Here is a 144,179-nt window from a genome sequence, read left to right as displayed (position 1 = left end):
TGACCACCCTCCCTGAGCGGGAGACTCAGAACCTCAGCAGCGACCCAGTGCAGCCTTTTGTCCCAGAAGAAATCGACGAGCATTCTCTGGATTTTTGTGACAAAGTCTGGGGGAGGGGTCAAAGTGACCAGCCGGGACTGCAACATGGCGGCGATCAGCTGGTTTATGACCAGAACTCAATCCCGGTAAGGCAGCACTCGGAGGAGTCCTGTCCAGCGCCGCAGGCGAGTGGTGACTTTGGTCTCCAGCTCCTGCCAGTTCGCCGGCCAGGATTCCTCAGCAGGGCAGAGATGGACCCCCAGGAACAGGAGACTGGTCCTGCTCCAGGTGAAAGGCCCGAGCTCCTCGGGTAAGGGATCCATCTGCCACTGACCAACCAGGAGTCCAGAACACTAGTCCCAGTTGACCCTGGCAGAGTAGATCTCCTGGCATTTACACATACTCTGCAGGTCAGCCGGGTCAGTGAACATGTGGAGCACGTCATCAGCGTAAGCCGAAAGGACCACCCCGATGCCCGGCCCGCGCAGAAACACTCCCGACAACTTCCTCCACAAGAGGTGCAGGAAAGGCTCCATACAGAAACAATACAATTGGCCAGACGGGGCAGCCCTGACGCACCCCTCTCCCAAAGCGAAGGGGCGCTGTCAGGGATCCATTAGGACAGCTGGAGTAACTCTTTCGGGTCACAACAAATTAAGCTAAATTAACAATATCAGAGAAACTTAGAAACATCAAACCAAAATGTGAACAAAGGGGTGAATAAAACACCCCAGTCCCCATGGTGCCCACCAAGCATGGAAGGCAAGACAGCTGGAGCAGGTGGAAGGTGTGCGGTGACCGGGGTTGGGGGTGGTGGGGGAAGAGTCCGGGGAGCAGTGCAAGGACCATGGGACAGCTGGGGACCCTGATGTGAGCGGCAGGGAGACAGCAGGGGACCCTGGGCGGGGGAGGGGTTCAGAAGGAGGTGGTATCAGTTGCGGAATCCTGGGTGCCACTCTGAGGGTAGTGTTAGAGTTAAAGGGGGCAGTGGGATGTGGTAGGGTGAGGGTCCGCCGGTGGCGTAAAAGGGCCGGTTAGGGTTACAGGAGGGGACTCGGAGGTGGTCACGCATCCTAGGGTTGGGCAGGATGAGGGTGGGGGTGAGCATGGGGACCGCGGCTCGGGTGGGCTCGTTGGGGAGGGAGGGCATGTGAACAGTGACTGTGATGGGCTGCAGGATTATGGGTGACGGTTGGGAGGGTAAAGGGTAAAGGTTACACCGGGGTAGGGGGTTGGCAGTGGTGATGGGGGCGGAGGGTGTGGGTTACAGGTGCAGGGTAGAGAGTGTTAGGGCATGTCTGAAATGAAATGCGCACCATCCTGCTGCTGAGGCATTGAGCACTACCTCAATGTCCAGGTCAAGAGACACTGGTTGGGAGGAGGATCATCAGGTGGGTGGAGCTGAAGGTCAGCTCAACTGGACAACTGAAGTGGAACATTAATATGCTGCCCTGACAAGGGAAAGGTGTTTCTATGGACTAGGCAGTGAAGGACAAGGGAACAGGGTGTATGGGAGGCTTCTTGCACATGGCTCGCAAGGGCCCTGGCAAAGAAAGATGCCTTCATGTGCAGGCATGATTCAGGGTAACATATACCCAGCCTGGGTCGGCCCCTTGAATTGGGGGAGTAGGGGGTGCACAGGTGTTGCCATGAACAGAATCAATAAAAATGCAGCAGACCACCATTAAGTGCACTATACATATATTTACAAGTGTGCAAGAACTATTTACAATGCTTGTACACCCATGCTACCAGAGTGAACCTAGAACTTCTTAATTTTCCTTACTCTACCACTACTTCTAGGTGCTTCCCCAATGTCTGCAGCAGAGGTGGAGGTAACCCTTTTCCCTTGTCTCTGATGTCTTTGGCGGGTGTCCTCTGAAGGCCCGAAGCCTGTAGGGCCCTAGCTTTCTTTGGGTCTCCCGCTCTGGGGCAGGTGCACTCTCAGTGGTCCCAGAAACTGATGGGGTTACTGCCAGAGGGGATTTGGAATGTCGGGACACCCTTGGAGAGTCCTGGTGGAGGCCCCAGTGTTGTCCGCCTGAAGCTCTTCCTCCCATTGGGTGCCCAAGGGTCCCTCCCTGACTCCTTGAGGGAAAGGGGCACCTGGAGGGAGGCTGAGGTGCACCATCCCCTCTTGTATAGTGGCTGCAAAAGCTTGCCCATGGTTACAGCAATGGAGTGCAGGTCTGTGTGCCTCCCGGGCAGAAACTGGATGTTCTGCTCAGGTCTGTTGAGGTTCTCCATGGTGTCCACCGTCCTCCCCTTGGAGACCTCGATGCGCACACATTTCAGTGCCACTACATCAGAGAGCAGGTAGATGGACTCCTCCGCCTCACTCTGTTGACGGCCTCTGGCACCTCTGCCTGATGTTCCCCCGCCTCTCACTACGTCTCTTGGACCGCACCCAGAGGATCGTCAGCAACTCGGACTTAGCAGAAGCCTCTTCTCCAGCAGCCCTCCGTGTGCCGGGGTCCTTGGCTGTTCCTGCCTCCTCCTGCTGTGGGCACGTGTCCATGCAGTGACTACCAGAGTGTGAGATCCAGCCTAAACTAGATCTATGACCCACCGAGTTGTGTGTATCTGGGCTGCTAGAAGGTGCATGTGACTGCTGCGATGGCTCTACAGGTGAGAATATATCGTCATCATCATCCTCCTTGGTCCTCTGCAGGCTGAGGCTAAGTTCAGGATTAGGGTCATGCCTCACCCTCTTCCTGCTGGCACCTGTAATGGAAAGAAGAGAGAATGAGTGACTGCATGGGCTTCCTCCTCCGCTGCACCGAGAATCATCATCAGGATTCTTTGTGCAGAGATAAAACATGCTTACTCACTGGAAACCTGGGAGAGGCTGGTCTTGCCATCGCCACAGAAACGGTCACAGTCTTCCTCTGCCAGCTCAGCAGCCTGCTCTTCATACTGTGTGAGGGGGTGCAGATTGGGCATGCCCCCTCCTGTCTTCTCCCTCTCGTGCCTGTTGTGCACTGACTTCTCCTGTGTAAAGATAGAAGATAGTTTGTGAGCGCATGTAATGCAGCTGCCAATCTCCGCCATCAACCCATTGGCAACTGTGTGCCATATGAAAGATGCACTGTTGCTACTCCCAAAGGGTACTTCAACAGCACCCTCCAGACCCATGATCTTCAGCAGCTAGAAGGACAAGGACAGCAGAGGAATGGCATCAGGAGCAGCATCTGCAGTTGCCGTCCATGCCAACCACCCCCCCGAAAAAATGTATGCCTTCAGTGTGGCTGGGCCAGCAACCTGCAGTCGCTTCCCTTCCAACAGACTACATGGGCTGCAGTGGGGCTATGAGGCAGCACCCCAGCACCTTGCAAAGGGCTTTTATGCATCAGCAGCACAGATGATGGCCTTGCCCTTGAGGCCCATGTCCTAGTTCCCATTCAGTGAGGGGAATATGGGGAATAGAGAGTTCATTTACCATGATGATGCGGATAAGGTCATTCATTCTTTCCCCGCATGACAGCGCAGTCCAGCTCTGCGTAGAGGTGGCATTCACCACCCTGGTGATTTCCTCCCATGCTGGTGCAGTGAGATGGGTGGGCCTCCTCCTCCCATCCCTCAGCAAAAGAATGCCCCTCCTGTCCTGCACCGTGTTCAGAAATGTGTCCAGCGAAGAATTGCTGAACCTTGGGGCTGTTCAAAGGGCCTGGTGATACAATGAGAATTTGCATTCAAAGGGAAAGGCTGGGTATAACAGAAAGGAGTTTGTGTGTACAGGGCAGAGGCATTTAATATCTAAGCAGCTGTAAGCCTACAACTGCCTGCAAAGGAACCAAATTGAAAGGAATCTCATTTTGAATTCATAAGGTGAAAATGCTTTGCCTAGTGTCTGGTTAAGTCTATTGGTTATTGTTGCCTTAGTGGAGATTAATTTGGGAATCTGTTATAAGTTATGATAGTAGTAATTTGTAGCCATGTGTATGTGTTTAATTTGTTGTGAATTAATAAATATTTCATTTAGTTTGGTATAAAAACCTCTTGAGACTTGGCAGTCTTATTCCTGAATTTAGAGCTGCAACTCTAAACATACCAATTGAAAATATAGGTTATGACAGTTGTTTAAAGTTTCCCTCTGGGATTTTAAATAACTCAGCCTTTACCAAACTGCTGTGTCATAACACATGTCCTGCTCCAAACTTCAACGCGTGATGAATGAGTAGCTGTCTGGGCACTTTTTAAATATGGCGCCCTGATATGACAGTAGGGTGTGCAACTTCCTGCCTACCCCATCATGCGATTTCCCTGGAAACCCCCAGCTGTATAATTAATCAGCCCAGCATCACGTGATTCAGTGGGTTTACCTACTAGTCCTTCTGACTTCCCAACCCTGCTTAGGCCCGGAGCAGAAAATCCCGACCATGGTGTTGCATTATGGTGTTTTTGTGGTGTTGTGTTATATTGCACTGTGTTATATTGTATTTTGCATTGTGTTGTATTTTCTTGCATTTAGTTATATTGTGTTATATTGTATTTTGTTGTGTACCTTTGTGTTTTATTGTGTTTAGTTATATTGTGTATTGTGTTGACTTATAACACAATACAATGCAATACAATATTACAGAACATAACACAATATAACAGAACTTACAATAACACAACATAACTCGCATACACTCACACACACATGCGTGCACACACACACCCATGCTCACACCCACACATGCCGCATCCACACGCATCCAGACACATACATGCACATGCACATAAACACACACCCACGCGCATAAGCACCCATACCCACAAAAAGTACACACGCATGCAACTATGAATACACCCAAACCCACACAACTAACATGGCTGCTTAAAGCTCACAGGGACATACCAGAGAAATCTTAGGCACAGCCTCCGAGCCTTGTAAATTTTCAGCCTGACACCTGCTGTCCTATCAGCCATATTCCCACAACTTCCTGAGCCAATTCCCAGCTCCCCACTGACTGTGGAATGTGCTGCTTTCTTCCGTCCCTACCCTCATTGACAACCATGACAATGACCTCGACTCTAGAAAGATAGGAGTGCTATTTCATTACCAATGGGATTCATTGCTCGTTTCTCATGTACATTTTATGAAGATGAAATTCACATAAATACAAAAACAATAGAAGCGAGTATCTGAAAGAAACAAACCAATGTAAATCCTTTTATTATGCTGCAGACTCTGTAGTGAGTAAATGGTTTTGATATGATCTCACCTCATTTTACACTGGCCACCTCACACCAGTCTAGCAATGGGGTCCCAGGTTTAGGTTAATCTACAGTAATGGGGTATAAACAGAAAATGTATTCAGCAGGTCAGGCAACACCTCTGGAGAGAGAAACAGAGTTAATTTTTTTTAGTGATCTTTCTTCAGAACTGGAAAAGGAGAGAGATGTAGCGCCATAGTGTTTTGTAACATAAAAGGTCATATATGTAATTGCAAGTTGTTGTTGTCTTATTTCCTGGCTACTCCCCATATCCATGCAGTATTTTTGCTGTCAAATATTTATCCAATTTCCTCTAGATAGCTACTATTGAATCTGTATCCATCATCCTATCAACCAGTGCATTCTAATCCTAACTGCTTGGTGTATGAAAATGCCTTTCCTCACGTCTCCTCAGGTCCTTTTGCCAATCGCCTTAAATCTGTGCCCTCTGGCTATCAACCCTTCAGCCATTGAAAATGCTTTCTTTTTATTTACTCCATCCAAGCTCTTCATCATTTTAAACATCTCTATCAAATCTCCTCTTAGCCTTTTCTGCTTTAAGGAGAACACGCCAGCTTCTCCAGTTTATACATATGAATGTAATCCCTCATCCCTGTAAATTCCTTTTGTACATTTTCCAAAGCCTTCCTATTTTTCCTCTATTTATAAAGCCCAGGCTCCCATAGGCTTTATAAACTGCCTTGTTAACCTGTCCTGTCACCTTCGAAGATTTATTCATAAAGACCCTCCAGGCCTCTCTCTTCTTGAACCCCCTTTAAAATTGTATAATTTGATACTTATTGTTTCTCCTCATTCTGCCTACCAAAGTGTATCCCTTCACACTTTTCAGCGTTGAATTTTGTGCCTATCCATTCCACCAGCCTATCTATGTCCTCTTGAAGTCTATTATTATCTTCTTCATTATTTACTATACTTCCAAGTTTCACGTCATCAGCAAATTTCAAAATTGTACCCGTGTCCCCAAGTCCAAATTATTAATGTATATCAAACACAACAATGGTCATTGTACATTGTACTGAACTATAGGGAACTTTACTGTAAAACTCGGCCTGAATTTTCACACAGACTGAGATGCCTGTGAAAATGGTGGATATAAAGTGTTAACATCAGAAGCACCTAATGCTGATGTAACTATGATGTAGTGACAAATGACTAAGTAACAGCGATCTGGAGCGAGGAGAAATTCCAACCTCGTGCAGTTTCTAAAATGTATGTAGAGCTGTAAATAAATGATAATGGTTTAACAAGCTAATGGTTTTAACAAACTACAGTAGACAAACCCCGAAGACCCCATACACATGACAAAACAGTGGAGACTGGGTTCGGGGGCGGGAATTCCGGACTTGGGCAGAGAGCCACGAAAACGCCGACAGAGGTCCGAATCCATAAGCCCAGACCCGAACCCGGCCTCCATCATTTTCACAGGGGTGGGGTTAAGAACAGTGAAAAGGGGGAAATTCTAAATTGCACATCGTGGTTCATGGAGGCAGCTGCCCATATAAATCAGAACTGCTTCCACTCATGTGTGATTATGCTGAGGTAGGTGTCTGAAACCTAAAGTGTCCAGATTAGACCAGGTAAGAGCAGGTCTGAACCTTGTGGATTCATTTGGATAACCAGGGTATCCTTGTGGAGAGGTAAGGCACTCCTTTGGATGTGATCCCGAGACACTTTTGGGAGAGGTAAGTCACCCTTTTAGAGAGGAAAAGTTACCCTTTGGGAGAGGTCAGATGTCCTTTGGAGCTGTTAAAATTAGACATGATTGTGCATAAAAAGTGCATGAACTCATTGGATATGCCAAGTTGTCAAAAAAAACTGTCAAAGCTGTCAAAGAACTGTCAAGCTGTCAAATAACTGTTAAAGCTGTCAAAGGATTGTCAGGCTGTCAAAGAACTGTCAAATCTGTCAAACAACTGTCAAAACTCATTGAAACTATCAAAGCTGTCAAGGGATTTAACTCTGCTGAGATTTAAATTTTAAAAAATATGTGGAGTTTAACAAAGTCAGTTCTTGCTATTTTATTCTATTAACGTAAGCCTGAGGGTTGTCATTTTAGGATTTGTGTTACATAACTGATTTTTACAACCTAACATTATCCCCATAGGATGCCTGTTAAGTGAACAGTTTGATTGAAAGCTCCAAATGGCTATAGAATAGAAATGTTTGTTTTCATAAGAGATTAGGTGAAGGAATTTCAATGTATTGAATTGTGTTTTTTATCAATGAGTGTTTTTTTAAGTAGTAATGCTATCAACAGACGTATTATTTTATGTCAGCATGTCTCCTGAAGTTTGAAGTGAGTTAACATAGAGGGGATAAGGGGAAAGGGTGGTGGATGGGATACATGGGTTGGCATGACTGTGAGGGGTGAGAGCTGGAGGGATGTTTTTTGTTTTATTCATTTTTCAAATAACTTCAGCAAAGTACTGGTCCATAGCTGCAGGTCTTCTGGCCAGCCTGCCTTGGCACATGTCAGCCCCTGCGCTCATTCTGGGGGCAGCAGACCTGACTTCTAATGCAGCTATCCACCCACCACCCCCCAAAACCCCCAACGGAATGACAATCCCAATTTCCAAGCCTCTTTTTCCCATGTCGGGTTTGCAGGGCTGGGAAATGCTCCGACTCTGCACTCCCGACCCAGGAGTGAATATCCGGGTCCCCCCTTTTGGTCCAAAAACAGCCATTCACCACAACTCTCTGCTTCCATCCTTTAGCCAGTTTTGTATCAATGACATTACTTCCCCTATTCTCCCATGGGCTTCAATTCTGTTAACAAATCAAATTTGTTCTACACCATCAATGCTTTTTGAAAGTCCAAATAATCAACATCAACTGCGTGGCCCATATCCACCCTCACTGTTACCTTATCGAAATAATCCAATCAAGTTAGCCTTTGGCAAATCCATGCTGCTCTCCTTTATTAGTCCATGCTTGTTAATTTTCTTCTGGATTATTGCTGATGTTAAACTGACTAACCTCCAGTTACCAGGTTTACCTTTCTCCTCTTTTTTTGAACAAGGGTGCAACCATTGTAATCTCCTGTCCTTTGGCACCATCCCTGTCTCTGAGGAGGATTGGAAGATTATGGTCTGCCCCTCTGCAATTTCTACCCTTACCCCCTTCAGCAGCCAACGATGCATCCCATCTCAACCAGGTGACTTATTCACGTTAAGTCCCACCAGCATTTCTAGTACCTGCTCTCTACCTATTTTTATCTCATCCAGTATCCCAGCAACCTCCTGGCTTAACATTACTTTGGCAACGCCCTCTTCCTTGAGAAAAGCTGATGCAAAATACTCATTTCGTACCTCAGCCATGTCTTCTGCTTCCATCTCTAGTTCTCCATTTTGGTCTCTAATCAACCACACTGGCAACCCTTTTACTATTATTATGCCTTTTGAAGTCCTCTAGTTTTCCTTTTATGTTAGCTGTCAATCTATTTTTGTACTGTCTCTCTGCCCTTCTTTCTTACCCCTCTTATTTCCTTTTCCACTTGTCCTCTGTACGTTGTGTGTGGAGTTTGCTTCTCAGGCAGATGGGAAGTTCCATCTCCAACAGTCCAGAACTGTCACTGTGGGCTGGATTTTCATGGAGCCAGACAGACTCCGTGGAAGTTCCAGGATTCCCGATTCCAACCCCAGGGTTTCCAATTTTCACCAATGTGAATTATGGGTGCAGGCTGCTCTGGGTCATGAACCCGCACCCTGCACTCCTTGATGTAGCCGGTTCCATAGCGGGGATGGGCATGCCCTAATCCTTCACAGTTTTCATGTATTTCGGCCAGCTTTTAAAGGGCTGGTGGTTCACGGTCCCGATCATGAAGCTATTAATGTATATAATATTATTGGAAAATATTTTTCTTTTAAAATAGATGTTTAGTCTATGGGTGTGACTTAATTGGATTAAAGCCAGCTAGTCTGGGTGCTTTGATGTGTATGAGTTTTGATATGTAAGGGAGATAGAGTGCATTTGCATTTTTTGAATAGAGCATTCAAGAAGTGGGGTGAAAACTACCACCTAGCTACCAGAGACCAAGCAATATGTTTATATTACTAATAAAATTGGTACTATGAAAGGGGTTTTATTGTAAAAGGTAGAGTTCAAAGAGGCTGGTGATACAATGGCCAGAATTTTCGGCTCAGTGAGTGGGGGCGGGGCCCGCTCGCCAAGGTGTAAAATGATGAGAGGCGACATTGGGCATGCGTCCCGACATGATCGCACGTCATTTAGATTTTCAGTTTGGCGGGCGCACAGCCAAACTGTCAAAGGCCTATTAAGGCCATTTAAATATCAATTAAAGTTATTAACTGAGCTGCCCGTCCAACCTTAAGGTTGGCGGGCAGGCGAAGAGCCTTGGCGGCCTTCGCATTTTTCATGGACCCTCATCCACAAGCGGGATGAGGTTTCATGAAGGGTTTATAAGTTAAATAAATGTTTTCATTAATGTTCTTTGACATGTCCTAGCTCATGTAACACTGTCGCATGAGGGGACATGTCTTAAAATATTTTCTTCTCTTTATTTAAATTTTTAGGCCTTAAACTAATCTCCCTGAGGCACCTCTGTGCCTCAGGGAGATTTCTGTGCTCTTTCGCATGCACGTGCAAAAAAGCGCAGGCCCCGACTCAGGGAATCCCCCCCCAACATCGCCTGCACAAGGAGTGCACAGCGCTTCCAGGCGCATGTCATGCTGGGCGGGTCTTAATTGGCCCGCCCACGTAAAATGGCAGCGCGGACCCGACTGGGGGCACCGATCAGGTTCGCACCTGCTCCCACCAACCCCTGCACAACCCCTCCCCCGACGGGGGGAAAATTCTCCCCAATGAGAATTTTCATTCAATGAGCGGTGCTAGGTATAACATCAGCAGTTTTGTGTGTGTAGGGCAGAGCCAATGTGAGATCAAAAGCAGCTGTAAGCTTCCAATTGTTTCCACAGGAACCAAAGTGAAAAGCACTTCATTTTGAATTCATAAGGTGAAAATGCTTTGCCTGGTGTCTAGTTAAGTCTATGGGTTACTGTTGCCTTACTGGAGATTAGTTTGGCAATTTGTTAAAAGTTATGATCGTAGTAATTTGTAGCCATATATATTTAATTTGTGTAACTTAATAAAATGTTTAATTTAGCTTAATGTAAAACCTCTCGAGAACTGGTGGTATGATTCCTGAATTTAGAGTTGCATCTCAAACATAACACTTAAAATAATAGGTTATGACAGTTGTTTAAAGTTTCCCTCTGGGATTTTTTAAGAATAACTCAGCTTTACCAAGTAAATCAGTCATAACAGTCCCTCAGAACCACAGTCTGGATGAGGGAATCTTTTGGAAGGTGAGTTCAAGATGACTTACCCATGCCTCTCTTATTTGCCCACTCAAGCAACATAGAGGCATCAAAATGCCACCAAGTTCTCCAGAGCTCTCCGCCCCCCGCCACCCCCTCCCCCCAGCCCCAGCACAGACTGCAAATTCATGAGCACTTTAGTGGACTGCAGAGCTATTGGACTGCACACGTATAATCTCCTCGCTAAAGCTGGCCATGTAACAGTCACTGCTGGAGGCGCTCACAGCCTTTTGCAATGTCAGCACCCCAGTTTAAACCAGTCTCCCCCATGGTTCAAACTAACAGGGCTGCCATGCAACGCACCAATCTCTGGCCATCCAAGTGGTGGCCAGCACCCTCCAGGAAGCGTTAAGAGGCCATCACACTTAACCAGGACAGGCTCATGGTACACCCGTGCAAACCATGTGTCTCTCTCTTTCATCCTGCAGGAGGAGTACATCAGGATAGTGGAGCCTGGCGAACTAGCTGTATACCTGATGGCCTACAGAGCACGAAGAAGATGGAGGAGAGAGTGACTGAGGTTCCTGGCTGCGCAGAGGCAGGAGCAGCAACCTCAGGAAGAAGGAGTGGCTGGGGCTCCCGTACATGCTGCCCAAGAACCACAGAGTCTATGGACGCCGCCATTCATTCCTGCAGATGACCGAGAATCAGTGTTATTGAAGTCTGAGAATGTTCAGGGAACTGGTCACTCACATCTGTCCGTTACTACGGGATTTGGCACCACAGGGGACATGAAGTGCATCCACTGCCAGTGGCTGTGAAAGTGACTGTGGCGCTCAATTTCTATGCCAGTGGCTCCTTTCAGGGCTCCACAGGTAACCTGTGGGATCTCTCAAGCCTCCATCCACAAATGCATCCATGAGGTCATGGATGCCGTCTTTGCAAAGGCATACGACTTTGTGCATTTCACCCGGGACTCAAGCAAAACACTTGGTGAACCACATCAACTGCAAAGGCTTCCACTCACTGAATGTGCAGCTGGTGTGCGACCACCAGAAACGCATCCTGCAGGTGTGCGCACAGTTTCCAGGGAGTGTACATGATGCCTACATCCTCAGTCGGTCACAGATCCCTGGAGTCTTCCAGGGTCCAGAGAAGCTACAGGGTTGGTTCCTCAGGGACAAGGGATACCCGCAGAGGACGTGGCTGATGACACCTGTGCAATGGCCTCAGACTGCAGTAGAGTGACGCGATAATGAGGCTCATGCTGTAACTCGCAACTTGGTGGAGCAAATCATCGGGATGCTGAAGATGAGGTTCCGGTGCCTGGACATGTCTGGTGGAGCCTGCAATATAGTCCACGGAGAGTGTCACACATCGTCGTCGTCTGCTGTGCCCTTTACAACCTGGCGCTGCAACAGGGAGAGGAGGAGATGGAGGAGCTGCATGTCTCCTCCAATGAGGAGGACACCGACAGGGATGAGGGTGAGGAGGTCCTCGGAGGCGACAATGACGGGGATGAGGCCCTTGCACTGACCAGACGAGGCAGGTGCGCTTGGGAGGCCCTCATAGCTGTAGGATGATGACGACATGCAGTGAGGTGTCCCATTAGAACCTCACGTCGCAGTTGTGAATGTTTGACTCCAGTCTGGCTTATGGCAGCACCAATACCCCCTGTGAGAATGCTCCTGTCTTGGACAGGCGGTGGAGGCCCTAATAGTTGCTCGATTGCAGGAGGATGATGATGACATACAGTGAGGACACTCCATAGATCTTCAAATAGCCTCTGAGAATGTCTGACTCCTGTCTGGCCAAGGGCAGCTCGCTTATGCTCCGTGATCAGGATCATATCGCAGCCGTGAAACTATAGAAGCATCTGATGATTTGTCCGCCTTCAGCAACTGAGCCCTTCAGGAGCTGAAGCACAGCATCACTGGTCACAGATGCTGAAGAGATGGGGGCCAGCCCCACCTTAAAGGTGCTGAGAGCACACGGAGAGAATGATTGAACTCTGTGACGCCCGCCCACTACATTCTGGCAGCAATGACCAGCACCATCGAGGTGCAGGCATCAGTAATGTGTCCAGTGAGTGTGAGGCTGGACCATCACTTTGGTCTGAAGGCTGCACAAAGCACAGGGAAGAGGCCCTGGACTGAGACACCTGCCTTTATCTTGTGCAGAAAGATTTCACATCCGAGTGACAAGAACACTGCTCATCAGAACAAGGAGCCATAGACAGGGAGACATTCCTGGGAGTTAATTGAGAGAGAGAGAGAGAGAAAAAAAGAGAAACTGCTGCTGCAGGACAGGGAGGCCAGGAGGCAAAAGACTGTTGATTCAACATCCTAGGTGGGTGTCTGGACTTTTATTCGGTGGGGGCTAAAGAGAACTGTGTGTTTTGTAGGGGGAGGGCAGAAAACTCATTGAAGAGACTTGGGGGAGAAAGGGTGTGTGTGTGTGCTGTTTAAAATCTTACCACCAGCCACCCCCCCCACCCACCCCCCCGCCGACTCCCACCCAACCCCTCTACACTTCAGCCAAGTCTGAGCCCAGGTAGCTGGAGCAGCCTGGTGAAGACATCATCCTCCCCCTACCCAAAGAACATCAAGGCCCCCACCCAGCTCCAATCCACCGAGCGACACCCACCTATACCTTACCCTTTCCCTCCTGTGTCTCCCTGCCCTTTACTCCTCTCCCTCCTCTCCCCTCTGTTTTTAGTCATCCCGGAGGGGGTGATTGTACCATCTTTCTCCCCCTCTCCCCGGGTAGGGATACTGTTACCTATATTTCTCGGGGTGGGTGTGGCTCAGCCTCTATGGCTGTGACACAGCTGCCTGCAGCCGGGCCTTCCCAGACACATGTGGAGGTGGTGCGGACACCAGTGGCGGGTCCCCTAAGAAAACCTATGCGGCCCCTGCTGCTCCCGCAGCCCCGTCACCTTTCCGCCTCCTCACGAGGGCCCTGGGGATGAAGAGCTACGCTCACCCCAAGATGACCATTGAGGCCTGCGTCAGGACTATGGCTGGAGTCGCCGGCCCCTCAGACATAGTTGCCACCTCGAAAATGTATGGCAAAGCCGTCTTTTTTCTGAGGACCGAGCGGGCGGTGCACCTGAGCCCTGGAAAAGGTGCTCACTGTGGGCGGGACCTTTCTGGACCCTTTGGAGGCCACCGCTTAGGAGATTATAATTTCAAATGTCCTGCCCTTTATCCCCAGTGAGCTCCTTCTCCCCCACCTCCATCAACTGGGGGAGGTTAGGTCAGGGGTTGCGCCGGTCTCTCTCGGCTTCAAGGACGCAGCCCTCCACCACGTCTACTCCTTCCGGCGCAAGGTTTTCATCTGCCTGGCCCGGGAGGAGTGCGTGGAGGGGGCTTTTGACCTAGAATTCGAGGAGGCCGCCTACAGAATGTTTTGGACTGTGGATGGCGTGCGCTGCCATGCCTGCAAGGAGGTGGGGCATGTGAGGAAGAACTGTTCCGCCTTCAAGGCCACCAGCAACATCCACGTGGCTGCAGCTGACACCGCGGCTCCTCCCCCCACCATCACTCCATCTTCCTCCCTGCAAGGGGGGGTGCCGCAGGCAGCCACCGCCATCTCAGCTGCCGGTGAGGCGAGGGGAGAGCCCCCGCGCCGTAAGAAGGCGCGGAGGAAGACCTGCCACCTGGGGACGGCCCCCAAGACTCCCCAAGACCCCCAAAATCACCAGGCCCCTGATGACACCGGCTTGGGGGAAATGAAAACACCTGGCCCCGGTGTCATGCCCGTGTGTGCCTCGGTGCAATGTGCCAGGCCCGGCGTTATCCCCACGCGGGCTACCGGGTCCAGCGGGGGTGAGGCGCGCGACTTCAAGCCGGTTGCCTCATTAAAAAGGGTGGAGCTACCCAAACCCTAGAGGGTGGAGCGCCCGGGAGGGCTGGACAAGGCAGAGGGGGCCTCTGAGATGGAGGTCTCCCCAGCCTCCAGCCTACTCTGGAATGGACATCACCCTCGAAAGGGGAGGACGTTCCAACCTGTGAGGTTGGATGTGTCCCCTCCCCCGGTGAAGAGGTGGTATCGTCTCCACCCCATAAGCCCTCGCTCTGCCCTCTGGGGGGAGCCCAAAACCCTGCTACCCCTAGTACCTCTGTTCCCTTGCTGCAGTTCCCTGAGAAGGGCCCCTCAGGGGTTGGTGAGGGTACCATCCTTGCAGTGGTGTTCCACCCCGACCCACCTTGTACCCCCGAGATGCTATCTGGCCCACCAGGGGACTGCGGCAGTCCATTCATGGCCCCAAGAACTGGGTCATTGGGTGGCAGTGGCGAAGAAGGCCTCCCTGCTCCCTCCCAGCCTTCAGCACCAGTCCCCACTGCCTTAGGTCCGGAGCTTTTCCCAGACTTGCCGGACGACCTGGTGGCTGGAGGGGAGTGGGGCTCTGAGCTGCTGCCGCCCTTTGGCCCAAATCCCTAAGAGACCAGAGAGGACCCCTCTGGCATTGATCCTGGGGGTGAGATCGAGGTGGAGGTGGAGCTGACTGGGAGCTCCGAACCAGCCCCCGTACTCAATATGGGGGAGGATTGGATGCTGGAGGCGACGACCTGGAGGAGGACGAGTTTCGGTGGTGAGCACTGGAGATGACTTAGCGTCATTGTTGGGGGAGGTGGTGGATCCCCTGGTGCTGACTCTCCCCTCATCCCTTGAAGGGAACTCCAGGATTTTCTAGCGAGTAATCGCGGTCGCTGAGAGAGAGTTCATTGGCCCTGGGTCGGTGGTATTTGTTTCCGCTGGTGTTCTGGTCCACCCGCGAGGTCCTAAAGGCCCCCGAGTTGGACATGAACGCCCGGCGGAGGGTCCATATGTTTCTCGCTAGGCTCCTGAAGGAGAGGAAGACTTAGAAAAGTCCTCTCCTTTTATTTATTCTGGGTGTTGGTAGCACATACTTCTGACCATGAAGACCACCATAGCCAGCCTCAACATCCACGGCAGCAGGGACGCACAGCGCAGGTTCCAGAACTTCTCAGTCCTCCAGGACGGGAAGTATGTGGTGTGCTTCCTGCAGGAAACCCAGAAGGTCTGTAGCTCCTGGAGTGGTGAGGTGGGGTCTACATGAGTCATCTAGCCTCCAAATCAGGCGGGGTGGCTATCTTGTTGGCCCCACATTTTCAGCCGGAGATCTTGGGGGTCAAGGAGCCGGTGCCTGGCCGGTTGCTACACCTCACTGTGCACCTGGGGGTGCGGCGCTTCACTTTGTGAATGTATACGCTCCCTTGGGCGCGCAGCAGCAAGCGAGCTTCTTTGAGGAAGTGTCCACTCATCTGGGCTCCATTGACGCGGGCGAGTGCATCGTCCTCGGGGGGGGATTTCAACTGCACCCTCGAGGCCCGGGGCCATCACGGTGCCCAGCACCGCTCGCTAGGTATGAGTAAGTTGCGGGACCTGGTCGGGTCCTTCGACTCGGTGGACGTCTGGCGAAATCTCCATCCTGACTCCAGCGTTTTCACTTTCATGTCACCTGGAGTCGGAGCGTCCAGACTCGACTGTCTTTACGTTTCGAGGGCGTACGTGTCCTGCGTTCCGGCGGCTTCTGTGCAGCAGGTTCCGTGCACAGACCACCGTCTGGTGTGGGCGGAGCTCGGTCCGTTCTGCGCTCGGACGGGGTCCACGTACTGGCACTTTAACAACCTGCTGCTGGAGGACGAGCGGTTCCTTGACTCGTTCCGTCGTTTCTGGGCCGGCTGGAGAAGGAAGTGGGAAGGCTTCTCCTCCTTGAGGCTATGGTGGGACGTGGACAAGACTCACGTCCGCGGCTTCTGTCAGGAGTACGCAAGGGGGTCGACAAAGAGGCGGAAATCCAGGGTGGAGGAGTTGGAGAAGGAGGTGCTCGACCTAGAGGCCCGTCTCTGTCAGCCCGACACGGACCCAGCCCTGCGGTTGGTGTACGATGAGAAGAAGGGCGCGCTGCAGGACTTGCAACACATCGGGTCGCGCAGCGTGTACGTGAGGTTGCAGATCCGGTTCCTCAAGGACCAGGACCACGGCTCCCCCTTCTACTCGCTGGAAAAAAGGCACGGGGTCCGTCAGCAGTTCCTAACGCCGCTGGCCAACAACGGATCCCTTGTCTCGGATCCGGAGGGCATCAGGGCCATTGCCAGAACCTACTACACTGCCCTGTTCTGTCCGGATCCATCCAGCAAGGATGCTCGCAGAGTTTTGTGGGAGGACCTGCAGCAGGTCGGCTCAGAGGGCGCCGGAAAGCTTGACTCCCCAATACGTCTGGGGGAGCTGATCAGCGCTCTCGACAGTCTCTCTCGGGGCAAATCCCCAGGGCTGGACGGGTTGACCATGGAATTCTTCAGGGCATTCTGGGACGTCCTGGGGAACGACTACGCGGGGGTCCTGGAGGAGAGTATTGCAACTGGGGAGATGCCCCTTTCGTGGTGCAGGGTGGTCATTGCCCTGCTGCCTAAGAAGCGGAATCTCTGCCTACTTAAAAACTGGCGCCCAGTCTCCCTCCTCAGCACGGATTACAAGATCTTTGCCCGGGCCATGTCTTCTTGCCTTGGCACCATGCTGGACCACATGATCCACCCTGACCAGTCCTACACCGTCCCAGGCCATACCATCTATTCATCTGGTCCGGGACATCATCCACTTTGCCCAGAGGGCTGGTCTGTCGAGTGCCCTCCTGTCTCTTGACCAGGAGAAGGCGTTCGACAGGGTGGATCACGAATATATTTTCAGGACTCTTTGAGCATTCGGGTTCAGGACGCATTTCGTCGCCCGGGTCCGACTTCTGTACGCTGCCGCAGAATGTCTAGTTAAGGTTAACGGGCCCCTTCGCTTTGGGAGAGGGGTGCATCAGGGCTGCCCCCTGTCTGGCCAATTGTATTCTATCTGCATGGAGCCTTTCCTGCGCCTCTTGCGGAGGAGGTTGTCGGGATTGGCTCTGCACGGGCCGGGCATCGGGGTGGTCCTTTTCGCTTACGCCAATGACATGCTCCTCATGTTCACTGACCTGGCTGACCTGCAGAGGATGCGCGAGTGCCAGGAGGTCTACTCTGCCACGTTCTCTGCCAGGATCAACTGGGACTAGTGTTCTGGACTCCTGGTCGGTCAGTGGCAGATGGATCCCCTATCCGAGGAGCTCGGACCTTTCACCTGGAGCAGGACCAGTCTCCTGTTCCTGGGGGTCCACCTCTGCCCTGTTGAGGAATCCTGGCCGGTGAACTGGCAGGAGCTGGAGGCCAAAGTCAGCTCTCGCTTGCGGTGCTGGACAGGACTCCTCCGAGTGCTGTCTTACCGGGGTCGACTGCTGGTCATAAGCCAGTTGATTGCCGCCATGTTGCAGTCCCGGCTGGTCACTTTGACCCCTTCCCTGGACTTTGTCACAAAAATCCAGAGAATGCTCGTCGATTTCTTCTGGGGTAAAAAGGCTGCACTGGGTCGCTGCTGAGGTTCTGAGTATCCCGCTTAGGGAGGGCGATCAGGTCCTGATGTGCCTACGCACCCAGGTGGTGACTTTCCACCTTCAGGCCCTGCAGTGATACCTTTACATCGAGCCCCCACCGAGATGGTGTGCCCTGGCAACGTATTTCCTCTGCCAGGTGCACAGCCTGAATTATGATGTGCAGCTCCTGTTTGTAGAGCTGAGGGGCCTTCGTGGCTCCTTACTGGCGTTGCCCGTCTTTTACCAGGACCTGATCAAAGTCTGGAACATGGTCGCCTCGCGACGCAGCTCTCCCCCGTCAGGAGTAGGGGCTATCGTCAGAGAGCCGCTGCTCAGGAATCTTCCCCTCTGTCCTTTTCAGTGGCTGGCAGAGATGAGGGCTGTGGCTGCCGGGGTGACCAGGATCAGGGATGTGCTGGGTAGCGGAGGAGTGGGCTGGATGCTCCCACAGGAGTTGGCACATCGTGCGTCTGTGGGCTCCCACAGGAGTTGGCGCATCGTGCGTCTGTGGGCTCCCACAGGAGTTGGCACATCGTGCGTCTGTGGGCTCGCGGCCGATGCCATTCAAGACCTTAGGACGGTTGTGTTCGGCCCCGAAGTTATTCTGGGCCTCAAGGTGGTGCAGGTGTGCGGTGGTCTTCTGTCCAGCACACCACTCTTCGGACAGAATTCCACATTGGCCCCAAGCCCCGAACCCTCCATTGGGAGCTGGTGCCCTGCAACCTGAGTCACCTTGTGGAAATGCCTTCCATGTCCTTTAGCACGGCGCGGAGGAGTTTCCTGTATGGGCTGCTGCTGCACACTCTTCACTTCCTTGCTCTCACCCGCCGCCCGGACACGCCCTGGCGTGCCTTGTTGCCGTCCAGTGGCGGAGGTCCCTAGTGGGGGGTCCTCTACGGAGGTGTCCTCCCACTTTCTATTGGGGACCTGGGGTGGAGGGTGTTGCACGCAGCAGTCCCATACAATTGTAGGATGTGTCGGTTCACGGACTCCCAGGATACCTGCGTCTTTTGTGGTCTTGTGGAGTCCGTGGACCACGCTTGTATAGGGTGTTGTAGGCTACACTCTCTTTTCAGTTATTTAAGATACCTTTTATAGATGTTTTGTTTACACTTCAGTCCCACGCTCCTGATCTATGGTGTGGTGGGGCCCAGTCGGGAGGAGGACCTCCTTGTGAACCTGCTCCTGGGTCTGGCCAAGTTGGCCATTTACAAGTCCAGGCAGCGGGCGATCGGAGTCGGCCGACCCGACTGTCTGCCCCTTTTCCGCAGCTACGTCCACGGCCTGGAGAGGGAGCGGTGTCTGCCAGCACTATTGACGCTTTCCATGCTCGTTGGGCACCGGGGGGGCTGGGGTTTTATCGACCCTCTTAACCACATTTTGGTTTAATGTTTGTAAGTTTTCTTTAAATTTTGTCTTTGTTTTTGCAGTCTCCCTAATTTAGGGGCTGCTTTTACTTTGTCCCTCATTTTGTTCATTTAGTTCATTTGGTTGACTCAAAAGAGCTAATTCTCCTTAACTGTCCTAACTCTGCCGCTATGTCTTGATGCTCCCAGGACATCCACAGCAGAGGTGGAGGCAGCCTGCAGACTACAACGCCCTGTCTGTGATGACTTTGGTGGGCATCCTCTGGAGGTCCAAGATTTGGTGGGCCCCGGCCTGCTTTCAGGGTTCTGCTGTGTGGCAGTGGCACCCTCCTCGGCCTGTGGAGCTGGAGCTGCTGAGCTCACAAGTAGAGGGGAGTCGGATGGGCCGAACATTCTTGGAGTCACCTGGATGGTTTGGCCCGGCACCTGCATATCCTCCTCCCTATGGGTGCCCAAGGGCCCCTGGCTGACTCCTTGAGGAGCAGGGGTAGCTGGAGTGAGATCGAACTGCCCCGCACCTGTCTCACCTACACACTGTTGAAGGCCAACTATGGCATCAGCGATGGAGTTGAGCCCGTACAGAGTGCGGGAGCGAAGTCCTGGACCAAGGTCTCCATGGTGGCTGCCATCCTACCAGTGTTGACCTTGGTGCGTTGGCATGCCGCTGCTATCACCTCAGCCTGAAGGCGGACGGACTCCTCCATCGTGCCTTGCAATCTGGAGAGTTCAGCGGACATCCCTTCCTGATGTTGCCGAGCTTGTCTTTTCAGCTCCAGCAACTGTGACATGACCGAGTCCAAAGGCTCATCATCTGACTCTGACTCAGCAACATTCTGGCCTCCAGCAGTCCTCCGAGTGCCGGGGACCTGGGAAGTCCCTGCCTCCGCCTGCTGTAGATCAGACAGTGCAATGTGCTCACCAGATTGTGATCCCGGGGCTACTCTAAAGCTAGGTCCCACCGAGCTGTGTGTCTCTGCGCTGGTGGAGGGTGTGGGTGAGCGCTGTTAGGGACGGTACTGTTAGGGAGACTTCAGGGTGGGTGCCTCCAGATTCCTCTTCAGGGGTTTCTTCAGGGCTTGATTGGAGGTCCTGGGTCATGGACTCTGTCGGCTGTTTGGCAGATGTGCCTGTGAAAGCAAGGGGAGATAATTAGTGCATGGCAGTGGCCTGTGAAAGAGGACACATCACTCACAGCATGGTTTTCTAATGGATGTTGCCCTGCTGGATCCTCACTTGGTAGAGCAGCGCTGACTTCACCGTCAGCACAGGAATGGTCCAGATCATTGCCGGCCAGCTGGATGGCTCTGTTTTCAAAGTCCATGAGGACCTTGATTTCAGGCATTCCTCCACCAGTCTGCGATCTCTTCCTCTTGTTGTGTGCCAGCTTGTCCTGCATGAATAGAGTTGGAGAAAGTATACGCAGGACGCCTGCTGGGCCAAATGATAAGTATGCCTGGCTTGTGCGGGTGGTGAGTGGTCCCATGGACGGGATGAGGACAATGATGGTGAGTGTGAGAGTGTGAATGGTGATGTCCCTTGAACTGGCAGTGAGTGAGATCCCTGTGGATCTGTGATGGGTTTGTGAGTGTGTGAGTTGAGAGTGATGAGAAGAGTCACTTACCCTGGCGGAATGGAAATCATTCATCCTCTTGCGGCACTGGATGGCTGTCCTCTTCTGAAAGGCGTTGACACTGACCACTGCTGCTGCTGCTACCCATCCTGTGGCCAGAGTGGGGGTACAGGACATCCCGACGGGCCTTCATGACATCCAGCAGCCTCTCGAGGGACCCGTCATTAAACTGGGGGGCTGCAGTCTTCTTGCCTTTGAGGGCCATGCCTCCCGGGCAGCAGTGGTGAGCTGGAAGCAATGAGCACTGTGCTTGCAGCTGACCTTTAAACATGGCACCCAGCGTGATGCAACAGCGGGGTGATGGCAGGCGGGCAAATGAGGAGCCTGCCCACCACAGAAACAGCATGTTTCCCGGGAGTGCATAAATAATGAGGTGGTCTCGGGATGGTACGATGTCAAAACCCGCCATCGCCATCAGCGGGCAGCATGCCCACGACCGCACTTAGTGCAAGTTTGGGAAAATTCCGCCCCATGAAACCATTGCCAATTGCCGTAAAAACCCGTCTGGCTCACTAATGTCCTTTAGGTAAGGAAATCTGCTGTCCTCACCTGGTCTGGCCTACATGTGACCTTAGACCCACAGCAATGTGGTTGACCCTTAAATGCCCTGTGAACAAGGGCAATTAGGGATGGGCAATAAATGCTGGCCTAGCCAGAGACGCCCACATCCCATGAACAAATTAAAAAAAAAACTTTCAGTGGATCCATACCTGACTGTTCAACCTTCCCTTCACTCCAAAACCCGGGAACTTGTGGAATCATTGGGAGGACACCTCAATTGCGTATGTGGGCAACATAAGCACTGCATCTCAAGTGCCCACCTGCCCTATACATACCAGCTATTGGGGAGGGGTGTTCCAGGTGCCTTCCCCTGAACTAGGATTCTATTTTCATTCCCCATTGAGTGTGTGAGTGAATAAATACAAAACAAATTGCAAGTGGGGGTTGGGAACTTGCTTTACCCTCTTCAGGGGCCCAGTCCAAAGCTCCCCTCAGTGGGGTCTGAGTCCACCCTCCTAGGGACTGATACACTTCATTACCCTTTGATGTATCAGCCTTCAATATTTTATCACTTTCTAAAAAGGGCTAGGGAAGCAGCAAGTCCCAACATAGGGAATCCCAGTTCTGCTCCTCTAACATGGCTCATTCTACAAGATTACTCCCAAGGTCAGCTTGATTTCCAAATTAAGGTCAGGATCCCTGCTTGCCCAGCTTTTCTTCGAATCATTCTGCCACACTCCCATCAGTCACGATGGGCAGTTGACAGAACAGCTGAGGAAAATCAGTCACGTGGTGTGAGAGTCAATGATCTCACTGAACCATGGAGAGGCCATCAAACACTTTGCCTAGTCTAGCTTCTTGCTACCTCACACCCTGCCTCAGTACAGACCCCCACTTACCTCTCCACCTCTCACTCCACCATTGCTTAGCTCCATCCATGCAAACGTCTTTGATGCTCATGACTCCAGAACTCTTAGATGTTCACCGGATCTCCAGACCTCAATTTGGAAATCAATGAATGGTGCAAAGGCAAATAAATTCTGCCTTATACATGACCTATTAAACTAAGGCTGTTTCAGAAATGTCCATTTGTCCTGCTGTTATAATTTTAAACTACTCCCTATGCATTATCAAAAATTAAATATTATCTTAAAAATGAATGGGTGCCTTACAACCATCACTGAGTCACAGCTGACGCCAAATTTACAATTCCCGTGCCAACCAATTGACAAATTGGTTGATGCAGTTTCCTACAAAACACGTCTACACTTCAAAAGTACGTCAGCAACTTTAGGTATCCTTGGGCCGTGTAAGACTTTTATCTAATTGCAAGTTGGTTCTTGTACAGAAATGTACAAATTCAGCTAGTAGTTTTCTGTTATGGGGTTAGGATTTATTCATAATGTATTGTTTGTCAGACAGAAAGTACACTGTAAATGAAGTAACTGATTAGGAAAGCTTTTTCAGTGGTGCATTGATGATCAGAACATGGTGGCCTTAGGGTTTGTCAATAAAACACACAAGAAGCACATCTTAAAAATGACAGAATACAACAGCAGATGTCTATAAGCAGCAAAGGAATCCAGCCTTGTGATTGCAACTCAGGTCAATTGTAACAGTAAATTACTCAGGGAAATAACAACACAGGCCATTGTCCCCAACAAGTCCGAATCAACATTTACCATCCACATTAGTAAATAGTTCAATCACATTTACACCCCCTGTTACCATACCCCTTCATTCCCCTTTCATTCAAGTACCTATCCAATCTAATCTTCAATGTAACAGTGTCTGCCTCAACCACCAACCATGGGAGTGAACTCCGCAGGCACCCAGTTCCCTGTGTGAAGCAGTTTCTCCTGCCTTCTGTTCTAAACCTCTTATACTTAATCTTGTGATCTCATGGAGTATGGAGAATGGAAGAAGTGTTTAGTCATGATGAAGCTAGTCTTTGTTGATTATGTTTTATACCGGGAATGAGTGACTTCGGTTATGTGAAGAGACTAGAAAAACAGGGATGGTTCTCCTTCGACCACAGAAGTTAATGGGAGATTTAATTGAGACATTCAAAATTGTGAAGGGTTTTGGTAGAGTAACTGGGGAGAAACTAAAATGAAGTCAATGATCAGAAAACACAGATTTAAGATAACTGGCAAAAGAACCAGAGGGGGACTGAGGAGAACTTTATTTACTACAGCAAGTTGCTTTACTCCAGAATGCACAGCTTCAAAGGTGTTGGAAGCAGATTCAACAATAACTTTCATAAGACACAGGGGCAGGAGTAGGCCATTCAGCCCCTCGAGCCTCCTCCACCATTCAATAGGATCATGGCTGATCTGACCCTGGCCTCAACTCCACTCTCCTGCTTGCCACCCTGTCCCCACCCCAACCACCCCCACACCCCCCATACCTCTTGACTCCCTTATAGATCAAAAAGGAACTCGGATATATATTTGAAAAGGAAACATTTGCAGGGCTATAGGAGCAAGGAAGTGAGACTAATTGCATAGTTCTTTCAAAGCACAGATACGATGGGTTGAATGGCCTGTTTCTGTGCTGTGAGATTCTATGACCATTGGGCCCTCATTATACTGTACCCAAAACCAACAGTGCATGAATGGGTACGATGATTCATTTTTGAGATACTCTGCTAGATTAGTGTAAAAAAGAAAATCACACAACTGCTAGGCTGGAAAAACTGGATGTGAATTTCTAAAACATGTCAATGGCTCTTAAAAAGTATAGAGTTGAGTCTGATTAAAAAGCAAAGCCATATTAAACTCTCCGATTACATCCTTTAAATGTGCAGAATAACACCCGAGAAATATGCATGAGGATGCCTTTGTGAATCAGAAGAGTCCTTTAATGAGATGTTTCATGATAAGAGGGTTAATTATGGATTGACATAACTCCAGGCAATGTATTATTACGTTCTTCAACTGTTTATGAAAGCATTGAACTACAGATTCCATTAAACCGAGTTGGTTTGGATTAGAGTGATGTTCTGTGAGAAATAATAGGGATGGTTTTCCTTTTATTTCCTGAATCAAGAAAGGTGCACAAAATAATATTTTCAGTTCCACTAAATACTTCCTGCTGTTACCACTTACAATGTTATTTTCCTTCCCCCTGGGCATTCATATAAGTGTCTCAAGTGTCTGAATTATAACAGTTCATTTTCTTGACCAGTGCTGGAGTATTTAACCAACTGGAGGTAGGGGAGGGAGTCGAAGCCAAGATGTGGCTGACTTGGCAGACAGAGGGCCGAGTTTGGCACTGGCCTAGTCTAAAGGTCAAGCTGGGAGCCAATCCACTCGTGTTAATTAAGATCAAAATGAGTGACATGGGAAAACCATCCAATTAGTCAAGGGTTGTCTCCTTCCTGACATGACTAGGAAAATCCATCACCCAGAGAAACGGAGTCAAAATTGAGATTTAAACGTGTCTTTTGTACCTTTAAATTCAAGCAGGTAGATCCTAAATTCTTATATTATTGAGACAGAAGTAGTTCATTCAGCCCCTTAAGCGGCTTCTGCTATTCAATTAGATAATGTTCAAATGCCTGGCACCAGACTCGACTCGGTACTCAGCCGCAGCAGGAGTCTCCCAGGAGGACAGCAGAAACACTTTAGTAATATCCTCAAAACATGCCTGAAGAGATCAAACATCCCTGCCAACTCATGGTAGTCCCTGGCTTGTTATTGACGAAATGGAGAAAGTTCAGTCGGGAAAGTACCGAACACATTGAGAGATGCCAGACTCCTTCAGGAACATACAGAGGTGAAGGTGAGGCATTGGAGGGAGCGCATAAACCTCCAAACACCTCATTTACCCAACCCTGAATCACCACCTGCCCCACATGTGACAAAGTCTCCAGATCACACATTGGACTTATCAGCCATCTCAGAACCCATCGAACCAGAGAGGAAGCAAGTCACCCTCGATCCTGAGGGACTGTCTAAGAAGAAGATCGTGATTGATCTGCACCTTAACTCCATTCACCCACCTTATCCTAACCTATCAAGAAACTATCAATCTCAGTTTTAACAATTTCAAATGACCCAACATTTTGGGAGAAGGGGGGGAACAGAATATTATAACCAAGATTTGTAAAAATGACATAGAGCATAAAACAGATGACCTAGTATTTATCACATTGCTCTTTGTGGGAGCTTGCATTGCGCAAATTGATTGTTGCATTTCCTACATTACAACAGTGACAGTACTACAAAAGTACCTCATTGGCTGTAGAACACTTTGGGACATCCTGAAGTTGTGAAAGGCACTACATAAATGCAAGTTTTTCTTCCTTCCACAGCTTATATAAAAAGTAAGATAACATGTTAACTGTATCAGAAATTTTTTTTTAAAATGGATTCAAGGCATTATTGGGGATAGTTTGCCAGTTGTCCAATGTGCTATATTGTTTTAAAATAAGCAAGCAAGGATTTGCATTTATATAGAGCCTTTCACAAGTTCAGGACCTCCTAAATGTAATGCAGAAAACTTGGCAACAAATTTGCACACAGCAAGGACCAACAAACAGCAATAAGATAATGGCCAGAAAGTTTGTTTTAATAATGTTGGATGAGGGATGAATATTGGGCAGGTCTCCCAAGTTCTCCTTTGAAATATTGACAAGAGACCTTTTACACCCACTCTCTTCTCGACCTGCTGCTCATTGGCAGCTGCTGTTCTTGCCACAGTTGGCATTGGGCACCAAACACACAACCTCTTGTCCCGCACCACATACCAGCACCTCTGCAGGAACTCATATAAAGTTTGCTTGACAGTGGTGTAGTCGCATTGTAGCTGGTGGGAAACTGAAAATGTGAGACCATGTCATGCTGATTTGGGTCTCACACCTCCTGCTGAAATATGATTTGGACATTGATCCTGTCACCTTCCCATGGGCGATTTATATATTTAAAATTCTTGGTTACAGTCCCCATCACATAAAGTGCGTAGATCACAGTACTGTTCAGCACTGCAGAAGGAGCTTCCTGCTGTGTCTGGCTGTATTCATTGTAATTCAAGAGCGTTTGATGCCTACACCAGTGGAAATATATTTCATTCCACAGCAAATTACACCCTACTTCACAAAAATTCACTGAAATCTAAAATGTGCAATTTAAAGACAAATTCTTTGAACTACCTAAACACCTCTCTTGCACACATTTCTGGATTAGCTTTGTAATTTATTTTCATACACACTGCAACAAGATCCTGCTCTGGGATTCTGTTCAATATTCTTGAGTTCATGTGAGTTTGCAGCTTCACTGAACATCAATCTGCTTCAATTATTAAATGGTGGTGATTATTAAATGGGTGTGTTCAGAGTTGCTAATAAAAAATATTTATTTTCTGAATGGATAATTAGTGGTACAGTCTCACCACATCTACCGCAATGTCAGCCATGCCTCAGTGGGTAGCACTCTTACCCCTGATTCATTGGCTAAAAACCCATTCCAAATATTGAGTTCATAACCTCGAGCTGATACCCTAATGCAGTACTGAGGGAGTGGCTGCACTGTTGGAGTGGCTGTCCTTTGGGTATGACATTAAATTGAGGCCCAATTCCATTCTATGACCTGCATGTCATACCCATTGGGTTTGGGTGGGAGTCAGGCATGGGCTATAGTAATAAGGCCTGGATTAAAATGGTGAATGAGAGTGAGTCTGATGCTCCCTCAACTAGCCCCACACTCCTCTTTCTCCCAAGTTAATATTTTAAAATTTAACATGATTCACATTCAGTTTGAGAGTGAGAAGTTTGGGTCTGAAATTAGAGTCTAAAGCCGAGATTTTCTGCTCCCAATTGTGGCAGGCGTCATAACAGGCGGGAGCAGAAAATATTGGGATATTACAAAAATCGGCTTCACATTGTTGTAAAATCAGTTTGCAATCGTCCGCTCCACCCATCAATGGCAGACTGTGTTTCCCACCACTGCACTTCAGGAATCTAATTTCAATACTTTAGCATCTCATTATAGGCCCTGCTTGCCAGAATCATTCCTCCACACTGGATCATGAGTTCACACGCCGACACGTTTCACAACTGCACATAAGCGACATGCACTTGGCCTGCTGCGCTTCACTGAGGTCTTTGGAGTTTGTTTGCCCACCTTGAATCGGGCAGTCATCAGTGCCAGGCTTTGCAGGCAATACCACATCACTTTTAGCGGGGCTCACAGGCAGGTCTCTACCTACCAGACCAGCAGTAAGATGAGGGTGGCTTTTCAATGGCAGTAGGGCTAGGGCATGCTTGGGGAACGGGGGTATCCCAGGCATTCTCCAGAGGAGATGAGGCCAGATGGCGATGTGAGGGTGTGTGTGAGAGAGTAAGTGGTGATGTCCCTTGAGCTCACAGTGAGTGAGATGCCAGTGAAATGTGTGGTGGCCTTATGAGTCCTTTTTTTATTCATTCACGGGATGTGGGCATTGCTAGGTAGGCCAGCATTTATTGCCCATTCCTAATTGTCCTTGAGAAGGTGGTGGTGAGCTGTCTTCTTGAACCGCTGCAGTCCATGTGGTGTAGGTACACCCACAGTGCTGTTAGGGAGGGGGGTTCCAGGATTTTGACCCAGTGACAGTGAAGGAATGGCGATATATTTCCAAGTCAGGATGGTGAGTGGCTTGGAGGGGAACTTCTAGGTGGCGGTGTTCCCATGTGTCTGCTGCCCTTGTCCTTCTAGATGATAGTGGTCGTGGGTTTGGAAGGTGCTGTCTAAGGAGGTTTGGTAAGTTCCTGCAGTGCATCTTGTAGATGGTACACACTGCTGCTACTGTGTCAGTGGTGGAGGGAGAGAATGTTTATAGATAGAATGCAATCAAGCAGGCTGCTTTGTCCTGGGTGGTCAAGCTTCTTGAGTGTTGTTGGAGCTGCACTCATCCAGGCAAGTGGAGAGTATTACATCACACTCCTGACTTGTGCCTTGTAGATGGTGGACAGGCTTTGGGGAGTGAGGAGGTGAGTTACTCGCCACAGGATTCCTAGCCTCTGACCTGCTCTTGTAGCCACAGTATTTATATGGTTAGTCCAGTTCAGTTTCTGGTCAATGGTAATCCCCCAGGATGTTGATAGTGGGGATTCAGTGATGGTAATGCCATTAAATGTCAAGGGGCGATGGTTAGATTCTCTCTTCTTGGAGATGGACCTTGCCTGGCACTTGTGTGATGCGAATGTTATTTGCCACTTGTTAGTCCAAGCCTGGATATTGTCCAGGTCTTGCTGCATTTGGACATGGACTACTTCAGTATCTGAGGAATCGTGAATGGTGCTGAACATTGTGCAATCGATGAACATCCCCACTTCTGTCCTTATGATGGGAGGAAGGTTATTGATGAAGCAGCTGAAGACGATTGGGTCTAGGACACTACCCTGAGGAACTCCTGCAGTGATGTCCCGGAGCTGAGATGATTGACCTCCAACAACCACAACTATCTTCCTTTGTGCTAGGTATGACTCCAACCAGCGGAAATTTTCCCCCTGATTCCCATTGACTCCAGTTTTACCAGGGCTCCTTGATGCCACACTCGATCAAATGCTTCCTTGATGTCAAGGGAAGTCACTCTCACCTCACCTCTGGAGCTCAGCTGTATTATTCATGTTTGAACGAAGGCTGTATGAGGTCAGGATCTGAGTAGCCCTGGCGGAACCCATACTGAGCATCAGTGAGCAGGCTATTGCTAAGCAAGTGCCGTTTGATAGTACTGTTGATGACCCCTTCCATCACTTTACTGAGTGTGTGAGTTTAGAGTGATGAGATGGTTGACGGCACAGATGAGATCATTCAACCTCTTTCTGCACTGGATGAACAACCTCTTCTGTGCAGGGTTGGCACTGACCACCACTTCTCCCACCTTCCGTGCTGGAGTGGTGAGATTGCAGCCAGGGCTGGGGTGGAGGACATCACGGCGGCCTCCAAAAGGCATTCCAGGGACGGATCACTGAACTTTTCTTGGCTTTCAAGGCCATGTCTTCACTGGACCTGTCCTGGGCTGCAAGCATTGAGAACTGTGTACGCGGCTACAGTTTAGATATGGCAGCCAGAGTGAGGAAACAGTGTGATAACGGTGTGGCAAGCGATTCAGAGGCTGCTCGCCAGCGATATGGTGTGTTTCCTGTGGCTGCATAATTAATGAGGTGGGAAGCGGACGATATGGCGCAAAAACTCGCCCTTGCGGCTGGGGAGAAGGATGTCTTTTTTCACACCCGCCACCGCACTTAATGCAGTTCAGGGAAAATTCCGGCCTTAAACTAAAATAAAGACAATTACAAGGATATGAAGACAGAGTTGGTTAAATTGGAATGGGAAAATAGGTTCAAAGGTAAGACAATAGAGAAGCAGTGGCAGACAGTTAAGGAAATATTTCATAACTCTGAACAAAGATATATTCGATTGAGAAAGAAAGACTTCAAGAAGGATGCACTGTCCATGGCTAACTAAGGAAGTTAAGGATGGTATCAGATTGAAAGAAAAGGCACATAATGCTGCAGAGATTAGTGGTGGGCCAGATGATTGAGAAAATTTTACAAACCAGCAAAGGATGACTAAAATAAAGGGAGAAATTAGAGTATGAGAAAAAACTTGAAAGAAATATAAAAAGAATGAAAACTTCTCCAAGTACATAACAAAAAAGAGAGTATCTAAAATAAGTGTTGGCCCCTTAGAGGTTGAGACTGGGGAATTAATGGGAAATAAGGAAATGGCAGAGACTTTGACCAAGTATTTTATATTTATCTTCACAGTAAAAAACACAGAAAGCATCCCAAGTGTAGTAGGAAATCAAGGGGCAAATGGGATGGAGAAACATAAAACAATCATGATCACTAAAGAAAAATGACAAGCAAAACTAATGAGACTAAAGGCTGACAAGTCCCCTGGACCTGATGGCCTGCATCCTAATGTCTTAAAGGAAGTACTGCAGAGAAGGTGGATGTATTGGTTGTAATCTTCCAAACTTCCCTAGATTCTGGGAAGGTCCCAGCAGATTGGAAAACTGCAAATGTGACACCACCATTCAAGAAAGGAGAGAGACAGAAAGCAGGAAACGCTAGGCCAGTTAGTCTACCATCTGTCACTGGGAAAATGCTAGAATTCATTATTAAGGAGATAGTAGCTGGACATTTAGAAAATCGTATTACAATCAAGCAGAGTCAACATATGTGAAAGGTAAACCCTGGTTGACAAGTTCATTAGCATTCTTCTAGGATTTAACAAGCAGGGTGGGTGAAGGGGTAGGCGTAGTGTATTTGGATTCCCAAAAGGCATTTGATAAGGTGTCACATACTACACAAAAGCTGATCATGTTGAGTGATATGTTAACATGAATAGAGGGCTGACTAGCCAACAGGAAACAGAGAGTGGGGATAAATGGATCATTTTCAGGTTGGCAAACCATAACAAGTGGCGTGCTGTAGGGATCACTGCTGGGGCCTCAACTATTTTTATTCATTCATGGGATGTGGGTGTCACTGGCTGGGCCAGCATTTATTGCCCATCCCTAATTGCCCTTGAGAAGGTGATGGTGAGCTGCCTTCTTGAACCACTGCAAACAATGTGGTATAGGTACACCCACAGTGCTGTTAGGGAGGGAGTTCCAGGATTTTAACCCAGTGACAGTGAAGGAACGGCGATATATTTCCAAGTCAGGATGGTGAGTGGCTTGGAGGGGAACTTCCAGCTGTTGGTGTTTCCATCTCTCTGCTGCCGTTGTCCTTCTGGATGGTATTGGTCGTGGATTCGGATGGTGCTATCTAAGGAGCCTCGGTGAGTTCATGCAGTGCATCATGTAGATGGTACACACAATCTATATTGACAAGGGACCTTTTACACCCACTCTCTTCTCGACCTGCTGCTTATTGGCAGCCCCTGTTCCTGCCCAGGTTGGAATTGGGCACCAAACACACAACCTCTTGTCCCGCACCACATACCCGCCAGCACCTCTGCAGGAACTCATATAAAGTTTGCTTGACAGTGGTGTAGTCGCATTGTAGCTGGTGGGAAACTGAAAATGTGAGACCATGTCATGCTGGATTTGGGTCTCACACCTCCTGCTGAAATATGATTTGGACATTGATCCTGTCACCTTCCCATGGGCGATTTATATATTTAAAATTCTTGGTTACAGTCCCCATCACATAAAGTGCGTAGATCACAGTACTGTTCAGCACTGCAGAAGGAGCTTCCTGCTGTGTCTGGCTGTATTCATTGTAATTCAAGAGCGTTTGATGCTCACACCAGTGGAAATATATTTCATTCCACAGCAAATTACACCCTACTTCACAAAAATTCACTGAAATCTAAAATGTGCAATTTAAAGACAAATTCTTTGAACTACCTAAACACCTCTCTTGCACACATTTCTGGATTAGCTTTGTAATTTATTTTCATACACACTGCAACAAGATCCTGCTCTGGGATTCTGTTCAATATTCTTGAGCTCATGGGTGTCTTGGACGAAGGGACAGACTGTATTGTAGCCAAATTTGCTGATGATACAAAAATAGATACGAGAGCAAGTTGTGAGGAGGATACAAATAATTTGCAAAGAATATAGATAATGGGCAAAAAACTGGCAGATGGAGAATAATGTAAGAAAATGTGAGATTGTCCACTTTGGCAGGAAGAATAGAAAAGCACAATATTATTGAAATATAGACAGACTGCAGAATGCTGCAGTACAGAGGGATCAGGGTGTCTTTGTATATGAATCACAAAAAGTTAGTATGCAGGTACAGCAAGTAATTAGGAAGGCAAACAGAATGTTGGCCTTTATTGCAAGGGAAATGGAGTGTAGAAGTAGGGAAGTCTTACACAACTGTACAGGGCATTGGTGAGACCGTGCCTAGAATTTTGTGTACAATTTTGGTCTCCTTACTTATGGATGGATTATAATTACATTGGAAGAAATTCAGGGAATGTTCACTAGGCTGATTCCTGAGGTGAAGGGGTTGTCCTGTATGGGAAGATTGAACAGGTTGGGCCTATACCTATAGGAATTTAGAAGAATGAAAGGTGATCTTATTGAAACATTTAAAATTCTGAGGCGGCTCGACAGACTAGATGCTAGTTTCCTGTTCTAGAGGAATCTAGAACTAGGTGTCACTATTTGAAAATAAGGAGTCTCCCATTTAAGACAGAGATGAGGAGGAATTTCTCTCCTCAGAGGGTCATTAATCTTTGGAATTCTCCTCTTTGCACTGGTCAGACGAGACAGGCATGCTTGGGAAGCCCTCATAGCTGCTAGATTTGTGGAGGATAATGATGACATGCAGTGAGGAGACACCATAGATCTTCACATTACATCTATGAACGTTTCACTCCAGTCTGGCTTATGGCAGCGCTAATACCCTCCGTGAGAATGCTCCTGTCACTGAGATGCAGTGGAGGCCCTAATAGTCGCTCAATTGCAGGAGGATGATTACAACATGCAGTGAGGACACTCCATAGATCTTCACATAGCCTCTGAGAATGTCTGACTCCTGTCTGGCCAAGGGCTTGCACTCCATGATCAGGATCATATCATAGAGTCGCAACCATGAAACTTTAGAAGCACCTGACCCTTTGCCTGCCTTCAGCACCTGACCCCTTCAGGAGCACAGCGTCACTGGTCACAGATGCTGAAGAGATGGGAGCCAGCCCCACCTTAAAGGTATTGAGAGCACACAGAGAGAATGACGGAACTCTGTGACGCCTGCCCACTACATTCTGGCAGCAATAGCAAACACCATCGAGGTGCAGGCATCAGTGATGTCTCCAGGGAGTGTGAGGCTGGACCATCACTTTGGTCTGAAGGCCACACAGAGCACAGGGAAGAGGCCCAGGACTGAGACACCTGCCTTTATCTTGTGTGGAAAGGTTTCACATCTGAGTGACAAGAACACTGCTCATCAGAACAAGGAGCCACAGGCAGGGAGACATTCATGGGAGTTTATTGACAATAATGAACAGTATGTACAAGTGATTAGCCGACTTCTTCTGGGACAAAAGATTGCACTGGGTCGCTGCTGAGGTTCTGAGTCTCCCGCTTAGGGAGGGCAGTCAGGCGCTAGTGTGCCTTCGCACACAGGTGGCGACCTCCCGCCTTCAGACCCTGCAGCGATACCTTTACGTCGAGCCCCCTCCAAGAAAAAAATTTTAAAAAGAAAATTCTCCTTAACTGCTTTATTTGGTTGACTCCAAAAGGGTTAGTTCTCCTGAACTGTCCTAATTCTGCCGCTACATCTTGGTGCTCCCTGGACACCCACAGCGGAGGGGGCAGCCTGCTGACTGCTACGCCCTGTCTGTGATGACCTTGGTGGGTGTCCTTTGGAGTGCTGAGACATGGAGGGCCCCGGCCTGCTTTTGGGGTCTTGCTGTGTGGCAGTGGCACCCTCCTCGGCCTGTTGAACTGGAGCTGCTGAAGTCATAGGAAGAGGGGATTCAGATGGGCCAGACACTCCACGAGTCACCTGGGTGGATGGCTGTGTTTGTAGGGTGGGGGGAGGTGGGGGGCACCTGCTAATCTTCCTACTTACAGATACCGAAGGGCTACGGCCCCTTGAGGAGAAAGGGTAGCTGGAGTGAGCTCAAGTTGCCCTGCACCGCTCTCACATACACACCATTGGTGGCCAGCTTTGGTGTCAGCGATGGAGCTGAGCCCACACAGCAGCGCAGGAGCAACATCCTGGACCAAAGTATCCATGGCAGCTGCCATCCTACCAGTGTTGACCTTGATGCATTGGCATGCTGGCGCTATCACCTCAGCCTGAAGACGGACAGACTCCTCCATCGTGCCTTGCAATCTGAGGAATGCAGCAGACATCCCTTCCTGATGTTCCCGAGCTTGCCTTTGCAGCTCCAGCAACTGTGGCATGACCGATTCCAGAGGCTCATCATCTGACTCGGACTCAGCAGATTTCTGGCCTCCAGCGGTCCTCTAAGTGCCAGACACTTGGGAAGTCCCTGCCTCCACCTGCTGTGGATCAGACAGTGTGATGTGTTCACCAGATTGTGACCTCAAGGCTGCTCTAAAGCTAGGTCCCACCGAGGTGTGTGTCTCTGTGCTGGTGGAGGGTGTGGGTGAGCGCTGTGACGGGACTTCAGGGAGGGTGCCTCCAGGTTCCTCTTCAGAGGTATTTTTGCGGCTTGATTGGAGACCCTGGGTCGTGGACTCTGTCGGCTGTTTCCCAGATGTGCCTGCGGAAGCAAGGGGAGGTAATTAGTGGCCTGTGAAACAGTACATCACTCACAGCATGGTTGTCTGATGGATGTTGCATTGCTGGATCCTCACTTGGTAGAGCATCGCCGACCTTACCATCAGCACAGAAACGGTCCAGATCCTCGCCGGCCAGCTGGATGGCTCTGTTTTCAAATTCCTTGATTTCAGGCATTCCTCTACCAGTCTGCGACCTCTCCCTCTTGTGTGCCAGCTTATCCTGCATGAATAGACTTGGAGAGAATGTAAGCAGGATGCCTGCCAGGCTAGATGATAAGTATATCTGGCATGTGCGGGTGGTGAGTGGTCCCATGGACAGGCTGAGGACAATGAAGGTGAGTGTGAGAGAGTGAATGGTGATGTCCCTTGAACTGGCAGTGAGTGAGGGCCCTGCCCTGAATGAGGATGTGTGATGGGTTTGTGAGTGTGAGAGTTGAGAGTGATGAGAAGAGTGACTTACCCCTGGCGGAACTGAGCAGATCATTCATCCTCTTGCAGCACTGGGTGGCTGTCCCATTTTGAAGGGCGTTGGCAGTAACCACTGCTGCCACCGCCTCCCAAGCTGAATTAATGAGGTTGCTGCCTATCCTGCAGCCAGAGTGGGAGTAGACGACATCCCGGCGGGCCTCCACAATGTGCAAAAGGCATTCCAGTGACGCGTCACCAAACCTAGAGGCTGCAGTCTTTTTGCCTTTTGTGGACATCTTCCCTGCAGTAGCCTTGGTCTGGAAGCACTGAGAGGTGTACATGTGGCTGGACTTCAAATATGGTGCCCGGTGTGATGAAGCTGTGAGGTGATGGCGTGGTGGGCGAATGAGTGCCCGCCTGCCCTGGAAACAGTGTGTTTCCTGGAAATGCATAATTAATACGGTGGGTTTGGGACGATATGGCGTGAGAAGCTACAATTGCAGCCGGTGAGTAAAACATAATTTTACCCGCCCACTACCGCCTTTAGTGCAAATCTGGGACGATTCCGCTATAAGTGCAGTGCCAGGTGGGAAAGGCAGCATGGAGCTCGCAGGCCATCATGGCGGGTTTCTGCGCCAGATTGTCCGCTTTTCAGCTCATTATATATGCATGAATGTGAAGCACATCGGATCTCATGGCAGGGCGGGGCTGGGATTCATCCACCCTGCCCTTAGCTCATTGGGTCATATTTCTGGGTGCTATATTTAAACAGCACCTGCGAACCCAACATCACTCTCTGCAGCCCAGGACTTGTCTTGGCAAGAAACAGAATGGTCCCCAGAGGAAAGAAGCCAACTGCCTCCAAGTTCAGAGACAATGCGCGAGGGGCACTTCTTGAAACAGTGGAGGAAAGGCAGAACATACTTTTCCTCCATGATGGAAGTTGGAGGCCCACCAACCTCACAACGCCAGCTTGGGAGCAGGTCACCAGGGTGGTTAGCGCCAATGTTCCTCAGAGGAGGACCACCATCCAGGGCAGGAAGAGGATGAATGATCTCATCCGCTCGGCCAGGATAAGTCAACCTTCTCCTCACTCTTAACTCACACTCTCACAAGCCCATCAGGTATTTGCAGGGATACAGTCCACAGGGATCTCACAGACTACCATCACAAGGGACATCACCACTGACTCTCTCACACACACTTTGACATCTTCAGCTCTTATCACACCCTGTACAGCTCACATCCCCTTTATAGAGGCCCACTCAGCACCCACAGAAGGCAAACATCCTTATCATCAGCGCTGGCATCTATGCTACTCACAGTCTATCCTATCTCTTTATGCAGGAGAAGATTGCCCGCAACAACAGGGAGAGATCCCAGACCGGGAAAGGGATGCCTGATCACATCCCTCACAATATTTGAGGAGCATGCAGCAGAGCTGGCTGGCAAGGACCGGGACCGTGCCTGTGCTGAGAGTTGAGATTGGCGTCTCCCAAGCCAGTGAGGCCCCATTAACAGCTCATCAGACACCCACCGAAACTGTAAGTGCTTTGTAATGTTGGTGACTGTGCAGCCAATCACACATTATCTCTTCTCTCTTTGACAGGCACCAGCAGCAAAAGGAAGAAGCCCACCAGCAGGCAGCCCATCAGCTCCAGCCCCCAGACCACCTTGGATGAAAATGCTGAGGTCACACTTGATGTAAAGCCATCACAACGTTCACCTGCACCCTCCACCAGCGCAGAGACACACTCCGAGGTGGGACCAAATTGTAGAGTAGGCTCGGGATCACTATCTGGTGAACACAGCTCAAACAGAGACAGGGACATAGAACCATAGAAAACTTACAGCACAGAAGGAAGCCATTCGGCCCATCTTGTCCATGCCAGCCCAAGGATACCCAGGTGCCCTTTCTAATCCCACCCTCCTGCACCCAGCCCATAGCCCTGCAGTTTACAGCACTTTAGGTGCAGATCCAGGTACTTTTTAGAAGAGTTTAGAGTTTCTGCCTCTACCACCAATTTGGACAGCGAATTCCAGACACCCACTAACCTCTGTGTAAAAAAGTTCTTCCTCATGTCCCCCCTACACCCTCTGCCACTTATCTTGAATCTATGTCCCCTGGTTCTAGAATTCTCCACCAAGGGAAACAATTTTATCCTGTTCACTCTATCTATTCCCCTCATAATTTTGTACACCTCAATCAAATCACCTCTCAGCCTTCTTTGTTCTAAGGAAAATAACCCCAACCTATCCAATCTCTCCTTGTAGCTATACGTTTCTAACCCTGGCAACATTCTTGTAAACCTCCTCTGCACTCTCTCCAGAGCTATTACGTCCTTCCTGTAATGTGGTGACTAGGACTGCACACAATACTCCAGTTGTGGCCTCACCAGTATTTTATACAATTCCAACATTATATCCTTACTTTTATACTCTATACCTCTGCCAATGAAGGAGAGCATTCCATATGCCTTCTTTACAACCTTGTCTACTGAAACTGCTGCCTTCAAGGACCTGTGTACTTGTACGCCAAGATCTCTCACTTCATCTACCCCTCTTAGTATATTCCCATTTATTGTGTAATCCCTGTAACTGTTTGACCTCCCTAAATGTATGACCTCACACTTATCTATGTTAAAATCCATCTGCCACTTTACCGCCCACTCCACCAACCCATTTATATCGTTTTGGAGATTATGGCTATCCTCTACACTATCCACTACTCGGCCAATCTTTGTGTCATCTGCAAATTTCCCAATCGTGCCCTCCACGTTCACGTCCAAATCGTTAATATATAACACAAACAGCAAGGGTCCCAACACCGAGCCCTGTGGAACACCACTTGAGACAACTTTCCATTCGCAAGGACATCCATCGACCATTACCCTTTGTTTCCTGTTACAAAGCCAACCTTTTATCCAGTTTGCCACATTACCCTGAATCCCATGGGCTTTTACTTTCCTGACCAATCTGCCATGTGGGACCTTGTCAAATGCCTTGCTAAAATCCATGTACACAACATCTACTGCACTACCTTCATCCACCCTTCTTGTCACTTTCTCAAAGAATTCAATCAAATTTGTGAGGCAAGACTTTCCTTTATCAAATCCATGCTGACCATCCCTGACTAGCCCATGCCTTTCCACATGACAGTTAATCCTATCTCTCAGGATTGTTTCTGCAAATTTGATCACCACCGATGTAAGACTAACTGGCCTATAACTGTTTGGCATTTCCTTTGATCCCTTTTTAAACAATGGAACTACATTTGCATTTCTCCAGTCCTCCGGTACATCCGCTGTATCTAGTGAAGATTGGAAAATCATCCTCCGAGCATCTGCCATCTCCTCCATGACTTCCTTCAGCAGCCTCGGAAACAATCCATCTGGCCCTGGTGGCTTATCAACTTTCAAGGATTTCAACCCTTCGAGCACTTCCTCTCTCTTTATGACTATCCCGTCTAATATCTCGCAGTGTTCCTCCTGGACTACTGTATCTACATCCTCCCTTTCCTTTGTAAACACGGAGACAAAATATTCATTCAAAACCCTTCCCACAGTCTCTGCATCTACACACAAGTTTCCATCTTCATCTCTGATAGGTCCCACTTTTTCCTTAGCTAACCTTTTAGCATTAATGTATAGGTAAAACATCTTTGGGTTATCTTTAACTTTACTTGCTAATCTTTTCTCATGCCCTCTCTTTGATTTCCTTATTTCCTTTCTTACTTCGTCCCTGCACTTCCTATATTCGTCTAGGCTATCTGCAGTGTTTTTTGTTCTTTGTGCCTATCGTACGCTTTCTTTTTCTGTTTGATCTTTTCCTGTATTCCTCTAGACAACCAGGGAGGTCTAGATTTGGCAGTACCACTCTTATTTTTGTAGGAGACATGTCTACTTTGTACAATTAGGATCTTGCTTTTTAGTGCTTCCAACTGGTTTTCCATTGTTTTATCCTCCAGCAGTGCTGTCCAGTCCATCTCAGCCAAGTCCCTTCTCATTTCTGCAAAATTTGCCTTCCCCCAGTTCAAGACTTTTACTCCTGCCTTATCTCTGTCTTTCTCCATGGTAATGCTAAATCTAACTGAATTGTGATCACTGTCCCCGATATGGTCGCCAACTGTCACTTCACCCACTTGCCCTTCTTCGTTCCCCAAGACTAGGCCTAGAATTGCATCTTCTCTCGTTGGGTTTGTCACTAATTGGTTGAAAAAAATTTCCTGGACACACTGCATGAATTTTTCTCCCTCAGTGTCCCTTGTATTGTTTGAATCCCAGTTGATATTAGGATAGTTGAAGTCTCCTACTATTATTGCCCTCTTGTTCTTACAAGCATAAATTTGCCTACATATTTGTTCTTCTATCTCCCTTTCACTATTTGGGGGTCTGTAGTGTACTCCCAGTAGTGTGACTGCCCCTTTTTTATTTCTAAGCTCAATCCATAAAGCCTCGTTTGTTGACCCATTTAGTATATCAACCCTTCTCACAACTGGAATTGATTCTTTAACCATTAGTGCTACCCCCCTCCTTTTTTATCTCCTACTCTATCATGTCTGAAGACTCTATAACCAGGGATATTAAGCTGCCAGGTTTGTCCCTCCTTTAGCCAGGTCTCTGTTATAGCAATGACATCCTGCTGCCATGTGTCTACCTGTGCCCTTAACTCATCTACCTTGTTTGTAATACTCCTTGCGTTGAAGTATAAACAGTTTAACCCCGTCAATTTCCCTTGCTGGACAGGTAAAACTTTGCTTCTCCTGTAACTCCATGTCTATCACAACATCCCTAGCTAATGTTCTACCTCCATTTTTCTGATATGAATCTGACCTATCTGATCCTACTCCTGGGATCCCATCCCCCTGCCACACTAGTTTAAATACTCCCCAACAGAACTAGCAAAAGCCCCCACAAGGACACTGGTCCCAGCACTGCCTGGGTGCAGCCCGTCCGGTTTGTACAGGTCCCACCTTCCCCAGAACCGGTCCCAGTGCCTCAAGAATCTGAATCCTTCTCGGCTACACCATCTCTCCAGCCACGTGTTCATTTGGCCTATCCTCTATTCCTGCTCTCGCTAGTATGTGGAACTGGGTGTAATCCTGAGATGACTACATTTGAGGTCTTGCATTTTAATTTATCTCCTGACTTCCTGTACTGAGCTTGCAGGTCCTCATCCCTTAGTTTACCTATGTCGGTACCAATGTGTACCACGACCACTGGCTGTTTACCTTCCCTCCCCAGAATGTCCTGCAGCTGTTCCGTGACATCAGGGAAGCAACATACCATAGATAAAAACAAAAAGCTAAAAGCTACTGCGGATGCTGGAAATCCAAAACAAAAACAGAATTACCTGGAAAAACTCAGCAGGTCTGGCAGCATCGGTGGAGAAGAAAAGAGTTGACGTTTCGAGTCCAACATGACCCTTCAACAGAACTGAGTATAGTTAGGAGAGAGGTGAAATATAGGCTGGTTTAAGGTGGGGGGCGGGGGGAGAGAGAAGTTGAGGGTGGGGTGGTTGTGGGGACAAGCAAGCAGTGATAGGAGCAGATAATCAAAAGATGTCACAGATAAAAGGATCAAAAGGATCCTTTCTCAGTGACTGTCTCCGTCTCCGACTCACCCCAAGTGGATTTCAACTGAAATTCCATCCCTCTTGTTTCAAACCCACCCAGGATTACAGGTATCTCCGGGACATAAAACATTTCTTGGACTGCTGTTCCCGTCGCATTCTGAGATCCACACTCAGTGCCATGTGCCGCCATATGAACACACTTGACCTCTCCCTCCAGCAGCACCGCCGCACCCTTTTTCAAAGCTGCGCGTGCCCCCAGTTTCATTTTATTCTTTGCCTCATCCGACGCCTCAACAAGAAACTTTTTCTCTTTCTCTCAAGTGCTAAGGAACGCAAGCTCCAACAACTCATCGACACCAACACCCATCTGGGACCCTCCACCCCTGCTTGTCCCTCCGTCCCCACCCCATCTTCCAATCCCAGCCCCAGCCGTGTATTCACTATACCCCCTGACCTTCCCCTCTCCGATGCTGAACGTTCAGTGCTCAGCAAAGGACTTAGTTTCATACCCTCACGCCCTCATCTCAATGAATTTCGGGCTCGGCATGATGCTGAACTCTTCTTCCGCCGTCTTCGTATCCGTGCTCACTTCTTTGGGCAGGAGTCCTCTCCCCGTTCAACGGATCCTTTTACCCACCTCCAATATTCTCCCTCCACCTGGACCCCTCCCTCTGGATTCTTACCTTCTCTTGATCTTTTCATTGAGAACTATCGGCGGGACATTAGCCGTCTCAATTTCTCTGCTCCTCTCACCCATTCTAATCTGTCTCTCTCTGAACTTACTGCACTCCGTTCTCTCAGGTCCAACCCCAACATTGTCATCAAACCCGCTGACAAGGGTGGTGCTGTTGTTGTCTGGCGCACTGACCTCTACCTCACGGAGGCTGAGCGTCAACTCGCAGACACTTCCTCCTACCTCTCCCTGGACCATGACCCCACCACAGAACATCAAGCCATTGTTTCCAGGATTGTCACTGACCTCATCTCCTCTGGAGATCTTCCTCCCACAGCTTCCAACCTGATAGTCGCCCAACCTCGGACGGCCCACTTCTACCTCCTACCCAAAATCCACAAACAGAACTGTCCCGGCAGACCGATCGTGTCAGCCTGTTCCTGCCCCATGGAACTCATTTCTCGTTATCTTGACTCCCTTCTCTCTCCCCTTGTCCAGTCCCTTCCCACCTACATCCGTGATTCCTCTGACACCTTACGTCACATCAACAATTTCCAGTTCCCTGGCCCCAACCGCTTCCTCGTCACCATGTCCAATCCCTCTACACCTCCATCCCCCACCAGGATGGTCTGAGGGCCCTTAGCTTCTTCCTTGAACAGAGGCCCGAACAATCCACATCCACCACTACTCTCCTCCGTCTGGCTGAACTTGTTCTCACACTGAACAATTTCTCCTTTAACTCCTCTCACTTCCTCCAAATAAAAGGTGTGGCTATGGGTACCCGCATGGGCCCCAGCTATGCCTGTCTCTTTATGGGGTATGTGGAACATTCCTTGTTCCAGTCCTACTCCGGCCCCCTCCCACAACTCTTTCTCCGGTACATCGATGATTACTTCGGTGCTGCTTCATGCTCTCGTCGGGACCTGGAAAAATTTATTAATTTTGCTTCCAATCTCCACCCCTCCATCATTTTCACATGGTCCATCTCTGACACTTCTCTTCCCTTCCTTGAGCTCTCTGTCTCAATTTCTGATGATAGACTGTCCACCAATATCCATTACAAGTCTACCGACTCCCACAGCTACCTCGACTACAGCTCCTCACACCCCACTTCCTGTAAGGACTCCATCCCATTCTCTCAGTTCCTTCGCCTCCATCGCATCTGTTCTGATGACGCTACTTTCAAAAACAGCTCCTCTGACGTCCTCCTTCTTCCTTAACCGAGGTTAAGGAAGAAGGAGGACAGGGCCCTCAACCGTGTCCGGCCCATATCCTGAGCATCTGCCCTCACACCTTCTCCTCCCTCCCAGAAACATGATAGGGTCCCCCTTGTCCTCACTTATCACCCCACCAGCCTCCGCATTCAAAGGATCATCCTCCGCCATTTCTGCCAACTCCAGCATGATGCCACCACCAAACACATCTTCCCTTCACCCCACCCTGGCGGCATTCCGTAGGGATTGTTCCCTCTGGGACACCCTGGTCCACTCCTCCATCACCTCCTACTCCTCAACCCCCACCTATGGCACCTCCCCATGCCCACGCAGAAGATGCAACACCTGCCCCTTCACTTCCTCTCTCCTCACCGTCCAAGGGCCCAAACACTCCTTTCAAGTGAAGCAGCATTTCACTTGCATTTCCCCTAACTTAGTCTACTGCATTCGTTGCTCCCAATGTGGTCTCCTCTACATTGGAGAGACCAAACGCAAACTGGGCGACCGCTTTGCAGAACACCTGCGGTCTGTCCGCAAGAAAGACCCAAACCTCCCTGTCGCTTGCCATTTTAACACTCCACCCTGCTCTCTTGCCCACATGTCTGTCCTTGGCTTGCTGCATTGTTCCAGTGAAGCCCAACGCAAACTGGAGGAACAGCACCTCATCTTCCGACTAGGCACTTTACAGCCTTCCGGGCTGAATATTGAATTCAACAACTTTAGATCTTAAACTCCCCCTCCCCCCATCCCCACCCCGTTTCTTCCCCCTCCCTTTTGTTTTTTTTTCAATAATTTATATAGATTCTTCTTTTCCAACCTATTTCCATTATTTTTAAATCTACAACTAATACCTTGTCAGTCTTTCCACCCCACCTCCACTAGAGCTGTACCTTGAGTATCCTGCCATCCATTCTTAATTAGCACTTTTCTTAGATAATATCACCACCTTCAACACCTCTTTGATCCTTTTGTCTGTGACATCTTTTGATTATCTGCTCCTATCACTGCTTGCTTGTCCCCACAACCACCCCACCCTCAACTTCTCTCTCCCCCCGCCCCCCCACCTTAAACCAGCTTATATTTCACCTCTCTCCTAACTATACTCAGTTGTGTTGAAGGGTCATGTTGGACTCGAAACATCAACTCTTTTCTTCTCCACTGATGCTGCCAGACCTGCTGAGTTTTTCCAAGCAACATACCATCCTTGATTCACATTTGCGGCCACAGAAGCATCCGTCTGTGTCCCTAACTATTGAATCCCCTATCACTATAGCCCTGCCACTTGTTTTCCTCCCGCCCCTCTGAGCAGTAGAGCCACTCACGGTGCCGCGAACTTGGCTGTTGCTGCTTTCCCCTGAGAGGCCATCTCCCCCAACAGTATCCAAAGCGGTATATCTATTAGAGAGGGGGATGACCACAGGGGCCTCCTGCACTACCTACCTGAGTCTTTTACTGTTCCTGATGGTTACCCATTCCCTTTCTGCCTGTGTAATCTTCACCTGTGGTGTGACCACCTCGTTAAACGTGCTATCCACAACTTGCTCAGCATCGCGGATGCTCCACACTGAGTCCACCCGCAGCTCCAGCTCCGAAATCCGGTTAGCTAGAAGCTGCATTTGGACAAACCTTCCACACACATGGTCACCAGGGACGCTGGAAGTGTCCCTCATTTCCCACATCCTGCAGGAGGAGCATATCATGGGTCTGAGTTCTCCTGCCATGACGTCCGGCTCGATTAAGCTAGCTACTCCCTTAAAAAATATGCTAGCTTGGGCCCTTATTTATGTTAGCTTGGAACCCTGTTTCTTGACTAATTATACTTGTACAGTACTACTCCATACTTTTTTTTTAGCTCCTACCTCAGTATTAAGCAATGAATAACTTCAATAGATTGAAAAAAAAACTCACCAGGATTTACTCACCAATCAGCTGCTTTTTGTAAAATCCACTTTCAGAAGAGTGTCCTTCACAAGTCTGGTGCACACCTGAAGGTACTGCCTCTCCCTCTCTCTCCCTTTTTTTTGGTTTGAGTAGGAGGGAGGGATGGAAACACTACAGCAATGTAATGTTTGGAGCTATTCTGTTCTTTGACAGTGGGTCCTCCTCAATCCCCTTCTGAGTTGCGGTGTCTGTGCTGACTTCTCCCAGAATGATTCAGTCACTTCTCACTACTGCCCACTGTTGGATGCTCTTCATCCTGTTGAGTGCAAGAGTCTTTCTCCTCGATCCCCTTCTGAGTTGCGGTGTCTGTGCTGACTTCTTCCAGAATGCTTCAGTCACTTCTCACTACCCCCCTCTGTTGGATCCAAGGTCACCGGCACTCAGGCACCCAAGGAGAGGAGGACTTTCAGCTGGACACCCTGGAGACATCCTCCAAGAGTGTCCAGCCACTCCCAATTCCTTCTGCCTGTGACCCCATAAGCTCCAGCTTCACAGGCCAAGGAATATGCACCTGCCCCACAGCAGGAGGCCCAAAAGAGGTCAGGGCTCCCCAGGCTTCGGCCCTCCAGTGGACGCCTACTAAGTTCTCACAGACAACAGGGTTTAGCAGTCAGCAGGCTACCTCCACCTCTGCTGTGCATGTCAAGGAAGCACCTAGATGTAGCGGTAGGGGAAATACAAAGAGCACAAAGATAGCACGGGCATCCGCAATCTGTACATAATTTACACACATGTAAACATAATTTGTTTCAATCAATTTCTCATCTAGTGTCTTCTATCTGATGATATGCTCTGGGTCAGTCAAGTGTCACAGATGTTCCCCCCTCCTCACAGATGTCCCATCGTCTGCCTCAGCTCTATGGTGTCTTGAACCATCTCATTACAGTGCCTGACCGCTCTCTGCGCAGTATCGACATGAGTGAAGTCTCTGGCTCTAAGAACTTGATGGTTTGGCAAGGCATGCCTGAGACCTGCTTCAGAGGTTCATGTCATGTTGCTTCATGAATTGAGAAGCTGGAGGCTGCTTTAGTCTCCTTGTGGTTCTGCATTGTAGAGTGCTCAGTGTGGATCTTAGAGGATTGAATGGTGACGCGAATTGCAGTCAATCTCAGTTGTGCATTTTTCATTGGCCTCCATGTAATGTCTGTCAGTCTTGAGTGTTCTTTACATATGCAACAAAACTTGGGCTCTTATGCACTCCTGTCAGCCTGCAGCATTATCTTTTCTAAACTAGACCAACCCTCCTGCAGCTAAAGTGAAAGGTCACAGCTTCGAGTGCAGGACACCACCAAGGTGAAAGGTCACAGACCCAGGTACTGGACACTATCAAAGCGAAAGGTCTCGGGTTGCGAGTGCAGGGCACTACCAATGTGCAACATGGGTAGTTTTAACTCATTTCCAAAACCTGCCTGCCTACCTCTCTCCCCATACCTCAAAGCCTATCTCTTTCATCATGCCTTCAGCCAACACCATCAATTCTACTCCCCACTGCTGCACAGCATTCTGTTTTGCCTTTATGAAGCTCTTTGACATACTTGCTATATTAAAGGCCATTCTATAAATGCAATCTGCTGTTGGAACTGGTGTAAAGATCGCCTAAAAAAAGAAATTGCCAAATAACTTAATTGATAAAAAAGTCATTAGAAATGAGACACTGAACAAACACTGCTGATTAATGAGCAAAAAGGAATTTGAAAACAGTTCTCCATGACCTTCATCCTTCAAACCTCCTTGCTAGATTTGCTTGGTGACTTCACTTACCACTTGAAAGCTGATATGAGTCTTTGTTATTGCTGAATGAGAAAGTGAACAATGGAATATCATCATTAGTAACCAAGGCAGATTGTGGCATATTGTTTAGAAACAAAACGACAACTGTATTAATTCAAGCCACATACTTGCAGAGGGAAATTCACTGTGGGAGCATTAACCACATGGCTCTCGTCGTTAACTACCTCACTTCATTAAGTCTGTTTCTAGGAATCAGATGTGAATCCAGCCTTGTGTTGTTTGCATTGAAATTGCTCCATGTACTTGTGTCAATATAACGAGTAAAATATAATGCACAAAATCTCCTGGATTAAAGTCAAGAACAATTAGCAGCAGAAAATTGCTGTGTGGTCAAATACTTTGAACTGTAAACATTTGGAAATGAATTGAAATGAACCTTTTTTGAGGTCTCTTGATGACAATTGCAGCTGGATGTGAATGGGCAGCTTGTGTGCTTATGAAGGGAGCTGCAAACAAGTCTTTGATTGATGGGCAGTCTTTAACTTTAGATAGGAAAAGTGACATCGACTGCCTGTTATATACATCACTCAGATTTCCTTTAGCTTGACGTTAACAGAATGGATTGTGGCTCATTTGGTAGCACTTTCCCTCCTTTAAAGTAGAGTGGTGTAGGTTCAAGTCTCTGCTCCAGAGACTGAAATACATAACCCAAGCTGATATTCTGGTGCAGTATTGAGGGGTTGCTTCAGTGTCAGAGATGCTGCCTTACAGATAGAACGCTAAACTTAGGCCCTCTTGGATGGATATTTGAGGCCTAACAAGTTTTGACCCTTTATTTGTGCTTTGATTCATTCAGTTTGTTTCCTCTTTCAAATTATTTGCTACCTTTTAAATTTGGCCTACACAGAGCAAAGGTAGGACTGGTTAAAATTTATAAAATGTTGTTTGTGAGATTAGTATTTTGAAGGGTTGGTTTTGTTAGCTTGTTAAAAGTTATATATCAGTGACAGATGAGCTAAGGGGTGCCAAATGGGTATCTCAGTGCAACTCACAAATTGAAGCAACAGCCACCAGGAGGTGAGATGTAGAAGCAGGAGCAGGGGCAGGATCACAGTGTCGGGGTGAGGGGAGGTGGGTGTGGAACTCTTTGAGCGGCAATGGCCCAGATTATTTTTGAGTCCTGGTAGGAATGCTCCGACCTTTAACAGGAATTTTCAGTTCCAAAAAGGCCAAGGTCCATCTCGTTCATCTGCCACCCTGGTAGTAGTCACATGAGACAATATTAAAGGAGTCATTGACTAATCATAGCAATTGAGCTCTATCAATTAATCTACAATAGACCCTGGCTTTTTTTTCTTTATTCTTTTGTGGGATGTGAGTGCAGCTGGCAAGGCCAACATTTGCTGCCCATCCTTGATTGCCCTTGAACTGAGTGGCTTCCTAGGCCATTTCAGAGGGCAGATGTCAACTATGTTGCAGTAGGTCTGGAGTCACATGTAGACCAGACCAGGTAAGGACGGCAGATTTCCTTCCCTAAAGGGCATTAGTGAACCAGGTGGGTTTTTACAACAATCGATGATAGTTACCGTGGTGACCATTACTGAGTCTAGTTTTATATTCCAGATTTATTAATTGAATTTAAACTCAAATTCAAATGAGGTGAGGAAACCCCCAGCAGCGGAGAGCTTCAGGAACCATAGGTCCAAAGTTAGCAGTTCCTCCTTTGCTTGCTACGCTTGTCATATGTCATGTTTCAAATTATTCACATACTGAGCTACATTTTTGTTTTGGAGTGAGGTCCCAATGTCAGGTGAATTTCCAGGTCCCAACCCCATATCACATCAGACACCCGTTGCTTTCTGTGGGAACAGCCAGTTAGTGGCCAGGGAGCATGTTTACTATCCAATTAAGGACAGCGGGCAGGCTCCCAAGGCTGTAAGGCCAGTAGGAGGCCCTCCAGCAATGACACATCAGCAGTCCCAATGTGTGGTGCTGCCGATGTTTGTAGGAGAGGGAGTGAATGCCTCACAATGGAGACACCTGCTGAAGAGAAGGTTAAAAAACAATTAAAATAGGCCACAGTTGGCAGGTCAGCATTGTGGAGAGACAACACAGCCCAGTGGACAGGAATTACTGCAACTGTGGCCCAATGACCATAACGGGTGTGGTGATGGAGACCTTAGTGGTATGGAATATTGGCCTCAATCCTCTTACCTGCACATCCCTCCAGCTCTGCCGCCAGGATGCTGCCTCCATTCCATGATCAATGGGGGGGCCCATAAGCTGACTGTAAAATTCCAGTCAGGTTCTGCTGAATGGTCTTAATAGGCCCTTTAATTGGCCTAATAGGCTACCTGCCACTTGCTGGCAAGTAGCTACCATCCCCAACACCCCCGTCCCTCACCATTCACTCATCCCAGGACTTTTACTATTTGTATGCTTACAGAAGACTTTTGGATTCCCTTTTATGTTGGCTGCCAATCTCTTCTCATACTCTCGCTTTGCTCCTCTTCATTATTTGCTCCCCCTCTGAACTTTCTATATTCTAGCCTGGTTCTCACTTATATTAATCAACCTGACACCCATCATACACACCCTTTTACTGCTTCATCTTACTATCTCTTTCATCATCCAGGTAACGATAGGTTTGTTTGTCCCACCTTTTCCCCTCTTGGGAATTTACCTCGGCTGTATCCAAACTATTTCCCCTTTAAAGGCAGCCAATTGTTCCATTCTAGTTTTGCCTGCAAATCTTTGACTTCAATTATCAGGGCCAGATTCATTCTCACCCCATTGAAATTGGCCCTCTCTCAATTCACTATTTTTCTTCTGTATTGCTCCTAGTCATTCTGCATAGCTGACCTAAACATTATGATGTTATGATCACTGTTCTCTAAATATTCCAATACTGACACTTGATTCACATGAACTACTTCATTTCCCAGAACCATATTTATCAATGCCTCATTCCTTGTTAGGTTGGAAACATACTGATGTAGAAAGTTCTCCGAAACGCACTTCAAAAATTCTTCGTCATCTCTGCCCTTTTCACTATGACTATCCCAGTCCATATTAGGATAATTAAAGGCTGCCGTTATAACTGTTCTACAGTTTTCCACTTCTCTGTAATTTCCTTACAAATTTGTTCTTTACACCTTTCCCACTAGTTGGTGACCTGTAAAATATACCCGGAAGTCTAATGGAATCTCTATTATTCCTTAACTGTACCTGAATAGATTCTATCTTTGACCCCTCTAGGACATCCTCTCTCTCCAGTACTGTATTGTTATTCTTTATTAAATATCGCCACCCCTCCTCCATTCTTTCCTTCCCTTGGTAATGCAACCAATCTGCTGGTAACACATACCTGTGTACTGTTAATAACAATTCCAGGGCTTCCAGTACAGACAGTTGGCTATGTTGTATGAGTACTTTATTCAACAGCTACCAAGAAATATCCTGCTGAGCTATACAAAGAGAGTTCACCTACCCATGACCCAATGTACATAGAGAGCTCACCCTACCCACTACTGTACTGTACATAGAGAGCTCACCCTCCCACTACTGCACTATACATAGAGAGCTCACCCTACACACTACTGTACTGTACATAGACAGCTCACCTGCCCACTACTGTATTGTACATAGAGAGCTCACCTACCTACTGCTGTACTATACATAGAGAACTCAACCTGCACACTACTGTACTGTACATAGAGAGCTGACACTACCTATTACTGTACTGTACATAGAGAGCTTCCCTACCCACTACTGTACAGTACATAGACAACTCAGCCGCCCACTACTGTACTGTATATAGAGAGCTGACCTTACCCATTATTATACTGTACATAGAGAGCACACCCAATCCACTACTGTACTGCACATAGAGAGCTCACCTAACTACTACGGTACTGTACATAGAGAGCTCACATACCCACTACTATACTGTACATAGGGATCACCCTACCAACTGCTATACTGTATGTATAGAGCTCCCCTACTCATGGTAATTCTGTACATTGAGAACTCAACCTATCCACTACCATACTGTACGTAGAAGTCAACCTACCCACTACTATACTGTAAATAGAGCTTACCTACCCACTACTGTACTGTGCATAGAGAGCTCATCCGACCCACTATTATACTGTACATAGAGAGCTCGCCCTACCCACTACTATACTGTACATAGAGAGCTCGCCCTATCCACTACTGGACTATACATAGAGAGCTCAAGTATCCACTGCTGTACTGTACATAGAGAGCTCAATTTACCCACTACTATATTGTACATAGAGAGCTCACCTACACACTAGTGTACTGCACATAGAGAGCTCACCGACCCACTATTGTACTGTAAATAGAGAGCTCCCCTACCCACTATTATACTGTACATAGAGAGCTCACCTACACACTACTGTACTGCACACAGAGAGCTCACTTATGTATTACTGTACTGTACATAAAGAGCTCATCTGACCCACTATTATACTGTACATAGAGAGCTCACCCTCCCACTACTGCACTATACATAGAGAGCTCACCCTACACACTACTGTACTGTACATAGACAGCTCACTCGCCCACTACTGTATTGTACATAGAGAGCTCACCTACCTACTGCTGTACTATACATAGAGACCTCACCCTGCACACTACTGTGCTGTACATAGAGAGCTGACACTACCTATTACTGTGCTGTACATAGAGAGCTTCCCTACCCACTACTGTACAGTACATAGACAACTCAGCCGCCCACTACTGTACAGTACATAGACAACTCAGCCGCCCACTACTGTACTGTATATAGAGAGCTGACCTTACCCATTATTATACTGTACATAGAGAGCACACCCAATCCACTACTGTACTGCACAAAGAGAGCTTACCTAACTACTACGGTACTGTACATAGAGACGTCACCCTACCCACTACTAAACTGTACATAGAGAGCTCCCCTATCCACTGCTGTACTGTACATAGAGAGCTCAATCTACCCACTACTATATTGTACATAGAGAGCTCACCTGCACACTAGTGTACTGCACATAGAGAGCTCACCTACCCACTATTGTACTGTACATAGAGAGCTCACCCTACCCACTACTATATTGTACATAGAGAGCTCACCTACTCACTGCTATACTATACAAAAAGAATTCCATTACCCACTGCTGTACTGTACATAGAGAGCTCAATCTACCCACTACTATATTGTACATAGAGAGCTCACCTACACACTAGTGTACTGCACATAGAGAGCTCACCGACCCACTATTATACTGTAAATAGAGAGCTCACCTACACACTACTGTACTACACATAGAGAGCTCACCTATGTATTACTGCACTGTACATAAAGAGCTCATCTGACCCACTATTATACTGTACATAGAGAGCTCACCCTACCCACTACTATACTGTAAATAGAGAACTCACCTACATGCCACTGTACTGCACATAGACAGCTTACCCTACTCACTACTATACTGTACATAGAGAACTCCATTACCCACTGCTGTACTGTACATAGAGAACTCACCTACACACAATTATACTGTACATAGAGAACTCACCTATATGCCACTGTACTACACATAAACAGCTCACCTACCCACCACTGTACAGTACATAGAGAGCTCACCCTACCCATTCCTATACTCTACATAGAGAACTCCCCTACTCACTACTATACTGTACATAGAGAGCTGACCTACCCACTGCTATACTGTACATAGAGAACTCCATTACCCACTGCTGTACTGTACATAGAGAGCTCAATCTACACACTACTATATTATACATAGAGAGCTCACCTACACACTAGTGTACTGCACTTAGAGAGCTCACCAACCCACTATTGTACTGTAAATAGAGAGCTCCCCTACCCACTACTATACTGTACATAGAGAGCTCACCTACTCACTATTATACTGTACATAGAGAACTCCCCCTACCCACTATTTACTGTACATAGAGAGCTCCTCTACCCACTACTATCCAGTACACAGAGAGCTCAATCTTCACTCCACTTTACATAGAGAGCTCATCTACCCACTACTGTACTGTACATAGAGACCTCCCCTACACACTACTATACTGTACATAGAGAGATCAAACACCCTCTGTACTGTCCATGGGGCACTCACCTACCCACTATTATACTGTACATAGAGAGCTCACCCTTCCCGCTACTGTGCTGTACATAGCGAACTCAAGTACCCACTACTGTATTGAACATAGGGAACTTACCCTACTCACTAATGTACTGTACATAGAGAGCTCACCCTACCCATTCCTATAACCCACATAGAGAGCTCCCCTACTCACTACTATATTGTACATAGAGAGCTGACCTACCCACTGCTATACTGTACATAGAGAGCTCCATTACCCACTGCTGTATTGTACATAGAGAGCTCAATCTACACACAACTATATTGTACATAGAGAGCTCACCTACACACTAGTGTACTGCACATAGAGAGCTCATCCTACTCACTACTATATTGTACATAGAGAGCTGACCTGCCCACTACTCTACTGTACATAGAGAGCTCCATCACCCACTGCTGTACTGTACATAGAGAACTCAACTTACCCACTACTATACTGTACATAGAGAGCTCATCTACACACTAGTGTACTGCACATAGAGAGCTCCCCTACCCACTACTGTCCTGTACATAGAGAGGTCACCCTACAAACTACTTTACTGTACATAGAGAGCTCACCTACACACTATTGTACTGCACATAGAGAACTCCCCCTACTCACTACTGTACTGTACATAGAGATTTCCTCTACCCACTACTATCCAGTACATAGAGAGCTCACCCTTCACTCCACTTTACTGTACATAGAGAGTATCCCTACCCACTACTGTTCTGTAAATAGAGAGCTCACCCTACCCACTACTGCACTGTACATAGAGAGCTCACCCTACCCACTACTGTACTGTACATAGAGAGCTCACCCTACCCACTACTGTACTGTACATAGAGAGCTCACCCTGCCCACTATTGTACTGTACATAGAGAGCTCACCCTGCCCACTATGGTACTGTACATAGAGACCTCCCCTACCCATTAATGTACTGTACAGAGGGACCTCCCCTACACACTACTGTACTGTAAATTGGGAGCTCACATACCCTCTACTGTACTGTGCATAGAGGGTTCACCCACCCACTACTGTACTGTACCTAGGGAGCTCACCCTGCCCAATACTTTATTGTATATAGAGACCTCGCCTACGCAATATTCTACTGTACAAAGAGAGCTCACCTATCCACTACTCTACTGTATATAGAATACTCACCCTATACACTACTGTACTGTATATAGATAACTCACAGACCCACTATTCTACTGTACATGGAGAGCCCACCCTACCATTACTTTCCTGTACATTCAGAACTCACCCTACCCACCACTATACTGTACATACAGAGCTCTCCCACCCAGTACTGCACTGTACATAGAGAGCTCCCCCACCCACTACTGTACTGTACATAGGGAGCTCACCCTGCCCAATACTTTATTGTATATAGAGACCTCACCTACCCACTACTCTACTGTACATAAAGAACTCACCTACCCACTACTGTACTATACATAAAGAGCTCCCCCAAGACATTACTAAACCATAGAGAGGTCACCTACCCACGGCTGTACTGTACATAGGGAACTCCACTACCAACTTCTGTACTGTATATAGAGACCTCCAATACACACTATTGTAATGTATATAGATAACTCACATACCCACTATTCTACTGTACGTAGAGAGCTACCCTACCCACCACTATACTTTACATAGGGAGCTCATGTACCCCAACTAATGTACCGTACTAGAGAGCTCCTCTACCCACTACTATGTTGTACAGAGTGTGCCCACGCTACCTACTACTATGCTGTACGTAGCGAGCTCACCTACCCTCTACTGTACTGTACATAGCGAACTCACCCTACCCACTAGCATACTGTACATAAGAGCTCCCCCACCCAGTACTATACTGTACATAGAAAACTCACCCTACCCATAACTATACTGTATATAGAGAGCTCACCTACCCATTACTATACCGTACATAGTGTACTCTCCTACCCACTATGATACTGTACATCAAAAATTCACCCTACCCACTACTGTACTGTAGATAGAAAGCTCACCCTACCCATTACAGTACTCTACATAGAGAAGTCACCTACCCACTACTATACTGTACATAGAGAACTCACCTACCCACTTCTATACTGTACATATAGAGAGTTCACCCTACCCCCTACTGTACTGTACATAGTGAACTCACCTACCCCTTACTGTACTGTACGTAGAGAGCTCACCTACCCACTGGTATACTGTACATAGAGAGCTCCCCTACCCACTAGTGTAATGTACATAGAGAGCACACCTACCCACTACCACACTGTACATAGAGAGCTCACCCTACCCATTGCAATACTGTGCATAGAGAGTTCACCTACCCACTACTATACTGTATCTAGAGAGCTCCCCTACCCACTACTGTACTGTACATAGAGAGCTCCCCTACCCACTACTATACTGTACATAGAGAGCTCCCCTACCCAGTGCTGTACTGTACATAGAGAACTCACCCTACTCACCACTAAACTGTGCATAGAGAGATCACCCTGCCCACTACTATACTGTATGCACAGAACTCCCCTACCCACCACTATACTGTACATAGCGAACTCACCCTTCCCACTACTATGCTGTACATAGAGAGCTCACCCTAACCACTACTACACTGTACATACCAAGCTCCCCTACCCACTATTGTACTGTGCACAGAGAACTCCCACACCCACTACTGTACTCTACATAGAGATCTCCCCTACCCAGTACTGTACTGTACCTAGAGAGCTCACCTAACCACTACTATACTGTACATCGAGAACTCTCCTACCCACTACTGTACTTACATACAGGGCTTCCCTAACCACCACTATACTGTGCATAGGGAACTCACCCTACCCACCACTGTACTGTACATAGAGAGCACCCCTACCCACCACTGTACTGTACATAGAGAACCCACCTACCCACTACTGTACTGTATGTGGAGAGCTCCCCTACCCACTACTATACTGTGCATAGAGAACTCACCTACTCACGACTGTACTGTTCATAGAGAACACACCCTACTCACTACTATACTGTTCTCGCATGTTCCTGCTGGTTTTTAAAATTCCTTCCCTACAAATAACAACAATTTGCATTAATTTAGCACCTTTGGCATTAAAAATGTCCCAAGGCACAGGAGTGTTAGCAAAGGAGGTTTGACTCTGAGCTACATAAGGAGCTATGAGGACAGGTGCCTAAGGCTTTGTCAGAGAGTTAGATTTTAAGGAGAGCTTTAATTGAGGAGGCAGATGTAGAGAGGCAGTGAGACTTATGGAGGGAATTCTCGAGATCAGGGCCTAGACATGGCCACCAATGCTGGAGCGATGAAAGTGGATGTTCAAGAGGCCAGAATTGGAGGAGTACAGAGAACTCAGAGGGTTTAGGGCTAGAGGAGATTACAGAGATAGGGACATCTCTCAGCAAACATGCAGTGCCCTTGGGTGTTACACTTGATAGATTGGATGGAATTGTGACAATGGAGGAATCAAGTGTGGTAATTTTATTTGTCACGTATGCACTCTTAGAAATCCTAATGAAGTGTGTTTGAATGAAGATCAAGTATCTGAAGATCTTGTTCAAAATGTTTGTGTTATAGAGCACAACTGCTGGTCAGAGCTAGCTGTTGACAGACACGTTTACAGAGTTCAATCACCTTACTGTACATATTAGGAAGAGAATCCTGTTAACCCAAAGCAGTCCACAGGGTTTTTGGTCATTCATTCTTGAGGTGTGGGTGTTGCTGGCAAGCCTGGCATTTACTGCCCATCCTAGTTGCCTTTGAGAAGTTGGTTGGTTATGGAGGTCAGCAGGCCGATTTGAACATTTCTAAAGTGTACAAAAGCCTGGAAACCCATGATATATAAGGCTGGTGCTACTTTTCATTTATTTTAAACTGCAGATGTGACAAATCTGAGGCGAAACGGTACAGGAAATGCCCAGCAGGTCAGGCAGGAGCCCTGGACAAAAAGGAGGAGTTAACATTTTGCTGTTAGCAGCTTCCTCAGAGCTACTGCATACTTTAAATATTTCCTATTTTTTAAATTTATTGTACATTGTTTTTCATTCTGGCAAGGGATGTGAGTAGTTGAGATTTATTTGGTGCTTGAGACTGTAAATGCAGGAGGAAAATAAACAGGACATGATAAGTGATACTTTTTTAAAGTGTGTAGGAAGGATATTCTCCTATATTGCTTAAATTTTATTTTGCTTGATGCTTTTTGGAGGTTCAAGCATTCTACATGAGCTAAGTAAAGGAATGAGTTGCATTTCCACAGCATCTTTCATAACCCCAGAGTACCTTCCAATCAATAAAGTTCTTTTTAAAGTGTAATTACTGGTGTAATGTAGGAAATGCACCAGGCACTTTGCACACAGCAAGCTCCAACAATCAGCGATGAGATAATGACAAGACCAGCTGTTTTAATGATCTTGGTTGAGGAATAAAGATTGGACAGGACACCAGGGAGAACTCCTCCACTCTTCTCCAAAATAGTGCCATGGGTTTTTTTTTACATCCACCTGTGAGGGCAGACGGGATCTCATTCGGAACACAGGATCTGTAACTGTGCAGCACTCCCTCAGTGGTACACCGGAGTGTCAGCCTGGATTGTTTGCTCAAGTATGAACCCGGAGCCTTCTGACTCATGTACAAGAATGTTACTCATTGAGCCACAGCTAATACTTCAGTAGCAATTTAGAAAGCCACTCAGCATTTGAACGCACTGAAAAGTTTTTTTGTCTTTCAGGAGCCTATTACTCAGTAGGGGCTTGCAGTGAGGTCAATGATGGCACGATACACTGTGTGAAAGCAATAACATTTCAATACTGTCAGTTCCAAGGTCCACACCCAGTAACGGTGTGAGCCGTTTGAAAACGAGATGCATGGGCTGCAAAGGTCCAGACACCAGTGAATTCATTCCTTGTCTTATTGATGATATGTGTTGGACACTCCCCATATAATTATCATGCCCAATATGTGCTCAACATAGTTTCACTTCAACCACAATGGTAAAGAGAAGATCTTATGTGTTAATCATTTTAAATCACAAAGGAGGTTACAATTACAATTATTTCTGGATGTGAGGTTGCCATGGGAACATTTGTGGGCGCATAATGTTTCTGTAACTTGCTCAGTGCGTGGTAAATAAGACCACTAATTTATATTTGGACCAAGACCAAAATATAGACAGAATGTTTCCGTAAGTGGTACCTCATTGATCTGAGTTACTTAGTAAAGTTAGTTTCGTTCAGTGGTAACACAGGCTGGCTGAGCCTGTTTCTGTGTTGTAGCTTCTGTCCGGGTTCTGTTCCAGTCTAACTCTATAGAAATGCATCAGTTACAACATGGAAACAGGCTACTTGACTTGAGTAAATAGCCCCAATCACATTTACCCACCTATTCCCATATCCCTCCAACCTTTTTTATAAGCATTTATTTGCAGAGTTACACTTTACAAGCATATACCTCCTAAACCAACAACCAGACTTTCAGTCTGTGTCTATTTATTTTTTATAATCTTTAGAATTGTCTTCCTAAACAGAGTTGGTGTACTTGGTGACTGCTTTGGTGCCTTCGGAGACGGCGTGTTTGGCCAATTCCCCTGGCAGCATGAGGCGGACGGCGCTCTGGATCTCCCGGGCCGAGATGGTGCGGCGCTTGTTGTAGTGAATGAGGTGCGACGCTCTGTGTCTATTTATAGGAGCACAAGTGAGTCTTGAGTTAATGCCCACCACCTGCACACAATTAAACACAATTAATATGGAATTAACACTGTCTTCCTATACATTCACCTTCAATGTTTCATTGAGGTGTCAGCTGTGGCTCAGTCCATAGCACCCTCGCCTTTGAATCAGAGGGTTGTGGGTTCATGTCCCACTCCTGGAAACCAAGAACTGTGATTGTACTCGAAAGAGTTGCAATCTGTGACTGTTGATAACTCGAAAGAGTTTCAATGTTTCATTGAGGTGTCAGCTGTGGCTCAGTCCATAGCACCCTCGCCTTTGAATCAGAGGGTTGTGGGTTCATGTCCCACTCCCAGAAAACCAAGAACTGTGATTGTACTTGGAAGAGTTGCAATCTGTGACTGTTGATAACTCGAAAGAGTTTCAATGTTTCATTTGGAATTGTCTGCATGAGTTCCGGTGAAGTTAGTTTCATCCTCCAGTATGTCAACATCCAAGTTCATCTGGATATGTTGTGGTGGTGTTGGATGGAAAAGAGGTTCATCATATGGTTCAGAGAATATTAGAGGATAATCATACCCTGATAATTTACACTTGTTTTCTGCCCTTTTTTGTTAATGGCTATTTGATTGTAGTTTTCTGTCTGAATTCTTTTTTCTTAGCTTGCAACCTTCACCTTTAGGCAACCACCTTCTGTTACCATGTTATAATCTAGAAAGTTAGTTGATGCGTGGTTAAGGAATCTAAAAGCAATTTATGTTTGCTGACAATACAATGAGGTCACTACAGAGAGCTTGTATTCCATGTGAAATAGTTGGATTAAGCCATTTTATAAGTACTGGTGTAATCTAAAGCGAGATACCTATGCTGTTCAGTGGGCCTTTTGTGAAAAAGGCTCAAATGAAACTTGACAATGGCGCACGATAAGGCAATTATTTTTGGATCATTTTGGTACATCTACAGTTTTCCCAGGACATTATTGTATTCCCTTAACAAAACCTTGCATTTCTCATCAGATTGTTAGACAAATATTAATGGCATCAGGTAATAAGAATAAGTGAGAGGAAAAGCACATGTACAAGGCTAACCAAAGAGATTAGTGAGATGTGTGAAATCTGTCAAAACTATTGGAGGAAGCCACCACATCTTCTTGTAAGCCTTCCATTGGTATATGACCTTAACAGATCTAAAGGTATGGGACAAAGACAGAAATAGTTTCATTCTGCACTTTGTAGAACTGATGGCCAGATTTAGATTTTCTACAATAATACTGAGTAAAGACAGAAGGGTTATTATAGACAAATCATGAAGAAATGGATAGAGACTGGTCTTGGGACACCAGCGAAGTTTCTGTAATATGGAGGAGAATTTTTGAATGACGAGTTCACAGACATGTGTGAAAACATGAACATTATGTCAGGAACACCGCAGCTGAAAACCCTTTCGGCAGCAAACTCTGTGAAAGGAATCACGTGATGATAGATGAAATGCTGCATAATATCTTAGCTGTAACCAGACTACTATCCTGGCACAGGCAGTTTGTTTTTAATTCTTCCATGTGATGTGGGCAAGGCCAGCATTTGTTGCCCATCCCTAATTGTCCTTGAACTGAGTGGCTTGCTAGGCCATTGCAGAGGGCAGTCAAGAGTCACATTGCTGTGGGTCTGGAGTCATGTGTAGGTAAGACCAGGTAGGGATGGCAGATTTCCTTCCCTAAAGGACAGTAGTGAGCCAGATGGGCTTTTAGTCACCATTACTGAGACTAGCTTTCAATTCCAAATTTTATAAATTTAACTTAAACTCCATCAGCTGCTACTGTGGGATTTGAACACATGTCCTCAATGCATCAGCCTAGGTTTTGAGATAATAAGTCCAGTGAATTACCACTACACCACCATTTCTCCAGGCCATGCAAAGGATTCATTCCAGGTGGTTTAAGGGTATAGTCCCTATCAATTAGTTAACGGGCAAAATCCCAAATTTCTGTGCTGTGTGATAATCTTTCTGCTTTAGAAGGTACTGCAATTAGTTTCATCTTTTCTGCACATTCGAATGTTTTACATTCGGAGTGATGGACTTCCATCAAGCCTGAGATCTCAAAGCAAATTCGGAGAGCACTGAGACATCACATAACATCATCTGAGAATTTAATTCAGGAGATTTGGTGTATTATAAAAGCGAGAGTCATAAGGAATGGAAACACCCTGGTAAAGAAATAGGTTGTGATGCAAAGACAGTACTTATCAAATGTGATAATCAAACTAATTAATTAGAAAATCTCAAACTCTGAGTGGCTGATAGAAGTAAACAAGGCATTTTGTACCTCAAATGTTCACGTATTTTGTGATGAAGATTCTGAGGAATAGAAGTAGATCAAGAGATGGATTGTGATCATGTAAGTGATCATGATAAACATGACAGAGCTTTTACATGCAAAAGCCAATTGCCCAGAGTGGGTGCTCACATGACATATGTTCCAGAGGGTCTACTGACAATTGTGACAATTGTGGGGCCTGCAGGAAAAGCTACTGACAAGTTTAAATTTTTTTTTATTCATTTGAGGGATGTGGGCTTCACTGGCTGGGTCAGCATTTATTACCCATGCCTATAATTGCCCTTGAGAATGTGGTGGTGAGCTGTCTTCTTGAACTGCTGCAGTCCATGTGGAGTAGGTAGGAGTAGGAGCAGCACCCACAGCGCTGTTAGGAAGAGAGTTCCAGGATTTTGACCCAGCGACAGTGAAGGAACGACGATATATTTCCAAGTCAGGATGGTGGGTGACTTGGAGGGGAATTGCCAGGCGGTGGTGTTCCCATCTCATAGAGTCATAGAGGTCTACAGCACGGAAAAAGGCCCTTCAGCCCATCGAGTCTGCATCGGTCAAACAAGTACCTAAATATTCTAATCCCATTTTCCAGCACTAGGCCCATAGCCTTGTATGCCATGGCATCGCAAGTGTGCATCCAAATACTTCTTAAATGTTATGAGGGCTTCTGCCTCTACCACCCTTTCAGGCAGTGAGTTCCAGATTCCCACCACCCTCTGGGTGAAAAAATTCTTCCTCACATCCCCTCTAAACCTACTGCCCCTTACCTTAAATCTATACCCCCTGGTTATTGATCCCTCCACCAAGGGGAAAAGTTCCTTCCTGTCTACCCTATCTATGCCCCTCCACATAATTTTATACACCTCAATCATGTCCCCCTTCAATCTCCTCTGCTCCAGGGAAAATAACCCCATTCTATCCAATCTCTCCTCATAGCTAAAACTCTCCAGCTCAGGCAACATTCTGGTAAATCTCCTCTGCACTCTCTCTAGTGCAATCACATCCTTCCTATAATGCGGATTCCAGAACTGCACGCAATACTCTAGCTGTGGCCTAACCAGCGTTTTATACAGTTCCAGCATAACCTCCCTGCTCTTATATTCTATGCCTCGGCTAATTAAGGCCCATATGCCTCCTTAACCACCTTATCTACCTGTCCCGCTACCTTAAGGGACCAGTAGACATGCACGCCAAGGTCCATCTGATCCTCGGTACTTCCCAGGGTCTTACCATTCATCGTGTGTTCACGTGCCTTGTTTGTCCTGCCCAAGTGCATCACCTCACACTTATCCGGATTAAATTCCATTTGCCACTGATCAGCCCATCTGACCAGCCCATCTATATCCTCTTGTAATCTAAGGCTATTCTCCTCATTACTTACCACCCCACCAATTTTCGTGTCATCCGCGAATTTACTGATCAACCCTCCTACAGTCAAGTCTAAATCGTTTATATAAACCACAAACAGCAAGGGACCCAACACTGTTCCCTGTGGAACCCCACTGGACACAGGCATCCAGTCACAAAAACACCCCTCAACCATCATCCTCTGCTTCCTGCCGCTCAGCCAATTCTGGATCCAATTTTCCAAATTGCGTTGGGTCCCATGGGCTCTTACCTTCGTTATCAGTCTCCCATGCGGGATCTTATCAAAAGCCTTGCTGAAGTCCAAGTAGGCTATGTCAAATGCATTGCCCTCATCTACACAGCTGGTCACCTCTTTGAAAAATTCAATCAAATTGGTCAGACGTGACCTCCCCTTAACAAAACCATGCTGACTGTCCTTGATTAATCCCTGTCCCTCAGAATTGCTTCCAATAGTTTCCCCACCACTGAGGTTAGAATGACTGGCCTATAGTTCCCTGGTTTATCCCTCCTCCCTTCTTGAATAATGGTACCACATTGGCTGTCCTCCAGTCCTCTGGCACCTCTCCTGTGGCCAGAGAGGCATTAAAATTATTTCCAGCACCCCTGCTATCTCCTCCCTTGCCTCACTCAACAGCCTGGGATACATGTCATCCGGACCTGGAGATTTATCTACTTTTAAGCCTGCCAGACCACTTAGAACCACCTCCCTTTCTCTGCTAATTTCTTTAATTATATTACAGTCCTTCTGCCTGATTTCCATACCCACGCCATCCCTCTCACTTGTGAACACCGACACAAAGTATTCATTTAGAACCCTACCTATGTCTTCCGGCTCCACACACAAATTACCACTATGGTCCTTAATAGGCCCTACTCTTTCCCTAGTTATCCTCTTACTCTTAATGTACTTGTAAAATAACTTTGTGCTGGTTGAATATTTAGGATGATGGTCAAGAAGCAAGTTCTATGGACTGGTAGAATGGAGTGTAAGAATGGAAAGTAAGAAAGTCCAGGGCAAGAACTGATAGTGAGTCCTGAAGTGGAGCACAATAAGGCAATTATTTTTGGAAAGTCGGTGCATCTGCAGTTTTCCCAGGACTTTATTGTATTCCTTTAATAAAACCTTGTGTTTTTCATCATAATGTTAGACAAATAGTAATGGCATAAATAAATAAATAAAGGTGATAAGAATAAGAGAGAGAAAAAGCACATATACAAGGCTAATCAAAGAGATTAGTGAGACATGTACATCAAAAAACGATCAAGTACTGGAGGAAGACCCTCCGATAGTGCGAGAGGAAGATCTCACAGTAGTGCCAACAGACATAAAAGTGCAAGTAGAGGCCATAGCTTTAATTGATTAGACAATGAAATAAAGACCATAGAACAGAATCGGATCAGAATTAGAAGCAGAAATCCTCATGATCGTGAAGTTTAGGTGGCTGCCAATAAGCCTGAAGATAAACTACTAAGAGAGGCAAAACAAAGAGAGTTAAATAGTTGGAGAGAGTTTGGAGTTTATTCTGAGGTCCCAGATAAAGGGCAACCAGCTTTGCCATGTATTCATGGGAGTTTAGATCAACTGATATTAACACCACATTTCTGAAGGGCGATATTTTTCAGAAAGGGATGTTTCTGAAACCAACCAAAAAGGCAACAGATATAGAAGGAAAACTTAACAAATATCTCTATGGCCCGAATGATGTTTCCAGAGTGTGGAATTTTTCAGTGATATCTGAAAAAGTTTTTGCTGAAAATAGGCTGAATTCAGCTAAAAGCAGATCCCACATTGTTTAACTGGCATCATAAAGGAAAACTTTCAGGCATCTTCATGATGGGTCTGTGGAATTTGAGAACTGTCTTATTAATATGATTAGAGTAAAATTTAAAATTGGGAGTCAGACTTGTAGAGATTTTAAAATATATTTTGTTTAAATATTAAGCAACATGGGTCTGAAATAACTTTAAATCAACAACCCAATTCAGAGAATGTTACTTCCATCCTGGTTACTCATTCTAGGTCCCCACAGGAAATGACATGATACTTAAAGAGACAGAGTAATTACAAAGCTTGATTGGTCAGTTGAACTAGTCAGGCACTCAGACTAGACCAGATATTAGTTTTGATGTGTTGGAGTTAAGTACTACAATGAAATATCCTAAAGTCCAAAATGTTTTAAAGGCAAATAAAACATATTTTAAAAAATCTGGTGACATGTATGCTTAAGTTCCTATCCTTAGATGACCCAAAAAACATGAAACTAGTCATTTTTAGAGATGCATCACATGATAATCTTCCAGATGAGTATTCTTAGTGCAGCTGGTTTCAAGGTATTTCTTATGGTTCAAAATGGGCAATGTTGTCCTTTCACTTGGGAAGCTAAGAAAATAAAAAGAGTTGTTAAAAGTACTTTGGCTGTTGAAACACTGGTTCTTGGTGGTGGTGTTGGATGTGAGATGCTAATTGTCAAATATTTTAAGTGAGATCCTGTAGATTGGGAATATTAAAGATAATATGTCTGTTGAATGTTATGTAGGAAATTGTCAGACAGTATACACTCAATGAGAAGTGTGAGCGAAAAAAGATTACATATTAATCTTGCTGGTTTGAAACAAATGCTGGAAAGAAAGGAAAACTTTAAAATTAATTGAGTGGATGCATAGCATCAACTGTCTAATTGCTTTATAAAAGAAATACATGTACAAAGAAATTGTTGGGGGTCCTAGAGGAGGGGCATCCCACAATGTAATGCTTTAGGAACGTAGGAATATAGGAGCAGGAGTTGGCCATTCAGCCCATTAAGCCTGCTCTGTCATTCAATATGATCATGGTTGATCAGCCGTCAATGCCTTTTTCCCATGTTATCCCCATATCCCTTTATGCCATTGGTATTTAGAAATCTGTCAATCTCTGCTTTAAACATACTCAATGACTGAGCTTCCACCGCCCTCTGGGGTAGAGAATTCCAAAGATTCACAACCCTCTGAATTAAGAAATTTCTCCTCACCTCAGTCCTAAGTGACTTCTCCCTTATTGTGTCCCCTGGTTCTAGATTCCCCAACCGTCTTACCCGCACCTACCCTGTCTATCCCTTTAAGTATTTTGTAGGTTTCAATGAGATCACCTCTCATTCTTCGAAACTCTAGAGAATACAGGCCCCGTTTCCCCAATCTCTCTTCATGGGACAGTTCTGCCACCCCCTGGAACAAGCCTGGTGAACCTTTATTGCACTACCCCTATGGCAGTAATATCTTCCTAAGGTAAGGAGACCAAAATTACACACAGCACTAACCAAGCTTCTGTACAATTGAAAAAGACTTCCCTACTCCTGTATTTAAATCCCCTTATGATAAAGACTAACATAACATTAGCCTTCCTAATTGCTTGCTGAAGATGGAGTTTTTTGATTTAGCTTATTTTGAAATTTTGGCTGTACATATAAACTCTAAGTGTAGAGTTTTATAGCAGCGAAATTTTACATTACCACCAAAGTTCAATGAAGTTTAGAATGGCTCTGGAACTTCTGCATAATCAACCATGATTATATTCTGAGAAAAAATGTAAAATCTTTGATCTCTGTGTTAAATATAGGAAAGGAGTCATTCCAAAACTCCCTGAGAGATGGAAAGACCATCTGAAGAATATTGCACAGGCCTGTTCTCTAGGGAAGTGTGTGCAACAGGGCCGTAAAATTCCAACCTAATTTTATTTAAAGAGAGAGAAGGGAATCTGTTAATTGTGTTTAATTGCTTGCAGGTGATGGGCATTAAGTGGGGATTCACTTGTGCCCCTTTGGTCTGAGTTGAGTGCAATGCCTGACTTGGCGGCTGCGACGAAGGGTGGTGCATCCCGCAAGGCGTCGAAACAGTTGCTGATTAAAGTCACCAAGAAGCCACCTAAGAAGCGGAGAAAATCTCGCAAGCAGAGCTATTCCATTTATGTGTACAGGGTGCTGACCCAGGTCCACCCTTCCACCAGGATCTCGTCCAAGGCCATGAGTGTTATGAATTCCTTCGTTGTCGACATTTTCGAGCGCATCGCCTCCGAGGCGTCGCACCTCATTCACTACAACAAGCGCCGCACCATCTCGGCCCGGGAGATCCAGAGCGCTGTCCGCCTCATGCTGCCAGGGGAATTGGCCAAACACGCTGTCTCCGAAGGCACCAAAGCGGTCACCAAATACACCAACCCCGTTTAGGTAGACAATTCTAAAGATTATAAAAAATATAAATAGACACGCACTGAAACTATGGTCATTGGGTAAGGAGGTGCATGCTTGTAATATATAACTCTGTAAATAAATGATCATAAAAGTGTGTAAAGGCTGGCTTGGGTTCTATCCTTCACCCACTGGCTTTCTGGAATATAACAGGCAGTGGGCCCCTACTATCCATTTGACTCTGTCCTGGGTTTGAATCCAGCCTGGGCTGATTTGGTGATAATTTGGACTGTAAGTGAAATGTCTGGGCAGTGCCCATTGACCTTCTAGACCAAAGAATATATTGAATTCTGGCACTAATTGCCAATCCCACTCAGAGAGGCGGTAAAGATAACAAGTGTGAAGTGAAACTCATGCCTCTCCAGTATGGTCTTCTTATGTTGGGTTAGGGCATGTTTTGGGGGGTCAGGCAAGACCTTTTCTCCATGTAGAATCAGCACTAAACTTCAGCAAGAAGTCAATTTGTACAGCGTTGGCTGTGCTTCAGTGAATAGTACTCTCACCTCTGAGTCAGAAGGCTGTGGGTTCAAGTTCCACTCCAGAGATTGGAGCACATAATCTAGGCTAATAGTCCCAGGGCAGTATGTTGGGAGTGCTGCACTGACTGCAGGTGTTGTCTTTCAAATGAGACATTAAACTGAACCCCTGTCTGCCCTCACAGATGAGCGTAATGGATCACGTGGCAATACTTTGAAGTAGAGCAGGGAAGTTCTCCTTGCTTTTTTGACCAATATTTATCCCTGGACCAACATCACTAAAGCAGGTTATCTGGTCATTGTCAGATTGTTGTTTGTGGATTATTGCTGTGCACGTATTAGTTGTCCTGTTTCCTATATTACAACAGGGATCACACTTCAAAAAGTACTTCATTGGAAGTGGTCAAAGATGCTATAAAAATGCAAGTTCTTTTTTTCTCTTTGACCAACAAGCCATCTGTATTCCTCACAGATTATCTTGGATATTCACAATTAACGGGTCTGACAATTCTCCTGGAAATTTGTTTGGGCCGTCTCCAAATTGACCACCGGAAAGTCAACAGTTGATTGGCACAAACACAGCACACACTGTGTAAACAGAATTTTCACTGATTGAGGAACCTTCTGGCTTTTCTCTCTATCATAAATGATTTTCAACAATATTAACTAAACTAGAATTAAACTCCCGTAATTCGCAGGCTCTGGAACTTCTGCATAATCAACTATGATTATATTCTGAGAAAAAATGTAAAATCCCTGATCTCTGTGTTAAATTTAGGAAAGGAGTCATTCCAAAACTCCCTGAGAGATGGAAAGACCATCTGAAGAATATTGCACGGACCTGTTCTCTAGGGAAGTGTGTGCAGACTTGCCCCAGGCATGATTTTTAAAGGAAGCCTCAGGCCAAGTTATGGCACATTGTCAAAAGGAGCTCCATTTGGTTCAAAGTACAGAAAGCTATAGGACTGGCTACTACAGGAGCTTCTAGTACACAAACCCATCATTTATCACAGACTCATCACTCAGCACAACCAGAGCCTCCTCAGTGCAGATGTGAACTCTCAGCTCTCCCAGTGCTTCCTCTAACCCCTCTGTCTTTCACTCTGAACCCTCTTGTGTCTGCATTAACTTTATCACAGCTCTTTCCCTCGCTCTTGCTCTCCCACTGAAGTTGTACTTGGTACTGGGTAAGGTTTCCCTCCATAGCCTTCCACCAGTGATCTTTCACAGGAAGTGCACAATGAGTGCAGTCGATAGTCACACTAATTTAAAAAGTCACTAGGTTTTCCTTAAATGAATCCTTAGAGGGCATAGAGATTAAGGTTTGTGGAAGATTGTTCCAGCCCTTAACTGTTCTTGGGAAAAAGGAGATAGCAAAGGTAGCACGTTGGACTGTATACAGTTGGAGCTGTTGGCTATGAACTCTTTGAGCTCGGTACCTTTTGGGCTTAATGTGCCACTTAAAAATGTTTAATTGTTAATTCAAAGCTTTATAGCGGCATGTCAACCTATAGGCTTTTCTTTGGTTCTATAGATTTTGCAAGTCTAGCAATGTGACCAATTGGGAGACACTAGTATCTCAAGTAATTTTTTGCAACAAAACAAACTGCCTGGTATTGAACTTTCTCAAGGAGGGTAATGTTTTTAGCAGTATATGGGCTACGCCAAACTCTAACTATTCTTATGCACTACTCTACATGTACAACATCCCATTTTCTTTTCCATCTGTTCCTTAATTTTAATTTCTCTATCTCTAATCTCTCTCTTTCTTACAATCTCTCTTTTTCAAATATCAAGTGATCACAATTTATACTACAGGAGAAAAGGGTGCTGATTGGTTGGCAAGTCAATTCTGATCAGCAGAGACGTTGCCATAGAGAAAGCAATGGGGAACTATAGGTCACTCAAAAAAGGTGCAAGACTTGAACTTATTCCTTTTGTTTGCAGGGAATGGGTCCCTGCAAATGAATGTATATCGCTTCTAGCAAACGTAAATGAGCCATGTTATGAGAGGGACTGATTATCTTAAATTGGTTGTTAGTGTAGCTATTAGTGCACTCAGGATTGTTCAGCAAGTGCTGCCCAATTGCAGAATCTAACTGTAGATGTTTTGTTTTGGGTTTTGCAAGCGCAAGCTGGCTGACTACGGTCTGTACTCTGTCTATAACTGAAGGAACAATCTTGTATATAAGCACTAGCCAATTGCTCACCTTGCAAGCTTGATGCAGAAATAGAGCATCCAAGCTATCCTGTGGGACAATGGCTATTCTGATCACATCACTGTTCACAGTGTATCACACAAACTAAAAAATTGGGCAAGGACTGTCACTTTCAAACCTGAAAAGTGCCTGGTCAACCTCAAATTACCCTGGAAAGGCAAAGAATCTCAAAAATTTGAATGACAGGTTAACACTGCTACTGTGCAGTGGCTATGCAAGAGGTATTTTTCACTAGCATGAGACAATGAATGCTTTGGTTGTGATCTTCCAAAATCCTCTAGATTCTGGGAAGGTCCCACTGGATTGGAAAATTGCAAATGCAACACCTCCTGTTCAAGAAAGGAGGGAGACAGAAAGCAGGGAACTATAGACCAGTTAGCTTATTTCTCTCATTGAGAAAATGCTAGAATCATAGTATTAAGATTTTCCAAATGTCCTGCTACTATCAGGCTGAGTCAACATGGTTTTGTGAAAGGGTAATCATATTTGACAAACTTATTCAAGTTCTTTGGGGATGTAACAAGCAGAGTGGATAAAGGGGAGCCAGTAGATGTAGCATATTTCAATTTCCAAAAGGCATTTGATAAGGTGCCACATAAAAAGTTACTGTACAAGAGCTTATGGTGTTGGGGGTGCTATTTAAGAATGGATAGAGGATTGGCTAACTAACAGGAAAAAGCGAGTCAAGATAAATGGGCAATTTTCAGGTTGGCAAACTGTAACTAGTGGAGTGCCTGAGGGATCAGTGCTGGGGCCTCAACTATTTACAACCTATATTAATGACTTGGATGAAAGGACCGACTGTTTTGTAGCCAAATTCTCTGATGATTTGAAGATAGATAGGAAAGTAAGATGTGAGGAGGATACAAAGTGTCTCCAAAAGGATATAGATATAGTGAGTGGGAAAAAATTGGCAAATTATGTATAAAGTAGGAAAATGTGAAGTTGTCCACTTCAGCAGGAAGAATAGAAAAGCAGAATATTATTTAAATAGAAAGAGACTGCAGAATGCTGCAGTACAGAGGGATCTGGGTGTCCTTGTACATGAATCACAAAAAGTTGGCAAGCAGGTACAGCAAGTAATTAGGAAGGCAAATGGAATGTTGGCCTCTATTGCAAGAGGGATGGAGTATACAAATAGGGAAATCTTGCTACAACTGTACAGGGCATTGGTGAGACCACACCTAGAGTACTGTGTATAGATTTGGTCACCTTACTTAAGGATTGCATTGCAAGATATTCAGACAACGTTCACTAGACTGATTCCTGTGATGGAGGGGGTTGTCTTATGAGGAAAGGTTGAGCAGGTTGGGCCTATACTCATTGGAGTTTAGAAGAATGAAAGGTGATCTTATTGAAACAGGTAAGATTTTGAAGCTCAACAGGGTAGATGCTGAGTGAATGTTTCCTCACAATGGGAAATCTAGAACTAGGGCACAGTTTAAAAATAAGGGATCTCCCATTTAAGATGGAGATGAGGTGGAATTTCTTCTCTCAGAGGGTCGTTAGTGTTTGGAATTCTCTTCCCCAGAGAGCAGTGGAGGCTGGGTCATTGAGTTTATTCAAGCTTGAGTTAGACAGGTTTTTGATCTACAAGGGAGTCAAGGGTTATGAGGGGCAGAGAGGAAAGTGAAGTGCAGGTCACAATCAAATCAGCCATTGAATGGTGGAGCAGGCTCGAGGGACTGAATGGCCTACTCCTGCTCCTATTTCTTATGTTAATTACCATCCAAGTGGGAAGGTTGCCCATGAGCCTTCCCATCCTGAACCCAATCAGGTGGAGGCAAGAAGGCAGCATTGTTCCCACCCCTTACCCTCCCTCCTGATTAAATGCCCCACCACCAAATTTGATGCAGAGGGGTCATTAATTCCGTCCTCCATCTCAGTCTTACTCTGAACCACTCCCTCTCCCTGTCTCATTCTCTCTGTCCCGCTCCCTCTCCCCATCTCACTCCCTCTCCCTGTCCCACTCGCTCTCCCGCTCCCTGCCCCACTCCTCTCTCTCCCTCTCCCTGTTTCATTCCCTCTCCCTGTCTCATTCCCTCTCCCTGTCCCACTCCCTCTCCCTGTCCCACTCCCTCTCCCACTCTGTCTCTCTCTCTCTTCCCCACTCCCTCCCCTTGTCCCATTCTTTCTCTCTATCTCATCCTCTTTGTCTATGGTTGCCAACTGAGATTAAATGTATACCTGGAGGTTTCATTTCATGACTTGCCCCCACGGTCCAGCCATTAGTCAGCCAACACATCCATCCTTGTGACGTACTGCCTTACTATATCAATTGGAAAGCAAAAAAGACTCATTACGCAATTGGATGATGCTTGATTGTAAGCCAAACAACCCTTTTTGCCCATTTTCAATATTTTTATAACTGGTGAAGAGAAATGTTCAAATAATTTTTTAAAAAACTATCTTTTTTAATGTCCTGATGATTTTTCTCCAGGGTTGCACACAGCAGTGTCCTGGAGATTGATCTTCAATTCCTGGAGATTCCAGGCCAATCCTGGAGGGTTGGCAGCCCTATCTCAGTCCCACTCCTCTTCCTTTCTCACTCTGTCTCAGTCTCTACCTCGCTCTCTCTATCTCACTCCTCTTTCCCTCTGTATTTTTCACCTCCTTTGCCTTCAATCTTTATGTCTGTTTCTTACTGTGTTCTCTCTTTCCTCGTCTTTTCTTTCCCCCCTTCTGTCCCTCTGCCTTCCTCCTTGTTTCGATGTCTCTCTCTCTCTCTCCCATCCTTTGATTTGCTACACTTCAAATTGTTTCAGACACCCTGGGTTCTCCGACCGCTCAATGCTCCAGTTCTGCCTATAAGAAGATGACAGGCCCGATTTAACGTTCGCTCCCCAGTGTTGGGGCTGCCGGTTGCAGGTAGCCGGGGCTGGGGTGTGTGGACCGGACCCCGAGGCGGAACACCCACCCTGAGGGTGGGGAGGGGGCCTATTACAGATTCCGGAGTTTCCCACCCTCCCGCCACAAATTCCCATTGGCTGGAATTGGTTAAAGGGTTGAACGTGATCAAACTGAGTTTCCTTTTATAATGGGGACGATGTTCAGGGTTATCACTGTGTCGGTTAAACAGGTTCAGCTTCCGCCGAGAATAACCTGTATCCAACCGGCGGAGTGAGGAGCCCGAACAGCCTCTGAGCGTTGGGGTAAAACAGAACCACAGGATCCAGAGTCAAAACAGACTCCGGAGAGGGTGAAATAGAGAGAGAGAGACAATGAGAAATAAACTGAGACAGAGATAAATAGAAAGAGAGCGAGACAGAAATAGACTGAAAGACAGAAATAAAGTGAGAGAAATAGACACACACAGATCCAGAGTGAGATAGAGAGAAATAGAGAGATAGAGAGGGGGGAGGTTCAGAAGGATACAGAGAGAGACAGATAGAGACAGATTAAAAGAAATAGATATAAGGAAACACGAAGGGACAGAGAGAGACACAAACAGGGATACAAAGAAAGGCAGATTACATAGAGAGAGAACGAGAGAAAGGGGACAGAGAGATATAGAGCGGGAGGGAAAAGAGAGGGGGCAGAAACAGGTACCCAGAGAGATAAAGAGAAAGTTATCACCGAAGAGAGAGAGAGAAATATACAGATAAGGAGGAAAAGAAAGAGAGAGAGAGAAAGATACGGCGGGGTGGGGGCAGCGGACAAGAAAGAGAGAGCGGGACAGAGAAATAGAAAATAAGGAAATAAATGGAGAAAGATACAGAGAATGCAGGAGGAAAAACTACAATTGGGAGAGAGTGTGTAGGCAGAGGGAGGGGAAAGTAGAGAGAGGGAGCGAGAGAGGGTGTGTGTGTGACAAAGGAGATATTAAACTAACAATTAGAGGGAGCGAAATACAGAGAGAGGGAGGGGAAATATATATATACACAGAGAGAGAGAGAGAGATGTAGGGGGGAGGAGGAGAGAGGGAGCAGGAATCAGAGAGAGGGACAGCCTCTCTTGAGCGGAGCCGGGAGCCGGCAGTTTCCATGCGGAGGAGCAGCAGCGAGCAGGGGGGATGCCGATCACAAGGAGGTCCCGGGAAGGAGCAGCCTGACCCCCGTGTCCGGAGAGCCTGAAGCCCCCATTCAGACTGAGTGCAGCGGAGATGAACCGCTTGTGGGTGGCCGCCTGTGTCCTGCTGTCCCTGGGCGGCCAGCCCCGGCTAGTCGGTAGGTATCGGGACATGGACAGGAGGGGATCCGGGGACAGGAGGGGTCCGGGGAGAGGGGGGGGTGGGGGGTTGGAGCTGCCAGGTTGTAGATCCAAACGGAGAGTGTCTGCCCTGACCCCCTGCCCGCACCCCCTACCCTCATCCACTACCCTCACCCCCTCTTCTGTCCCCCTACCCTCTCAATCCCTGCCCTCTCCACACCCCCTGCCCTGAACCCCTGCCCTCACCCCCTACCCTCATCCCCTTCCCTCATTCCCTGCATTCACTCCCTTCCCTCACTCCCATCCGCACCCTTTGTCCTCAACCCCTACCCACAGCCCCTACCCTCACCCTCTAACCTCACCCCCTCCCCCGCCACTGACCTCTCCTCCTGCTCTCACTCTCTCTCATGTGCCTCTTTCTAGAGTTTTCCTCCCCGAGTTTGTGAACCTCTGATGTGAGTCCACAAACCGGGAACATTAAACCCGCTGGATCCTGATGAATTTCAGTTCTTGGCTCTGAGACTTCCCTTCCAGGGTAACTCTTAACTGTTAAACAGCAGAGACCAACATTACTGCCGAGACTAAAAGCAAAATACCGCGGGTGCTGGGAATCTGAAACAAAAACAGAAAATGCTGGAAAAACTCAGCAGGTCTGACAGCATCTGTGGAGAGAGAAAAACAAAGTTAATGTTTCGAGTTTCAGAGCTGAAGAAGGGTCATATGGACTCGAAACGTTAACTCTGGGAGCTGTCAGACCCGCTGACTCTTTCCAGCGTTTTCTGTTTTTGTTACTACCGAGACTACCCGGTCAGCTTCACCATGGAGATCCCGACCTGACCAATCACAGGGAGAAAACAACTGGACAGTGGCTACAAACTGACCAATCCTAGGGAGAGAGTGACCAAATTGACTAATCCCAGGGAGACAGAAATGGATGGACCATGGCAACAAACTGACCAATCAGAGGGAGAGAGTAACGGGACCAGGGGATCAAACTGACCAATCAGAGGAAGACAATGACCAGATTGACCAATCACAAGGGAGGCAGTAACTGGAACAGGGATCAAACTGACCAATAACAGGGAGGGAGTGACCAAACTAACCAATCATAAGGGTAACAGTAACTGGGCCGGGGATCAAACTGACCAATGTCCAGCAAGGATAAAGGAGGGAGAAATGAGATTCGGAATAATTTCAGATTGACGAGTGACCTCAAGCACATGTTTACAACCATAGTTTGGACTGATGTCTTTCACTTCACTGCACAAAATCCATTCCTAAATATTACTGCATTTGAAAACAGATAAAAAGTAATTTTATGTTTGAATAGCATTTGTTAGAGGATTATATATAGATAACTTTTTTAAAAGTAGTTTTGTGTCTGTGCTTATGTCAGACTGGAGTGAAAGTGGATTGAACTTTGAAGTCAGAAACTTTTGATAGCCTTTTTGGAGCAGTGCACCTTGGTGACGTGTAGATTGTGTGGGTTTGATGTGCTAGGTGCTGGTCGTAATTTGGATTCCTGTTTATTTCTTTTTCAGGATCAATAGATGCGCCTGGGGTGAGGCGGCACTGTGAGTCTGGAGCCTGTAACCCTCGGCTGGGGAACCTGGCTGCAGCCAGAGAGCTACGAACCAGTACCACCTGTGGCATTAACTCCACCGAGCTCTTCTGTTCGTACTCAGGGAGGGGTTGTGAGGATCCACCAAGATGTGAGAAGTGTAGTGGGACCCATGGCCACCCAGCCACTGCAATGACTGATTCTTCATTCCAGTTCCCACACACCTGGTGGCAGTCAGCCCTGGGGAGCTACAGGGAAACCATCCAGCTGGATCTGGAGACCTACTTTTACTTCACCCACCTCATTATGATCTTTAAGTCTCCTAGGCCTGCTGCCATGGTTCTGGAACGTTCCCAAGACTTTGGTTCCACCTGGAAACCCTACAAGTATTTTGCCACGAACTGTAGTGACACCTTTGGGCTACCAGATGATCAGAATGGCGTTGGGGCAATTTGTACTTCCAGATATTCAAATCCACTTCCTTGTAGCCGAGGAGAGGTAATAATCTTCCCCATATTTCACAGAGTGATACTGACTTGGGGTGTAAATGGCCAGTGGACAAATTAGGGTCCCCTGACTCCTTGGCAGGACATCCATTGTTTAAGATAGAAACAGCTTGCATTTATATAGTACATTTCATGTCCTCATGACATTTCAAAATGCTTCAGGGTCAATTAAGTGCTTTTGGAGTGTAGTTCCTGTTGTAATGTAGGGAAGTGTGGCACCTTATTTAGATGATGCACAATCCTACAAACAGCAATGGAAAAAAAAACACTTAAGCACCTTTTCAAAGGTGTTCTTTGAGGGATAAAAATTGGCCAGAACTCCCCTGTTCTTCATCAAATCTTCCACATCCACCCGAAAGAGCAGATGGGACCTCAGTTTACCACCTCTAACAGTGCAGCACTCCTTCAGGACTGCACCAGAAATGCCAACCAAGGCTATGTGCCCAAGTCTGGAGTGAAACTTGAACCCACTACTCACGAGCCTAAAATCTAAGTGATATAAACAAAATCCTGATATATTCCTTTGGCTCAGTTGGTTGCACTCTCACCTTTGAGTCATTAGGTTCTGGATTCAAATTCCACTCCAGGATTTGAGCACAAAAATTCAGACTGACACCCCAGTGCAATACTGAGAGAGTGCTGCACTGTTGGAAGTACTGTCTTTCACTTGAAACATTAAACCGAAGCCCTGTCTGCCCTCTCAGAAGGATCTATAAGATCTCCTGGTGCAATTTTGAAGAAGAGCAGGGTAGTTCTACCTAGTGTCCTGGCCAATATTTATCCCTCAATCAACACCACAAAAAACAGATGATCACTTTGCTGTTTTTGGAGGCTTGGTGTGCACAAATTGGCTGCCGGGTTTCCTACATTACAACAGTGACTACATTTCAACTTCATTGTCTGTAAAACGCTCTGAGATATCCAATAAGACAATATTAAGTACGCTTGTTACAGTATATCAGGAGTGACACCTATAACTTTATCTCCCATATATATCACTCTCACTCCATATTAGGGGTGACACATTTGTGCTGTAAGTTTGTTTGACCCAATGTGTACATTATGATTAGTAGTTATGTTAGGGCAGGAGGGCAGATACCGGCACCTAGGTTGAGTTACAAATTGACAAAATCTTCCTTGGGCCACATTGGCGATGTTTCTCCCACTTCAAAGCAGGAATGATAATCGTTTCATTGCTTTTTCCACCTCCAGGACCAGCGTGCATGCTGGAGAAGTGTGAGAAATATCATTATTTCGGGTTAGCCAGTAGATAGATCAAATTTGCTTTCCACGACCTCAGCAGGAGGTGAACACTCAGCAGCTTATCATTTTGATTAGTGAGCAATTTAGCTCGTCCCATCAACCCATACCCTGCCCTTTCCCCGTAGCCCTGCAAGGTTTTATTCTTCAGGTGCTTATCCAATTCCCTTTAGATTCTGTCTGCCTCCTCCACTACACTCTCAGGCAGTTCACTCCAAATCAAAACCACTCACTGCGTAGAGAAGTTTTTTCTCATGTCAGTTTTAGTTCTTTTGCCAACCACTTAAAATTTTTGTAATGGGAACAGTTTCTCTCTATTCTGTGTAGACCCATCATGATTTTGAACACCTCTGTCAAAGCTCCATTCGACGTTCTTTTCTCTAAAGAGAACAGCCCTAGCTTCTCCAGTGTATCCGAAGTCCCCCATCCCTGGAACCATTCTTATAAATCTTTTCTGCGCCCTCTACTGCCATCACATCCTTCCTAAATTGCGTTGTCCAGAATTGGACATGATCCTCCAATTGAGGCTGAACCAGTGTTTTATAAAGGTTCACCATAGCTTTCTTGCTTTTGTACTCTATGCCTCTATTTATAAAGCCCAGGATCCTGTAAGCTTTTTTTAACCAATTTCTCACCCTGCCCTGCACAAATAACCCAAATCTCTTCCTTCCTGTACCCACTTTAGAATTGTACTCAGACCAGCCCCTAGGGTATGGTGAATAGGGGTAACAGTGGGGCCCAGCGCTTCAACATCACGGTGTAAGATGTAATACAGCCTGTAGGAGATATCAGCTGATTCACTGTCTCTCACACTCTAAGCTCAAAATGAGTGCTTACTGGTGGATATAAGTGAATAAACGAAACAGGTATCCCCTCTCCAAAACTCATAAAAGGGTACAAGAGAAAGCAGGTTAAAACCATATGAACAAGGATAAATCCCTGCCAAGACAGTGGGCCACTTGACCGAAAGCTCGGTGCAGGCACAGCCCCGTCCGTCACCCATGGAGAATGCAGCGCTGCCCTCGGCAGTAGCAGCGGAGTAGCTTTTATTCCAACTCTCATTCACTGCAGAGGGGCAAAGATGAAGTTTCCAAAATAGTTAACGTCTTTAAAGACAGCTTGTAGTGTCTGGCCTGCGGGTAAGTCACTTGCTGTGTTTATTTTTGGTCCTGGGCAGTTGAAACCCTCCGCTTCTTCCTTTTTTTTTCCTCCAGTTTGCATTTGCAACTAACATTTGTTTAACGTTGGAAGATGGACTGTCATTTTTTTTTAAATCAAATTATTTATTGCATTGTGTTTGTAATTTCTCTTTTTTAAAGTTGAACACAGTGAATGCCCTCACCACGACGTTTAGGCTGGAATTTTCCAGCCCCCCCCCCTCCCCCCCACCCCGGCTGGTTCCCCCGTTGGAGGGGCCAGCAAGCCATTGAAATCTCAATTCACATTGGTGGAACCAGAAGATCCCACCAGCATGAGGGGCTGGAACATTCCGACTTTAAAGTCTTCTCCAGTTGGGGTGTGGGGTGTGTTAGTAAACATGTTCTAACGGAATCCCAGAGCGATCATGGATTCCTCCTTAACAACATAAGGGCCAACAATTATGTTCAGCCTTGGAAGCAAGGTGTAGTCTTACGTCGACACAGTTATCACAGTCAATAGTGCAGTGCATGCTTGTAACCGAGTGCTCAGTAGCTGGGAGCTGCTGGTGCTCCTTTTCACACACACGCTCAGGGACCCCACCGTCAGAGGAGACTTGTCTAAAAATGTTATGGGGGGCCCACACAGTGTGATTTCCACTTGGCCCTGCACCTCTCTAGGGACGACCCTGATTGTGCCCTTTATTTTATATTGTGTCTCCTCATTCTTCCTAACAAAATGTATAACTTTGCACTTCTCTGCATTAAATTTCATCTGCTACTTGAAGGTAAATCAATGTCGGGGCAGTGGGAGGCATTCCAGGAAGAGATAGTGAGGGTTCTGAACAAATATATTCCCACAAAGATAATGAGTGGGACTCCCAAATCTAGAGCCTCTTGGTTACCAATGAGTATACAGGGTAAGAGAAAGCAATTAAGGGAAGCTTGTGTCAGATCCCGAGAGCTCAATGTTGCAGGAAGCCTAGAGGAGTATAGAAAGTGTAAGGGTGAAATTAAAAAAGAAAATTAGGAAAGCAAAGCGAGGGTATGAAAAAATATTGTCGAGTAAAATCAAGAAAAACCCAAAGTTTTATAAATGCATTGAGAGCAAGAGGATTTTTTTTATTATTCGTTCATGGGATGTGGGTGTCGCTAGGCCAGCATTATTGCCCATCCCTAATTGCCCTTGTTCAGAGGACATTTGTAAGAGTCAACCACATTGCTGTGGGCCTGGAGTCACATATATAGGCCAGACCAGGTAAGGACAGCAGATTTCCTTCCCTAAAGGATATTAGTGAATCAGATGGGTTTTTGCAACAATCAGTGATGGTTTTGTGTTCATCATCAGATTTTTAATTCCAGATTTTTATTGGATTCAAATTTCACCATCTGCTGTGGTAGGATTCAAACCTGGGTCCCCAGAGCATTACTCTGGAACACTAACACTAGTGATAATACCACTATGCCACCACCTCCCTACTAAGGTAGGAGTAGGGTCAACTGGAGACCAAAAGGTAGCCTGTGTGTGGAGGTGGAAGGCATGGCATGGCTCTTAATGAATAATTTGCATCTGTCTTCATGAAAGAGGGGTTAATGCAGACCTTGTAGTTAAGAAGGAGGTAAGGGGTTTAGCACCCTAGAAAGGCCTGGATGTCATGTATCCCAGGCTGTTAAAAGAAACAAGGGAAGGAATAGCAGAGGCTCTGACCATCATTTTCCGATTCTCCCTGGCTACAGGCATGGTGCTAGAGGACAGTTAATGATGTACCATTGTTTCCAAAGGGAGAAAGCAATAGCCCGAGTAGCCCAACCTCGGTGGTGGGAAAATTGTCGGAAAAAGTTCAGGGGGGCAATATTGCTCATCATTTTGAAAGGCGTGGATTAATCAAAGACAGTCAGCATGAATTTGTTAAGGGAATGTCACATCTGACTAATGACTGAATTTTTTGAGGGAATCGCAAGGAGGATTGAAGAGGGCGGCACATTTGATGTCCTCTATGTGGATTTAAGAAGGCTTTTGACAAGGTCTCACATGTCAGACTGGTCAGAAGAATATAAGTCCATGGGACCCAAGGGTAAGTGGCAAGCTAGATCCAAAATTGGCTCAGTGGCAGGAAGAAAAGGGTCATGGTCAACAGGTGTTTTTGTGACTGGAAAGCTGCTTCCAGTGAGGTTCCACAGGGCTCAGTACTGGTCCCATGCTGTTCATGGTATATATCAATGATTTTGATTTGAATGTAGAAGATATGTTTAAGAGATTGGTAGATGATACGAAAATTGGCCATGTGGTTTAATATTGAAGAATTAAGCTGTAGACTGCAGGGAGATAGCAATGGATTGGTCGGGGGGCAGAAAAGTGGCAAACTGAATTCAATCCAGAGAGGTGTGAGGTGATACATTTGGGGAAGGTAAACAAGGCGAGGGAATACACAATAAATGGTAGGATATGGAGAAATGTAGAGGAACAGAGGGACTTGGAGTGCATGTCCACAGATCCCTGAAGTATCAGGACAGATGGATAAGGTGGTTGAGAAGGCACATGGGATACATGCCATTACAACCTGAGGAAAAGAATATAAGATTATGCTGGAACTGGATAAAACACTAGTTAGATCGCAGCTAGAGTACATCATACAGTTCTGGTCACTGCATTATAGGAAGGATATGATCACACTAGAGAGGGCACAGAGAGATTTTAAGAGGATGTTGCCAGGAATGGAGAATTTGAGCTGTGACAAAAAGTTGGATAGGCTGGGGTTAATTTCTGTGGAATAGAGGAGGCTATGGGGAGATTTAATTGAGGTGTATAAAATTATGATGGTGTGGATGGAGTGGATAAGAAGGGCTTGTTTCCATTAGCAGTGAGGTCAGTAACCAGGAGGCATAGATTTAAAGTAATTGGCAGATGGATTACGGGGAGGTTGAGGAGTAATTCTTTTCACCCAGAGGGAGGTGGGGGTCTGGAATTTGCAGCCTGAAAGGGAGGTAGAGAGAGAAATATTCATGACATTTAAAAAAAAACACTTGGATATGCACTTGTGGTGTCATAACCAATAAGGTTATGGACAAAGAGCTGGAAAATGGGATTAGGCTGGATAACGTGCTGGCACAGATATGATGGGCTGAATGGCTTCCTTCTGTGCCGTGTAACTATTATTCCTGTAATATGCACTGGTAATTTCCTTGTTTTTTTCTTGATCAGCAGCCTAGAAGCTTAGTGTAACCCTGATTTACACATAGTATCTGAGGGCCCACCAGTCCTACTCAGATATGACAGCTGCCAATCTTTTTTTTCTCTTTATTCTTTTATGGGATGTGGGCGTCACTGGTAAGGTCAGCACTTTTTGCCCATCCCTAATTGGCCTAGCAAGCCACCCTAACTGGGTGACTTGCTGGGCCATTTCAGAGGGCAGTTAAGAGTCAACGACATTGCTTTGGATCTGGAGTCACATGTAGGACAGAACAGGTAAGGATGGCAGATTTCCTTCCCTAAAGGACAGTGTGAGCCAGATGGATCTATGACAATCAGTGATAGTTTCACAGTCACCATTACTGAGACTAGTTTATATTGCAGACTTATTAATTGAATTTAAATTCCACCAGCTGCCATGGTGGGACTTGAGTCCATGTCCTCAGAGCATTAGCCTGGATCTCTGGATTACTAGTCCAGTGACAGGAGCACCCATGAGGAAATTCACAGTGATAATCTACAATTAATTTAAGGAAAGTAATTCTATGGCTCCTTATATCACTATGACTGATGAGAATGGGACCATTAAGGACAGGATAATACTACAGGTCTGATATAGAGATGGCAGAAGTATTAAATAGCTATTTTACTTCAGTATTTACCAGGGAGGTAGAATAAGTAGACTTGACATTGAATGAAATGAGAAATGAGATAAATGCATTTAAAATAAAAACGGGATGTATTGAATAAACTAAACAAACTCAGAGATGATAAATTCCCCGGTCCGGATGGATTGCATCAACACATTTTTAAAGAATCTAGGGAAGAGATAGCAGAGGCATTACTACACATATTCAATAATTTGTTAGAAAAAGGTGTAGTGCCAAAGAACTAATGGATAGCCAATGTCATTCCTGTTGATGCTGTTGAAGGAGCCTTGGCGAGTTGCGTTATCTTGTAGATGGTACGCACTGCTGTTACTGTGTGTCAGTGGTGGAGGGAGTGAATGTTGAAGGTGGTGGATGGGGTGCCAATCAAGCAGTCTGCTTTGTCCGGGATGATGTTGAGCTTCTTGGAGTTACACTCATTCAGGCAAATGGAGAGTATTCCATCACATTCATTTTCCATCCATCAGCAACTCACCTAGGCTCCTTAGACAGCACCTTCCAAACCCAAGACTGCTACCACCTAAAAGGACAAGGGCAACAGATGGATGGGAACATCAACACCTGGAAGTTCCCCTCCAAGCCACTCACCATCCTGACTTGGAACTGTATCACTGTTCCATCACTGTCGCTGGTTCAAAATCCTGGAACTCCCTCCCTAACAGCATTATGGGTGTACCTACACCACATGGACTGCAGAGGTTCAAGAAGGCGGCTCACTACCACTTTCTCAAGGGCAACTAGGGATGTAAAATAAAAATGCTGGCTTAGCCAGCGACGCCCACATCCCATGAACGAATAAAAAAAATCACACTCCTGACTTGTGCCTTGTAAATGGTGGATAGGCTTTGGGGAGTCAGGGGATGAGTTACTCTCTACAGAATTCCCAGCCTCTGACCTGCTGTTGTAGCCACAGTATTTATGTCTTGTAGCCACAGTATTTATGTGGCTAGTCCAGTTCAGTTTCTGGTCAATGGTAATCCCCAGGATGTTGATAGTGGGGGAATCATGATGAAAATGACATGGAATGTGAAGGTGAGATTGTTGGATTCTCTCTTGTTGGAGCTGGTCATTATCTGGCACTTGTGTGGTGTGAATGTTTCTTGCCACTTGTCAGCCCAAGCCTGGATATTGTCCAGGCAGGGATTCACCTCTGACACTTGAGTTCTAACTGACTTTGAATGTGGTCGCAGTTGTGTAAACAGAGGGGTGAATATTTATGAATGGAGGAAATATTTGTGAATGGGGAGAAATACCCTTGAATCATACATACGATAGTGCAGCACAGGAGACCATTCAGCCCATCACGTCTTTGCTGACTTTTTCAAAGAGCAGTCCAGTTAGTCCCACACCCCTTCTCTTTCCCTATATTCCTGCAAATTTTTTCTTCTTCAAGTATTTATCCAACTCATTTTTGAAAGTCCCTGTTGATCCTGTATCTACTTCTGTACCAGGCAGGATATTTCAGATCCTAACCATTCATTGTGTAGAAAGGATTTTCCTCATGCCACCTCCGGCTGCCTTGCCAATTATCTTAAATCTCTGACCTCTGGCTATTGTTTCAGCCACTGGAAACAGTTTCTCAATATTTACTCCATCTAAATCCTTCATGATTTTAAATGCCTCTGTCAGATTTCCTGTTAGCCTTCTCTCCTATGGGAGAAACATCCCAGCTTCTCCAATCTCTGTTATCTCTCATCCCTGGAACTAATCTAGTGAATCTCTTCTGTACCCATTCCAGAGCCTTCATGTCCTTCCTAAATTGTGGTGCCCAGAATTGAACACAATACTCAGCTGAGGCAGAGGTAGTGTTTCATATAGCTTTAGCTTAACTTCCTGTCTTTTATACTGTATGTCTATTAATAAAGCCCAGGAGTCCATAATGCTTTATTAACTAATAACACCATAGGCTCTCCTCCCACCTAAAAAAATTGTACACATTCATAACCTCTGTTTATTACACCCTTTTAAATTTATACCATTTTGTTCTGAATGAGGGGCGAAGGTATCTGTTGATTGGGGGGGTGTGTGGTATTATCTGTGAATGAGGGACTATCTGTGAATGGGTGGGGAAGTATCTGTGAATCTCCTACCAATAAGATAAATAGTGGCGTATTACTGCATATGGGTTAGAAAGAATCAGCCTAGGAACAGAACTTTAGGTCTAGTGTAGTGTCCGTGCATCCTGTGATATTGAGCTGTTCCATGCAGTAATTCTGCCAACGTAAAAACACATCAATTTTCAGCTTTTTGGAAGTCTCTCGGTTGATTCTGAAACTGGGTGAAATTATCGGTCATTAGTTTGCACACATCCCTGAAATGCACCACAAATGTGGCAATTCCAGTTAAAAGATCAACTGCAAATTTGCACACACATCAAAGAATGGAACTGCTTCAGGGCGTGGGTCATAAAGGAATTGAAGAATTTGAAAAGAATTCTGAAACATGTTTTCTCATGCACTGTGTACAGTGGTGCTTATACTCTCTATATGTTTGTACTGTTTTTGACAAAATTGAAAAATACTTAGCATTTATCACACTCGATGACTCACTCCCTTGTTGCTATGGAGACAGGGCTTCATAATAAGCTGCTCAATTCCAAATTGAATCCTCTCTGGACGATCGACAGGTATAGGGTACATACCAAGTCGTGTCTGCTAGAAAAAAGGACCCAGGCTTATTCCCAGTGCAGGCCCATCACCTGGTAGGGGCCTTGAGCCTCAATGTAAGGTAGGTCCCAGGAGTAAGACATTCTCCCAGCTAACTCAAAGGCACTCTTCCCACATCACCCAACGCCCCCTCCCCACGCCCTCCAGCCCACACATAATCTCCACTCACCTCCCTTCCCCCAACCCCATTCCACTAATATTCTTCTCCCTTGCCCTACACTGTGCAGTTGGTACCTTCACATGTACAATGGGTGGTGGTGTGCTATTTGACCAGATGAAGCATCACACCTGAACCCAAACCCGATAACCGAGCAGCCACATTATCCAACAGGGGTCACTGGATGGCGATCAGCTGTGTGAGCCACCCTGATTTTCCCCTGTCTGGTCTGGTCCAGCGATGATTTCTTCTTCTTCAGTTCTCTGCCCAAAGGCAGGTCTGACCCACAGTGCCACGGCCTCCCTCCACAGGTAGGACAAGGAGGCAAGTCCTGAATCCACCTGCAGCTGGAACAGGGAACAAAGCCTGTATCGCTGGCACCAATCTGACCCATACTAGCCATCCAGCCAATGGACCACCCCTCCCACCCAGCCCCCAAGGACTCCGAGTTGCTGTGACAACATACACTTATACATGCATGTTGTAGTCCAGAGCTATGGATGGCGATGGTAGAGGCTCTAATTTTCTTTCCATCACATGGCTGACCAGGAATCTCTCCCACTCTACTGCCTGCAGTTGATGTGTGTTGGAAGGATTTGCAGGTTGATAATCAACCTGTTTAGCCACATTTTGAACGTACTTTCTATGGATATCAAGTCCTGGAGTGGGACTTGAACCCAGAGCTTCTAGCTCAGAGGCAGGACACTAAACACTGCACCACATGACCTCTTTGGTCCAGTAAAAATGAAGCAGATGAACAGGGGCACAGAAACTGGAGTAGGACATTTGGCCCCTCGAGCCTATTTTGACATTGAATTTGACCACGACTGACCTCCTCCTGAATGCCATTTACTTGCCTAAGCACCGTGCCCCTTTATACCCTACCTAACCCTAACCAAAATTAGCCTTGAAAGTTTCAATTGACCCCCAACCGTAACAGCTTTTTGGGGAAAAGAGTTCCAGATTTCCGCCCCCCATTGTGCGAAGCAGTGCTTCCTCATATCATTCCTGACTGGTCTGGCTCTAATTTTAAGGGCCGGTCCCCTTGTTCGGGCCTGTCTAACCAGAGGAAATAGTTTCACTCAGTCTGCCCTATTAATTCCTTTAATCATTTTACACACCTCTTAATCAGCCCTTAATCTTCTACGCTCAAGGGGATAGAAGCCAGCTTTATGCAACCCTGCCTCATAATTTAACCCTTTTAGCCCCAGTATCTTTCTGGTGAATTTGTGTTGCATCTCCTCCCAGGTCAGTGTGTCCTTTTGAGGTGCAGTGCCCAGAGCTGAATGCAGTTGCTCCTGATGAGGTCTGACCAAGGCTCTGCACAACAGAAGTATCATAAAATGTGGCAGACATAGAGCTACACTTATATAGCGCCTCTTACAACCTCAGGACATTCTAATTTTTTTTACAGCCTATAGTACCTGTGCAGTATCGCATCATTGTTTTATTTCTATTCATTCATGGGATGTGGGCTTCGCTGGCTGGGCCAGCATTTATTGCCCACCCCTAGTTGCCCTTGAGAAGGTGGTGGTGAGCTGCCTTCTTGAACCACTGCAGTCCATGTGGTGTAGGTACACCCACAGTGCTGTTAGGAACATTGTGATGATCCTACATTGTGATGTGGGAAACGCAGCAGTCAACTTGTGTAGAGGGGTTTTGCACAGACAGCAATGTGATAATAACCAGATAATCCATTATAGATGTTAACTGAAGAATAAATATCAGCCAGACCACTGAGGAGAACCGCCTCTCCCCCTGCCCCACCACAGCAACCCCCCACCCCTCCACTCTTCTTATGAGCACTGTTGTGGGATATCCTACTGTCTCAGTAATGCACTGGAGTGTTTGCTTGAAATATAGACTCAAATCTCAGGAGGGAATTTGTTTGAGGGGTGAAAATGCTGCCACTAAGCCATAGCTGCGTATAGTGCAATGTCCTTTTCAAGCTTTAAGCTTGGTTTGAGGAAACCTGGTCTTGAAGCAGCCTAACCAGTAAACAACTTTCACAATCAAGTTACTATCATGGTAAACAGGAAACACTTTAAATCACAAAAATTTCTCTGGTATCTGCAAATCTCTTTTATCCAGTTTTTTTTTCTGTAAATTCACCAAATGGGCTTTGGCATGAATTTATTAGGATTATAGAATCCTACAGCACGAAGGAGGCCATTCAGCCCATTATGTTTGTGCCTGCTAATTGAAAGAGTTATCCAGTCAGTCCTGCCCACCAGCTTTTTCCCCCACAGCTCTGCATTTTCTTCCTTTTCAAGTTTCTATCCAATTCTCTTTTGATAGTTGCAATCAAATCTGCTTCTGGCTCTCAGGCAGTGCATTCCAGATCAGAACGCATTTCCTGCTTGGTCTTTTGACAATCATCTTAAGTCTGCATCCTTAACTCTTCTGCCAGTTTCTCCTGTATACTCATGTCAAAACTCTTAATAATTTTGAACACGTCTATCAAATTCCCCATTTAAACTGCTGTGCTCTAAGGAGAACATTTCCAGCTTCTCCAGTCTCTTCACATAACTGAAGTCTCTCATCTCTGCTACTATTCCAGTAAATCTCCTCATGACCCTGACACCCTTTCAAAGGTATGGTGCCCCAGAATTGTGCACAATACTCTGTAAACATGTCAGTCCCTACAGTGTTCACACAACCTTGTTCTCTACAGTTGGGTATGGGCTCTGCAGGCCTGGGCCACACTGTGTGTCTAAAGGGAAAAGAAATGAACAAGTCCTACATTGGCTCAGATATATTGCACTGGTCAATCTGCCATTGTCAAGACTCAGTGCAGTCGCCAGGGAAATAGAGTTAGAGGGCAGCAGATAATTGGACCCATTCAACCCCCTTTTTAGAGTCATGCATTCTGTTCTTATTTTGATATTTCTGTTATAAATTCCCATGTCCACATTTATAATGGCGCTGCCCATGTAAATGTGTTGTGCTGTAATTACACCCTACTGCTAATGGTGGCCCTGGTTTCCATTGTGAATGTAAAATTTATCATGGGAAGCTGATAGAGAACTTGCAGAAAGATTTTAAACACATTATAGATATGACACATGCTGTTCTGATCTGTATAGTGATCTAATATCCATCATTCTTAGTAATACCTAATGTCTAAGTTACAATCTTGTTGCTTTCATTATTTAAGCAGCAATTAACAGCTTGAACAAATCCCAGCTTAACAGCTGGATAACCATAATGGAGGATAACCACAGGCATTACAAGCCCATAATCTAACTGAAGGATTCGCCTTGTAATCAAGTCTTGATGCAAAGCTTCCATGGGGTATATTTATTAATTGGCATAGACTCTTTATTATGGCACAGAAGGAGGCCATTCAACCAATTAAGTTCATGCTGGCTCTCTATAGAGCAATCCAGTCAGTCCCATTCCCCGCTCTATCCCTGTAGTCCTGCAAGTTTATATCCCTCAAGTGCCTGTCCAATTTCATTTTGAAATCATTGATCGTCTCTGCTTCCACCACCCTCGTAGGCCACGAGTTCCAGGTCATTACCACTCGCTGTGTAAAAAAGCTCTTCCTCACATACCCCCCCAGCATCTCTTGCCCAAAATCTTAAATCTGTGTCTGTTCAGGAGGGATTTCTAGGATTTTGACCCGGTGACAGTGAAGGAATGACGATATATTTCCAAATCAGGATGGTGAGTGGCTTGGAGAGGAACTTCCAGGTGGTGGTGTCCCCATATAGCTAAACCCTTGTCCTTCTAGGTGGTAGAGGTCTCAAGTTTGAAATAAGTCTTAGCAAGTTCTGAGTTCAATCCCACCATGTAGACAATACACACTGCCATCACCGTACACTGGCAAAAGTTTAGGCTACTGGATGGGCCAACAGTTAAGCAGATTGCTTTTTCCTGGATGGTGTCGAGCTTCTTGAGTGTCTTTGCAGCTTCACTCATCCAGATAAGCGGGGAGTACCATAGATGTCAGCATATAAGTCGACCTGAAACCTCCAAAAATCGCTCCAAAAGCGGGGGTCGGCCTATACACTGGGTAGCCTTATACGCTGCGATCTACAGTATTCTATCACAGTCCTGTCATGAGTTCTCCTGTTCTGTGTGGCTCAGTATCACGTGCAGATTGTCCACTGCTAGCAGGGAAATACAAGAGACCGTTTGCATTACATATGACTATCCCTTATCTGACATACACTTGGAGCTGACTGCCAGTAATTGTTACCTTTAGATAAATGATAGTAAAATATTTATTGCCTGACTTTCATTTTACTTCAAAATGTTCGAATTTGCTGCTCTGTGAATTGATGGGAAAAATAAGGCTGTACCAGTGTATCAGGGTATGGTGGGAAGGTGAGGAATTTACAGATTCAGAGGGGAACAGGACATGAAAAAAGGGAGTTTATAGATAGGATTGAGGTGAGACAAAGGGGGATTTGTAAGTCAGGAGAGGAATTTGATACGTGGGGGGCAAAGAACTAGAGAGAATCAAAAAGGATCGGATGCAAGGAGATTGGGACAGAGTATGGGCAGTGGAGTTTAGATTATGTAGGGTAGGCCTCAGGACCAGTGAATGGCACTGGAGAAGTTGGATTGGGAAATAAACACCAAAACAGCTGTTGGCTGTGGGGGCAGGGCTGGGTGAATGGTACTGCAGAAAGGGAAGCGAATGCCCTTGGATAGGTTATGAGTTCAAAGCTCAAATGTGGGATTGAAGGGGAGTGGACATGGTCATTTAGTTGTGACGTTAATGACTAGTAATCCAAGCAGATCACCAGCACCTTCTCAAGGGCAATTAGGGATGGGCAACAACTGCTGGCCCAGCCAGTGACACCCACATCCCATGAACAATTAAAAATGGAAGAACATGAGTTCAGGTCCCACCATGATAGTTTAAGAATTTGGTTTCCCATAAATAAATTTCAAAGTGAAAATCTGTGGTGGAATCATCCTAGATTTGCACTAAGTGCGGTACTGGACGGGGAAAATGACGTTTTACCCGCTGGCCGCAATAGCGGCTTCTCACGCTGTATTGACCGAAACCCACCGCATTAATTATGCATTCCTGGGAAACATGTTGTTTCAATGGTGGGAGGGCTCTCATTCGTCTGCCCGCTATCATCTCACCACTTCCTCAAGCCATATTTAAAGTGCAGCTGCACGCGCACCTCTCAGTGTTTCCAGCCCAGGACTGCTGCATGGGAGACAGGATGGCCCTGAAAGGCTAAAAGACTGCAGACCCCTGGTTTAGTGACGCGTCCCTTGAGCACCTTTTGGACGCAGTGGAGGCCCACCATGATGTCCTCTACCCCTGCTCTGGCCGCAGGAGGGGCAGCGGCATTACCATTCCAGCATGGGAGGTGGTGGCAGTGGTGGTCAGCGCCAACACCCTGCAAAAGAGGACAGCCAGCCAGTGTCGCAGGAGGATGAACGGTGTCCTACATTCCGCCAGCGTAAGTCACTATTCTCATCATTCCCAACTCACGCACTCCCAAACCCAGCACACACCCACAGGTCCCTCACTCACTGCCAGTTCAAGGGACATCACCATTCACTCCCTCACACACGTCGTCATTGTCCTCATCCCGTCCATGGGACCACTCACCACCCACACATGCCAGGCATACTTATCATCAGGCCTGGCAGGCGTCCTGCTTACATTGTCTCTATCTCTATTCATGCAGGACAAGCTGGCACAAAACAAGAGGGAGAGGTAGCAGATATTGGAAGAATGCCTGAAATCAAGGTCCTCACGGACTTTGAAAACAGAGCCATCCAGCTGGCCGGTGAGGATCTAGACCGGTCCTGTGCTGACGGTAAAGTCGGCGCTGCTCTATCAAGTGAGGATCCAGTAGTGCAACATCCATCAGACAACCATGCTGTGAGTGAGTGCCCGTGTTCTGCAGTGTCCTGCAATGCACTAATTACCTCTCCTTGCTTCCGCAGGCACATCTGGGAAACAGCTGAGGGAGCCCATGATCCAGGGCCTCCAGCCAAGTCCCGAAGAAACAACTGAAGTGGAATCTGGAGGCACCCTCCCTGAAGTCCTGTCACAGCGCTCACCCACACCTTCCACCAGCGCAGAGACACACACCTTGGTGGGACCGAGCTTTAGAGTAGCCTCAGGATCACAATCTGGTGAGCACATTGCACTGTCTGATCCACAGCAAGCGGTGGCAGGGACTTCCCAGGTGTCTGGCACTCAGAGGACTGCTGGAGGCCAGAAGTCTGCTGAGTCCGAGTCAGATGAAGAGTGTCTGGACTCGGTCGCACTGCAGTTGCTGGAGCCACAAAGGCAAGCTCAGGAACATCAGGAATGGAAGTTGCTGCACTCCTTAGATTGGAAGGCATGATAGAGGAGTCTGTCCGTCTTTAGTCTGAGGTGCTAGCGTGGGCATGCCGATGCACCGAGGTCAACACTGATATGATGGCAGCAGCCATGGAGACCTTGGTCCAGGACGTCGCTCCTGTACTTTGTGGGCTGAACTCCATCACTGATGCCATAGCTGGCCTCCAACAATGTGTACGGGAGAGGGGTGCGGGGCAGCTTGATCTCACTCCAGCTACACCTTCTCAAGGAGTCAGCCAGAGGCCCTTGGGCACCCATAGTGGGGAGGATCAGCAGGGGCAGACCCCGGGGCCGTCCATCCAGGTGACTCCAGGAGTGTCCAGCCTATCCAAATCCCCTCTTCCTGTGAACACAGCAGCTCCAGCTCCACAGCTCGAGGTAGGTGCCACTGCCACACAGCAGGGCAACAAAAGCAGGCCAGGGCCCTCCATATTTCGGCCTACAACAGGATGCCCATCAAGGTCATCACAGACAGGCCATAGCAGTCAGCAGGCTGCCTCTACCTCCACTGTGGATGTCCAGGGAGCAACAAGACATATTGGCAGGGTTGGGAAGGTTAAGAAGATGTAACTCTCTTTGAGTCAAAACAAATGAACTAAATTAACAAAATCAGGGACAAATTGAAAAGCAGCCCCTTAAAGGGAAACTGCAAAAACAAAAAACAAAATTTAAAAGAAACTTACAAACATTAAATCAAAATGTGAATAAAGGGGTTGATAAAACACTCTAGTGCCCACCGAGCATGGAAGGCCTCGACAGTGCCAGCGGGCACCACGTGCTCCCTCTCCAGGGACACCCGGCCGCAAACATAGCCGCAGAAGAGGGACAGACAGTTGGACCAGACAATCCCCTCGATCACCCGCTGCCTGGACCTGTTAATGGCCAACTTGGCCAGGCCCAGGAGCAGGTTCATAAGGAGGGTTAAGAAGATGTAACTGTTTTGAACTAAATTAACAAAATCAGGGACAAAGTTAAAGGCAGCCCCTTAAAGGTAAACTGCAAAGACAAAATTCAAAGGAGACTTACAAACATCAAACTAAAATGTGATCAAAAGCATCTATAAAACACCCCAGTCTCCACAGTGCCCACCGAGCACGGAAGGCCTCAACGGTGCTGGCAGACACCGCATGCTCCCTCTCCAGGGACACCCGGCTGCAAACATAGCTGTGGAAGAGGGGTAGACAGTTGGGTTGAACGACCCCCTGCTGCCTGGGCCTGTTAATGGCCAACTTGGCCAGGCCCAGGAGGAGGTTCACCAGGAGGGTTAAGAACATGTAACTCTTTCGAGTTATCAACAGATCTCATGTAACTCTTTCGAGTACATTCACAGTTCTTGGTTTCTGGGAGTGGGACATGAACCCACAACCTTCTGATTCAAAGGCGAGGGTGCTATGAACTGAGCCACAGCTGACACCTTGCACAACCTGGGCACGGGTGTTAATCACTTGTACTTAATGTTCACTATTGTAAATAAACTCCTAAAAATGTCTCCCTGCCTATGGCTCCTTGTTCTGATGAGCAGTGTTCATGTCACTCAGATGTGAAACCTTGGTTTCTGCACAAGATAAAAGCAGGCGTCTCAGTCCAGGGCCTCTTCCCTGTGCTCTGTGCAGCCTTCAGACCAAAGTGATGATCTGGACTCACACTCCCTGGACACATCACTAATGCCTGCACCTCGATGGTGCTGGTCATTGCTGCCAGAATGTCGTGGGCAGGCGTCACAGAGTTCCGTCATTCTCTCTGTGTGCTCTCAGCACCTTTAAGGTGGGGCTGACCCCCAGCTCTTCGGCATCTGTGTCCAGTGATGCAGTGCTCCTGAAGGGCTCAGGTGCTGAAGGCGGACAAAGGATCAGATGCATTTGAAGTTTCATGGCTGTGTTTCCATGATATGACCCTGATCACAGAGCGCAAGCGAGCTGCCCTCGGTCAGACAGGAGTCAGACATTCTCAGAGGCTATGTGAAGATGGTGTCTCCTCACTGCATGACATCATCCACAAATCTGGCAGCTATGAGAGCCTCCCAAGCACACCTGTCTTGTCTAGCCAGTGTGAGGGCCTCATCACCGTCATTATTGCCTTCAAGGACCTCCTCACTCTCATCCCCATCGACATGGTCTTCATCAAGGGAGACTTCCAGCTCCTCTATCTCCTCCTCAGCCATTTCCTCTCCCCGTTGCAGTGCCAGGTTGTAAAGGGCACAGCAGATGATGATGATGTGTAACACCCTCTGCAGACTGTGTTGCAGGGCTCCACCAGACCGGTCCAGGCACCGGAACCTCATCTTCAGTATCCCAATGGTTTGCTCCACCAGGTTGTCATCCACGGGTGTCATCAGCCATGTCCTCTGCGGGTAGCCCTTGTCTCCAAGGGGCCAACCCTGCAGCCTCTGTGGACCCTGGAAGACATCAGTGACTGACTGAGAATGTAGGAGACATGGACACTCCCTGGAAACTGTATGCAGACCTGCAGGATGTGTTTCTGGTGGTTGCACACCAGCTGCACATTCAGCAAGTGGAACACCTTGCTGTTGACATAGTTGACCACTTGTTGCAACAGAGATCTGAGCGCCACATGAGTGCAGTCGATCGCACCCTGCACCTGTGGGAAACCCGAGATCTGGGAAAATCCAATCGCTCTTGCATCCTGGCTGTCCCGGTCCCGGGCGAAATGCATAAAGTTGCGTGCCCCTGTGAAAATGGCATCCGTGACCTCATGGTTGCAGTTGTGGTTGGCGGATTGTGAGATCCCTACAAGGAGCCACTGGTGTAAAAATTGAGCACCACAGTCACTTTCGTGGCCACAAGTAGTGGATGCCCTTCATGTCCCTGTGGCGCCAAATCCTGCAGCAGGTGGCAGATGTGACTGACCGGTTCCCTGAACATGCGCAGTCTTCGGTGACACTGGTTCTCAGTCATCTGCAGGAATGAAAGGCGGTGTCTATAGACCTTGGGTGTCACTAGGCGCCAGCCAGTGACACCTCGCTGTGACTCTTCAGTGACATGTGCGGGAGCCCCAGCCGCCCCTTCTTCCAAAGGGCGCTGCTCCTCCCTCTGTGCAGCCAGGCGCCTCCATCACTCTTTTCTTCGTTGTCTTCGCTCCCTGTAAGCCATCAGGCATACAAATAATTCACCAGGCTCCATACTCCTGATGTACTCCTCCTGCAGGATGAAAGAGAGAGACACGTGGGTTAGCTAGGGTGTTCTAAGAACCTCTCCTGATTAAGCCTGAAGGCCCCTTAACACATCCTGGAGGGCGCTGGCCACCACTTGGATGGCCAGTGTGTAGTGCACTGCACGGTTGCCTGAGACCCCACCCACCTCCGCCCCACTCCACCTGCGTGATTGGCGGCAGCTTTGCCCATTGGACTGCCTGCTGTGCTCTCAGCTCAGGCGCAGGCATTCTCCTAACCCACACTGCAAGGCTGCAATGTTAGCTTGAACCATGGGGGGGACTGGTCCAAACCGGGTAGATGACATTGCAAGGGGCTGTGAGCGACTCCAGCACTGACTGCTCTATGGCCAGCTTTAGCGAGGAGATTGTACAACGTGCCCAGTCATCCAACTGATTTGCAGTCCACTAAAATGCTCATTAGTTTGCAGTCTGTATCCAAGGGGTGTAAAGCTCTAGAGCACTTGGTGGCACTTTCAGGCCTCTGTGTTGCGTGAGTGGGCAGATAAGCTAGAGGCCCGACTCCATGCATGTCAATGTGGCTGCATCTGAACTGTCTCAGCTGTGGAGGAATGGTCACTTTATACAAAGTTTCCCTGCTGCATGGCCACTTTCCTCCCCCAACCCTGCACATGCTTATACACTACCTTCAACCACAGGGCAACCCTTGCCCCCTCCCCAAGTCGCCTCAACCACAGGGAGGCCCTTGCCCCCACCCCCACCCAAGCTGCCTCAACCTTGAAGTCCAACCAGTGACCCTCGTCGCTGTGCAACATTACTGTGCACTCACCTCTGAGTTCCCCTCAAAGTGCAGGGTGTCAAGTATAGGCCTTATATGCTGTTGTGAAACATGATGCAGATGTATTACAATTTCCCGATGCCTGATGGCAGGAAACGTGACCCGCCATCAATGGGTTAACCAGATGATCGCAAACTGGGTTACGTGACGTGAAACCGATTTTTGGCCTTCTCGCCATATTGTCCACTCACGCCACTGAACGCGCCCAGTGGGCACGGAAAATTCCGCAGTAAAAGTGACAATTAAGCTTTTGGGTTGTTGTAGGAATATTAAAAACAGGAGTAGACCATCCAATCCCTCCACCGTTCAATTAAATTAAAATTCTGACTACCCACTCCTTTCTGAGGTAATGAGGTAGTGCTGAAATATACTGAGAGCAGACTGCACCTTCTACCAGGGTCTCTGCCATTCTTCAGCTGTTTGCGAGGGGTCATTGAGAGAGTCAATGACTGAGTCACTCCCCATTTTTATTCACTGTCTCTGGGAAAGATTCGTCACCTTCATTCATTGGCTCCTTCAAATTCCAGTTAAGACCTTCTGTTCAAATCCCTTCATGGCCCTCCCTATCCCTGCAACTTCCTCCAGTCCTACAACCCTCCAAAATCTCTGCTTGCCTCTAATTTTAGTCTCCTGAGCATCCCTGGCTTCCTTTGCTCCACCATCAGCGACCATGCTGTCAGCTGCCAGGGCCCTGGAGCTCTGGAATTCCATCCTTAAACCTCACTGCCTCTCTTTCCCTCTTTAAGAATCTTCTTAAAATCTATCTTTTTGACCAACCCTGCCCTAATATCTCTTGCTGTGGCTTGATGTCAGATTTTGCTTGATTACACAACAGAGAAGCGCCTTGGGTTATTTTCCTATGTTAAAGGCGCTATATAAATGCAAACTGTTGTTGAACTCAATGTTTGGGGAATGTGGGAGTTTCTCTGGTCCTAGACTGTTTGTAATGTTTCTGGTTCATTCTAACCTGATCACCGAGCAATCTGACCTTAGACTGACAGGCTGGGGTCTGTTTGTAATCTGTTAAAAAGTGGATTTCAGTCCCCATTGTCTGATTTATTCCTGTGTTTCTCCTCTCTAAACAGGTTATATTCCGTGTTCTCTCCCCGCCGCATTCTGTAGAAGACCCGTACAGTATTCAAGCTCAGGAGCTGTTGAAAGTTACCAACATCCGTGTCTGCCTGCTTAAACGTCAGCCGTGCCCCTGCCCGGCCCAAGCCGCCAGCCTCAAGCCCCAGCGATTTGCGTACTATGGAATCTACGACTTCATTGCGATGGGGAGCTGCTTCTGTAATGGCCATGCTGAGCAGTGTGAGCCAGCTGATGGTTTCAGAGCAGTGAGGGGCAGGTTTCTGACTGTGGTATGTATGCTCACCATTACTCTGCAGAGAGTCTGTACACACCAGGAGATAGGCTGGCGAGAGGAGAGGTGTTGTCATGGAAGCAATACACACCATTTCCGTCCCATCCACAGAACCGCACTAAATCCCTTCATTCATTATCCTGCTGCAGGTTTAAAGAAATAATTTACATTTTATACAACATGTTTCATGTTCTCAGGACATCTTGAAGTACTTGACAACAAATGAGTTACTTTGACGTAGAATTACAAAATATTTACAGAACAGAAACAGCCCATTCAGTCCATTCACGCTGATGTGTATATTCCACATGACCTCCTCTAACCTGGTCAACATATCCTTCTGTTCCTTTCTGCCTCATATCCTTATCCAACTGCCCCTTAAATGGATCAATGCTATTCACATCAATCACTCCACACGGTAGTAGGTTTCTCACCACTGCCTGGGGAAAGAGATTTCATCTGAATTACTTCTTGCATTTATTAGTGACCATCTGATATTTATCCTAGTTCTGGTCTCCCCCGACTAGTGGAAGTGTCTTCTCTATGAGAAGATCTCTCTATCTCATATCTCTATTTTGGATGCTGAGAGGAAGTTTCCCCTTGTGGGGGAGGCTAGAGCTAGGGGACACAGTTGGAAAATAAGGGATCTCCCATTTAAGACGGAGATGAGGAGAAACTTTTCCTCTGAAAGCCGTGAGTCTTTGGAACTCCTTTCCCCAGACAGCGGTGGAGGCAGGGTCAAGATTTTTAAGGCAAAGGTAGATAGATTCTTGACTAACAAGGATGTCAGAGGTTATCGGGGGTAGGCAGAATGTGGAGTTGAGGCCACGCTCAGATCAGCCTTGATCTTATTGAGTGGCAGAGCAGGCTTGAGGGGCTGAAAGACCTACTCCTGCTCCTCATTCGTATGTTCATATGTATGTCTGCATTTCACACTTCTAAAGATCTCAATCAGGCCAGCCCCCTCAGATTCTCTTTTCTGGAGGAAAGAGCCCCAGCCTAGCCACTCTTTTCTGAAATCTGTAACCTCTCAGTTCTGGCATCAACCTTGTAAACTAATTGTTATAATATCAGCAGCGGGAGCATCCACTTTACACACAGAAAAGACCCACAGACAGGGAAATGAGTGACCTGCTAACCAGACTGGTGGTGTTCGATGAGGGAGAAATGTTGGCTAGTATTCATTCATCATGGTCCCAATAGTACCAACATCCTATCAGCCTCAGTTTAATACCTCCTGTGAAAGACAGCACCTCCAGCAGTGCAGCCCTCCCTCAGCACAGCACTGGGAATGTCAGCACGGATTATAGTAAGAATGATCCTTCCACATGGTAATCAGGCCCTGCTGTATGTATATGTAACTAACTACCCGTACTGAGAAAAACCAGGCCTATTTCACTGCAACTTATTCCCTGAAGCTTTTCAGTTGAAAAAAAAACTCCAGCTTGCAGAAAATAATAATTCAAGTCTCGCATTTCAGTCATTGGGCCTTTTGTTCATTTGTCAATTGATTCTTTTCTGAAAATCCTGTTTCAGCCCCACCCCCATACCCACTTCACTCCCACCCCCATCCCCACCTCACCCCCATCCCCACCTCACCCCCATCCCCACCTCACCCCCACCCCCATCCCCACCTCAGCCCCAGGCCCATCTCACCCCCACCTCATCCCCATCCCCAGTCCCACCTCTTCTGATGGCCACCGGGTCAACACCTGTGTTACTTCGAACCCCATATTGCAGCACATGATTGGTTCATACCTCAGCCAATAGGAAATGTCCCAGGATGAGTGAAATGCCCGCACCTTCCTGAGAACTGGAAAGATGAGGGTGAGGGGGAGATCCCTGCAACCAAAGTTTCACTTTATACTGGGTGACAAAGAGATCACTGTCTGTTTGATGTGTAGAGTAAAGGGCTCAAGGAACAGGAGCTCTGATCCACATGGAGGTTAGGAAGTGATGGACACAGGAACTGCCTGATTAGCTTTTCCACAAAAAAAGCAACTAACACTGAAAAGAAAAGGAAAAGAGTTTCCCTTACCCTAGATCTCCTGCCTCTCAAAAAATAGTCTCAACATGTGGAAATCATTGAAGATTCCACACACAGTGATAATACAATTGATCAGTTAGTCCAGTGGTGGGGCTGTTGACTGAAGGGAGAAAAGTTGGCCAGGATCCTGGAAGAACTCCCTACTTATCTTCAAGCAGTACAGCAAGATCGTTAAGGTTCACCTAAATCGCCGAATCAGACAGCCTGAATATAATAATGGCGCACACCCTCGGTGCTTCAGGCAGTGCCAGCTGAGGCTGTATACCCCACCAACTCAAACAAGTTGACACAAGATGAATGCAACCTGAGTTGTCAAGCAACAGCAGTTTAACATCAAGCAGACATTATAAACACAGAGCTAACTGATACCATTCTTCAAAACTAACAATGAAAGACTTCAACACTACCTTTCAATTAAATCCAAAATTCAGTTAAATATCTTCAGAACTTCGTGGTGTCGAGATAGTTTGCTGTACTCCCACTTGTTGGATCAGCATTCATAAACAAAGCAAAAGGCTTACATCTTCTACAGCACCTTCCATGATCTCAGCACCTCCCCAAACTGCTTCACAACCAATGAAGTTGTATTCGTATTCTGTTGTATTGTAGGAAACGCAGTGGTGAATTTGTGCACAGCAAGATCCCACAAACAGCAATGTGATGAATTAACAGTTAATGTGTTTTGGGGATTTCAGTTGAGGGATCACTATTGGCCAGAATGCTGAGGAGGACTCACCTGTTTGTGTTTGAAATAGTGCCATGGAATGTGTTACATTGACCTGAGAGGGCAGACAGGGCCTCAGTTTAACCTGGGCACCTCTGACAATGAAGCATTCACTCAGCATACACCAAGTCTTAGGGATGATGCTGAACCAATGACTTTGTGACTCAGAGCCAAGGGAGCTGCCACCGAGCTACAACTGGCATTGATGCTTAGAATTACAAAATGGAAACTTTTTTTTCCAATCCCTCTTTGGTCACACCCCTCCCTATATCTAAGCTCCTCCAGCCCCACAACCCTCTGAGACATCTGGCCTCTTGTACATCCCTGAATTTAATTGCCCCACCTTTGGTGGCTGTGCCTTCAGTTGCCTAAGCCCCAAGCTCTGGAATTCCCTTCCTACACCTCTCTGCCTCTCTACCACACTTTACTCCTTTAAGACGCTCCTCAAAACCTATTCCTTTGACCAAACTTTTGGTCACCTGTCCTAATGTCTCCTTATGTGGCTCAGTGCCCAATTTTGTTTGATGACACTCCTGTGAAACGCTTTGGGAAATTTTCCCACCTTAAAGATGCTATATAAATACAAGTTGTTGTGTAATCAGAATTGATTGCAGATTGCAGATCTATACATCCCCAAAGATCTTGGCCCTTGCCTTAATTACCCCTTGTTTAAAATAAACCCATCAGCAATACATTGAAAAGAGAGCCTGCAGCAATGGTCACGCTCTAATGTGGTGGTGCTTGCTTATCCAGGACTCAGATACATGTAGTCAGGGAGTGAGGACAACAGCTTGATCTGGAGTGTTTTTTGTTGATAGGCTTGCCCGTTTTTTAGTTCATTCTTGGGACATGGACATCGCTGGCAAGGCTCACATTTATTGCCCATCCCTAATTGCCCTTGAGAAGGTGGTGATGAGAACTTCTTGAACTGCTGCAGTCTATGTTGTGTAGGTACACCCACAGTGCTGTTAGGGAGGGAGTTCCTGGATTTTGACCCAGTGACAGTGAAGGAATGGTGATATATTCCCAAGTCAGGACGTTGTGTGGCTTGGAGGGGATCTTCCAGGTGGTGGTGTTCCCATGCATCCGCTGCCCTTGTACTTCTAGGTTGTAGAGGTCACGAGTTTGGAAGGTGCTGTCGAAGGAGCCTTGGTGAGTTGCTGTAGCGCATCTTGTAGATGGTGCACACTGCTGCAAATGTGCGTCGGTGATGGAAGGAGTGAATGTTTAAGTTGGTGGAGGGGGTGCCAATCAAGTGGGCTACTTTGTCCTGGATGGTGTTGAGCTTCTTGAGTGTAGCTGGAGCTGCACTCATTCAGGCAAGTGGGGAGTATTCCATCACACTCTTGACTTGTGTCTTGTAGATGGTGGACAGGTTTTGGGGAGTCAGGAGGTGAGTTACTTGCCAAAGAATTCCCAATGCCTGACCTGCTCTTGTAGCCACAGTATTTATATGACTGGTCAAGTTCAGTCTCTGGTTAAAGGTAACCCCCAAGGTGCTGATAATGAGGGATTCAGTGATGGTAATGGCATTGAGTGTCAAGGAGAGATGGTTAAATTCTCTCTAGCTGGAGATGGTCATTGCCTGACACTTGTGTGGCACGAATGTTACTTGCCACTTGTCAGTCCAAGCCTCTATGTTGCTCAGCTCTTTTCCTTGGCCCTGCCAGAGTCTCAGCTTCAGTTCACCAAGTGTGGAGCTCACCCTGGCAATCTGGCCAATTGCGCCATTGTACACTGTGCCGTTCTGTGAGGGAATGCTGCTGAGCGAGCCGTGTTTGCCCATGACCTTGGTGGTACATGATTGATTGTAACCACAGGGGATGTGACTGGGTCCTTCACTGGCTGTGGAGTGCTTTAGGGCATCCTGAGTTCCAACCAATGAGGTACTTTCATTGTAGGAAATGTGACACCCAATTTGCACACAGCAAGATCCCATGACTAGCAAGTGATAATGAGCAGATAATTTGTTTTTAGTCAGTTGCTTAAGGACTTGAAATTGGCCAGGATACTCGGGTGAACTCATCTTTGAATAAAGCAGTAGTCTCTGTAGAAATGAGTCCATTGTGACCATTGAATAGTGTTCATGGTAATAAGGGAACCCTGGAAGACAGCAGGGAGAATATATTATCCCCTTTAATAACATTTAGAATTAGGTGGATACACTTTTCCTGTAAACTGTAATGTATTTAATCGGCTTACAGGGATTAGCCTCACCACTCTAATATGCAAGAGATCAGATTTTATGTTTGTAGCAAGGCCTGTTGTTTAAGTGTCGCTCAAAGCAGGCTGCGAGCCATTTAGAATAAATACAATTATATTTTGGAAGTGCAGAGGAAAAGAAATAATGACACCACAAAATGGTGAACTTAACTCTTTATCACCTGAACTGAAAATCAAAGGGAATTTTAGCTGAGGAAAGTGGTGCCTTGCAGTCAGTGTGATGGTTCATGAAGTGGCAATAACAGGTTAGTAGATCAATGGTAACTGTCCCACACCATGAGTGAGGGGGCTGGTGAACTCTCCCTTCTACTCTGCTTGGGTCCTGATTTATGCCCTGCACATAAGAGGCGGTCATGGGAGGTTGTGAGCAAAGATTCAAAGAGGAGAGAAATCACTCCAGACTGCATTCACCCCCACCCCCATCTGCTAACAGTCGGTTGCTTAGCAACATCGGTAGAAGTCTGAGAGCAGATTACAAGGAAAGATCCTTCATCGCTCATGATTGAATGAGCGATTATGACTAGGAATATTGGTGGCAGGAATGTTGGTAATGATTTGCTCTCTGGAGAACTACGGAGGTTGTGACTGGAACATTGAGCAAGCCTATTAGTCAGTGATTGAGAGGTTGTGACCCCATTGAGAGGCAGAACTGAATAAAGGGATTAAACTAGGTGTCAGAATACCAACAATCCACTCCTGTATCAACTGGCTGCTCCTTTCCCTGAAGCACATTGCTGCTGCCTGGGAATCTTTGATCATTGGTATTGATGGGGACTGGAGTTATACTGATGGCAGTTTGAAGAAGGAATTACAGTCTGCTGAGTGCTTATCATCCCAAGGTTATTGAAAGAACCAGCTACACTCACTCTGCAGAGGGATATCACTCACCAAAACACAATATCACCCAGTGTTGGGGTCAACTATAGATACAACATTGAGACTGCCATTAGAGGGGGTGCTCTACTGTTACATCATCTTCCATATTGGGCACAGCACCTGCAACAAACATTTACCTGGGGCCCTGCTGAAGTCACCAGCATGCTGATCTCTGTTAACTCATGAGCCTCCGGCTAGAGTCTCATCCATTGCCAAACCAATGGCTTCAAGTAGGAAATAGTTGGGAAGGGAGTGGAAAACGGAACTGCTCTATTGGAACTACCTTCCTGCTCCATATCTGCCATGCAGGAGAGTTAGAACCATCTGTCCAACCCCATGAATTAAACCCAGGGTCAGTCCTACACTTGCCAAGTCCCATTCCAGAGGTTAGTGGCTTCATCTTCAGAAATACCAGTGATCCAAAAGAACTCAACACAAAGATGCATCAAATCATGGCAGCTTTAGAAGATTATGGGGTGATCTTATTGAAACCTGCAAGATCCTGAGGGACTTGACAGGGTGGATGTTGAGAGGATGTTTCCCATTATGGGGGAGACTAGAACTAAGGGATACAGTTTAAAAATAAGGGGTCTAAGAAATTTTTTCTCTCAGAGTATTGTGAATCTTTGGAACTGTCTTCCGCGGAGAGCAGTGGAGGCAGGGTCAATGAATATTTTTAAGACAGAGGTAGATAGATTCTTGAGTAACAAGGGAGTCAAAGGTTATTGGGAGTAGGTGGAATGTAGAGTTGAGGCCACAATTGGATCAGCCATGATCTTATTGAATGGCAGAGCAGGCTAGAGGAGATGAATGACCTTCTCTTGTTCCTAATTTGCATGTTTGTATGAAGTTAATGTTTAAACCATCAAGGTAGTGAGCAAAATAACCAGCACAGAGTGCTGCTTAACTACAGCTCTTAGCATGAAGTGTTTTGTCGTCAAAGTTAATGAGGAATGCAGACAGATAGCAGCAGCAAGCATCAAGTGTTTCATATAGAACTCTTGGTGTTAATAATAAAGGGTTGGTGAATGGATAGTCCTCTTTTTGGAGCAATGTGTTGTTCAGACATTCAGTATTACCATCTGTCTGAACATGCCTCACAATCCTTCACTGTTGCTGCGTCAAGATTTTGGAACTCCCCCCAACAGCACTGTGGGAGTGTCTTCAGCACACAGGCTGCAGCGTTATAAGAAGATGCCTCACTGCCTTCTCAATATGGGATGGACAATGGATGCCAGCGATATCCATATTTTTAAAATGATTTTCTTTTTAAATCCACCTTGTACACTTGATGATTAAATCTAAAGGAACCGTGATATATAATAATCAAATTTAATTTGTTAACCCTCTACCTTCATTATTAGTCTGCTATGTTGAAACTAGCAGCAGTAAAACATACAAAGAGTAGGAGGCCAGAGTTGGGCCACCACCTTCCTGAGGGCAACTAGCTGCTGCTGCTGCTTGTAGCTACTCCTGTCAGGAGATCTGCTGTCATGGTAGGTCACATTCGCCTTTCTTGCGCCATCCTCACACATCCACCGTAGCTCATCTGCAACCACTCTGATGTCCATTATCCAACTACACATAGGATGGCCCCCCCCTTTTTGCTGCCTTTCACTTTTCCTCTAGAAGAGATCTCTGTAGCTTTTCAGCTCTGATCAAATGGTGAAAATACTGATTTTTTTTTTCTGGGTGTCACTTTTTAGAGTTCTTTTTGCTCTTGCAATTTCGAGCACCTCTTCATTTGACTTACGGTCTGTATATGGAGTTTTTAGCATATGTCATAGCATCCACATTTCAAAGGCCTCTTATTGCCTCCACAGGTCTTTATTTATTGTCCAGCTTTCTAAGGCAGACAGGGAAAGTGGATAGAATGTGGCTTCTTTTGAGTTTTTTCCTTGTTACAAGCTTGAGTTTTCTTGTTGGTAACTTCATATAGCCAAGGCAATTAGGAATGGACAATAAATGAGATCTTACAAGTGATACCCACACCTCGAGAATCAATAATTTGAAAAGAAAAATATAAAATTATAGCTTCTGGAAGTAAGGTTAGGGAAAGGAAATACATCTTATAGGTTGCGATTTAAAACGGAATAGACTACAGGTCAGTAAAGGTGGTCATGAAGGTGTGGGCAGAATCCTTTGCTTTGCATCTAGAGACACAGTCTATCATGAAGTAATGTTGAACATGTGAGGACCTTAGCTAAGATGGCTATGGATTATTGTTCATTTGACTCTTCTTCAGAACTGAAGAGAGGTAGGGATGTGATGAGTTTTATGCTATTGACAAAGGGGGGAGGGGCAGGTGGAGCAGAAGAGGTCTGGGATAGGTTAGAGAGCGGGGAGATTAAGTGACAAAGATGTCATGGAATGTGAGGCAAAGGGAGTGATAATGATACTATTAAAGACACAAAGCATTGGTCCAGCATAGGTGTTAATAAAGGTCAGTGCTGTCTGAAAGCAAAAACACAAGAACAAGATACAGACTGACATTTGGGGAAATAATTCAAAATGGAGGAGAGAGTTCATGGTCTGAAGTTGTTGAACTCAATGTTGAGTCCAGAAGGCTGTAAAGTACCTAATTGGAAGATGAGGTGCTATTCCTCAAGTTTGCGTTGGGCTTCACCAGAACATTGCAGCAGGCCAAGGACAGAAATGTAGGCATGAGAGCAGGGTGGTAAATTGAAATGGCAAGCGACAAGAAGGTCGGGGTCATGCTTGCAGACTGAAGGGAGGTGTTCTGCAAAGCGGCCACCCAGCCTGTGTTTAGTTTCACAATGTAGAGGAGACCGCATTGTGAGCAGTGAATATAGTAGACTAAATTGAAAGAAGGACAAGTAAATCACTGCTTCAACTGGAAGGAGTGTTTGAGGCCTTAGACAGTGAGGAGGGAGGAGGTAAAGGGGCAGGTTGTGCGATTACATTGGAAGGTGCAGTGGGAAAGGAATGAGGTGTTGGGGATGATAGAGTGGACCAGGATGTCACGGAGGGAACAGTCCCTTCGGAATGCCAACAGGGAGCTGAGGGAAAGATGTGTTTGGTGGTGGCATCACGCTGGAGTTGGCGGAAATGGTGAGGATGATCCTTTGATGGTGGAGGCAGGTGGTGGGGTGGAAAGTGAGGACGAGGGGACCTATCACGCTTCTGGGAGGGAGGGGAAAGGGTGAGGGCAGAGGTGCAGGAGATGGGTCGGGAACGGTTGACGGCCCTGTCAGCCACAGTGGGGGGGAATCCTTGGTTAAGGAAAAAGGAAGACATGTCAGAAGTTCTGTTGTGGAAGGTAGCATCTTCAGAATAGATGTGATAGAGACACTGGGAGAATGGGATGGAGTCCTTACAGGAAGCAGAGTGTGGAAGATAGGAGGTAGCTGTGGGAGTCGGTGAGCTTGTAATGAATATTGGTAGACAATCTATCACCAGAAATGGAGACAAAGAAGTCAAGGAAGGGAAGGGAAGTGTTGGAGATGGACCATGTGAAGGTGAGAGAGGGGTGGAAATTGGAAGCAAAGTTGATAAATCTTTCTAGTTCCAGATGAGAAATACGAAGCGGCTCCAATATAGTCATCGATGTCCCGGAAAAAGAGTCATGAGAGGGGGCCTGAGTAGGACTGGAACAAGGAATGTTCCACATACCCCACAAAAACACAGGCATAACTGGGGCCCATGCAGGTACCTATAGCCACACCTTTTATTCGGAGAAAGTGAGATAAGTTAAAGGAGAAATTGGTCAGAGAGAGAACAAGTTCAGCCAAGTGGAGGAGGGTGATGCTGGATGGGATTGTTCAGGCCTCCATTGAAGGAAGAAGCAGAGAGCCCCAAGACTGTCCTGGTGGGGGTGGAAGTGTAGAGAGATTGGACAACCATAGTGAAGAGGAGACAGTTAGGACCAGGAAACTGGACATTGTTGAAATGATGTAGGGTGTCAGAAGAATCACAATCATAATGGGAAGAGACTGGACAAGGGAAGAAAAAGTAGAGTCAAGATAGGAAGAAATAAGTTTGGTGAGGGAAGAACTGACTGAAAACAATGGGCCTGCAAAGACAGTCCTGTTTTTGGATTTTGGGAAGGTGGTAGAAGTGAGCTGAACAGCCTATGAGGTTGGAAGCAGTGGAGGGAAGATCTCCAGAGGAGGTAAGGTCAGTGACAGTCTTGGAAACATGGCTTGATGTTCGGTGGTGGAGTCATAGTCCGGGGGAGGTAAGAAGAAGTGTCTGAGAATTGGTGCTCAGCCAGGTAGAGGTCAGTACACTGAAGTTATTGGAATTGAGGAAAATTGAGAGTAGACTGGGTGGGATGTTAAAGGGTACGAGGAACAGAGAGGATAGGATTAGACTCGGTAGCATATTTTACAGAGTCAACCTTGGCTTGATGGTAGCATTTTTACCTTGGAGGCATGAAGGTCACAGGTTTAAACACTTGAACGTGTTATCCAGGCTGACACTCCAGTGAAGTACTGAGAGAGTGCTTAACTCTCAGACGAGTCATACTTTCTCAAACCAAGATCCCATCTGTTTTCTCAGGTGAATGTAAAAGATTCTATGGCACTACTTTGAAGAGCAAGAAAGATTCCTGACCAATATATATCCCTCAGCCAACACCAACCAAACAGATTAACTGGTCATTATCACATTGCTGTTTCTGGGACCTTGCTGTGCATTAATTACCTGCCATATTTCCCCACATTACATTGGCTGTAAAGCTTGTTGGAATGGCCTGAGCTTGTGAAAAGCATCGTATAATTGCAAATTATTTCTTAAGGGTTCTGGGGAATGTGTAAAAAATGGGAATAAGTGGCTCATAGGGAAATATTAGGGTAGATTTGATAGGGTGAATGCTCTGTTTCCGTGCAAGACCTTCCATGGCTCCATATTTTGAAATCACTACTGAATTCAGCTGAGATGCAAACAAAATATTTAACATGCTGATGAATTGCAGAGATTATGTGATTTAAAAAAACGTTCTCTATCTCAGAAACTGTTGTCCAGAATTAGTTTTACACCAATCCATGTCCCTTATCAGAAAATCTTATGACTGGAGATATGCGACTGTGGTCTGGCTGCAGAGAGTAAATCACATAACAAGGAAGTGCTCGCAGTTTCAGAGAAGCCAGAAAAGCTGCTTTGTTGCTTCTGCAGTTTGTCAGCCTCCCTAATATCTGCCAGCTCAGTCTGCCTATCGACTCTGTGTTGACTCTCTACAAGAGCAATTTAGCTAGCTCCACTACTCCGCCCTTTCTCCGTAGCCTTGCAATTTTTTTCTCATCAGGTGTTTATCCAATTCCCTTTTGAAAGCCACGATTGAACCTGCCTCCATCACTCTTTCAGGCAGAGCATTCCACTTCCTAACTGCTCACTGTGTAGAAAAGATGTTCCTCATGTCGCCTGTGGTTTTTTTTGTCAATCACTATAAATTGTTGTCCTCTGGTTCTCGACCTTTCGACCAGTGGGAACAGTTCCTCTCTATCTACTCTGTCCGGCCCTCACATGACTTTTGAAAACCTCAATAAAATCTCCTCTCAGCCTTCTCTTCAAGGAAAATGGCACTAGCACGTAACCATGCAACTGAAGTTCCTCATCCATGGAACCATTCTTTAGGACATCTCTGAGATGAGTAATTTGCAGAGGGTGATTTCATCAAACTAGTGTCCTCACTGTGTACTCCATGTACTTGTTCGTGTGAGCCTCATGTCATCCTTCAGAACTTCTCTCACTCTCTAAATCCCCTCCTTCAACCCAGCTCACAGCATTCCCCAACTGACAGCACAAGCTTGAATCTAGTGGCTGTGGTTCTAGATGAGGAACCCAGAGATGCTGAGTTCAAGTCCCACCATGACAACTCATGAACTTGAATTCAGTAAATCTCTGAGTTGTGTTGTTAAAATGACCATGTAGACTGTCAGATTATCACCAAAAAGTGAACTAGTTGCTGCACTTCCCCCACCCCCTCCCCGCCATAAGTCAGAAATCTCAGCCCTGAGAGCTGCCGGCCAATCAGAGGCCAATAGCTCTCCATTATCGCAGTGCCACCAGAAGCAGTGGCTGCTGCTGGTAATGCACTTGGACCTTCACCAAGGTTCATCGTGGTGGAGAGGGGTTGGAGCAAAGGGCAGGGGGGTGGTTCTCAGGGGACCCCCTTCCCAATGCAAGGTTCCTCTTTCAATTGCACTCAGAGCCTGATCAAGGGACCCCACCCCACCACCTCCCCCCACCGCAACCCTTTGGTTTGCTTGTCAGTCTCTCGCGTGGTGAGTCCCCCAACTGCTGCTGGGTGACAGGTTGTGATACTTAAGTGATTAATTTCCCATTTAAGGGGCCTCAATTGATGTCCGGGTGGGAAGGCTGCCCACAAAAGGTGCTATATAAATGTAAATCTTTCTTGGTTTCTTTCAGTGTGTCACTGACTGACTGGCTCCTTCCCTGATTTATTAGGTTCTTTATTCATCTCTATAACAGGTCCATGGGAAGTGTATCTGTGAGCACAATACTGTGGGTGAGCACTGTGAAAGGTGTGATCCTCTGTATAATGACCAACCTTGGAGGCCTGCAGATGGCAAGAGGGGAACCGCGAACCAATGCCGGAGTAAGTATTGAGATGGCTGCAGTTCTCTGCAATCTTTTTGAAGCCAGTGCAGAGGAGATTTACCAGAACGGGAACAAGAATGAGGGAGCTCAGTTATTTGGAGAGACTGGAGAAGCTGGGATTATTTTCCTAGAACAGAGGAGGTTTAGGAGAGATTTAATGGAAGTGCTCAAAACCAGGAAGGGCTTTGATAAACTAGATAGGGAGAAACTGTTTCCAGTGGCTGGAGCTACACAGTTTGAAGATAATCAGCAAAAGAATCAGACAGGAGATGGGGAGAACATTATTTATGCAGCGAGCTATGATCCGAAACACACAACCTGAAAGGCTGGTGGAAGCAGGTTTAACTGTACCACCCAAAAGAGAATGGGATAAATATTTAAAAAAGGGAAACTTGCAGGGATATGGAGAAAAAGCACAGGGGATTGGGATGAATTGGATAGCTGTTTCCAAGAGCCAGCACAGGCATGATGGGCCGAATGACCTCCTGTACTTTATGAGATTCTAACAAGCAAAGGTTGAAGCAGGAACAACTGGAGAGAGATGTGACTCAGGGTAGATTGCAAACATACATGAAATAAATTGGTGAACACAGTATTGAGGGGCATCGGTGACTATGGAGGGTGTTCACCTTAACCCAGTCCAAAATCAGTCAGGAATGAGACAAATTCAGGCGCATGAGACCCTATCACCACCCTGACCCCCACCTCACCACCTTGCCCTACCATCACCTCACCACAAGCTCCTTCCCAGTCGTCACATGCAAATGGTGGTGGACTACCGTGGGGAGATAGTATATTATCTTTCCAGGTCCCAGGGAGCTTTACCTCTTTTTATGCAGGGGCTGACTACGGGCCCAGGGGAGCTGCAGTGAAGCTCGCTGGTTCCTTCCAGTGGTGGGACAGGGCCCTGCTGTGGCCAGCTGTCCCTTTAAGAACTCACCCACTGAAGGCCTCGGTCTCGGGCCCTGGCAAGAGGTCACATTTGCCATCTTGCAGCATGGCCCAGTGTCCCCTGACTCTAAGAGACTTTCATAAATAGTTCTATCATTTTTAACAGGGTCTGTCCATGATGAATCTCAAGAAAGGATGGGCATTGTCTCTACTCCTTCCTCGCCTCATACCCCCTGCCACTCCAACTAAATGCTGTACTCGTATCCGGTGCAGGGGGGTTAAAATCAGGCCCCAAGTTTTACATTTATATTAGGTAAGTGGCTAAGGAAAAGAGGAATAAAGAGAGATTGGAGCAGTGTTGGCACAGGGGATTAAGAAACTGCTCGTGTGGACAATGAACATTAATGGGGGCTGGTTAGCCTGAATGGTCTATTTCTGAGTTGAAATCTATGTGTTTGAGGGAAAACTTAAATGCGGACAAATTAATGATTAATCATTTCACTCTAACAATCATGTTTGTTCCAACAAGTTTTAATTCTGTCTCGCTCATTTGAAAGGATTTTAACTCCCTTATCTTTCCCCTTGTGACAGAATGCAAGTGCAATAACCATGCAAACAGCTGCCATTTCGACCTGAGCGTGTGGTTGGCATCGGGTAATCGTAGTGGCGGAGTGTGTGACAACTGCAAGCACAACACGGAAGGCCAGCACTGCCAACGATGCCAGTCAGGTTTCTACAGGAATCTCAATGTCCCTCTCTCTGCCCCAGACACCTGCCTGGGTAAGATAGTTTCTGCCTTAACATTTGCAACATATGTATTGATAAATCTCTAAATTCTGCCTGAACTGCTTCCTGATACCCAGGAGTGTTCCTATATTGCATTAACATGGCTATCAACCCAGCTACTCCCCTTACTCAATTATCTACAACTAAATACTAAACAGGTGGAAGTTGATGGAGAATTAATGGTCATTATCATTACGGGTGATGGCACAAGAAACCTTCTTGGATGTCAAGGAGGAACTAGACAGGCTCTTGTGAACAAATGGGATTAGAGTTTGTAGAAATTGGAATACTGTGGATAGGTGGGTTAGATGGGCTGAATCGAGCAGGGCTGGAATTGGTCTTCGCCAGGAGCCAGTCTTGAAATCAATACAAAAGAAAATTGGGGTAAAAGGATCTGCTGATTTGCTATGCCCTATTTACATTCCTGGCACTCCTCTCTGACGCTGTTGTGGCCACATTTGTTCACAAGGCAAGTATACCAGAGAGAAACTACCGAACAAGAAAAACTCCAGCTCCATCTAGTTCACCTGCCATCATCCTGGCACTCCCATGATACAATAATGGAGACATTGACCAGTCAGAACAATCTCTATCAGTTAGTCTACAAAGGCCCAGACATGGGGCAAGGAAAACCCAGCTGTAGAGAGCTTTGGGAACCACTGATTCAAAATCACATGTTCTTGCCAAACATGTTACACTCACCCAAACAACAAGGTCAACAACTTATATTGATACAGCACTTTCAACATAATAAAACATTCCAAAGTGCTCCACAAGGAAGTTATGTAACAATATATGATACCGAGCCACATAGGTGATATTAGGTCAGATGCTTTTGAGATAGTTTCTTAGAGCAGCATGTTCTGGAACCAACCAGAGAGCAGGTTATATTAGGCTTCATACTGTGTAATGTGACAGGATTAATTAATTGCCTCAGTGTAAAGGCACCCCTAGGTACCAACAACCACAATATGATTGAATTTTACATCCATTATGAAAGGGAGAAGAATGGGTTTAAGACTAGTATTTTAAACTTAAAAAAGGCAAATATATAGGCATGAAAGCTGAGCTAGCTGAAGTGAACTGGGATACCAGGCTAGGAAATAGATCAATAGAGAAGCAGTGGCAGACATTTAAGGGAATATTTCAGAATACTCCGAATAAGTATATTCCTACTATAAAGAAAAATTCTAAAGGGAGGACCCACCATCCGTGGTTAACTGAAGAAGTTAAGGAAAAGCATTAAATTTAAGGAAAAAGCATATTACTGCAGAAAGATGAGTGGCAGGTCAGATGATTGGACAGAATATAAAGAATGGCAAAGAATGACGAAAAGGTCAATCAGGAGAAAGAAATTAGAGTATGAGAGGAAGCTAGCTAGAAATGTAAAAACAGATAGCCAGAGTTTCTACAGGTATTTAAAAAGGAAATGAATAAGTAAAGTGAATGTTGGTCCACTAGAGAGTGACAGTGGGGAGTTAATAGTAGATAATAAGGAAATGGCGGATGAAATGAACAAATATTTTACTTCTGTCTTCACCATAGAGGATACAAAAAACATTCCAGTAATAGCTGTAAATCAAGAGGTGGAGGGGAGAGAGGAATTTGGTGAAATTGCAATCACTAGGGAAGTGGTACTGAGCAAACTGATGGAGCTGCAGGCTGACAAGTCTCCGGGTCCTGAAGGATCTCATCCTAGGGTCTTAAAAGTGGTGGCGAATGAGGTAGCTGATGCATTGGTGTTCATTTTCCAAAATTTCCTATATTCTGGAAAGGTTCCATCAGACTGGAAAGTAGCAAACATAATCCCTCTATTCAAGAAGGGAGGGGGGCAGAAAACAAGAACCTATAGATCAGTTAGCTTGATGTCTGCTATGGGAAAGATGTTAAAATCAATCATTAAAGAAGTTATAGCTGGGCACTTAGAAAAACACAAGCTAATTGGGAAGAGTCAGCATGGTTTTGTGAAAGGGAAATCATGCTTAACTAATTTATTGGAGTTCTTTGAGTACCATGTGCTGTGGATAAAGGAGAGCCTATAGACGTACTGTACTTGGATTTCCAGAAGGCATTTGATAAGGTGCCTCATCAAAGGTTATTGTGGAAAATAAAAGCTAATGTGTAGGGGGTAACATATTAGCCTGGATAGAAGATTCGTTGGCTGGCAGAAAACATATTTGGGTCTTTTTCTGATTGGCAGGATGTAATGAGTGTAGCCCCACAGGGGTCTGTGCTGGGGCCTCAACTTTTTACAATTTATATCAATGACTTAGATGAGGGGAGCGAAGGCATGGTAGCTAAATTTGCAGACAACACAGGTAGGAAAGTATGTTGTGAAGGAGACATAAAGAGTTTGCAGATAGATATAGACAAGTTGAGTGAGTGGGCAAAAATCTGGCAGATGGAGTATAATGTGGGAAAATGTGAAGTTGTTCACTTTGGCAGGAAGAATAAAAATGCAGAGTATTACTTAAACGCAGAACGACTGCAGAATTCTGGGGTGCAGAGGGATCCATGTGTTCTCATGCATGAGTCACTAAAGTTAGTATGCAGGTACAGCAAGTAATTAAGAAGGCTAATGGAATGCTATCCTTTATTATGAGAGGAATCGAACATAAAAGTAAGGATGTTATGTTTCAGTTATACAGGGCATTGGTAAGATCGCATCTCAAATATTGTGTGCAGTTCTGGTCTCCTTATTTAAGGAAGGATGTAAATGCGTTGGAGGTGGTTCAGGGGAGGTTTACTAGATTGATACTTGGAATGAGTGGGTTGTCTTATGAGGATAGGTTGGACAGACTGGGCTTGTTTCCACTGGAGTTTAGAAGAGTGAGGGGTGACTTGATTGAAGTATACAAGATCCTGAACCGTCTTGACAAGGTGGACGTGGAAAGGATGTTTCCTCTTGTCGGTGAGTCCAGAACTAGGGGGCACTGTTTTAAAATTAGGGGTCACCCTTTTAGGACAGAAATGAAGAGAATTTTTTTCTCTGAGGGTTGTGCGACTTTGGAACTCTCTGCCTCAGAAAGCGGTGGAGAAGGCCACTGAATATTTTTGAGGCAGAGGTAGATAGATTCTTGTTAGGCAAGGGAATCAAAGGTTACCGGGGGTAAATGGGAATGTAGAACTTGAAACACAAACAGACCAGCCATGATCTCATTAAATGCCAGAGCAGGAGCAAGGGACCGAAAGGCCTACTTCGGCTCCTATTTCGTATGTTCGAATGACTAAAAACTTGGTCAATGAGGTAAGCTTTAAGGAGTGTCTTAAAGGAGGAAGGCGAGGTAGAGAAGTGGAGAGGTTGAGGGAGGAAATTCAAGTGCTTGGGGCCGAGGCATTTGAAGGCACAGCCACCAATGGCCCATGTTGTCATACCATGTCTCAAATTACTCATATACCGTATCTCCAATGAACTATTTGATGAAAGACAACAAAATTTTAAAAAGACAAATTCCATGACTGACACTCCCAGAGATTTGCAATTGGAAATAATTTTCTTGCATTTATTTTTGATGTTGGTTTCCCTGTTCTACAAAGATTATAACATCCACAGCAAAAGCATCATTCCTTCCTACGTCACAGCAGAGACAGATTGTTCAAAATAATTCAAAGACGGCAGCATTCAGAACCAAATACCATCCCCAAATGGGGTTACCCACCCATCCAAAATACAATTCCTAAAATGGCTCCGCAACCATCCCAACTATACTCCCTGGTTACTCCCTCTGTCCAAAATACACTCCAAAAACTGGTTACTCCCTCTTTCCAAAATACACTCTAAAAACTGGTTACTCCCTCTGTCCAAAATACACTCTAAAAACTGGTTACTCCCTCTGTCGAAAATACACTCCCCAAACTGGTTACTCCCTCTGTCCAAAATACACTCCCCAAACTGGTTACTCCCTCTGTCCAAAATACACTCCCCAAACTGGTTACTCCCTCTGTCCAAAATACACTCCAAAAACTGGTTACTCCCTCTGTCCAAAATACTCTCCCCAAACTGGTTACTCCCTCTGTCCAAAATACACTCTAAAAACTGGTTACTCCCTCTGTCCAAAATACACTCCCCAAACTGGTTACTCCCTCTGTCCAAAATACACTCCAAAAACTGTTTACTCCCTCTGTCCAAAATACACTCCAAAAACTGGTTACTCCCTCTGTCCAAAATACACTCCAAAAACTGGTTACTCCCTCTGTCGAAAATACACTCCCCAAACTGGTTACTCCTTCTTTCCAAAATACACTCCCCAAACTGGTTACTCCTTCTGTCCAAAATACACTCCCCAAACTGGTTACTCCCTCTGTCCAAAATACACTCCCTAAACAGGTTAATCCCTCTGTCCAAAATACGTTCCCCAAACTGGTTACTCCCGCTGTCCAAAATACACTCCCAATCTGGTTAACCGTTATCCAAAATACACTCCCTGAACTGGCTACTCCGCCCATTATCACATTCCAGTTTGTGGGATCTTGCTGTGCACAAAATGGCTGCTGTGTTTACGGCAGTGACCACACCTCAAAAGTACCTCGTTGGCTGTGAAGCGTTTGGGACATGCTGAAGTTGTGAATGTGCTGTAGAAATGTCAGCCTTTTCTTTCCAAGGTGTAAAGCACCAAGTCTGAAAGAAGATCATGGGCAGAATTTTGCCCTCGTTGGGAGGGCGCGGCGGGCGGGCGCGGGAACGGTTGCGAAGCCGCCCGCCACCCATGATCAGGCCCCTATATGGATTCCACACCGGCCAGCCAATTAGCGGCTCAGTGCTGCTGGGGTGTGGGTGGCAGGAGCACGAATGCTGATGTTCATGCATGCGCAGGTGCATGCAGTAAAAGCTCCCTGACCCACAGAGCTGCCTCAGGGAGCTGAAGATTTTTTATCAATATAAATAAAGAATTTTAAAATAGTGAAAACATGTTCCCTCATGTGACTCCGTCACATAAGCAGGGACCTGTAAAATGTGAGTGCAGAAAGTTTTTATTTTCTTTTTAATCACTGGACGAAACCTCATCCCACCCGTGGATGAGGTTTTGCCAAAAATGCAAAGGACGCTCGGCCTTTTTGCCCGCCTGCCAACCATACAGTTGGATGGGCAGCGAAAAATTCCAAACAATTAGTTGATTAAGGGCCATAATAGGCCGCTTAATTGTCGGCGGGCGCGCTGCCAACTCCCATGTGTCTGCCGACCAAAATATCACGTGTCATTTTACACTCATTCAGGACAGGCGCACACCCAACCGACAAGCGCAATATTCTGCCCCATGAATCCAACCATTCACCAGTCCTGAGGTGTTCACACTACAGATTAATGCAGGATAGAATAGAGACATCACTATTGTATCCTGCCTGGGCAACTGCTGCTTTGCTACTGCTCAAGTAGCTCTTTAATTATTCTACTGTCATTATTAACACCTAAAATAAGCTTAGTAAATATTTCCAGTTGATGGTTTAAACCCCTGGAACTTGTTGCTTTCTCAGATTGCAACAAGTGATGATCTGGCATTCAGAGATGGGGCCAGTGCAGGGAAGATGCAAACCAACCACTCAAGGTTCCCCCAGCAGAATCGGTGATAAGATTGATTAGTAAGATGAAGAAACCCCAATCAGCACCTTTACCTGGGGACACTGCAAGTAAAGCACTATTCCTGCAGACAGAACAGTTTAAAGTAATGCTAAATCTAGTCCTGGGTAAAGGGGGGAAAGGGTCAGACTGAGATTCCCCCATTGTAACTGGGTCTGCCTGCCAGCCAAGATTTGAAACTGTGCCGAAAGAAAAAAGAGGCTGTGCCAGAAAGATTTGGGGCATTTGTTTTACTGTCTGAGTGTTTCATGAGGATGATGGAGTGGCTGTGCCATCTTGTTCCTGAGTCAGCATAACGATGCTGTCTTCATTAAAATAAACCCCCAATCACAAACGGTAAAAGGTATTTAAATGTTAACAAACAGCAGGGTAAAATAATAGGCATTGCCTATGTCTCGATGCTCATGTTCTCCATGATATCACTCAAAGAAGATGGGATCAAAATGCACTTGTCCAATATTTGTATTTTGCTTTCCATGTGAAGGAAGACTATGATTGGCAAAGACCACCTCAAACAGTTGGGGAACTCTCTCTGTATCCCAGCTGTATCCAAGGAAAAACTGTATCCCAGCCTGCACTGTATCCCATCCTACATTGTATCCCATCCTACATTGTATCCCATCCTACACTGTATCCCAGCCTGCACTGTATCCCAGACTACACAGTATCCCAGCGTGAACTGTATCCCATCTTGCACCAAATCCCATCCTACACTGTATCCCATCCTGCACTGTATCCCATCCTACATTGTATTCCATCCTACACTGTATCCCAGCCTGCACTGTATCCCAGACTACACTGTATCCCAGCCTGCACTGTATCCCGGACTACACTGTATCCCAGGCCATACTGTATCCCAAACTGCACTGTATCCCAGACTACACTGTATCCCAGCCTGCACTGTATCCCGGACTACACTGTATCCCAGGCCATACTGTATCCCAAACTGCACTGTATCCCAGATTACACTGTATCACAGGCTATACTGTATCTCAAGCTGCACTGTATCCAAGCCTGCACTGTATTGCAGCCTGCATTGTATCCCAGGCTACACTGTATCCCAGGCTACACCGTATCCCAGCGTGAACTGTATCCCAGACTACACTGTATCCCAGCCTGCACTGTATCCCGGACTACACTATATCCCAGCGTGAGCTGTATCCCATCCTGCACTGTATCCCATCCTTCACTGTATCCCATCCTGCACTGTATCCCATCCTACACTGTATCCCAGCCAGCACTGTATCCCAGACTACACTGTATCCCAGCCTGCACTGTATCCCGGACTACACTGTATCCCAGGCTATACTGTATCCCAAGCTGCCACTGTATCCAAGCCTGCACTGTATCCCGGACTACACTGTATCCCAGGCTATACTGTATCCCAAGCTACACTGTATCCAAGCCTGCACTGTATCCAAGCTTGCACTGTATCCCAGCCTACACTGTATCCCAGCCCGCACTGTATCCCAGCCTGCACTGTATCCCAGCCTGCACTGTATCCCAGTCTGCACTGTATCCCAGACTACACTGTATCCCAGGCTATAATATATCCCAAGCTGCACTGTATCTAAGCCTGCACTGTATTGCAGCCTGCACTGTATCCCAGGCTACACTGTATCCCAGCCTACACTGTATCCCAAGCTGCACTGTATCCCAGCCTGCACTGTATCCCAGACTACACTGTATCCCAGGCTATACTGTATCCAAGACTACACTGTATCCCAGCCTGCACTGTATCCCAGCCTACACTGTATCCCAGCCTGCACTGTATCCCAGCCTGAACTGCATCCCGGACTACATTGTATCCCAGGCTATACTGTATTCCAAGCTGCACTGTATCCAAGCCTGCACTGTATCCAAGCCTGCACTGTATCCCAGGTTACACTGTATCCCAGCCTACACTGTATCCCAGGCTACACTGTATCCTAGCGTGAACTGTATCCCAGACTACACTGTATCCCAGCCTGCACTGTATCCTGGACTATACTGTTTCCCAGGCTATACTTTATCCCAGGCTGCACTGTATCCAAGCCTGCACTGTATCCAAGCCTGCACTGTATCGCAGCCTGCACTGTATCCCAGCCTGCACTGTATCCCAGCCTGCACTGTACCCCAGACAGCACTGTATTCCAGGCTACACCTTATCCCAGACTACACTGTATCCCAGACTACACTGTATCCCAGACTACACTGTATCTCAGCCCGCACTGTATCGCAGGCTACAGTGTATCCCAGACTACTCTGTATCCCAGACTACATTGACTCCCAGGATATGCTGTATTCCCACCTGCACTGTATTGCAGCCTGTACTGTAACCTCGCCTGCACTGTATCCCAGGGTACACTGGATCCCTGCCTGCACTGGATCCCTGCCTGCACTGGTTCACAGCCTGTGCTGTATCCCAGGTTGGTGCTGTATCTCAGCCTGTGCTGTATCCCAGGCTACACTGTATCCCAGGTTGGTGCTGTATCTCAGCCTGTGCTGTAACCAAGGCTTCACTGTACCCCAGCCTGCACTGTATCCCTGGAAATAACGGACTGTAAGAGTTTATTTAAATATATAAAAATGAAGAGCGAATAATCACAATTATTTACGATATATATTAATGACTTGGATGAGGGAAGTGAATGTACTATCGTCAAGTTTGTGGATGACACAAAAATAGCTGGGAAAACAAGTTGTGAGGATGACACAGATCCTACAGAGGGATATAGACAGGTTGAGTGAGTGGGAAAAAACTTGGCAGATGGAATATAATATGGGAAAATGTGAGGTTATGCACTTTGACAGGAAGAATAGAGGAGCTGAATATTATTTAAATGGAGAAAGACTGCAGAAGGTTGCAGCACAGAGGGATTTGGGTGTCCTCATGCTTGAATCACAAAAAGCTAGCATTCAAGTTCAGCAGGTAATAGGGAAGGCAAATGGAATGTTTGCCTTTATGTCAAAGGGAATGCAGTATAAAAATAGGGAAGTCTTGCTAAAACTATACAAGACACTTAGAATGTTGTGAACAGTTTTGGTCCCCATATCTCAGGAAAGATATACTGGCATTGGAGGCAGTCCATTAGGTTGATTCCGGGTATGGTGGGATTTTCTTATGAGGAGAGTTTGAGTAGGTTGGGCCTGTACTCATTGGCGTTTACATAGAAAATAGGAGCAGGAGTAGGCCATTTGGCCCTTTGAGCCTGCACCGCCATTCAACATGATCATGGCTGATCATCCAACTCAATAGCCTGCTCCCGCTTTCTCCCCATACCCTTTGATCCCTTTCGTCCCAAGAGTTATATCTAACTCCTTCTTGAAAACGTACAATGTTTTGGCCTCAACTACGTTCTGTGGCAACGAATTCCACAGGCTCACCACTCTCTGGGTGAAGACTTTTCTCCTCATCTCAGTCTTAAATGGTCTACCCAGTATTCTCAGACTGTGACCGCTGGTTCTGGACTCCCCCACCATCGGAAACATCCTTCCTGCATCTACCCTGTCTAGTGCTGTTAGAATTTTATAGGTTTCTATGAGATCCCCCCTCATTCTTCTGAACTCCAGCAAATATAATCCTAACTGACTCAATCTCTCCTCATATGTCAGTCCCACCATCCCAGGAATCAGTCTGGTAAGAAGAATGAGAGGCGACCTTATTGAAATATATAAGATTCTTTGGGGGCTTGACAGGCTAGATGCTGAAAGGTTGTTTCCCTTTGTGGGAGAGTCGAGGACCAGAGGGCATAATCTCAGAGTAAGGGGTCACCCATTTAAGGCAGAGATGAGAAGGAATTTCTTCTCTCAGAGAGTAATGAATCTGTGGAATTCTTTTACCGCAGAGGGTTGTAGAGGCTGGGTCGTTAAGTATATTCAAGGTTGAGATAGACTGATTTTTAATCGTTAAGGGAATAAGGATTATGGGGAAACGGCAGCAAAGTGGAATTGAGGATTATCAGATCAGCCATGATCTCATTGAGTGGTGGAGCAGACTCAATGAGCTGAATGGCCTACTTCTGCTCTTATGTCTTATGGCCAGCGATGCAAAATGTACCCCATCTACTGCTCATTGTTATTCACTCTCTTTTTTATTCAATGGTTAGCTGTGACAGTGTGAAATCAGTGGGAAGCATTCAAAAGCGAGATTCTACGGGTACAGTGCAGACATGTCTCCACAAAGATAAAGGGCGGTACTGCCAAATCTAGAACCCCCTTGTTATCCAGAAGCATACAGTGTGAGATAAAGCAGATAAAGAAAGCTTATGACAGTCACAAAAAGCTTAATACTGTAGAAAGCTTAGAGGAGTATAGAAAGTTCCAGAATTTTGACCCAGCAACAGTGAAGGATCGATGATATAGTTCCAATCAGGATGGTGAGTAGCTTGGAGGTGTACTTGTGGTTGGTGGTGTTCCCATGCATCTGCTGCCCTTGTCCTTCTATGTGGTAGAGGTCACAGGTTTGGAAGGTGCTGTCTAAGGAGCCTTGGTGAGTTGCTGCAGTGCATCTTGTAGATGGTACACACTGCTGCTACTGTGCGTCAGTGGCGGACGGAGTGAATGTTTGTGGATGTGGTGCCAATCAAGTGGGCTGCTTTGTCCTGGACAGTGTCAAGCTTCTTGAGTGTTGTGGGAGCTGCACTCATCCAGGCAAGTGGGAAGTATTCCATCACACTCCTGACTTGTGCCTTGTAGATGGTGGACAGGGTTTGGGGAGTCAGGAGGTGAGTTACAGAGTTCCCAGGGCCTTACGCGGAGGACATGGGGCCATAAAATGTGGCAAGCTGTTCAAAAGTCCATTGTCTTCGGCAGGACTGGAAAGGCACGCCAGCAGGAGGGGCCATAAAATTCTATTCCCAGTCTCTGACTTGCTCTTGTAGCCACAGTATTTATATGGCTGTTCAGTTAAGTTCCTGGTCAGCGATAACGCACAAGATGTTGATGGATACACTGAAAGTCTTTTTTTTTTGTTTGACTCTAGCTTGCACGTGCCACCCTGTTGGCTCTGCCATCTTACCTTTACAGCCCCACAGCCCTTGTGATCCCATGACCGGTGACTGTTTGTGTAAGCCTGGCGTGGCTGGGCCTCGCTGTGCCAAGTGCATGCTGGGATACTGGGGTCTTGGAGAATATGGCTGCCGACCATGTGACTGTGCGGGAAGCTGTGACCCTTATACCGGGGACTGTACCAGCAGGTGGGTACATGGGCACCTTAGCTCAGCTCAATGGGAAGAAACAGATGAACCAGCTTAGAGGGTGTAATTAGAAGGCAGCAGGGATAATCCAGGAAATTACGGGCCGGTGAGCCTTACGTCCGTGGTAGGGAAATTATTGGGGAAGATTCTTCGTGACAGGATTTACTACCATTTGGAAGCAAATGGATGTATTAGTGAGAGGCAGCATGGTTTTGTGAAGGGGAGGTCGTGTCTCGAGTTTTTCGAGGAAGTGACAAAGATGATCGACGATGGAAGGGCAGTGGATGTTATCTACATGGATTTCAGTAAGGCCTTTGACAAGGTCCCTCATGGCAGACTGGTACAGAAGGCAAATTCGCACGGGATCAGAGGTGAGCTGGCAGGATGGATACAGAATTGGCTTGGTCATAGAAGACAGAGGGTAGCAGTGGAAGGGTGCTTTTCTGAATGGAGAGCTGTGACTAGTGGTGTTCCGCAGGGATCAGTGCTGGGACCTTTGTTGTTTGTAGTATACGCAAATGATTTGGAGGAAAATGTAACTGGGCTAATTAGTAAGTTTGCAGATGACACTAAGGTTGGAGGAGTTGCAGATAGCGAAGAGGATTGTCAAAGGATACAACGGGATATAGATCGGTTGGAGACTTGGGCAGAGAAATGGCAGATGGAATTTAATCCGGACAAATGCGAGGTAATGCATTTTGGAAGGTCTAATACAGGTAGGAATTATACAGTAAATGGCAGAACCCTTAAGTGCATCGACGGGCAGAGGGATCTGGGTGTACAGGTCCACAGGTCACTGAAAGTGGCAACGCAGGTGGATAAGGTAGTCAGGAAGGCATAATGCATGCTTGCCTTCATTGGCAGGGGTATTGAGTATAAAAGCTGGGAAGTCATGCTGCAGCTGTATAGAAACTTGGTTAGGCCGCACTTGGAATATTGCATGCAATTCTGGTTGCCACATTACCAGAAGGATATGGAGGTGTTGGAGAGGGTGCAGAGGAGGTTTACCAGGATGCTGCCTGGTCTGGAGGTTATTAGCTATGAGGAGAGGTTGGAGAAACTTGGATTGTTCTCACTAGAGCGACCGAGATTGAGGGGCGACTTGATAGAAGTTTACAAAATTATGATTGCCATGGACAGAGTAGATAGTCAGAAGCTTTTTTCCAGGGTGGAAGAGTCAATTACTAGGGGACATAGATTTAAGGTGAGAGGAGAAAACTTTAGAGGAGATGTGCGGGGCAAGTTTTTTACATAGAGGGTAGTGTGTGTCTGGAATTGGCTGCCAGAGGGGGTGGTGGAAGCAGGTACGATAGTGGTGTTTAAGAGGCAGCTTGACAAATACATGAATAGGATGGGAATAGAGGGATACAGACCCCGGAAGTGCAAAATGTTTTAGTTTGACAGGCAATATGATCGGCGCAGGCTTGGAGGGCCAAAGGGCCTGTTCCTGTGCTGTACTTTTCTTTGTTCTTTGTTCTTTAGTGTATTTTTGCTTAACTGTGGGGTATGGGACCTGGACTAGTGACTCAGAGGTCGTGAGTTCAAATCCCAGGTTAGCACATGGAATAATTAAATAATTCCAGGAATCTGTGGGAAGATGTCAGGGAAAAATGACCATCAAAAGCCATTGGATGCCATAAACACGCAATTGCTTCACTGATAGAGGAGTGAACCTGCTGTCCTTGCCTGGTCTGGGCCTAAACGTAATTCTAGTCTTACATGGTTAACTCTTAATGCCCTCTGAAGCAACTTGGCTTAATGTACAGTGCATGCTGCTGTTTGGGTTATAGGCCACATAGAGAATGTCATTCAGCCCCTCAAGCTTGTTCTTCCATTCAGTTCGACCATGGCTGATCTGTATTGCAATTTCATTTCTGTGCCTTTGTTCCATATCCCGATACCCCTACCCAATGAAAATCTCTCAATCTCAGTCTCAAAAATGTCAATTTATGCCCAGCATCCAAAGCTTTTTGGGGGAGAGAGTTCCAGAATTCTATTACCCTCTGTCTGAAAACATGCTCCCTGATTTCCCCACCCCTGGGAACGGCTTGGCTCTAATTTTAACTTTTTGCCCCCTTATCTTGGATTCCCCCTCACCAGAGGAAATGGCTTATCTTTGGTTTACCAAATAAAATCTCTTTACTATATTTTAAACAACTCCATTAAATTGCCCTCCAATCTTCTAAACTAAAAAGAATACAAACCAAGCTTATGTACCTGTCCTCGTAATTTATCCCTTTAAATCCTGTATCATTCTGGTGAATCTGTGCTGCCCTCTCTCCAAGGTTAATGTGTCTATCATGAAGTACAGTGCCCAGACCTGAATGCAGTTCTCCAGATGGAGTCTGACCAAGGCTCTGGACAACTGAAGGATGGGGGCGGGTGGGGAGTGGGGGCAGAGGATGGTGGAGCTGGTGTTGAGGTTAACATTTCAAATTCACAAACTGCAAACTCTGAAGGGGCCTAGCCAGCCACTCAAAACCCAGGGCAACCAAGGATGAGTATTAAATGCCAGCCTTGTCAGCAATGCCCAGACCCCACGGATGAATGAAATGAACTCATGATGTCAGTTCAACATGTCAAGGACTCTTTTAGGCTAGCAGAGAAATTTATATTTGCCTGCAAATCACAGCATCTCCTATAAAATGTAATTCCCCTTTAAGTGACTATTACGGTGTAAAGATAACTCATAGAGCCTGTTACCGAAAGCAGAAGGGCATGTGAACTCAAGCAAATGAGGTGTGCCATTTGAAGCCCCAACCCTCCCCATCCACCTCATGCAGAACACGCCCCCTCCCTCGCCCTCTACAGGGGAAAGATTGCCCCTCACCCCCAAACTCTGCACCCAGCAGGAGCAGAAAGTGGGAGGTTGGGTTTAAATAGCTTCAAATACAAATTGAAAGCATACTTTATTAAGAGAGCCTTGGGGTGTGGGGTGGAAGCTATGGCCTCCAGGTTGATGTTTCGTTGGAGTAGAATGGTCCCTCCTGATCATGTCTAAACCAGTTCTTCCGGTAGAGGATTGGGAGTCAGGCTGACGGTCCGAGGGACTTTGTTAAGGAAACAACCTAGTTCTGGAAACAGATTGTCATCATGGGCCTGTAGGCATTGAAAACTAATTAAGAGCAAAATATTTGAATTTCCTTCATGTCCCTGACATGTCTTCATTGAATCTGCCAGCCCTGCTGACATGAACTGGTATCAGCAGCCTGCAGACACAGCACAGAACCAGGGCCTTTCCTCCGCACTCACTGGGAAAGAACTCACCTGGGACTGGGAGGACGAGCAAGGTTTCTCCGCTCTTAGACATTCAGGTGAGGAACCTCATTCTTCACACTTCACATCAGAATCCTCGCCAAAGATTCCCGTTTCCATTTCACTGTTATTGCGGCAAGTGCAGGTTTGTCTTACGTGACTTTGAGCGATAATAGTGGTAGTGAGTCACCAGCCGGTGTCACATCTCTCCCCACTTATATTCCCATTGAGTTTAACAAGGAGAGATATAACACAGGCTGCTGACCTGCCAACACCTGTTTGATACCATTGCATAAAGTCAAGACTTATTCCAGAGTCTGGATTTCTGATGTGGTGAATACTGTAATCAGCTCCAAAAATACTGCTCTTAAAAAAAAGTGTATTCTCAGCAACAATTAACTTTCCCAAACTTTGTGTTCCCTTAATATGCTAGAATCATAAGAACTTACAACACAGAAAGAGACCATTCAATCCATTATGTCTGTGCTAGCTCTTTGAAAAAGCTATCCAATTTGTTCCACTCCCCCTGCTCTTTCCTCATAGCTCTGTAACATTTTTTCTTTTCCAAGTTTTTATCCAATTCCCATTTGAATCTGCTTCCACCGCCCTTTCAGGCAGTGCGTTCCGGATCGTAATCACTTGCTGAATTTAAAAATTTCTCCTCATCTCCTCTCATTTTCTTCTGTCAATTATCTTAAATCTGTGACCTCTGATTGACCCTCTGTGTTTCTCATTATTTAAAAACCCCTCATGATCTTGAATATCTCTAGTAAATCTCCTTTTAACCTTCCCTGTTTTAAGGAAAACTAGTCACGTTGTTTGTTGTGATAACTTCCCATCTCTCTTTGAATATGGCAGGATGATGGGACCCATTTCATAACTCCTCGCAGTGAGCTATTGAATTCAGTTTGGTTGCTGATGCCAGAAAAGGGAATTGGAAAAGGCAGCCATTGGTTGTGGAGGCCTGAAATCAGAGTGGGTACACAGCCTCTCAGTCCAGGAATGTGTGTACATCTGTGCACGTGTGTGTGTGGGGGGGGGGGCACAAAAATAATACATAACACTATCATATAATGTACAACAAACACACACAATTATACAGAAAGACATTGCCCGCCGCATTGAACATGTTGCAAACAGCCATGGTGTAACGAAATGTTGTAATTCTCAGAGTTCCCTTCCTACCAGCTGCCAGGTCACCTCCTGGGAGAGGTAAAGAGCCCAGATTAAAAAGACAAGGCAAGGAAACCAAATCCCAGGAAGTCACAGTGACCATGAGGGTGAAACCCATTGTTCCACCTTCTACCTTCTGTACACTCGTGATATCAGCAACAGTGAGGAGATTACCCAGCTCCTTCTGAATCGTTGAAATTAATCAACACTCACCACATGAGCCAGTAACTTTTTCCAAGAATCAATAACCCTCCATGTAAAGAAAAATCTCTGAAAACCGCATCTAACCTATCCTGGGTTCACATAGTTTATACTCATGACTCCTTGTTTCCCCTACACTATCTAGTTTAATGATCTGTCCACACAGGCACAGTCTAGTGCACAGATTAGGTAGCAGTGACAGTGAGCTGGGCGGTTGAGAAGTGAATTGATGTGGTGCCTACCCCCGTATTTCAGTTGTAAACAAGGGTGATTTGGGCATCAGCTTCTTAGGTTTCCAGCTTTGATCAAATCAAGAGCAGATTCAGTCCACCTGGCCTTGGGGCTCATTGTACCTCATTCCACCCAGCTTTAAACTAAATCCCCATTTTACACGTGGTTTTATTTAACTCTCCACTGAAGTCATCAAAAGCTAAAATGACCCCAAATTGTCACTAAGGGTGTAAATCTTAATTCAAAATGACTAGAAAGTATTCTTGGGAGAAAGGTGAAGCTGGTTGGACATTTAACGGGTAGGATTTTCCCCTTCGGGTCAGAAAGCGCAAGGCAGGCCATTCCTCAATGTCACTTTCCCAACTTCTGAAAGTCAGCCCACTACCTGGAATTTTCATTTTCCAGAAACTGGCTGGCGTCAAGGTCACCAGGTTGGCAGGCCCAAGGCGGGAATGGAGGCAGCCGGCTGCCAAGGCCAGCAGGTTAGAAGGCCCACCTCTGTTCACTGGAACATTGGAACAGTTCTCTACTTGGTTGTTAGGCTCCCTAGCCCTCATCCGTCTCATACTCCAAACACTCCCCATGCCCCCTTCATGCATCCCATTATCTCTTAACCGCATGCATCTTCCATATCCACTCACCCAGCACCCACAATGTACAGAACATATGAGCCATATGATAACACTGGGAGATCTTTGAAATGCTCGTGAAATAAAAACATCAGTCATGCAAACTCCAGTTGAAAATAATGCTCCCCTTAAAAGCTCATAAAACTATCAAACACACAGCCATTGAATCTTCCCTTGAGAAAACATTTTCTCCTCTCAAGTGCTCATTAAACTGTCAACATAAACAAAAAGCCATTCAAAAACCTCTTCAAAACAGTTAATCCTATTATCTGCCCATAAAACTGTCAGTCAGATAAAGCACACAGTCCTCTCCACCTCTGTGTCAACAACCCCTGTTGACTAAGTCTTAGCTTAGTGGGGTTTGGACTGAGCCATGCATTCATAATGGATTACATTGCACAGCTAATAAAAAAAATCAACAGAGTTCCATAGAATAGAATCCTTGAAGTTGCTTGACTAGATATCAACCAACTGCTCCTTTTTCACAAAGGCTCAATGGAGTTTTATTCAAAGAAGTTTGGCATCTGATCAACCTTTTTCAAAGTCTTAACAGATCTCCGGACTTTAAATTAATGTAAAACTCAAAGCACAGTGTCTAGATGATCCATTTAAATCAGATTCCCAATACTATTGAATGCATAAGAGCACTTTATCCATCAGATAAAGTACTTAAATGCATGTGAACACTTACACAGTGCTAGTCACTTAAGGACCAGAGTCCGATGATCGATCACTGCATTGAAAACCTACTTAAATCATCATACACCATTCAATTATGACATTTGAAGTTGGCAAGACCTTTTAAACTTACCTGTCAAAAGATTCCCGACTCCACAGCAGCCTTTCTCCAAGGTTCATAATGTATTTACCTGATGTGGTTCCCACAGCCTTCAGGAACCCACCTGCCTCGATGAAAATACCAACGTCGGGAAAAATTGCATTTGCAGCAGGCGTTTAATTGGGGATCCTGACTTCACTTTATGTGAGCGTTGGGTCACAACCACCCATGATTCCAGGCCTGGGGAAAATGGGGTCTGTCGGGAATGGCCTGGTAAGTTTAAAATTGAAGCCCTGCATGCCTCTTGATACGGGTTCACTCAGCGTTGGGAGGGGAAAATCCAGCCCAACATTTCTGTCGGGAATATTCTTTTCCCCCAATTTGTTTAGTCTCCATCAAATCTCAGACACACAAATGGACCTAATGCTTTTCCCTCTGAGCTCATATTTTAACTGTTTCTTTCAGGAAAGTGTGAGTGCAGAAACCAGGTCTTGGGAAATCCCAAAGTGTTCTGCAACATGAAGTATACATTTGGTGAGTTGTGGAGATAATTTTATCATTATTCAGTCCTCAAGATTCAAAATACTGAACCTGATTCCAACAGGAATTCCAGTATGGAGATCTATGAGCAGATCTTCCCACCAGCCCACCTTGGGAAAAGTGTCCTAGAAATGCCCCCCGCCATGGTATGCCCTTACCAGGCCTCAGCAGAACTCTCACCAGCTGAAGTCCTCTGGGAGGCCCCCTAGTTTTTAAAAAATAATTGAATCCAGATGTACTGGATACTTTCCTGAGATATCAGGCTGGTTGTTTTCTAAGCTGAAGACTGCTGGAACTCCTTCAGCCCAGGGCAGAATGTGGGCACCTCAGGGGAGGGGCAGGCTTGTGCCACTTGGCATCTCTATACTACATCAAGGCTGGCAGAGCCAATAAAGTTCTGCCAAGTCACCTTGAGATGCAGCTGATCCCATTCTCATCATTCAAGGTGAGTGCCACTTCACCTCACTTCTACTGGCAGGGCCAGCCTTTAAAATTTGCACAGCCTCCTCCAACCCCAATATGCACAGGCTCCATAACATGCCTTGTGTGAAGAAACCATTTTGCTGAACCATTTCCCCAATTTTATGCTTTAAAGAGGGTGTCATTCGGGGAGTGAGGAGACCTGGAGTTCTGCATTCTGGATTGTCTGATCCAGGTTTCAGAACTGAAATTGGCCTTCACTCCTGGTTTACCCAACAGACTGAGGCTTGCCAATCTCAGGTCAGTTACATGGGAACACCAGAATAGATTCACTGGGATTGAGCTCCTTTACTTCCTGCTCAGAGGGTCTCTGTGGAGATCGCACTCTATCCCAACCTGGTGATGAAGAGGAATTAATGTGGTTGTGACTGAGAATCTATTGATGGTGGCAAAAAAATAAGGTGAATGTAAAGTTCAATACTAAAAGCCTATCACAGTAGCCAAGGTTCAAGAGTATTCAATTGCATTTATATAGCAACATTAACAGAAAAAAGCATTCCAAGGCACTTCACAAAGGATACAAGTGATGGCTAAAAGTTTGGTCGAAGACGCAGGTTTTAAAGAGCATGTTAAAGGAGGCGAGAGACATAGGGATGCTAAGAGGATTAAGGAGGGAATCCCAGAGTTTCAGACCTTGGCATCTGATGATACAGCCAGCAATGATGGAAGGCAGACCAGGGTTGAAGGAGGAGGTAGTAGGACTGGAGGAGGTTGCAGAGATGAAGAAGGGGTGAGGTCATGATGTGATTTAAACACAAGGATAAGAATTTTAAATTTGAAGCATTTGAGTTCTGGTCAACAAAGACAGGCATGATGAATCAACAGGACTAGTGCAGGATAGGGTACAAGCAACAAACTCCAACCTGTGTCCTCAATCCTAATGGACAGAAAAAAAACACAGATGGCAATTCTTAAAAATTTCATTGCACATTTGCGAGGAAAAAGCTTCTTTAATCAAAACATTATGAAATGATTTTTTAAAAATGGAATCCAAAAGCGACAGATAAAATCTGTTTGATGTTCCCGATGGGATTCAGCAAGAATAAAACATTTCCTGATTCAGATTTTCCCATCATTTCCCTTTAATGAGACATTGAGAGTGTTTCCATGAGCACATCACAACAGAATTTGGTAATATCCTTCATTCCTATGTTTAGAAAAATTCCTGTAGATAGTTGAATAATTTGCAGTCTTGCCTGGAGTGGCTGCTATGAACTCACAAACATAACACTGCATATTGTTCATTAGGGTTACTGTATATACTTATGTAAAAGTCAGTCTCAAGTATAGGTCGACCCCATGACTTTTGGCATTAAAAAACTATTTTTTTATATACGTCACATAAAAGTTGACCCTAGTTTTTCCAGGGTTTCAGACCAAAATATAATCCTGGAGCTGTTAATAATTCGATTTCATGCATAAATACTAATAAAAATGAATACTGGTAAGTAAATTCTTAAAACATTCAGATGTTTCAGTTTTGTTTGTATTTATTAATATTATTATTTTGGTCAGATTATGAATGACAAACCATGTTGTGCTGGTGCCTCAACTTTTTACAATTTATATAAATTACTTGGATGAAGGGTCCAAAGGTATGGTTGCTAAATTTGCTGATGACACAAAGATAGGTAGGAAAATAAGTTGTGAAGAGGACATGAGGAGGTTACAAAGGGACATAGATAGGTTAAGTGAGTGGGCAAAGATCTGGTAAATGGAGTATAATGTGGGAAAATGTGAAATTGTCCATTTTGGAAGGAATAATAAAAGGAAACATATTATCTAAATGGTGAGAAATTGCAAAGCTTTGAGATGCAGAGGGATATGGGTGTCCTAGTGCATGAATCGCAAAAGGTTAGTATGCAGGTAGAGCAAGTAATTAGGAAAGCTAATAGAATGTTATCATTTATTGCGAGTGGAATTGATTACAAAAGTAGAGAGGCTATGTTTCAGTTCTAAAGGGCATTGGTGAGACCACATCTATGTAAAGTATTGGTCTCCTTATTTAAGGAAGGATGTTAATGCATTGGAAGCAGTTCAGAGCTAGTTTACTTGACTAATACCTGGAATGGGAGGGTTGTCGTATGAGGAGAGGTTGGACAGGTTAGGCTTGTATCCACTGGAGTTTAGAAGAGTAATAGGCAACTTGATTGAAACATATAAGATCGTGAGGGGTCTTGACAGGGTGGATGTGGAGAGGATGTTTCCTCTTGTGGGAGAATCTAGGACTAGGGGCCACTGTTTAAAAATAAGGAGTCGCTCGCTTAAGACAGAGGAGGAGAATTATTTCCTCTCAGAGGTTGTGAGTCTTGGAATTCTTCCTCAAAAGGCAGTGGAAGCAGAGTCTTTGAATATTTTTAAGGCAGAGCTAGATAGATTCTTGATAAGCAAGGGGGTGAAAGGTTATTGGGGGTAGGCAGAAATGTGGAGTTGAGGTTAAAATCAGATCAGCTATGGTCTTATTGAATGACAGGGCAGGCTCAAGGGGCCGAGTGGCCTACTCCTGCTCCTAATTCATATCTTCATATGTTTGTAATTAATTACTTACCAAGAATGAATGTGAATTCTTCAGTATTGTTGGTTTTTACTTTATTCCATTGTGACCGTCTTTCTTGGATTGCACTTGGGCCCAAATCAAGCTAACGTGTCAACCGCTCAAAAACATCACAAGTGTAAAGGTCGACCCCATGACCTTTGGCCTAAAAAATGGTCTGCAAAATTCGACTTTTTCACGAGTATATACATTAGATGGTGATTCATTTAAGACATTGATGCAAAACATATAACCCAAAAGAAAATAGCAACAAGTGGAGGCACTCACTCAGTTGATATCACTCTCACATCTAAGGTAGATCATTGCATTCCAGAGACTTAAGCACAAGATCCAGGCAGACATCCCAGTACAGTACTGAGGGAGTGCTGCTCTGTCAGAGGTACCATCTCGTGGATGCAATGTTAAGCTAAGGCAGTATCTGCCCTCTCAGTTGGATGTAAAAATCTCACAGCACTATTAAAAGAGAGGCCAATTCACTTGGGACTGATATTTATCCCAGGTTATCTGTTTTGGGATCTTGCTGTATATGAATTGGATGTCACATCTGCCTACATTATAGCGATGAATACACTTCAAAAGGACTTTATTGGCTGCAAAGCACTTTGGGATGTCCTGAGGTTGTGCTACATAGTTGCTATATAAATGCAAATCTTTCTTATTGTACATCAGTATAGTCATTGCCCTTTCTCACTCTTAAATAGCAGGAATAATATCAGGAATAGTGGATACCCAGGAGTAATTAGAAAGAGTAATCTAATTGAATAGCTTCTTAAATCATCCTTCAAACCTTATGTTGTGCTGACTGCCCTGAAATTATTCCTGTGCACTAATTTTCCAAATTATATACTTCCTATGCAGAACTTGTTATTCTGAAGCACTTTATTGTCCTGTCATGTCAGGGTGAGCTAGTTGAATGGTTGTCTATTAATTCCCTTTCATTGCCACAGTCCTGAAAGTAAAGATTCTCTCAGCTCATGACAAAGGCTCACATGCAGAGGTCAATGTGAAGGTCAAGAAGGTGTTGAAACTGACAAAGTTAAAGATTCACCGGGGCAAGCGAGTGCTGTACCCAGAATCCTGGACAAACCGAGGCTGTACCTGCCCAGTACTAAATCCTGGTAAGAAACATGTCAACAACAGAACACGCAACACAAACATATCACCGTCCTGCTGAATATTCATTGCTGACGTAATACAAATGAACCCACAATGCCGGATTGACAGCAAAGACATGAGCAGAGCTGTACTCTAATCAGCCATCCCCTCTGGAATCAGTGATGAGTAGGAATAAAGGAATGTCTTTGTACGACACTAACAACCATTAGTGTTATTGTCTCAATGCTGAGAGTCTAGGAGCTGTGAGGGAGCAAAGGGATTTAGGTGTCCCCATGCACATAAATCACTAAAAGCTAACGCATAGGTTACCAAAACTGGCGAGTGGGGGGCAGGGCCTGTTCGCCGATGCATGGGATGACATGGGATGACGTCGGGTGGAACCCCTGATGTCACCGCGCCTCATTTCAATTTTCAGGTTGGCGGGGGCACAGCCAAATCAGCTGTGCGCCTGCCGACCTGTCAACGACCTACTGAGACCATTGAAAAACTAATTGAACTAGTTAATGGACCTGCCCGTCCAACCTTAAGGTTGGCGGGCAGGCTGGGAGCCATGGCGGGCTTCAGAAAAAACATGAAACCTCATCCATGGGTGGGATGAAGTTTCATGTCGGTTTTTAAAAATTTAATAAAAGTTTAATTAAAAGTGATGGACATGTCCCAACTCATGTGACAGGGTCACATGAGGGGACATGTCAGGAAAATTTTATTTATCTACATTTACCATTTTTAAATTTAAAGCTGATCTCCCTGAGGCAGCACTTAGCCTCAGGGAGATGAGTGCGCTTTTTCACGCGCATGCACGAAAGAGTGCACTCCTGGCTTAGGGAAATTACCCCCCCCCCCCCCGCCCACACAGGGAGTGCATAATGCTTCCTGACGGATGTCACGCTTGCTGAGCCTTAATTGGCCCGCCCACGTAATATGGCGATCGGAGGCGCGCCCACACACTCCCGCTCCTGAACTTCCCCCTCAACGGGGGGAAAATTCTTCCCCAAGAGTAGAAAATGATGCTTCAGTTGTACAAAGCCTTAGTCAGACCCCATCTGGCATAACTGTGTTCAGCTCTGGGTTCTCAGCTCAAGAAGGTTACGAACATACATATGAACATACGAGATAGGAGTAGAAGTAGGTCAAACAACCTTCAAACCTGCTCTGCCATTCAATAAGATCATGGCTGATCTGCTTGTCTTTCGAGTTCCATGTTCCCATCTGCCCCTGATAATCTCTAGTTGCCTTTCGTAACAAGAATCTATCTACCTCTGCCTTAAAAATGTTCAATGACCTCGTCTTCTGAGGCAGAGTTCCAAAGTTGCACAACCCTCAGAGAAAAAATTTCTCCTCATTTCTGTCCTATAAGGGTGACCTCTAATTTTAAAACAGTGCCCCCTAGTTCTGGACTCACCCACAAGAGGAAACATCCTTTCCACGTCCACCTTGTCAAAACCATTCAGGATCTTAAATACTTCAATCAAATCACCCCTCACTCTTCTAAACTCCAGTGGAAACAAGCCCAGCCTGTACGACCTTTCCTCATAAGACAATCCACTCATTCCAGGTATCAACCTAGTAAACCTCCTCTGAACCGCCTCCAACGCATTTACATCCTTCCTTAAATAAGGAGACCAAAACTGCACACAGCATTAGAGATATGGTCTCACCAATGCCCTGTATCACTGAAGCATAACATCCTTATTTTTATGTTCAATTCCTCTCATAATAAAGGATAGCATTCCATTAGCCTTCTTGATTACTTGCTGTACTTGCATACTAACTGTTGCGACTCATGCACAAGAACACCTAGATCCCTCTGCATCTCATAATTCTGCAGTTGTTCTACATTTAAGTAACATTCTGCTTTTTTATTCTTCCTGCCAAAATGAACAACTTCACATTTTCCCACATTATATTCCATCTGCCAGATTTTTGCCCACTCATTCAACCTATATATATCCATCTGCAAACTCCTGAGGTATTCTTCACAACATACTTTCCAACCTATCTGAGTCATCTGCAAATTTAGCTACCATGCCATTGCTCCCCTCATCTAAGTCATTGATGTAAATTGTAAAAGTTGAGGCCCCAGCACAGACCCCTGTGGGATTCCACTAGTTACATCCTTCCAATCAAAAAAAGCCCATTTATGCATATTCTTTGTTATCTGCCAGCCAATCTTCTATCCAGGCTAATATGTTACCCCCTACACTATGAGCTTTTATTTTGCACAATAACCTTTGATGAGGCACCTTATCAAATGCCTTCTGGAAATACAAATACAGTACACCTAGAGGCCCCCCCTTTATCTACGGCACATGGTACTCCTTCAAAGAACTCCAATAATTTGGTTAAACATCATTTCCCTTTCACAAAACCATGCTGACTCTTCCCAATTACCTTGCATTTTTCTAAGTACCCAGCTATAACTTCTTTAATGATTGATTCTAACAACTTCTTCATGATAGACATCAAGCTAACTGGCCTGTAGTTTCCTGTTTTCTGCCTCCCTCCCTTCTTGAATAGAGGGGTTATATTTGCTACTTTCCAGTCTGCTGGAACCTTTCCAGAATCTAGTGAATTTTGGAAATTTGACACCAACACATCTACTACCTCATTAGCCACTTCTTTTAAGACCCTTGGATGAAGTCCATCAGGACCCGGAGATTTGTCAGCCCGCAGAGCCGGCAGTTTGCTCAGTACTAGTTCCCAGTGATTGTAATTTCACATCTTTCTCCTGATTTACAATTATTCCTGGAGTGTTTTTTGTATTCTCTATTGTGAACACAGAAGCAAAATATTTGCTCCTTTCATTCGCCATTTCCTTATTATCTGTTATTAACTCCCCATTCTCACTCTCTAAAGGACCAACACTCACTTTACTTACTCTTTTCCTTTTTAAATACCTGTAGAAACTCTTGCTATCCATTTTTACATTTCTAGTTAGCTTCTCTCATACTCTAATTCCTTTCTCCTGATTAATCTTTTAGTCATTCTCTGCCATTCTTTATATTCTGACTAATCGTCTAACCTGCCACTCATCTTTGCGCAGTTATATGCTTTTTCCTTAAGTTTGATGCTTTTCTTGACTTCTTTAGTTAACCACAGATGGTGGGTCCTCCCTTTAGAATTTTTCTTTATAGTAGGAATGTACTTATTCTGAATACTATGAAATATCTCCTTAAATGTCTGCCACTGCTTCTTTGTTGATCTATCCCCTAGCCTAGTATCCCAGTTCACTTCAGCTAGCTCGGCTTTCATGCCCACATAGTTGCCATTATTTAAGTTTAAATTACTAGTTTTAGACCCACTCTTCTCCCTTTCAAACTGAATGTAAAATTCAATCATATTGTGGTCAATGCTACTTAGGGGTGCCTTTACTCTGAGGTCATTAATTAATCCTGTCATATTACACAACACCAAGTCTAATATAACCTGCTCTCTGGTTGGTTCCAGAACGTGCTGCTCTACAAAACCACCTCGAAAACATCTTATGAACTCCTCATCCAGGGCCTGTAGACCACTCCCACTAATGACTCCTTTTCCATACTATTCCTCATCTCCACCCAAACCAATTCTACATCCTGATCTCCTAAACCAAGGCCATCTCTAACTATTGTACAAATGGCATCCTTCATTATTAGTGCTACCCCTCCACCTTTACCTAGCTTTCTATTCTCCTTGAATATCATATAGCTCTCAATATTCAGGACCCAATCCTTGAAATCCTGCAGCCATGTCTCCATAATGGCTATCAGATCATATTTATTCACTTCAATGTGCACTATCAATTCCTTTACTTTGTTCTCAATGCTACATGCATTCAGATCTAGAACCTTTAGTTTTGCCTGTTTCTTATTTTTGTAACATCTAGTCTTGATTGTTGCTGCATTCTTAGGTTTTTTCTCTCTGTCCCTTCCTGCCATTCTCTGACCCCCATTTCCCATATCACTATTTTCCTTTCTTACCTTGTTTCTACTCTTTGATATACCACATCTTTCTATATTTGATCCCTTGCCCCACTATTTAGTTTAAAACCCTCTCTACTTCCCTAGTTATACAGTTCGCAAGAGCACTGGTCCCAGCACAGTTCAGGGGTAGACCGACCCAATGGTACAGCTCCCACTTTCCCCAGTACTGGTGCCAGTGTCCCACAAACTGGAACCCACTTCCCCCACACCAGTCTTTGAGCCACATCGTCATCTCTCTAATTTGCCCTATGTCAATTTGCATGCGGTTTAGGTAATAATCCAGAGATTACTAGGATCTGCTTTTTAATTTAGTGCCCAGCTCCTCATACTCTCTATGCAGAATCTCTTTCCTAGTTACCTACATGGACCATGACAACTGGATCCTCCCCCTCCCACTGTAAGTTCCTCTCCAGCCCTGAGCAGATGTCCCGAACCCTGGCACCAGGCAGTTCTTTGCTGCAGAGAACAGTGTCAATCCCCCTCACTATGCTATCCTCCACTACCACTATGTTCCTTTTTGCTCCCTCCACTTGAATGTCTTCCTGTACCACGGTGCCATGGTCAGTTTTCTCATCCACCCTGCAGCCCCTGCTCTCATCTAAACAAGCTGAGAACCTCAAACCTATTGGACAATTGCAGAGGCTCACACTCATGCTCTCCTGCCCTCTGGGTCCCCTTACCTTCCTCACTCAAAGTCAAACCCTCCTGTCCCTGACCATTGGCCAAATCACAAGACCCTATCTTAAGTGGTTTGTCTGCCTCCTGGTACAAAGCATCCAGGTAACTTTCCCCCTCCCTGATGTGTAACAGAGTCTGCAGCTCAGCCTCCAGCTCAATGACTCTGAGCCGAAGTTGCTCGAGCCACAAACAGTTACGCGTTTGCCCTGGATCACGCTGGCACCCAGGAGTCCCCACATGCTGCAGCCTTGACACATCACCTGTCTTGCCATCCTTAATGTGTTTTCATTAATTAGTTAATTATATTATTCACTTAATTATTTTTCTTTTTTATATATTTTATTAACTTTGCCACAATTTGTATAATATTTTAAACCTTAAGAATAGAATAGACCTTAACCACTTACCAGATACTCACTCCTTTTCCTGCGGTAGAGTAAGAACGAATTCCTACAGGGTGAGAGGTAGAAAAAGCAACAGGAACTGAACACTTCCTTCCTCCCCCTCACTGACTCCCCCACTCACCAAACTCAGGTTTGCACTCAGCTTCCTCAGCTGCACTTATTTGCCTATATTGGCCTTGGAGGGGGTGCATTGCAGATTTACCACAATGATACCAGGATTCAAAGGGTTGAATTATGAGTGCAGGTTAAACTTTGCTTATATTCCTTAATGTCTAGAACATAAGAACATAAGAAATAGGAGCAGGAGTAGGCCATATACCCCCTCGAGCCCACTCCGCAAGGAAGATTGAGGAGTGATCTAATCAAAGTATTTAAATTGTAAAAGAATTAGATTAGGTAGCTAAAGAGAAACTATTTTCTCTGTATAGGGTAATCCAGAACAATCTTAAAATAAGAGCAAGTCCATTTAGAAATTTTTTATTTGTATGACTGGGGAAGTAGGTATAGATTGATGTTGAGGTTAACAATACATTCAACGACTTCAGCTGCCACAGTGTGAATGGTGGTGATGCACCAGGAATGGATCTCTCAGGGCAGGAGTTCAGTATGTGGGCGATGGTCTGACTTGGATGGGCCACGGCCACAATTTGAGCTGCTCCTCATGTTCCACTTGTGGAGCAAGAGGCCATATCTCCCCTGACCCCTCCTCAAGCAGTTGAGGGCTGTCCAGATTTTGGTTGAAACCTGGGACTTCACCACTCGGGTCAGTTACCAGGTTGTGGTTGGTAATGTTTGCAGTCAGCCAGGAGGTATGCTATTGAGAGGTGAGGCTGACTCAGTTTGTAGGGTGTGGAGTGTGTTCCAGTAGGGAGTACAGAATTTCAGACCAGTAAATAGGTTTTTTGAGGTCCTGTATCAGTGGGAGTGCTTTGTTAGCTGTCAGACAGTGGTGCTCTTTGAGGAGGATGTTTTTCCTGCAGACCTCAGGAGATTCAATATGTGCTGGCACAGGAAGGCACTTGAGCTGTGTTAGTCTCAGCATTCCAGAAATAATCCCTATGCCTTCTCGGAGGTGAATACCTACACGTTTGTGGGGTGGCTCCTGAGCCAGGTTGAGCAGCAGTACTGTGCTGTTGGATAGACTAGGGTGAGTGAACAGTGTGCTGTGTGTTAACTCTGCTGCCCCAGTTTGTTCACACCAGCTACACTGAATCACAGAATCACAGAGTGCAGAACAGGCCCTTCGGCCAACATCACACATGGAGGGACCTCGACAACAACACTGCTAGAAAACAACTGTCAGACTGGGCCTCCGTGCATGTGTTTAAAATCATGTACGATGCAAAGCAGTCTGGAACATTCCATTCCTCCAGGCGGAAGAAGGACTACTCACCTGGTCTTTGCTTCATGATCCACGACAGCAGCATCTGACTGCTGATGTCCTCCTGACAAGTGCTGCCCATCTTTATCTATTCCCGACAAAACCTCACTCACATCAACTTTGAACTACCACCCATAAGCTCAGAGCCAAAACCACACAAGAATTTGTGCAAAGACAACTGGGATACTTGCAGCAGGTACATAGAAACCACCTTTAACCAGATCCAAGTCCTTAGTGAAAACTACACCCACTTTACTCAACTTCTCAAACTAGGAGACACCAAATTACTTCCCTTGAGCTTCAGAAAACCTTTCATTCCTTGCTGGTCCCCAGAAAGTGAACAGCCCCTGGAAGAATACAGGGAAAATGAAGACCCCAATGTGTCAACAGCATTCCTCAGGCCCCTTGATGAAGGACACTTTCATGTGATGTTGGGAAACAGTGGAGACCATTAACTTAATACATTCAAGCCGAAAGGCATGGAAACTCTTCTGACACCAGGGAGCAGCTAAGCAACAACCACACCAGCGACCCAGACTCAATGCTGATGCCTTCGCTCCACAACTCCTAATAAGCTCAGAGATACCAGCCAGCTGGGGAGATAAGCGGATGGTAAAAATAGTCCTGATTTAGTCTCTCAACACTGCCCCAGAGCAGACAGACTTCTCTTACACACAGGCCCTTACACACAAGAGGAAGTGAACAGTGCCCTGATGGCAATCAAGTCATGCACAGCAGCAGGAGTTGATGGGATTTAGCCAGAATTCCTAAAGAACATTGGACCACTGGGAAGGAAGTGGCTAGGAAAGCTGTTTACCAACATCCACAGTACAGGCACCATTCCAAATATCTGACATTAATCCAAGATAGTGACCATTACCAAGCCAGGGATGCCCCTCAACAACCCACGCAGCTACTGCCCCATCACCCTGCTCTCAATAATATATAAGGTCCTGGAATGCCTCCTGCTAAACAAACTGAGTCCCACTCTGGATGCCCCTACCCCTCCCCAAACCTCCCCAAGAGGCAGCTTTTCGCATCAATTGCTCCGAGCAGGTCCTGACACTAACCTCGCATATTGAGACCTGTTCTCCAGAAGGCCTGAAGACAGGAATGGCAGTCATTGATTTACCCTGGGCCTATGACACAGTTTGGCACACAGGCATGCTGCTGTGTGAAAACTCCATGAATAGCAACCGACAGCTCTGTTCACACCTTGGAGATCAAATCAGCTGCCCAGGCATTCAGGAATGAAATCAGGAAGCACCTTTTCACACCATGGCTGGTGGAAATTTGGAATTCTCTCCCCAAAAGGCTGTGGATACTGGAATCAACTCGAGCTTTGAACACTGAGGCTGATGGATTACTTTTAATTAAGGATATTAAGGGATATGACACAAAAGTGGTTAAATGGAGTTGAGGTGCAGATTAGCCATGATCTAATGAATGTCAAAACAATCTTGAGTGGCTGAATGGCCTCCTCCTCTTCCTAATGTTCCTATGTCTTCAGCTGAAGTGGGGTTAGAAGGTGAGGGATAATTAGACAAGGGTGAGCAGATGTAATTCAACCCCCCACTCCAGTTTTAGTCAAACATGCTAACCTTAGTGTCTGATTTCCAAATCCACATTTCTAATAGGAACTGCCTATGTAAACCTGTCACGTTGTTATTACACCCTCACACCAGAGATGGCACTGCTTAAGGGTTTAATTACAATGTGACAAGTTTACATAGGCAAAATTGTGAACGTAAGATTTATAGTGGCAAGCGCTGATAGAAAGGATAAAGACCAATTAAAAATAATTTCAAGGCTTTAAGAAATATGTTGCATTAATTAAGCCCCTGTTGGCATAGGACTTCAAACAGACAGTGAGTTTTGTGTCTGCTGATTCAGTCTCAATTTGTCTTGAGTTACCTACATTGCTAATTGGAACTTGCCTCGTACACTGAGATTCACAGATGGCAGGAGAATCCAGGGGCTAGGGTTGTGCCAGGACCAAAAGCCGAACCTTTCCCTCACACCGCTCCCCACTGCCCCCAAATTTACTGGGTGTGACTACGCTTTATAAAAACTTGGGGATTGGAAACAGGGACAAAAAGTCCCAATTTCAAGCATGCCCGAAATACATTGGACTTCCTTTTGAGTCGGGCAGTTCTTTAGCATCCCTGGTGACTATTTTAAAAGGCATAAGGTCCCTTGCATATGTTAATGAGGGGCCTTAAACCTAGTTTGGATCCTTTCTGCCAAACTGGGCCTGCTCCGTGAAGCTTTTCCTGTGCTAGCACATGGCCACCATTAAAAATTTTTTAAAAGGCTCACAGTTTGATGTGGAACAATAGATGAGGTAGAAGTGCTCCTCCCCACTACACCGCAGTCCTGAGGACTGGAGTCACTCCGTGAATGTCCCTTCTCCTCCTTCCCCACTATCTAAGAGCCAAAGCCAATGGGAAATTAATCTCTTGGAAATGAGTGAACAGCCTCTGGCCTGGGGTCACGATGGGTTTACCCAAAGTATTTAAACAAGGCCTGCAGTCCAATTTAGGAAAACATCAAATCTCCCAGTTCAGAGGATAGTTGGTTACGTTACATGCCCAAGAGTGGACATTGGCCAGTTAATTAACTACTCATTGAACTCTTTCTATCAGTAAGTGACTTTGAGCCAGCACCGAGCTGAACCTTCAACGAACCTGACAATGAACATGAGGAATTGGACTAAGATCAAGTCAGGCCCAGTTCAAGCCTCTAGTTTAAATTAGACTGGATCAAACGCAATTGAACTGTGCCAAGCAGCCACTTCAGGGCTGTGCCCTCATTCCCCATGAGATACTGTACCATTTTGTAAGACATAAAAAATAGGAGCAGGAGTCGCCCATTTAGCCCCTCGAGCCTGCTCCACAATTCAATAAGATCATGGCTGATCTGGCTGTGGCCTTAACTCCACTTTCCTGTCTGCCTCCTATAACCTTTGACTCCCTTGTCGATCAAAAATCTGTCTAACTCAACCTTGAATATATTCAATGACCCAACCTCCACTACTCACTGGGAAGAGAATTTCAAAGATGAATGACCTTCTGAGAGAAGAAAATTCCTCTTCATCTCCATCTTAAATGGGAGACCCCTTCTTTTAAACCGTGTCCCCTAGTTCTAGATACCCCACAAGGGGAAACATCTCTCTCAACATCTACCCTGTCAAGTCCCCTCAGAATCTTATACGTTTCAATAAGACCACCTCTCATTCTTCTACACTCCAATGAATATAGGCCCAAACTGCTCAACCTTTCCTCATAAGACAAATCCCTTCTTCCCAGGAATCAGCCTCCAATGCAAATCTCTTCTCCAATTCTTCTCGAGTTCTCTGCTTGAAGACAGGCAGCCACTTCAGGGCTGTGCCCTCATTCCCCATGAGATACTGTACCATTTTGTAAGACATAAAAAATAGGAGCAGGAGTCGCCCATTTAGCCCCTCGAGCCTGCTCCACAATTCAATAAGATCATGGCTGATCTGGCTGTGGCCTTAACTCCACTTTCCTGTCTGCCTCCTATAACCTTTGACTCCCTTGTCGATCAAAAATCTGTCTAACTCAACCTTGAATATATTCAATGACCCAACCTCCACTACTCACTGGGAAGAGAATTTCAAAGATGAATGACCTTCTGAGAGAAGAAAATTCCTCTTCATCTCCATCTTAAATGGGAGACCCCTTCTTTTAAACCGTGTCCCCTAGTTCTAGATACCCCACAAGGGGAAACATCTCTCTCAACATCTACCCTGTCAAGTCCCCTCAGAATCTTATACGTTTCAATAAGACCACCTCTCATTCTTCTACACTCCAATGAATATAGGCCCAAACTGCTCAACCTTTCCTCATAAGACAAATCCCTTCTTCCCAGGAATCAGCCTCCAATGCAAATCTCTTCTCCAATTCTTCTCGAGTTCTCTGCTTGAAGACAGGCCCTTCGCCAAACCACAACAAAGCACCATGATTTTTCAGTACAGATAGGGCAAGGATGCAGGCCCACATCTACCTCAGCAAAACCCCGCACCATTGGCATTAATCTGATCTACTCAGTAGCCGTCTAGCCAACTGAGCTATCCAGCCCTCTCCAATACAAGTATATCCATCCTTATATAAGGTCAACAAAACTGTACACAGTACTCCAGGTGCGGCCTCACTAATGCCCTGTACATCTGTAACAAGCCTTTCCTACTTCTGTAATCCATCCCCCTTGCAATAAAGGCAATATTTCATTTACCTTCCTAATTACTTGCTGTACCTGCATGCTAACTTTTTGTGATTCATGTGCAAGGACACTCAGATCCCTCTGTACCCCAGCATTCTGCAGTCTTTCCCTATTTAAATTATATTCTGCTTTTCTATCTTTCCTGCCAAAGTGAATAACCTCACATTTTCCTATTTTACACTCTATCTGCCAATTTTTTGCCGACTTACTTAACCTATCTATATCCCTTTGCAGACTCTTTGTATCCTCCTCACAACTTGTTTTCTTTGTATATTCAGCAAATTTGCCTACGTTACACTCAATCCCTCCATCCAAGTCTTTAATATAGATTGTAAATAGTGGAAGCCACAGCACTGATACCTGTTGCACTCCATTAGTTACAATTTTCCAATATGTAAGTGACCCATTTATCCCAAATCTCTGTTTCCTGTCAGTTAGCCAATCCTCTATCCGTGCTAATATATCACCCCCAAGATGTATAAACAATCAAATGACGTTGGTTTTATTCCTTAAATCGTGCCCAGGAAGCATTAATCCTTCTCCCAGACATGAGCGCTGGCATTGACCTTACCTTTCATTCTTAACAGGTACAGAGTATCTCGTAGCAGGGCATGAGGATGTTCACAGTGGCCGGCTGATAGTCAACATGAAGAGCTTCGTCCAGGCTTGGAAACCAGATCTAGGCCGGAGAATGGCGCACATCCTGAGAGCAAAATGCTAGTAGTGCCTGTTGTTTTAGACCAGGATGATGTTTCCCAATGGTATTGAGCAGGTCTCTGTCCTAAGGGAATCTGTAAGCCAAGGATTGTTACGTTAAAGCTCCAAACAGAACGGTTGCACATCTAAGTATCTGCTGCGCTGGTTGTGAACCAAAGTTGGCTTTGAATTCTTTTCTTTCTAAAAGAAAACTCTTGCTTTTTTTATATGTAATAACGCACTTTATTAGCTGACAGGTCGTGACGGAGGAGAGATTATTCCATACACGACTTAAAAAGTTAATGAGTTATGGGTGACAGGAGATCTACTAGCGTTAATCCAGCTGTACCACCGCCCACTCCTCAATTTGTAACATTGACATAGACTTTGAATCAGAAGGACTCAGGGGGACTTCGCTTTAGGAGAGTTTTGTGCATTTACAAATCACGGAAGAAAGTCAATTGGAATGTTTTGACCTGATAATTGCCTGTTGGCTTCTTTCATATTGATATCAAGGACTGATCCTATGGACCAAGAATAAGTGAAGCTAGACACTTCAGAATGTTCAACAGAACACAGGACAGTTGCCTTTTGTGGTGAGAAAGTGTCCTCAAACGGTGTCAATTCTCTGATTTTAAGTTTCCCTATACCACTGAACTCAGTGTCTAACATTAAACGTTTTCTGCAAATGAATGATAGTTTTATGTAGATGTACACCTTATGCACTGGACCTTAAAAGGGAAAATTGCAGTGTTACATGATAATACGATGTGTAGACTTGGAACAATAATGTATAGATATGCGTGTGCACTTAGCAGTCCTATGGATTTGCAAAAATTGACATTTTGCCATTTATTTTTTACTTCTTAAGTTACGCAATAAAATTGACAAAGCTGTACAGTTGCTGAATCCTCTCTGCTCGATTCAATAATAAACTATAGGCCTGAAATTCCATCTTGTACTGGGCATATTCTTGGTGTAGCTCCAGGTGGGAAAAGGTTCAAAATTGGGGCAGATTCAGTCCTGTGGAGAGGAGGCCAGGTTTTTTAATGGGGGTAGCTCTATTACCAGTGTCTCTTGTCCCCAACTTGAAGGGGACGTGGCTCAGGAAAATATCAGGCTTCCTGTCAACTAATAGGCCCAATAGAATCTGCCAAAGAGCTACGAGCTGTGACTTCAGAATGCTGCAGGGAGCAGGAGGCCGATTCTGATCACCCTGCTGGAATGGCCCAATCTGTCATCATCATTGTGGATCTTAGATGTGGTCATCATGGATCTGGTCTTACAGATAATGCTGGAGGCTAGGCTGTTGGTAAACTCTAACTTTTATTGAACATTATACTAACTCAGTGCAACACAGACTCAGCACGAGGCTCT

The 144,179-nt window shown here is 45.9% G+C and overlaps 1 protein-coding gene across 3 annotated transcripts; it reads left to right on the top strand.

Moving 5' to 3' along the window:
* The first annotated feature begins 72,544 nt into the window (after positions 1 to 72,544).
* Positions 72,545 to 143,754, top strand: ntn4 (netrin 4). 3 transcript variants are annotated; one of them, XM_078553719.1, is made up of 10 exons: positions 72,545 to 72,816; positions 74,341 to 74,858; positions 95,324 to 95,599; positions 107,925 to 108,051; positions 109,536 to 109,724; positions 120,269 to 120,482; positions 123,663 to 123,796; positions 127,215 to 127,283; positions 131,271 to 131,441; positions 142,694 to 143,754. In XM_078553719.1, exons 1-10 carry the CDS (start codon positions 72,753 to 72,755, stop codon positions 142,825 to 142,827), a joined length of 1,896 nt encoding a protein of 631 aa, XP_078409845.1. In that variant the 5' UTR covers positions 72,545 to 72,752; the 3' UTR covers positions 142,828 to 143,754. The 3 variants fall into 3 exon arrangements, with proteins under 3 accessions (XP_078409845.1, XP_078409846.1, XP_078409847.1); XM_078553720.1 differs by lacking the exon at positions 127,215 to 127,283; XM_078553721.1 differs by lacking the exons at positions 120,269 to 120,482; positions 123,663 to 123,796.
* The last annotated feature ends 425 nt before the right edge of the window (positions 143,755 to 144,179 follow it).

Source organism: Cetorhinus maximus, chromosome 12 (genome assembly GCF_964194155.1).
Source record: "Cetorhinus maximus chromosome 12, sCetMax3.hap1.1, whole genome shotgun sequence".
Classification (NCBI taxonomy): Eukaryota; Metazoa; Chordata; class Chondrichthyes; order Lamniformes; family Cetorhinidae; genus Cetorhinus; species Cetorhinus maximus.
Note: the sequence above shows the minus strand (reverse complement) of the source record. Positions and strands in the feature narration are given on the sequence as shown.

Excerpts from the sequence above, each read along its gene's own strand:
- ntn4 (XM_078553719.1), top strand. The coding sequence starts at position 72,753 with ATGAACCGCTTGTGGGTGGCCGCCTGTGTCCTGCTGTCCCTGGGCGGC. Across the intron at positions 72,817-74,340 it reads CGGCCAGCCCCGGCTAGTCG|GATCAATAGATGCGCCTGGG; the intron begins GTAGGTATCGGG and ends TTTCTTTTTCAG. Across the intron at positions 95,600-107,924 it reads GGGGCAGGTTTCTGACTGTG|GTCCATGGGAAGTGTATCTG; the intron begins GTATGTATGCTC and ends TCTCTATAACAG.